Genomic DNA, 144,179 nt, shown 5'->3' on the forward strand with positions numbered 1-144,179 from the left:
AGATTACCTTGGCTGGGAGCTAGCATGCGCCTTTTTTTAAAAAAAAACTTGGTGGATGCTGCATAGCCTTCTGTTGAAAGATTTATTGCATATTCTCTCTGGCAAACGCACATAGAATTACTTATCACTGTTGTCAGTCCTTTCCTCTTACTCTTTTGGCATTTAATTATTCCATTATTTTATTCTGTGTTTCTTCTATCAAGATGTCAAACACATGCTTGTCTTTCATGGATACTCAGACTTGCTTAGCTTCAGAAAGTTTGCTTCATTGTGTGCCTTCAGCCCATGCACGGGGACCCGCATGATAGCTCTGTTCCTTTGGGAAATTTCTGGCATCCCAGACCTACACACAATCTGCCAAGCAGTAAGCCCCACTGTGTTAAATGGACTTAACTCCCAAGTAAGTGTGTGTAGGAGAATTATAGCCCAGGCTATTAATTTTGTATTTGAAAGACCTTTTGAGGCCGTATTATTTACAATTGATAATAGCAGGGTGGGAAAATTAGTTGAATAATGTGGACTAGTCACCTGTGCCAATTTTTTACAACCACCTTTGGGCAACATAATTTTTAAGAAACAAAAATGGAGGACAGAAAGGGTACATTTGAGTTAAATAGCAGGGGATGACTTGCTTTTGTGAAACCCATGCTTGGTCTTAGTGATCACAGCATCCTTTTCTAAGTGTGGGAACTTTGTCAAAAATGAGGGGGCTTGAAGGCTTTTAAGTCCAGTATACCTGAAGGAGCGTCTCCACCCCCATCATTCTGCCCGGACGCTGAGGTCCAGCGCCGAGGGCCTTCTGGCGGTTCCCTCATTGCGAGAAGCAAAGCTACAGGGAACCAGGCAGAGGGCCTTCTCGGTAGTGGCGCCCGCCCTGTGGAACGCCCTTCCAGCAGATGTCAAAGCGATAAACAATACCTGACATTCAGAAGACATCTTAAGGCAGCCCTGTTCAGGGAAGTTTTTAACGTGTGATATTTTACTGTATTTTTGGTTTTTATGGAAGCCGCCCAGAGTGGCTGGGGAGGCCCAGCCAGATGGGCGGGGTATAAATAATAAATTATTATTATTATTATTATTATTATTATTATTATTATTATTATAAGTGATTGGTCTGGATTGCTCTTATGCTAGACACTTCTCAGCTTGGCTATTCTTCCACCTTTCCTGTTTTCTTACTCATTGGCTACCCTCACTTGGTTTAGCCAGCCAATCAAAGCCATTTCCCAGGGTGTGGCCGCTGTCACATGCTGACAGCTTCTAGGAGCCACAGGTGAGAGAGTGAATACAGGATGAGAACCAAAGGAAGGAAAATATCCCAGAAGGAGCATGACTTGTCCCCTACCAGAGGTATTACCCCTTACCCCTCCCCAACACCCCATATACCCCACAGACCTGATAACATGGCATTGGCAAGAGGCACTGTGCAAAACACAGTGACTGGGTATATTATAACAACAACAACAAATAACAATAATAAATTTTATTTATACCCCGCCCTCCCCAGCCAGAGCCGGGCTCAGGGCGGCTAACACCAGTAAAATTACAGTAAAAACATAATAGGGGAAAAAAACCCAATTTAAAATACAAGTTACAATGTAATTTAAAATGCAGCCTCATTTTAATAGTAGCCCATAGATCAAAACCATAAGGGGAGAGAAACATAAGGGTCAGATGAGTCCAAACCAAAGGCCAGGTGGAACAGCTCTGTCTTGCAGGCCCTGCGGAAAGATTTAAAGTCCCGCAGGGCCCTAGTCTCTTGTGACAGAGCGTTCCACCAAGTTGGGGCCAGTACTGAGAAGGCTCTGGCCCTGGTTGAGACCAATATAACATGGCGACTTGGGAGACTACCATCACATGGATGACAGTGGTCAAGCTATCCTGGCTGAGAAATGGCCATAGCTGTCCTTCTAGCCAAAGCTGATAAAAGGCACTCCCAACCATTGAGGTCACCTGGGGCTCCTGATTTTTGTGAATTTGGGTTTGCCACCATCTGGGTCTGCCATTGTCGCGTGCAGGAAGCCATTCTTGTCAGAATGCAGCTGAATGGTCATAGAAATAGCCGGACATTCAATCCAGACATATGCTGTTCCTGTTGGATAACGTTGCCAGATTTAAAATAAAATGCAGGACGCCTTGGGTCTGTGTTGTTTAAAACAAGAGTCATCTATCCACCATGTTATGTGAAATGTGGAAATAAGCGGCAGCCATAATATACAGGCATTTGATGCCCTAAAACGACCCTTTCCTATAACTAGCATCCTTTAACATAAAGGATGTTGGACAATTTCTGGCGACAGAAAGACTCCTGTACCCAAACAGATGCACTAGTGGAAACAAATATGCTTTCCCTGCCTTAGGCTTTGTCTATGCCTCCCTCTCTAGGGAGACTATAGCACCATGACATAAGCTCATGGTTAAACAACTGCATGAGGTCTCTAGACAGTAACAGGACATGTTGATGCCAAGCTTAGATGCTGATTTTCTAATGATTTGATCCGGGACTGACAGGTGCTCGTAGGGTGCTTGGGGGCTCCAGTCAAAAGTATTTTTGTCTATACTTTTGTCCATATTGCAGTTTAGTCCTTTTCCATTACTGGGCATTTTGGACCCTTAACATAACACTAAAAAGGGGCAGAATATTTCCCTTTTGTTTTCCCAACCATATTTACCAGCTCAAATGTCACGTCTGCATTTTTACAATTGACTGTGGAGGTGTACTACTTGCTGTTGTGCTCAGATCCTGCTTGCAGGTTTCCCATAGGCATCTAGTCGGCCACTGTGAGAGCAGGAAGCTGGACTAGACAACAAATTGTCGCTGTTTTCTGTGTTGAATATATGCTATATGGTAATTTATGGACCTAATAGGTATCTAAAGCCATTTGCACATGTTGCCATGCACACAGTCCATGCAGAATGTAGGCACCCTGTATATAGAAATGAGCAAACCAGGCAGCCCTGTTCAGGGAAGTTTTTAATCTGTGATATTTTAGTGTATTTTTGGTTTCTATGGAAGCCGCCCAGAGTGGCTGGGGAGGCCCAGCCAGATGGGCGGGGTACAAATAATAAATTATTATTATTATTATTATTATTATTATTATTATTATTATTATTATTATGATATTTTAGGGAGCAGGCGGGGGCCATTACTTACATCATAGGAGCCTACACAACACAAAACACTGTTGCTGTATGTAGGTTTTATTTTATTTGTTTTTTATCTTATATTTTGGAAATGTACATCCAGTTTTTTTGGCGGGGGGGGGGGCAAGAGAGTGGAGCCCTAAGCTATAGCTTGTTTAGCTTATACATAAATCCAGCACTGGTTTTGTAGTAGCAAGGGCTTACATACCTTTTATTTAAGGCTTGGAACAAACTTAACAACATGCCCCCCTCCTGTAGGCATTATTTGAAAACTGGAGGATTAATTCTGCAGGCTTATTGATTTAAATTCGTTATATTTCCAGATACCTGACTTGTCTTGATAGCTAGATCCATGGTATCTCCAAGCAATGCTGGGAGAGACTCCCAGTTTGAAATCCCAGAGAGCTTCAGTCAGTCAGTCAACCTTGGTTCCACAGATGATGTTGGACTACAACTCTCATCATCCCTAGCTAGCAGGACCAGTGGTCAAGGATGCTGGGAGTTGTGGTCCAACAACATCTGGGGAACCAAGGTTGAGAAAGGGTGGTGTAGACCAGTGTTTTTCAACCTTTTTTGGGCAAAGCAAAGGCACACTTGTTTCATGAAAAAAATCATGAGGCACACCACCATTAGAAAATGTTTAACATTTTTTTCTTTAATGGCAAACAAAAACGTTGCGGACCATTCTCTGCTCAGCGGGGATCGATCCGCTGATCCCCGCTGAGCCGGCGGATGACAGCTCCGTCTCCGCACTGTGTGCGGAGAGGAAGATGTCAGAGCCCCGCTGCTGTCTATGGGGAATCGGATGAGAGCGGACCGCCTGTCCGCTCTCATCCGATCCCATCCGATCTGATCCCCACCCAGGACGGATGGAAAATAGGGTGGACACAGTCCGGCACCCGCCTGGTGGGCGAAAATTTGACTTTTTTTAAAAAAAATCTTTCGAATTTTTCAATTTTTCCCACGGCACACCAGGCAACATCATGGAACAGTGGTTGAAAAACACTGGTGTAGACAATACCGATCTAGATGGGCCTGATTCAGCGTAAGGCACCTTCTTATTTTTCCAAGCTTGACATGGGTTTAAATTATTAGTGCATATTTTCCACAATCTGATCTCAGGTACAAAATTGAGCGCACATGTTGTGGCGCCAGCCATCTTGTGGACAAGTGGGATAACAGCATGGGGCAAGCACTCCGTGAGGATTAAGCGCCAATAGCCCATCTAATCCCTTAAATTAGACTTGTCACCTGGATGTTTCCTGACAAGCCAGCCTTGCCTCTCCTCACGCCATTTGTTGCCTTCCCAGTTTCACTGTAATGAGGTGGTATTTTATTGCCACAGCCCATCCAGGAGGACGTGGACAGAGATGGTTCCCCGGCGTTAAACGTTCAGTTGTGGGTGTTTTTTATTTATTGAGGTAGTTTGTGGCTGAGTGGAGTCTAATTGGGGGGGAAAACACAACATACAATTTATCCCCATCACACTGAACTCTCATTGAGCTGACGGGGGAAGAGATGAATTTCAAACAGCCCCAGCTGCTCCTCACATTGCTGTCAGACTTGGCCCAATAAATCTCTCCCTTCATAGGGATGGAATAAGATTTAGTTCGAGTGTCACCTGCGAAATCCCTCACAGGATGGTACTTAAAAACACAAGCCCCAGCAAAGGAGGAAATGAAAACAGTAAAAAGAGATTAAAATGCAGGAGTTTGGGGAGGGGGGGGGGAAGAGAGGTGTAGAGCGAAGAGGGAAGAGTTTTGTTTTTTTAAAAACAATACAAACCACCCACACCCAGGAGCTTGCCTGCTTGCTTCTGATTTAGCAGCCCAGAAGCTTACCTAATTCACATTCATCCCCATTTGTCATGCTACTTAAAACAGGCAGGCTAGGTGTGGGAGAGAGAGAGATAAGAGCCTCCTAATCCAATTCATAGCCCCCCCCCCCGCATTCCCTCAGGATATAAAGGGGCCCTTCCCCACCCAAACACAAACAAATGCAGCACTTTTAGGGTGAGATGCATATGGAATTTGCTTTGTTTTCAGTACTGTACAGCCGACTGCCCTTCAGATGGTGTTGGCTCCAATGGTCAGGGATGATGGGAATTGCAGTCCAACATTAACTGGAGGGTGAGTTCTTCATCCCTGCTGTGCTAAAAACAAAACAAATCTGGACAGCCGCAGTCTCTCCATCCCTCCACTGCAACTAGGCCCTAGGAGTCATCCAGAAACCCTGATTGGCAGCAGATTAAGGACAGACAAAAGGAACTGCTTCTGTACCAAGGTGTCATTCTCTGCCTCTGGCCAGTTAAAAGACCTGCAATCCCCTGAGGCACAGCTGCTGCCCCTCTTTGGCCTGGGGAGGTGAAAAGAGCAGCAGCCCTGAGGGAAAAGGGAGTAAGGAGCACACAAACCACGAACCACCCAACTGCAAGCAGTCAGGAGAGTGAGATTGAATGGAAGGTGATGGGAACAAACAGCCCAAATGCCAAAGTGAGAACTGGATTTTGGGCAGTGTTTGAACTGCAGAGATGTGGGCGCAGAGGATACCTGGAACACATAACTTTTTGGTGATGGGCTCTTTAACTTCATCTTGCTGGCTCTGCTGTTCACTCTCAAGACACAGGACATTGGATTTCTGGAGGCAAGTTGGTGGCCATCGCTACACCTTAGGGGAGCGAATGCCACCCACAGTTTAACTATGCACTGAGTGAAGAAGTACTTCCTTTTGTCTGGAAGAGGTCACACATTAAATAAAGGAGGAAGAGAGAGGAATAGTGTGTTGAGATCCAAGGAAGGTTGTATGATAATGGGGTGAATGGGAAATGGTCCTTGAGAGAGTCTAAAACAGGCTGAAAGTGTCACATTATCCAAACTTCTTCCCATTAGGATTCTAGGTCACTGTTCTGTTATTTATGCAGGAGAGGTAAAAGCTCCAGGCTGTTTAGAAAGTTAATGGAGGGACGATGAATGCAGTCAGGAAGTCATTGTGTCTTTTAGAGAAGCTGCTATTCAGAGGGTTTTTGCATTAAGATTCTCTTGTTTTTCTCAGCTGCAGTTTTTCTTCTTTTTATTGTATTTGACGTGCAGCAAATAAACAAAAATGAATTATGCTTCCAGCATCTTCCTGGCCTGATTCCTTTTGGCAGGAGCGTCCCATGGAGTACAGGGCAATGGGCATCCTTTTTACACACTGATCCCCCATTACAGTCCACAGTATGTGACAGATGTCTGCTTAGATTAGTGTTTAGGGCTCACTCGGCTCTCTTCCTTGGCCCAGGATCTGGCAGGGACATCAGGGAAAAGACATGGGGAGATGGAGCTGAATATATTTTTTCCACAGCTGTTTTCCCAGGGGTCTCTTTGCCAGCTCAGGTGAGGCCCTGGAAGTGTAAACATGAAGAACAGCCACAGTCTAGATCTCACTCAGTTTAAAACCATGTGGAATCACAGGGCTGGAAGTGATCTCAGTGGACATGTTGTCCAACCTTCCCTCTTCCTTAGCTCCTGACTAAGTGCTACTGAAAGCAATGAAATAGAATTTAATAGCCCTTAATAAGTGTATTTACACAGAGGTCCTATGGATTTTAAAAGGAATTACCTTAAGAAAGTATGCATAGTATTCTTTTAAAGCTATCCAAGTTGGTGGCCAGTGAGTTCCATAGTTTAACAATGTGCTGCCATGTGTTTCAGCCATGTGCCTAAGTACGCCTCAGACTTGGGCCTAATTCTGCATCTTGGAAGTAACAGCACAACCATGTTTGTGACTCCTCAGAAGTCAGTCCCACTGAGTTTAATGGTGTGTATAGAATAGAAACCATAAGCATCACTTTTGTTGCATTGTAAAGGTAAAGGGACCCCTGACTGTTAAGTCCAGTTGCGGATGACTCTGGGTTTGTGGCGCTCATCTCGCTTTACTGGCCGAGGGAGCTGGCGTTTTTCCGCAGACAGCTTCCGGGTCATGTGGTCAGCATGACTAAGTTGCTTCTGGCGAACCAGAGCAGTGCACGGAAACGGCGTTTACCTTCCCACCGGAGTGGTACCTATTTATGTACTTGCACTTTGATGTGCTTTCAAACTGCTAGGTTGGCAGGAGCAGGGACCGAGCAACAGGAGCTCACCCTGTCATGGGGATTCGAACCGCCGACCCTCTGATCGGCAAGCTCAAGAGGCTCAGTGGTTTAGACCACAGCGCAACTGTCCCAATTAAGACTGCAGTGAAACTTCTGAACAACTATGTTTAGGCCCAAACAGCACGACTAACAAAAGAACTTTTAAAATACTGTAACATAAAATATAGTATTCGTAACACCCAGTAGGATCAGTCAGTAAATGAGAGGCTCCACCTCTCACCTCAGACAAGGACTAAAAATGCTCTTATAAGATACAAGCCTCAGTTATTCATATCACATGGAAGTTCCAGGAAAAAAACCTCTTGAATGTTGCAGGGGTGTGAGTGGGTGTTCTGGAATTAGTATTGTTTTGACATGCATGGTAAAGTCCAATACAGACTTCATGCCCTACCGCATGAAATACAACCAAATCAAGCCCCTGCCTCCATGTGATGTCCACCAATTTGGATGGCTTTAAAAGGATATTAGACAAATTAATAGAGGATAAGACAATCAATGGATTATAATCATGATAGCTGTGCATCACCTCCAAGATCAGAGGTAGTAGACCTCTGAAGGCCAGTTGTTGGGAAGCATGATTGGGAAAAGTGCTCAGAACCTGCATGTGGGCTACCCCATAGACATCTGTTTGGTCACTGTGAGAGCAGGAGGAGTCAGATATCTAAAGGGCTGTCAATGGAAGACAGCTTGTTTTCTTCTCTGGAGGGTAGGACTCGAACCAGTGACTTCAAGTTACAAGAAAGGAGACTCCGACTAAACATTCGGGGGGGGGACGACTTTCTGACAGTAAGAGCTGTTTGACGGTGGAACAGTCTCCCTCGGGAAGTGGTGGACTCTCCTTCCCTGGAGGTTTTTAAGCAGAGGTTGGATGGCCATCTGCCATGGATACATGAGATTCCTGCCTTGTAGGGGGTTGGACTAGATGACCCTTGGGATCCCTTCGAAATCTACAATTCTACGGTTCAATTCTTTGGTCTGACCCAGCAGGGCTCTTCTTATGAGGACACAGATGCTTAGATTCAAAGAAGAAGTTGGCCTCTCATTACGGCCAATATTAACTGCTGGCCACAGATCACATCTATGGCTGACATAACCCCTGAGATAACAACCTCTCCAGTGGAAATAGATTCATCTGTGCAATTAATTGGCTCTTGGTGAGCTTGTAAGAAGGAAGCTGAAATTACTGTCATCTCCTCGCCTTCCTTATGAAGTGCTTCACTCCCTAATCACACAGGTTTTTAGAAGAGATGGGGAGAGTATGAGAGGCCCTTGGCACTAAGTGCAGGCTTTTAGCTCTTGAACTTCATCTTCCTTAGTCTCCAGTGTAGAGTGTAGTGTGTAATCTGGGAGGTTGTTTGCTAGAACCTTGTGACTCATGATAAGAGGAGTCTATAATACGGAACTAATAAAGGCCAGAATGACATAAACATATAACTCAAGTTCTTTGAGCGGAAAATATAACACAAATGAGATGCACATTAATTTCCTTATGTGGTGTACTTCTTTTATGTTGGTTGCATAACTGGTTTTGTTTCCATCACAGACTGGCTAAACACTATGATTAAATACAGTGGATCCTTGGTTCTCGAATTTAATCCATTCCGGGAGTCTGTTCAACTCCTGAAACTGTTCAAAAACCAAGGTGCATCTTTTGATTGGTTGCAAGAGCTTCCTGCACTCAAGAGGAAGCCGCATCAGATGTTTGGCTTCCAAAAAAACGTTCAAAAACCGGAACACTTACTTCCAGGTTTTTGGTGTCCGGGAGCCGATTTGTTCATCAACTAAGCTGTTCGAGAACCAAGGTTCCACTGTAGTTGCATTTCTATATCTCACTTTTCTTCTAAGGAGCTTGATCTTTCCACATTACCCCCCCCCTTTATCTTCACAGCAACCCTGTGAGATAAGATTACATGGAGGGATAATGAGTGGTCCAAAGTTACCCAGGCTGGATGAATGGGTTTCACGAATATTTGTGGGGGTGGGTGGATAGGTATGTTGGGGCAGATGTTTAGGGAATATGAGCTATGGAGAGGAACTAGCTGTCGCACGAAGAGCCTACTGGATCCAGCCAATTGTTCATCTCATGCAGCCTTGTGTTCTCACAGTGCCCACCCAGAGGTCTGTGGGAATCTGCACCTTGTGCCTGAGCACAAGCACAGTCTCCCTTCCTGTGGTTTCCAGGAGCTGGTTTTCAGAAGTATCTACTACTGCTTTGAGTCATACTTGATGCACAGGCTGGATACACATTTAACAAACAGAAAAGTAATAATATGCAGAATGACCACATGCCCCCCTCTATTTTTTGGTAGCTATGGAGGCTGAACATCCACTCCTTTTCTTCTACAGAAGTACAGGGGTTTTGATTGGAATTCTATGGAAACTGAGGATTTTTCATTTGGAGTCCCATATAAGTGGCAGAGCTTCAATCTGCTTACAGCCAGCCAGTCACTGGCACTCGGCAGCTGCTCCTGCTCCTGGAAGTTTTTACACAGAAAGGTCATGGCCTCGGTCCTTTGGGAAAGAGGCAATAATGACTTTCCTGGTTTTACAGCAGTGGAGGCTTGAATGGCGGCTGGTAATTGGCTTCTCTGTGTGTAAATCCTCTGCCTCTTGTCTCCAGAGAGATGGCAGTGCCACAAGCTGAGCCTCTGCTGTTCCTCTTGACTGCAGGCTGTGGTGGAAAGAGAAGCAGCAAGGAGGCAGGGTGGGAAGTAGAAAGGAAGAGGGCAGGTGGCTGTGCTTCGAAAGACTCTGTTTTGCTACAGCAATGGAGAATCCATCCCTATGATAATGAGGCACTTCTACTCTGGGCGTCTGTGAAAGGAAAATATTGATTGAAAAAGCATTCCCCCCACCTCTTGCCCACACTTCTTTCTCTGTAGTTCTTCTCTCTCTAGCGGGTTTTGAAATTAAGATAGAATGTTGTTTGAGGTTCTGTGGTGATGGACAGAATGGAGGAGCGCAGTGCAAGACCCTCTCGGCATTGTTTGATGTCCAAACTCCATTATACCTGCAGAACAAGAATAGGAGGCATCCTCAAAGCCTTTGCTGGTTTGCCTCTGATTCATTTTGGCAGGGTTTATCTGGCCAGTATGTTTCACAGCTCACAAGAACCTCTGTTTTTACCTTCCACTTCCCTACCTCTTCACCTCTTAAAAATGCAAGAAAGCATTTGGACACACAAGACAAGCGAAGCAATAAACGGATTGCTCCCCCCCCCACCACAGGTTTCATTCATTAGTGGAATGAGTATGACAAGTCAAGGATATTTCCACACAACTGCAGTTAAGAAGAAAATCAGCTATTCTGCTGATTGATCATGCAGAGGAGCACAGTGAAATATGCTTGATTTAACTAGATTGGGAAATGTATTCATTCATCTTATCTGCTGACTGAAGCGTGAGCGCTGCAAATCAAATGATGCTGACAATTAATTATCTGGTGTAGTAAGCTGAAAATATTAATTGATTAATCAGCATGATTAGCTAATTAATGGTAATACTACAGATTAAAATAAAGCTCTAGTGATCAGAGCTGTCTGTGTTCTCCAGTTCTCTCAGTGGGTTCCTAAGTACTCAAAGAAAGACTGAATTGCGGGGTATATATATGAGGATCAACTGCTGGTTCACAGTTGTGATTGTTCCTCGTAGTTTCTCAGGCTAAGGAATGTATGTGCTTGTGGAATGATGATTCTCTATGCTTTCTAAATGCCATCTTGGTATTTCTACATTCCAACAGAGGTTTTCAGGTGACGAAAGAAAAGCAATCGGTAATATTTAAGTTCTAGTCAGAGTAGACTCATAAAAATCAATGCACTAAAGTCCATGGCTCTACTTTGAATATGACTAACATTGTTGTTGTTTAGTCGTTTAGTCGTGTCCGACTCTTCGTGACCCCATGGACCAGAGCACGCCAGGCACTTCTGTCTTCCACTGCCTCCCGCAGTTTAGTCAGACTCATGTTTGTAGCTTCGAAGACACTATCCAACCATCTCGTCCTCTGTCGTCCCCTTCTCCTTGTGCCCTCCATCTTTCCCAACATCAGGGTCTTTTCCAGGGAGTCTTCTCTTCTCATGAGGTGGCCAAAGTATTGGAGCCTCAGCTTCACGATCTGTCCTTCCAGTGAGCACTCAGGGCTGATTTCCTTAAGAATGGATAGGTTTGATCTTCTTGCAGTCCATGGGACTCTCAAGAGTCTCCTCCAGCACCATAATTCAAAAGCATCAATTCTTCGACGATCAGCCTTCTTTATGGTCCAGCTCTCACTTCCATACATCACTACTGGGAAAACCATAGCTTTTACTATACGGACCTTTGTTGGCAAGGTGATGTCTCTACTTTTTAAGATGCTGTCTAGGTTGGTCATTGCTTTCCTCCCAAGAAGCAGGCGTCTCTTAATTTCGTGGCTGCTGTCACCATCTGCAGTGATCATGGAACCCAAGAAAGTAAAATCTCTCACTGCCTCCATTTCTTCTCCTTCTATTTGCCAGGAGGTGATGGGACCAGTGGCCATGATCTTCGTTTTTTTGATGTTGAGCTTCAGACCATATTTTGCGCTCTCCTCTTTTACCCTCAATAAAAGGTTCTTTAATTCCTCCTCACTTTCTGCCATCAAGGTTGTGTCATCTGCATATCTGAGGTTGTTGATATTTCTTCCAGCAATCTTAATTCCAGCTAGGGATTCATCCAGCCCAGCCTTTCGCATGATGAATTCTGCATATAAGTTAAATAACCAGGGAGACAATATACAGCCTTGTCGTACTCCTTTCCCAATTTTGAACCAATCAGTTGTTCCATATCCAGTTCTAACTGTAGCTTCTTGTCCCACATAGAGATTTCTCAGGAGACAGATGAGGTGATCAGGCACTCCCATTTCTTTAAGAACTTGCCATAGTTTGCTGTGGTCAACACAGTCAAAGGCTTTTGCATAGTCAATGAAGCAGAAGTAGATGTCTTTCTGGAACTCTCTGACTAACATTGGATATCACCTAATATGCTTTGAGCATTATCAGTGCATTAGCCACAACTGCAGGCTTGTGGTGTGACAAGAATACCTGAAGGAGCGTCTCCACCCCCATCATTCAGCCCAGACACTGAGGTCCAGCTCCAAGGGCCTTCTGGCGGTTCCTTCACAGCGAGAAGTGAGGTTACAGGAACCAGGCAGAGGGCCTTCTCGGTAGTGGCGTCTGCCCTGTGGAACGCCCTCCCATCAGATGTCAAGGAAATAAACAACTACAGTGGACGCTCAGATTGTGAACGTGATCCGTGCGGGAGGCACGTTTGCAAACCCGCAGCATTCACAACCAGCAGTGCCGCATCTGCGCATGCACGGGTTGTGATTCGGTGCTTCTGCGCATGCGCAAAGTGCAATTCAGCACTTCTGTGCATGTGCGACTGCTGAAACCCGGAAGTAACCCGTTCCGGTACTTCCAGGTATCAGCGCGTCCATAGCCCCCCCTCCAAAAAAACGCAACCTGAAGCATCTGTAATCTGAGGTATGACTGTATCTGACTTTTAGAAGACATCTGAAAGCAACCCTGTTTAGAGAGGTTTTTAATGTTTGCTGTTTTATCGTGTTTTCAATATCCTGTTGGGAGCTGCCCCGAGTGACTGGGGAAACCCAGCCAGAAGGGCTGGGTATAAATAACAAATTGTTGTTGTTTTTGTTTGTTTGTTGTTATATTCCCCCCCCCCCAAGTACAGTCATACCTCGGGTTAAAGTTGCTTCAGGTTGAGCGTTTTTGGGTTGCGCTCTGCGGCGACCCGGAAGTAACAGAATGTGTTACTTCCGGGTTTTGCCACTCATGCATGCGCAGATGCTCAAAATGACGTCATGTGCATGCGCAGAAGCGGCGAATCGCGACCCACGCATGCGCAGATGTGGGTTGCGTTCCCTTCAGGATGCGAACGGAGCTCAGGAATGGATCCTGTTCACATCCAGAAGTACCACTGTAATGCTTGAGAGCAGAGAAACCATGCTACAAGGTGTCATAGGCTCGCAGGATGCTGAGGAATGGTGGTTGACATCCTGTTGCTCCCTTCTGTTTGTCGTGCTCCCTCTTCTCCCTCTGACCACTCGTCATCATCCCACCACCACTCCCCTGGCTCTGAGGCTTCTTCTCCCGGCAGAGGAGAAATAAAAGAAATAAAAATTCAGAGCTTTTGCTAGTGAGAGGCGAAGCGATATAGCTGGGGTTAAAAAATAAAACAAGATCTGTGTCTGAGTTGAAAAGCCTGCAGCTCCCTCGTATTTTAATCTGAGTGATATACACAAAGAACATGGAATGCCAGAAAGCTTACATACATGATTGATGTCCCTTTTCTGGGGAGAAAGTAGTTTAGATTCCAGAGCTGTCATTCAGCGGAGAAGAACTGGTGAAATGTTGCAATGGACAGCACGTGCCAACTGCCTTCACCTAATGTTCTTTGGTGAGTGAGGCTAAAACCAAAGCAGATCAAGGGGAGAAGAATGATTCAAGCAACTGGCCCCAGCGCCCTGGCTTCTAAAAAGACTGGGATCTGTAAGCAGCTTCCCTTCCTGTCTGTATGAAGTCATCTGGGGCAGCCTGCCAAGGTGAAGACTAGCATGAAGAAAGGGAGGCAAGAAGCCCTGGGTGTCAGCATGGCTCAGCTGTGTCAGTATCTTAGATCTGTGTCAGACAAAGCAGCATGTTTCCCTTTGATAACTTTCTGTTTTCATCGGCTCCTAATAGGCAGCAGCACACAAAGCAAACTCGGGACAGATAAAAGAGATATCTCATCGACAAGTCCCCATCTCAGGAGGGAGGCACTTTCTTAGATTAAAAAACCGGTAATTTAGAGTACAACTTGAAATTACAGAAACAAGATAAAGGGATAGATAGGAGGAGGGATGCCGGCTGAGCTTTTCAGTAGAAGAAGGGAGAGGAAAAGACAAACAAATGAAAAACAGAAGGAAGCTTTCTGCACAGCTACCTCAAAAGAGCTGGAATAATGAGTTGGTTGCAGGTCAGTGGGAGAAGGAGCTGATGGCACTACAGAATGCCTTGAAGACTTTCAGGCTTAAACACAGACAATATTTCATCTAGGAAATCTGCTTTATTTAATTTACAAAACTCTTAATATTTTGAAAATCTCTAAGTGATGCACTGGCTAAAAAGCAATGCATCATTAAAATGTTAAAAGAAAAACAGAACCTCAAACTAGTAAAACAGCAATATAAAAACAGATTAAAGTGAATAAAACAGAACTTCAGAAGATTCAAAGACAGAAAACAGGGTCCAGTCTTATGGATCAAGGAAAGCCTGGGGGGGGGGGGCTGGGCGGGATGGGAGGGGCTGGTTGCCACAGAAAATGCCTTTTAGGTCACTGCCATATGATATTCTGTAAAGCTATGGTTTTCCCAGTAGCGATGTATGGAAGTGAGAGCTAGACCATAAAGATGGCTGATCGCCGAAGAATTGATGCTTTTGAATTATGGTGCTGGAGGAGACTCTTGAGAGTCCCATGGACTGCAAGAAGATCAAACCTATCCATTCTGAAGGAAATCAGCACTGAGTGCTCACTGGAAGGACAGATCGTGAAGCTGAGGCTCCAATACTTTGGCCACCTCATGAGAAGAGAAGACTCCCTGGAAAAGACCCTGATGTTGGGAAAGATGGAGGGCACAAGGAGAAGGGGACGACAGAGGATGAGATGGTTGAACAGTGTTCTTGAAGCTACCAGCATGAGTTAGACCAAACTGCGGGAGGCAGTGGAAGACAGAAGTGCCTGGCATGCTCTGGTCCAGGGGGTCACAAAGAGTCGGACACTGCTAAACGACTAAACAACAACAACAACAACAACAACAGGGTGTAGAGTCACAAGCAGTATTTTCCCATATGATCTAAGTGATCTTACAGGTCTATGCAGGGGAAGGTCTTTCAGGTAACCTGTTCCTGAGCTGTTCAGTAGTTTATATATTAACAACAAGATGTCGAACGTGACCCAGCAGCTGATCGGCAGCTATTGCTCAACTCTTCCTATGAATTGTGGTTTCAAAAGCTGTTCCAGAAGAATAAAGGTCTTGACCTGTTTTTTGCCTTGACCTGTCGATGCCATTCTCATCTCTCATTTTGTGAGTGTAACAGCAGCAGTATTGTTGGAGAGGAAAACAAACAACTGTTATTTTTACCTCACTTATTATTTCAGTATCCTCAAGTGTCTCTGATATCCTAGCTGAGTTCAGAGGTCAGATATTTCAGCTTTATTGCTAGGACAAAACCCACCATAATGCTCAATATAAATCAGTATCTGCCACTGCCTGTTGATTCTCTTATTTCTTTCTACAAAGAAGGACTCTGAGACCACTAACCAGTTATTGTGGATATCTATGCTATGTTTACTGGGAACTTTTGCACAATTGGTGTAGTGCTATTTACACATGCATTGTTGCTGTTCTTATAACATGTTCTGAGGCCTTAGTTCAGCCCAAGCACTGCTGACATCCATATTGTTGGTAAGTGTGCACAATGCTGTGCTTGTGTTGAGTCAGTCATGTGATTATGTACAACATATGGTAACGTATGGCAATATTGTCTACTCCATACTCTGTGGGCTAGAGAGTTTATTTTGCCCTTGCCATTTTTGTGAGTATTGCAGTTTGTGAGCAGGGTAACACTGGTGTTCAAGGATCCTTTGAGAAACCATAACAAGAACAACATCAAATAATAATATTACTTATATCCCAAGTAATAATAATATTACTTATACTTCCAACATAATAAAAACCCAACAAAATATCAAACATTAAAAACTTCCTGATCCAGGGCTGCTTTCAGATGTCTTTGGAAAGTAGTGTAGTTGTTTATCTCCTCGACATCTGATGGGAGGGTGTTCCACAGGGCAGGCACCACTGCTGAGAAGGCCCTTTGCCTGGTTCCCTGTAACTTCACTTCTTGCAGTGAAGGAACCGCCAGAAGGCCCTTGGAGTTGGACCTCAGTGTCCGGGCTGAATGATGGAAGTGAAGATGCTCCTTCAGGTATACAGAGCCACTACCATTATGAGAGAGGCTATTAGTAACTATGGACGGTACACAACAATTCTTATTTCAACTTTCTGAATCTGAACACTGAAGAGGCTAATGAGGACATATCTCCTCTTCCTTTCCTTGAGATTCATATAAAATGTAATGTGCAGTTATGGAGAGGGGTTGACTGGCTGGGTCTTGGAGCATGGTTAATGCTTCACTATGTGAGGGAGTGGTCTTTCTTCTTCTTCTTCTTCTTCTTCTTCTTCTTCTTCTTCTTCTTCTTCTTCTTCTTCTTTATTAAATTTGTCCTTTATCTACAGATCTCAGGGTGCCATTCACAACATAAAAATACAATATAAAGCACAAAATACATGTGAAAAACAAGAACGAAAAAACAAACCAAAATGCCCCCTCCCCCCTAAAGACACCAGAACTGGACCCATTGTTTTGGACAGACTACCAACTAGTCCCAGATATCCGCTTTCTAGAGAAGGTGGTGGAGAGGCTTGAGGTGGGGGCAACTGCAAGCACTCTTGGGTGATACAGATTAACTAGACCCATTCTAATCTGGGTTTAGGTCTGGCCATGGGACTGAGTCAGCCTTGGTTACCTATACTTAGAACAAAACAAGGGAAGTGTGACCTTGCTCCTTCTCAGTTTCTCTGTGGCTTTCGATACCATGGAACATGGTATCTTCCTGGACTGACTGCACTATATAATATATTAATAAAGGAGGAAGCCAAGCATTTACCTTACATGATTACTGCAGTTTCGGGATATCTGCATAGTTACAGAAGGCAAACAATATCAAAACTGCCTTCTGGTAGGATGGCAATATCAGATTGCCTCAGCACTGAAGATGCGAAAAGCAAAAACCTGAGAGGACATTTACTCTCCACAGCTCCTGCCATCTGACAGCATTATAGGCCATTTCAGGTTTACCTTTAAGGAAAACCTTTATTAAGTGGCATGTCCTTTTCATCAGATAGAAGTGAATTTATAAAATAATGAACTCTGAAACACAGGTCTTTGATCTGCAGAAGATTTAGCACAGCGATAGGAAGAAAAATATTTAGATACATGTCATTAGCATAAAGAAAACTAATTGGCTTCTGCTTTGAAGTGGCAGCAATTAGGAGCTGATATAACCTTGAGTCCCTTTGTCAGGGAAGTAAATTCAGTTAATACAGGTAGGACTAAATATTAAGGTACTGGATTAACTACTACTGTATATTACTGTTCTTATATGACACCCATTTAATCATTTATATGACACTAACTATACGTCAGTGTCAGGATATATCACCCCATTTTAAAAAGCTGGAGTAGATTTTTAAAAAACCCTGGACAACATATATGAAAATATATTCTAATACAGGTATAATTCTGAAAGACACTTCTCAGCAAAAATACAAAATTGTAATTGAATTGGCTCAAATGGGGTTAAGATGGCTTCCTGTGAGAGATAGATAATGAAAACTTAAATCTACAACTTCGCCAGTTCTAAAGCAGCCAGGGACATTATTGTGTGGCCTGTATTTTTAGCCCAGCTTCTGATACCATGGGGAATTTTATATGTGCTAAAACAAGCAATGCTAGATACAACACTGGTAAAGTGGAAACTTACCCAAATCTGAGATGCTGAGATCTCATTTCTGCCTTTTCTTGTGATGAGCATTCCTCTTCCTGTGGAAGCTCCCCATATAATTTAGAGCCTTGAATTTGCAGGGTTCTAAAGCGGACGGGAAATCTTGATGCGAAAGTAGTAGAATGAACCTGTCCAGCTGGATGATGTCTTCAGGATGGGGCAACTTTACAGTGGTACCTTGGGTTAAGTACTTAATTTGTTCCGGAGGTCTGTTCTTAACCTGAAACTGTTCTTAACCTGAAGCACCACTTTAGCTAATGGGGCATTCTGCTGCCGCCGCGCCACCGGAGCACGATTTCTGTTCTCATCCTGAGGCAAAGTTCTTAACCCGAGGTACTATTTCTGGGTTAGTGGAGTCTGTAACCTGAAGCCTATGTAACCCGAGGTACCACTGTATTTGTAAGTTAATTGAAACAAAAGTAGTTGGAAAAGTGGTCCAAGGTAGTTCCTCAGAAAGAGTTGACAGAATTGTGATTCTTCCAGTTAGTTTTTCATGATTTTAATTGCTGTACTGTTCTAATTGTATTGTTTTACTGTGTATTTTGATTATGCATGTTTATATTTTAATGTGTGCATAAATCAGTTTTTATTTTTGTAAACCTCTTATAACCCTATTTTGGTAATAGGTGGTATGTGAAATTTAACATAATTGATAACAATAAAGGTAAGGTAAAGGTAAAGGACCACTGGATGGTTACGTCCCATCAAAGGCGACTAAGAGGTTGCGGCACTCATCTTGTTTTCAGGCTGAGGGAGCTGGCGTTTGTCCACAGACAGCTTTCCGGGTCATGTGGCCAGCATGACTAAACCGCTTCTGGTGCAATGGGACACTGTGATGGAAACCAAAGCGCATGGAAACACCATTTACCTTCCTGCTACCTATTTATCTACTAGCACTGGTATGCTTTCAAACTGCTAGGTTGGCAGGAGCTGGGACAGAGCAACGGGAGCTCACCCTGTTGCAGGGATTTGAACCGCTGACCTTCCGATCGGCAAGCCCAAGAGGCTCAGTGGTTTAGACCACAGTGCCACCCGCATCCCTGATAATCAATAACAGTAACTTGACAGGCACATGTGTAAGTCACAAAAATAGACACTTTTGAGTAGAAATATGAGGTTGGTGGGTTTTTTTGTTTTTTTGCAGGAAGAAGGCGCTGGATTTCTTAGGGAAGATGTCCCACGTTTTGAAGGTATTTGGGAAAAATTGTTTGTTTGGATTCCCCCCTCCCCCTCCCCTGTTTTTCAGTCATTTCACACGGACAAAAGTAAGTCTACTTAGTATCTACTTAGGAGCTTTATGCCTCCGTTCAAATCTAATCTCAGCATTGATCTCACGTACATGCCCTTGTGAGGAGCCACTCTCTTTCAGCCCACAGCCAGCCATTTGGGAACAATAATACTGACCTGCCTCACCGAGAGACGCTGCGAATGGCCAAGTGGTGTGCAAATATTTATGATTCTCTTGTGCGTCTTGTTACCCAGCCTCAAAGAGTACAGCTTGTGGGAGATGGCGGGTGTCTGGGCTGCAGGTTAAGAAACAAGAGTCCTTGGGGCTGGATTTCCATTTTCAAAGAGTTTTTCAAAGTCTGAGCAAACTCATGAAGCTGCCACTTACCCAGACACTTGTTTTTCTCTCCTTTGCTTCTTTTCTCTTTGCTCCAGGGGATGCAGCAGACGCTCAGAGTCTATAATAAGTTATTCTAAGGCAGCCACCATGCTGATTCTATGGATTTCAATTTCCACAGTTCTCCCCTCCAGACGGTTTCTAGCTGGTACACTCATTTTTGCAATGTTTCCCATGGGAATGCTCTCACATAGCTCTGCCCTTCTGGGATGAACAGAAATTCACATTATTAGTGGGAAACCGTTTTTTAAATTTTGTCAGCCTCTTTTAGAGCAAGCTTTTTGCCTTGCAGCAAAATTAAACTACGCAAGCAGGGGGAAATGTCACTTTATAGTTTTTACTAGACGTCTACAGTGCGTAACTTACTGTTACTTTGAGTCATTAAGGAACAAATGATGAATCCACAAGCTTCTTGGGTTTGTTTTCTTTTGGGGGTGGGGTGGGGTCTGTCCTTCTTATGACACACTTTTATTTTGAGTCTGCCTTCTCCCACAAGGACTCAGAAAAGGTTATTGTACGAAACTCTAGAATGTGTCCAGAGAAGGGCAATGGCGAGGGGCTTGGTGACCAAGTTCTATGAGGAAAGGTGGAATACGCTGGGTATGGTTGCACTTGAGAAGAGACAATTAAGAGGTGATATGATAGCCATCTCCAAATATTTGAACGGCTTCCACATAGATGATGGAGCATACTTGTTTGTGTTTGCTTGTGAGCAGTATTCTTCAACTTTGGGTCCCCGGATGTTGTCAGGACTCCAAGGCCCTTCATCCTCATCTAGCTTAGTCAGTGGTAAAGGATGATGGAAGCAAAGGGACAGGTAAAGAATTACAGATAAGATCAACCTTTGCCAACCAGGCACCCTCTGGTGGTTTTGGACTACAACTCCCATCATGCCCTGCCTGGTTAGTACAGTTGCACCATGCAGGTCTACACCATTGCTGAAGCATGCTGTACAAATACCCCATCGGTTTTAGCTTGATGATTGAGGGAGAATGTGTTCCCTGACATATTGGCAAAGAAGAATACTGATATGTGAAGTAGTCAAGGGAAATGTCCAAGGCCATTTAATGTGTGGCAATCCCTTAAACAGACATTGTACACACAGATCCCCATCTATAAGTAGCAGAAGTGGGTTCTGTATTGTTCCTGCTTCCCTTCCAATGGACTGAGGACTTTGTAAACATCACCACCTGTGTCAGCTCCAAGCTGTGGCTTGCATTAGCAAAGTAAACGCTAGACTACATGAAAAGCGTTGAGCTCTTGCAATCTGGCTCTGCTCAGGGGACAAATTAAGGAGAGGATTTAGGGTCACAGTGACAGGGTCCAACATCTCATATATCAACTGACAACTTGTACGCACATATAGACTCTGCATGTATAACCAGAATTCCTGCAGAAAGGTGGGTGTGCAATCACATACTAACCAACAGTCCTACTTGGAGTGGGACACCCCAGATTTACAGAAGCAGCCCAGCTTCTATTTGACATCCCGGATGTCCTGCGTCAGCCATCTTGCCTCTTTTGTGGCAGCCTGGTGTCCGCCGCCACAGCCTCTGCAGCCTCCATACAACCAGAAGTGGGTGCAGCACATTTCCAGAGAGGCAGCACCGCTTCTGGTGGCCACGGTGAGGCCGCAGGAGCCGCAAGAAGGCTGAGGCCTAGCTGCCACCGTGGCGGTGGAGGAGAGAAAGACAGAGAATATAAGGCGGTCCAGTTGTGGGCGACATGGTGCGGGGTGGGGTGCCCTGGATTTGAGTGAGAATATGTTGGGGGTATGCAATCATGCAGGGGGAGCCTTCGCTTTTACCAACTGTAGGGATGGAGGCTCTTCGGTGACTCTATGGAGGTCAGGGGCAAGATCTGCTTCTGCAATCTCCCTTCACACATTCTCCTTGGACTTCTGGTTTTGCTATGCCCAAGAGTCTTGCACCAGTTACCAAATGCATCCCATTCCCATGTTCTTTCCAGCATCAGAAACTATCAATAAACACGTCCTTCATTTCCTTTTTATTATATTATTCCGTTATATAAAACATAATGGGCCCCTTCAGAGGTTTCTTCTTCCGAACAGGTGTCTTTTCGTGTGTGCTTCTCTCTCCATTATGGCTCAAGTACAGCAGAAATCTCAGACATTAACATGCTACTTTAGAATAAAATGTACACCTGAACTATACACAACATGCTGAGCCTCTGACAGAATAGCTACAGCGTGCACAGATAAATCCAAGACAGATCCAAGTCTGTACCTCTAGACACAGATATGGGACGCTGGGGTGGGAAGAACTGAGCACTCCGGTAGAAAGCTTGCTTGAGGAGGAGGAGGTGAAGGCAGAGACTCTAGGGAATCAGCTAGACTGCTAAAGAAAAAGCGATTTATATGCGTTGTATGCGCGATATAACATTATGCCACCAGATGGCGGCAAGGAGTCCCGTTTTTCTCTACTGGTTTTACCGGTTTAAATTTACAACGCTTAAAACCGAAACGCTTCTTTGATGTGTCTAGATCCAGCCTAGCTTTTCAGGGAAAGGGTGGTTCAATTATTCGTATTAGAAAGCACCTGGAAAATTGTTAAATACATACCACCAGTCAATGTTTCTCTTGCTGCTTGATTCATGTAGTATTTTAATTCTGACACTAGGGAGTCAATGGACACTTGGCTCAGCAGGGATGAGGAATCTTGGGGCCATATGTGGTCCTCCGGGACCCTCTATCTGGCCTTTGGGAACAGGTTTGAGTCTTGTAAGACCTGCTCCCTTCCTTGCAGGTTTTCTTCACCTGGCCTGGGAGGGCAGGGCCCTGACTGACTCCAGCTACAAAAACTGAGGTTTCTGAACACAAACTTGGGCTGGGGTTTTTTGTTTTTTTGTTTGAGGGGTTTGTTGCTGTTGGTTTGGCGTATCTTTATTTCATATGCTGTTGTGATTTATGTTCAGTTTGGTTTTGTATTTTTAATGTTTTATTTATTGTTTACGACTACTTTTGTAGTTACGTATTTTTTTCATGTTGCAAGCCACCTTGAGCATGGTTTGAACTGTGGAAAAACTATGTAGGTGGCATGGGTGTAGCCAAGATTTATGTTGGGGGGCAGATTCTCAGTTTGTTATGCATATTGTATTGTTTTACTTGATTTAGGGAGGCAGCTGCCACCCCTCTTGCCAGCCCTACTAGAGTGGCTTTTTTTGCCTGGCTGAATTGTGTATTGGAACTCTGATAATGCCTCTTGTTTGCCTGGAGAATAGAGAGGGACGCCTGCAATGTGTGAAGAAACTAGCCTACTATACAAAAGGTAAAATTCACATCCATTGCTCTGCCCACTTTGCCTCTGGCCTCATCCATGACTGCCATGTAGCTCCCAGAGGTTTGCGCAGAAGAGATGTAGCCCACAGGCTGGAAAAGGTTCTCCGGCTCTGTCTGGACTAGAGCCTGGAGATGACCAAGGGGTCATCTCCAACTCCCCAAGAGTTGGCCTACACTATTTTTTCCTTCCTTCCACCTCTGCTAAGTCTTCTGCTTTTCTTCCTCACTTGTCAATAGCACAGCCCACTCTCAGTTCTTCCAGCTCAAAAATCTCCTTTGCCCACTCTCCCCCCTTCTTGGAATTGCTAAATCTTATGGCAGCACTTGCAGCCCTGCCAGCATAAGGCTTCTTCATTAACTTCTGCTCACTTCCTTGTGATGCCTTGGAGACACACTGGAAGCGCAGACTAACCTTCCTCACATTTCATTCACAAGATAATCCACAGTTTTGTTAATGGCCATCCTATTAGCGAACAAAAACAGAGAAACAAATACCACATTAATTGAGAGCGGTATACAGACGCTGTCAAGCACAGCCCTGGAAGCAGCTTCCTCTAGTGGGCATGAGGTTTTGTTGCTTGTCATTTTCTTTCAAAACTAAAAACCCTTCAGTACCTTTCCCCCCTACACTTTGATCATTAACAAACAGTGTTTTCTCCCTCCGGCTATGAACAGAGTTAAATTAAATCCTTGCCTCAGGAAAGGCAGACTTCTTGGTTTTGCGTCATACAACAGGCATGGAAGTGAAATCAAAACACTTGTGCTTTGTTGAAGTGGTCATAACTGGGAGTTTGCTACGTGCCAGTAAATTGTTCGTGTGCAACAACACAGACTGGGGAATGGCATTGCAGAGGTTTTCCCACCTTAATTTTTCCTTAGTTACTTTACCCAGAAGCATTAAGTGTCTGCATCTCTTGTTTCTCTCTGCAGCTTCTCTCTTATCAGTGTAAAATACAGTTTCGTTTCTTACTAAGTTTGGCTGAAGGATTTGGCTTTTTCGACCTAGGTATGTCTCATAGTTTTTATGGCACCCGTCTCAAAGGGATGCTCAGGGCAGCTTCCAAGCACATTAAAAATGTCAATAATTGAAACATCAATAATAAAAAGGAGAAAACCTACAGTTACCATATTTTTTGCTGTATAAGACCCACTTTTTCCCTCCTAAAAAGTAAGGGGAAACGTGTGTGCGTCTTATGGAGCGAATGCAGGCTGCACAGCTATCCCAGAAGCCAGAAGAGCAAGAGGGATTGCTGCTTTCACAGCACAGCGATCCCTCTTGCTGTTCTGGCTTCTGAGATTCAGAATATTTTTTTTCTTGTTTTCCTCCTCCAAAAACTAGGTGCGTCTTGTGGTCTGGTGCGTCTTACAGAGCGAAAAATACGGTACTTAAAAAGAAGAAGTCCCTATGGACATCCCTAGCTATCAAATGTTTGTGTGAATAGCAATGGCTTACACTATTTGCAAAAGGTGAAAGGTTCAGACATAGATGGGCTTTTACTAAGAGGAAATGTCACAACCAGAGAAGATGAACTCAGAGAGAGTCAGTCAGCCTGTTGCAGGTAAAAACGGCACATTCAGCCTAACATCCCCACGATATCATAAAGGCCTCGTAGGTTTAGATGGGAAGAGGCACCACCACAAATTGTGCCCAGAAATATATTGGCTGAAAGTGCAGATACTGGAGTACTGCTGGTCAGCTCTACTGCAGCTAAGCTTTGGAACATATTCATGACATTCCCCACATTCAGTTCACACTTAAGGCCCAAGCACAGATTCAGAATCGAGACCTAAGCCTGGCATAGAGACAAGAAGATAGAACACTCGATGTAATTTTCAAACCAATGACCCCACTTAACAAATACATGCATACATTGAACCAGAACAGAGTGCCAAAGCACCCCACAGGAAAGAGATTACAAACATTTAACTATAAGCACCTTCTGTGTTCTTCCTGCCAGGTACGAACAGAGCCCCTGCAAGGCAGTCCCATGGATTTGAGTTGTTTTAGTTCAAATGACTTGAGTGTCTACACTGCCCTTATTTTTACTATGTATTTTGTGTTTTTTATATTATAATTTTATGTTGTGAACAGTATACAAATTTAAAATAAATACATAAATAGATGGATAAGGGCCAGCTTAGCCTAGCGTTTACTTCGAATCTATCTTTGCAGAATCACTAATTGCTTAACGGCAGTTCAATACTCCGCGGGCGCTGTCTGGCTTTTAATAAATAAATAAATAGGTGGATAACTTTGGGCACAGCACAACTAAATTGGCTAAAATTCAAGCGTTCCCACTTATGAGCCTACCCTATATGTACCTACTCAGTAGCAAGTGTCACTGAGTTCAGTAAGGCTTATTCCCAACTAAGTGAATATAGGATTACAGCCTCAGATGTATAAGTGTTTGCACAGAAACAGGCACAAGAAAGCTCCCATTGCATGTAGAGAGAATAATTGTAGCTGTAGAACCATTTTTACACAGAACTACCTGATCACTACAACATCTTATCCATTCAATTCCATTTGCCTCCACAGGCTAAGGTCTGGGACATTCTGGATGTGATCAAAAGTGATCAAACTATACCACATTGGGATGACTTTTCAATGTCAAAATGGTTATGTTAAGCTATCCTGAGTGACAGTGTAATGCACATGTCAAAATATAATTAAAATCTGGAAGGCCCATGAGGACTTTCTCAAGCCCCTTTAATGAGCTTGGTTATAGTAACTGTAATAATTGTCTTATTTAAAGCAGGTGTGTATCTCAGGTTGAAAGTGATGGCTGGGAGTGATTTTCCAAGGCCATCTTATTCTATTGTGGTGGCAGGGAAAGCCTCATACAGGAGCTGTAGGCAGAGGGGCAAGTTATATGAACAAAGCCTCTGAAAGAGAACTTTTATGGCACGTAGCTGCTACCAGCTACCCAAGGGTGAATTATTAGCATTTGATGTTGCAAGTCTTGTCATTGGCATAATAATGCAAATATCTTGACAATGCTGTTTGCTGTCACCGTGTAGCCTTCAGTCCTATCTCCCAAAAGAAAGACTTTAAATGAACTGAATCTTCCCCAGCCTTCCTCTTCACTGTGCGCCCTGAGTAGGCAGGGGCTTAGATCCGACAGGTGACTGGACTTCACAAACACCAGGTCTACCACACATGGACATTGGTTTGAAAACACCCTGCAGACAACATTTGAAAAACTGTCCTATTCCCTTTTTTTGTTCCCGACAGTCTCAAAATCCAGGATTTTCAGTCTGATCTCTCCCCCTGCTTTTAGCTTGTCAGTCCATGATACAAAGTAGGTCACAGTATATGTTTTATCAGAAAAAGGAAGGAGACCACACAGACAGTCTGTATGAGCACAGATCTCTGTTTAGGGAGTGCTCCGCAGAAATCCTTGTAAGCATAGTGTCCTATGTTTCATAGGAAAGTGTGTAATCCGAGAGAATTATCCATCTGATGCAGAGATTCTTTACTATACGTGGCCACCTTTAGATAGGTAAGCAATCAGTGCTACAATCACTCCAACATACACTCCTGTGCCAATGGTGATAGAGAGCGCAGCAAGGAATAGTGCTCGCCGGGAAGCAGAACTTGCCAGGTGAAAGTCCCCCTTGGAGATAGCCTTACTCGTCTGGAAACAAACAATAAATACATTATTTGTATCAATGGACAGTAGCCTCAAAGGCTAATAATATCAGCTGTTTTCCAGTGAAAAGAGAATGCTTTTGTCTTCCTCAAAACTGCGTGTTAATGTATAATAATAATAATGATAATAATGATGATGATGATTAATAATAATAATAATAATAATAATAATAATAATAATAATAATAATTTATTATTTATGCCCTGCCCATCTGACTGGGTTTCCCCAACCACTTTGGACAGCTTCCAACAGAAGGTTAAAAATACATTAAAACATCAGTTGTTTCAACCTTTTCAACCTTTTCCCATCTTCGCCGGATCAAGCAGTTGGTCCCTTACCTTTCCCGCCCCGACCTGGCTACAGTGATCCATGCGACGGACATCTCCAGGCTTGACTACTGTAATTCGCTCTACGCGGGGCTGCCCTTGAAGCTGTCCCAGAAACTCCAGCGGGTACAGAATGCTGCAGCGAGGCTCCTCACGGGGTCTCTGCCATGGGAGCATATTCACCCGGTGCTTTTCAAGCTGCACTGGCTCCCGGTGGAGTACAGGGTCAGATTTAAGGTGCTGCTTTTGACCTTTAAAGCCCTTCACGGCCTAGGACCCTTGTACCTACGGGACCGCCTCTCCTGGTATGCCCCACGGAGAGCCTGAAGGTCCATAAATGCCAACACCCTAGTGGTCCTGGGCCCTAAGGAGGTTAGATTGGCTTCAACCAGAGCCAGGGCCTTTTCAACACTGGCTCCAGCCTGGTGGAACGCTCTGCCTCATGAGACCACGGCCCTACAGGATCTGATTTCTTTCCGCAGGGCCTGTAAGACAGAGTTGTTCCGCCTGGCCTTTGGCTTGGAGCCAATTTGATTCCCTCCCTCTCTTTCTTTTCCTTCTCTTCCTGCGAGGAGGCTACATTTTAATATTTTAATGTTTCAATATTTTAATGTTGTATTTTAATTTTGTTTTTTAGTTGAATTCATTCAACTTGTTTTTATTATTGCTTGTAAGCTGCTCTGAGCCCGGCCTTGGCTGGGGATGGCAGGGTATAAATTAAAAAATTATTATTATTATTATTATTATTATTATTATTATTATTAAAACTTCCCTAAACAGGGCTGCCTTCAGATGTCTTCTAAATGTCATATAGTTGTTTATTTCTTTGACATCTGATGGGAGGGCATTCCACAGGCCAGGCGCCACTACCAAAAAGACCCTCTGCCTGGCTCCCTGTAACTTTGCTTCTTACAGGGAGGGAATTGCCAGAAGGCCCTTGACGCTGGACCTCAGTGTCTGGGCTGAACAATGGGGGTGGAGACGCTCCTTCAGGTATACTGGGCAAAGGCCATTTAGGGCTTTAAAGGTCAGCACCAACACTTTGAATTGTGCTCAGAAACGTACTGGGAAACAATGCAGATCTCTCAGGACCGGTGTTATATAGTCTCGGCACCCACTCCCAGTCACCAGTCTAGCTGCTGCATTCTGGATTAATTGCAGTTTCCGGGTCACCTTCAAAGGTAGCCCCGCGTAGAGCGCATTGCAGTAGTCCAAGCGGGAGATAACTAGAGCATGCACCACTCTGGCGAGACAGTTTGCAGGCAGGTAGGGTCTCAGCCTGCGTACCAGATGGAGCTGGTAGACAGCTGCCCTGGACACAGAATTGACCTGTGCCTCCATGGACAGCTGTGAGTCCAAAATGACTCCCGGCTGCACACCTGGTTCTTCAGGGGTACAGTTGCCCCATTCAGGACCATGGAGTCCCCCACACCCACCTGCCCCCTGTCCCTCCAAAACAGTACTTCTGTCTTGTCAGGATTCAACCTCAACCCATTAGCTGCCATCCAGCCTCCAACCGTGTAATGTAATGTAATGTAAATATTATATTACAGCAATTTGTTCAATGAGAGTCATGGCTGGTGGTTTTAATTATTACATGTAAACCACCCAGGGAACATTCATTATTGGGTGGTCAATACATGCATGTGAACTTTCAGAGGCATCTGGTTAGCCACCGCTGAGGGGGAAAAAGATGCATAATGTTCTATTTTAGTCTGATCCAGTGTGTTTATGTTTGTCCATCCCTTCAGTGACTGCATTATGTTGCTTCTTCTGGATATTTCCTTGGAGATAAGCTGACCCAAATTCACTGAGCTAGTCAGTGAGAACAAAGAACACTTCGTTAGCTCATTGCTTGTTATAGGTTTTTCCTTTTCTTCACAATTTAGTATCTCTGAGGCCGTGTCCACACAGGATTCTCCAGAACCAAATTTGTGTTAACCAAATCTATACTGTGCCTACAGGGGACAATGTCAATAGGGGACTTCCCCATGCCAGCTCTACGGCTACCTTTACCAGGAATCTTCTCCTGAGCTAAAATGCTGAACCAAGAGTGGAAGAGGGTGTTGTTGTTTTTTAGTTTTGTAAATGTGCCCTTCAGTTTCTATTTTGCATAGCTCAGGTGTCAAGAGCCTTTGAGTCTAAGGACCTGCCTCTGTTTCCCACAGTTTTCATGGGGAGAGGGTTGCCTTCACTCTGTTCCTCCTCTTTGCTCTCCAGTCTCCTAGGCACCCCAAGCACCATTGAGGAATCTGCTTTAGCCTTCGCACGTTTGCCTTTAAAGATTCCAAGGTTTGAATACTTTCAGGCAATCCCCATATCTCTCTACATCCCCTTGTGCCTTCCAAGTTCGGAGGGGGCCACATGATACATCTCTGTCGCCATGGTGCTACTTGCCTTGCTGCTCCCACCTGTCAATCTTACTTTCTGTTGCTCCAGTTGCTATGGCAACAAGAGTAGGAGCTCTTTAGCACTTGGTGCAGAACACTGGGCAGGCTGCTGCATCATTTGCCATAGATTGCCTGCGTTGCTTTGGAGCTCCAGTCCACCATAGCCCTCAGCACCTTCCAGTATGCATGATGGTTTCCTCCTGGGGGAGGTTGTGCTCACGACCCCAACATCACAGTTCTATAGAATCATGCCCCTCCTTGACTCACAAGGGGCTAATTCACAAGCTCCTACAACCAGTTATCGTCGTCCCTTCAAAGTGTGGTCCTGTTTGCGTTTAATCCTACCTGTTATCTTACTGCTTAATTTCCGAGCTGCATAAAAGCTTTCAAAAGGACCACATAATTCCCTAAAGCTTAATGCTTTTGTGCTGCTGGCAAGCAAGGATTCATCCCTCTTCAAAACATTTCTCCCCAACAATTCTAATACTTCTGCTTGCTCGCTTACTACGAAATTCCTTATTGTCTTGAGTTGAGAGCAATTATTTGTTATTCTTCTTCTTTTCCTATAATTAACAGTGCTACTATTAAGAATTCTTCCTCTCTTTGCTAGTGTTGTCAGGCTTTCTTAATTGGCTTTTGTTTTTGGGGTGGTTCCACCAAATTTTGGAATTCCTTCTCTAAACACATGATGAAACTGGTATCTTCTTTGACCTCTCTGTTTTGGGTAACAGACAAAAATCCCTTTTCTCTTATGCCTTAAATGGCTTTTAAGATTTGTGGCACTTTTTTGCTTTTCATGATTTTGATGTTTTGATTCAGGGATAATAACCAATGCGGTGCCTATGAAGGATGGCCTGACCCAACCACGTAGGGTAGCTCACTAGCTCACAGGTGACCCATCCTACATCTTTCTCTCCCGGCTACTTATTTGCCACCTGGGGTAAGGGGTGCAAAATACCTACTACCTTTGGTGGCTGTTTTGGGAGTAAGGGGACTGCCAGCAGAAATCCATCTCCTACCTGGCAATTTTAGCCCATCATCCCTCCTGCACTCCCAGGAACTTTAGATCAGTAGCATAGTCCAGTCTCAGTAACATGGGGGGAAAGATAGGCATTGAGTGTTTCCGGAATACAGTGTAGCTCAGAAATCCAATTAAGCAGTTTATTATGGAAGAGTATTTAAAAAGGAGGGACAGTGGGGAAACAGAGAGTATGCACAGTACTGGCCTAGATGATCCTATCCTAAGCGAGCGAACATAGCAAACCTTACTCTTATGGTTATCATTCAAGTTGGTAGCTTCAGGAGCTGGTTGTGGGATAAGGGACAAAGGAATGTTAGCAATATGCTACTTTCAAGGGCTCTTGACCCAGGTGGGTTGTGATTGACAGATGGCTCCCAGCAGCTAATCAGAGACTACAGTAGCCAAGAAGGTTAAAAGTTGGGAGATGGGGTTGCGATAGTGTCAGTTCCTGCCACAGTGGTCTTTCTATCCTACCAGATCTGTCCTCAGCTTCTGCAGTGGACTGGGGATGTGAGGGAGGTCTAGAGAACTTGAGTATCATAAGGGAACAGGTATGGGCAAGGCATAACTTTGCCACAGTGACCTCCAGCAGTTGTTGAGCTACTGCTGTCATCTTTCGCCATACTGGCTGGGGCTGATGTAAGCTGGAGCCCAGTAAGATCTAGAAGGCACCCTATTTTAATTCATTTTACCCGCTAGCTTTTTAGCTGTGTTATTTTCTCCTGCTGTTTTTATTGTTTTTATTGATTTTTTAAAAAAATAATAAAAAAGTTTTAATTTTGTATTGTAAGCTGCCTTGAAGCTAGATGTGGTAAGATGGTGGTAGAAATCCTATAAGTAAAATAAAAGTGAGCTGTAAATGAGTCTTTATTGAAACACACAAATAATATTTTATTCACATCTTGCTCATTCTGAATCTGACTTCTGTTGGGTGAGTTTGATTACAATTTAGCGCAACAGAGGTCAGTAGAGAACCACTGGTATAATCATGTAATGGACAGTCTTCTAAAGTACTTCCTCTACAGTGGAGACAGGGATACCTGTAGCCAAACAGATACTTGTGGACTCCAACTTCTAAGAACCCCAGCTAGCATCGCCAATGTTCAGAGATAATGGGAGTCTAGCAACATCTTACGAGGGCCACAGGTTTCTTAGTGCTCTCTACAGAGACGACTTACAGTATTAGGAAAATGTAGTTGATGTAATCAATTTGGATCTCAGCCAAGCAAAGGAATTTTACTGCTTAAACTGGAAAGGATGGGTGAGAAAGGGGAATCAGACAAAGAGTTGTGCTGAATGTGAAGGGCAAGCGTTCAGTCTGGAGGGATAGGGAAGGCCCATGGCATTTGCTTTGCATGCAGAAAGTCAATCCCTGGCATCTCCAAGAAGGGCTGGGGGAAAGGAAATTCTGGTGAGCCACTGTTAGTAAAGGTAGGGACCCCTGGATGGTTAAGTCCAGTCAAAGGTGACTATGGGGTTGCACCGTTCATCTCGCTTTCAGGCTGAGGGAGCTGGTGTTTGTCCACAGACAGCTTTCCGGGTCATGTGGCCAGCATGACTAAACCACTTCTGGCACAATGGAACACCATGATGGAAACCAGAGTGCACGGAAATGCTGTTTACCTTCCCACCAGAGCAGTACCTATTTATCTACTTGCACTGGTGTGCTTTTGAACTGCTAGGTTGGCAGGAGCTGGGACAGAGCAACAGGAGCTCACCCCGTTGCAGGGATTTGAACCACCAACCTTCCGATTGGCAAGCCCAAGAGGCTCAGTGGTTTAGACCACAGTGCCACCCGCGTCCCTCAGTAAAGGTGATACTGAGCTAGATGCACCAATGGTCTGAATTGGTATAGGGCAGCTTCCTGACAAGTGAACTTCCTCTGCAGTCACTATTGGGAGACACATTCCCTATTCATTATGGATCCTGAGGAGAAGAACAGGAGGTTACTAGTGAAATTTGTGAATGAGGCCAAGCTCAGAAGCATTGTCAGAGCAGGGAAGAATTGGGTAATGATGTAGGATGAAAAAGAATAATAGAATTGCCATTCAATTCATGAATACAAAGTTTGGGGACAATATTTTTGTTTATTTAAGCAGTTGTATATCCTGCCCATCTATTGTAGTGAGTATAGCTAGGGTGGCTACATTGTCGGCTTTGAGACTTGAAAGGAGAGAGGAAGAAAGACTTTGAATGTTGGATAATCATAATGTGATTTACAAGCTATTTTTTTGGATGTGTTTGGCAGGTTTCTTTCCATTTCTTGACTAAATACAGGGAAAATTTGATATCATGGTGTAAATCACTGGTGAGGTTGTATTTGAAATATGGTGTAGCGGTAAATTTTGAAGAACAGCAGCTCATTATGACTGTCTTTACAGCAGGGATAGGAAGTTTGTGGCCCTCCATATGTTATTTAACTGCAGCTCCCATCATCCCTGTTCACTGGCCATGTTAGCTGGGGCTGATGGGAGTTGGAGTCCAGCAATTTCTGGAGGGCCACAGGTTCCCCACCACTGCCCCATACTAACAAGGCTGTGTGCTTCTGCAGGTTCCTAGCTAGATGTAAGACAAGATAACCCATCTTACTATTCTCTGTAGCATGACTGCAATTCCATGCATAGTTACTTAGAAATAAGCTCCAATGAACTCACTGATGCTTGTTTCTGACCATAGCGATTCAGCTTGTAAAACACAATGAGCTTTAATAACTTGTAAAACACACTGAGACAGCTGAAGTGCAGCATTTAGCTTTTAATTAGAAAATCTTGCAAGGAAATTATACCACTTAAACCATTGGTATGAAATAGGAACACCATCAAAGAAAATGAAATAATTTTAGAGCTTCTGCATGATTATTCTCTGACTTCCTTACTGCTAAGTTGTCAAAGACAAATGTAAAACTTGAAAGGCTCATCATCACCTCATTCTCCTCCTAGAGCAAGGAAAGTCGACCAATTACCCTGGCACTCCGGGAGATGATGTCATTGCTCCTGCTCTGAAATAAGGCCCAGAGCTGTGCCCTTGCCAGAACACCACTGCTGCTGACAAGTTTTCACTGACCATGTTGAAGACCCTTGGCCATCTGTTACATAGCTTTGTCATTCTGTGGCTGGAGTGATGTAGCAGAGGATTGATATATGGCCAAAAATAATGCTTAAGGAATAGCATTTTGTGTGTGTGCCGGGAACAGTGAAAATAAATTCTCCTGAGATGGTGGCTGTTAAATGTGCTTGGCTGTATGTGGAGTTCTCTGTCTGCCCTGCTCCCTTCCTGCTTGTAATGTTCTCCATCCCTCTCTCCATTCGGATATGTGATTGAAGTTTAGGTTTACCTTCTGAGTAGACTGTAGTTTGCTGGAATATACTTTATTTACGTTACTCTGACAATTTGTCAGACGGCAGGCCATAAAATGCAGAAACATGTGTTTCATTTACAAGGAGAGCAGTCAGAAGCAAAAGGAGAGTGGGCTCCTGTAACCTTTAACAGCTAGAAGAGGGATGATCAGCAGAGATCTGTTTGTGATGATGCCATAGTGCAGCAAGGCTGCTGAAGTGGGTGTTCTTTGTAACGCCTGTGCTGGAAGATCTGCACTATCTACCACTACAGTACTAGGGCAACTTTAAGGTTTTGCTATGGGTATATAAAGCCCTGAGCAATGGGCTATTTCTGGGAATACCATATCTTGCCTGGCCAATTTAATACTTGGGGGAGACACTCTTTACTAGTGCTGTATGCTGTATGCTCTTCAAGTTTGCTCCTCACTAAAAACAGGGCCTTTAGTGTGGTGGCACCTACCCTTTGGAATGTGCTTCCAGGGAGCATCAGGTAAGCACCTACAGTATTGACATTAAGGCACTTGTTTCAAACTCTTCTGTTCACCTTTCCTTTAGAGGTGATCCAGCTTCGTTGATGTATTAATGTTATCTAGAGATTTGTGATGTCTTTTAAGCACATAAGAGCCTGCTAGATTAGCCCAGTGCCTCATTTAGTCCAGTATCTTGTTCTCACAGTGGCCTTTATGAATGTAGTTTCATGATTGATTTTATGTTGCTTACTACCATGATTTTTTTTTTAAATGTTGACAGTATAGAAAATTTAGCCTATGAATAAAAGTGGAAAGGCTGTACTTGCCAAAAACTCTTTTTTGCACAGCTATTCAATGTACAGTCATACCTCGTGTTGCGTCTGCTTCATGTTGTGTCTTTTCCCGTTACATCCCGCGGCAACCTGGAAGTACCGCAATGGGTTACTTCCGGGTTTCGCCGCTCGCGCATGCGCAGAAAAGCTAAATCGCACTTCGCGCATGCGCACCAAATTACACCGCACACCTGTGCAGACACAGCGCTTCGAGTTGCGGGCATTTCATGTTATGGATGGGCCTCTGGAACGGATCCTGTCCGTAACACGAGGTACCACTGTACAACAGTCCGATCCATCTTTCCTTCTGGATAGTTCAGTTTCTTTTTCTTACAGGTTGGGAATAGCATTGCTTACAGTTACCTTGTGAGGTTTCAGTGTTGCTTTAAAGAACAGTTGATCCTATTAGGAGCTATCAGTTGAGTCCCACGTGACTTTCACACACAAAGCCACGCACTCCCATAATTCACACTTGAAATGTGTTGCAATGCAGAGAGCAAATCCTGTTGGCTTCATGACAACATGGACGCTGCTGCTTTGCCATGTGATGAGGATCCAAGCACTGTTTTGAGCCTGATACAAGAACAGCCCTATCATTTGATAGAATGAGGACAGATTTGGGGGTAGTATTAAAGGGGGAGGTGAGGGATGAATGGTGGCAAAAATTTCCCTGTGGTGGAAATTTTTAGTAAAATATGGAGTGACATTTGCATATTTTCCATCAAGCACCGACATGTTTTTGGTTGGCATTAGGTAGCTACACCGCCCCCCCCCCACATCCCAGCAACTTCCCAGATAATTTCATGTTAGCAGAGGTCCTAGTTGTGTGGGACTGCAATATACTTGGCACAGTAGTGAATCCAGCCCTGACAGGCCTTTTACAAAATAATTCCCTAAGACAAGAAGAACACAGTACATAGCAGGAAACATCAGCACACGCAAATTCTTACCCCTTGAGAAAAGTAGAAAGCAGCAATTCCCAGAGGCCAGAAACAACAGAGCATTGAAAAAATTGCCAAGCCCAGGTGGTCTCGTGGGGGAAGCATCAGAAAATGATCTTCACTCTCGCTGTCACTGGAGGAGTCACTCTGGAAAGCAAATCAAGGCAATGGCACACTGTAAGTCTGACCCACAGAGTATTCAGCAGCAGCAGAACATGTAACCAATTTACACTACACATGTTTGATGTTGCTGCTGTGACAACACTTTCTCTCCTGATATACAGCAGCAGGCAGATGAACTTCATGGGGCAGGAAGCGCTGTGATGGGAGTGTCGGCGGGACGAGTCCATCACACATTCAAGCGATACAGAGTCAGCCTCTATGATCTAGGATGTTTATCTGCCAAGGAACAGCGGCTAATATGAATGATCTTTTGGGAACTGGATGTCCAACAGAGATGATATACAGGGCACCACCTCAATCATCACCATACTTCCCCGTCTTCAGACTGAAAATACTTGATGTCTATTAGGCAGCAGATGTACTGCTTAGTATGCTGATTGAGAATAATCTTCTTGGCTTCAGTCCACAAACCATTTAATCTGGAGTGGTCTGGCAGGTATTTCATAGACCTCAGTAGGACTTCAGTGAGACTATTGGGAGTAAGAAACTTGTGGTTTTCAGCAGTCTATGCATTACTGGCATTCTTATATATGTCTATATGTATCTTGTCTTACAACATGCTTATCCTAAAACACAACTTCAAAAAAATCTGCAACTGACAAATGCACTTGGAAATCTAAACAAATAATCCATACAAACATAATTGAGCTGGATAAATAAGATGGATGGTTAAATAGGAACCCTAGAGGAAGCTGGTATCCTCATTATGCCAGCTCAACAAAGATGTCCTCAAATCACTTGTTTCAGAAGGGACCCTTAATTCTAATGGGCTTTTCCAGGGTAAGACTATTGAGAATTTGAATCTGTCACATTCCCTGAATGACTATGGGAATTACTAAGATTGACAATTAAGTCTGGCTGTGTCAATCCTGCAAATGGAAATTACTGGTGCTTCAACTACCCAGCTATGAATCAAAAGAATAATGGAATATGTAGGCACGGGGTCCTCAACCTTTTTGGGCCCGGAAGCAAAATTGGAGGTTTAAGAAACTATTGTGGATGCCACAAAATACCCCATTCCAAAACATTTATCCTCCCCAACTCACCCCGCCCCCACGGAACAGTATCTAACTGACTCATACCATCAGAGCAAGGATTTCCACAAGTGCAACTGAATTCCCCACTTCTCCTCTCCTGTGGACTCCCTAAATCTGTTCTGGGTTTCCTCCAAAACCTCTGGAGCAGATTTGGGAAGGGTACCATACAAGGCATGCGTGCGTGCGGGAGGGGGGGCAGTTCCATTGCACAAATGGAAATCCTTGCACTGATAAAAACAAGTTAGAAGAACATCATCCAAAGAAAGAAAGCTACACCCCCTAGAAAAAAAAAAACAGGCAACCCCCCGACCACCATCCCAACACCCCATTTAAAAGAAACAGTAAAAAATGGGAGTGGCAAGGTGCCTTGATGGGTGCTAAGGGGTGTGTGTCTGAGGGTGCTACTGTGTCCACCAGCACCATGTTGAGGGCCCCAGATTTAGACTGACAAGTTGACATAGAGAAGTTCTGAGATTAAAGGATGGTTGGATTCATGGCTATATTACCAAATTGCCATAGAAAGGATACAGTTACTATTGATACTACCAGGGAGATCCCCAGTATTATTATTATTATTATTATTATTATTATTATTATTATTAATAATAATAATTATTATTTATATCCCGCCCTCCCCAGCCGAAGCCGGGCTCAGGGCGGCTAGCAACACTAAAATAGTGCAACATTCTAAAAACATTAAGAATGGGAGACAAGTCTTGAATACCTTTTAGATTATTTCTGAAAAACTGAAACACCAAGACTTGTCAATTTAAATCAATGGCGATACTGGCATATACTTATAGCAAAATGGAATAAACATCTGATTTTTGTGTGTCCTATCCCTTCTGGAGCTACTTCCTGATAATGTCGGAGGCGATGCCTCAACAAGAGGCATCTCTCCCGATAAAGAAAGCCGTTCCCAAGTGCCACCTTGGGACCAGATGATAAAGAATTGCAACTGTTTGATTTGTACTATACTGCCAGTTGCCGTTGCTTTATAGCTCAATCCCAAGCTTATTCACTTGGAAGAAAGTTCCATTCATTTTAATGGAAGTTGCTTTCAAGTTAAGTGTGCTTAAGGACACTTTCGTTATTAAATAACTCAGTGTGAAATAGTAACCCAGAAAGCTGCAATATAATAATAACAGTGATGATGCTGGAAGTGATGATAATAATAACAGAAACCGTGTTAGAAGCCCCCACTCACTGCTGTCAGCTCCAACCCTTGATGCGAAGCAATAGGCGTCCTACTGATTTCTCTCTTCCCTGACCGAAAGCTGCTTCTGCCAACGTCGTCTTGATATAATATTTCTAGGACATCTATCGCCACCATGGCATTTAAGTAGCATTTTTCACCCTCCTACTCTTCCTCTCGTTAAGTATTTTACAGTCTTCCCTCACTCCCCACTCTCTCATTTGACCTTCTTCTTTTCAGCTCTACTTTCACATATTCTCTCCTTCTTAACAGTTTCACACAGGAGAAGAAGGGCGGGGGGAAGGCTTTGCAGAGTTTATATAATAAACCACATCTTCTCCAGCCACTCGGACATGGGGCAAAATCCTAACAGAAATCACTGCATGGAAATAGATTATCATTTTTCTTTCAAGCTAAATTCTCAGCTCACTAGCTGGGGATTTGGGATTTCCATGGAAAATTATTTTTCTTGAGTGCCAGTGAAACAGGGCCGTTTTTCATCTTTAGCAATGTCCCTCGCTTGCATTAGGACTAAAATTGATAAATTGTGAGCTAAAATGGATTAGAAATTCTGGATGTGAGCCTAAAACAAGCTTATTAAAATAATTCATTCTAACTGCACACCTCTCTATAATTATTTCTAGTCGTATTATTCTTAATGTATTATATTATGGTGGAAAACCCTTTTTCTTTTGAGAGGGGCATTCTCTTTGGGGTAATCTGTCAGGGGCTGCATGGCAACTCTGGGTGCAGCTGAAGTCAGTGATGTGTGGGCCCAGAACCAAAAGAAGGTGTGGTTCCCCCCTTTCTCATCTTGCCAGGAGGTCTGAACTGATCGCTTGCAGAGGGTTTTTGAAATCAGGCTGAGGGCCACCTAAACTTAGGCTGAGGCCTAAGACCACAGTTGCTCACCCCTGCATTAAACCCTCAGGCTTAATTCCTCAGAAATAAGGGAAGCTGTCTCTCAGGTGTGAGAAGTTCCCATGCAACATTTACCTCAGTTCTTCTTACTATAATGTACATACATCACAATTATTATATTTTCTATATTTACTTCTCTGTCCTAAGCATGGTTACTCAGAAATAAGTCCCAAGATAGGTTCACAGCCTCCAAAATTTACCTCATATTCTTGCAATTCCTCCTCTTCCACTTCATAGGACACTGTCTGGATTTTGATGTCATTTTCCATCAGGGACCTCCCTTGGGTTTCTTGCACATCAGAGGCCTCAGCAGGATACTCTCTGTTTCCCATGAAGGCTGTCTCACAACTCTCACCTTTGTTGTCCTTGACTTTGACACTGGTCTCATCCTTCACCAGGATGAAATTTGGGCCGTACAATGCTTCAACAGCCAGCTGAAGAGAACTGGCATCCAGCAGTTGGTGAGTCCTCGCATTACCAGAATTTTGGAAGATATAGGAGTACAGTTTACCCTGGCAACGGTGGCCAGGATAATCCTGGTGGTAACTGTAACTGCCATGAAGGTGTCCATTGTTCTTGGCCAACAGGGGATTCTGGAGTTCACTCACACTTTCCATTTTGCTGAAAGCTCAGTGCGAGGTGCTTCTAAGACAGATGGATGACAGAGAACAAACAACCCTGAAGAACAAACGAAAGAAAAAGGAGGCAGAATTAGGGGGCACATAAAATATAGAAACTCGTTAAGTCAGGTATGGGGAGACTGTGGTCCTCCAGCTGTTGTTGGAGTCCCATTAGTCCCAGCCAACATCTCTAGTGGTCAGGGATAATGGGCGCTGTATACCAACAACATCTGGAGGGCAACAGGCTTCCCATCCCTGGAGTAAGTGGTTCAAGAGCAATAACTGTGTAATGTTAACTAGCATTGGGGCATGTCTATGTTGATGGAAATACTGGGATTGAACTCATATAAGATAAATTCCAGCATGCACCTTGACTCAGAGAACCTAAACTATAGTACTTTGAGGGAAAGTTGATGGAGATCTTTTTCAGATGTGTGCTGAAATTTTGGGAGATTTTGCAGTCAAACCTTTCAGTGCACATCTAACCCATTCATTAGGAAATGAAGGGATTAAGGACCACAGAGATGTAAATTTCTAGAGAAGGCATGGCTAGGTCACAGCCCCTCACCCTCAGGGAGGGAGGGAGGGAGGTTTGTTTCTCCTTCCTTCCTTCCTTCCCTCCCCTCTCTCCTCTGTGAACCATGTAACTGAGAAGATGTCTGAGGCTGGGGTTTCAGTTTGAGACTATGTGTTTGAGGCCAACTTCTGTATTTTGTAACCAAGAATGCCTTACCTGTGTTGTTTCTGCTGTAGCACTGAATGATGCATGAGTGAGACTTCTGATTACTGTAAGTAAAGCATTTAAACTTACTTAAGGTTGTAGTCCATCCATTCTGGGAGGGGTAGAGGAGGGGAGAACACAGTTGTGAGTGCTTAATACTGGGAGACCTAAAGGTCTTAACAATCTATATCTATGTGAAAATCTGAAAAGTTGGCTGTTAAAATGCTGTAGCGGAAAATGAAATCTGCAATGTACTGTACTGAAACCATCAAAGTACTAAAGATCTGGACTGTGTGCTATATAGCACTTGGATAATTGGGCAATCAGAAAATCAGAAGAGCTCAGTGATGAGAAACAGGAGCTCACTATGGACATGCCCTGTTTTTGATGGTAAATGAAAGCATTTGGCTGTGCTACTGTCCACGAATTCATGTACATCTCTCCACAGCCTGCCAAAATATGGCTTGAAACGGCCTTTATTTGAGTCTTCTTGTCAAGAATCATTGTGGCAGGTAGTAAGATCAGACTATGAACCATGCGATAAGATGAGAAGGTCAAAGCCATCATGACGGTTAGCATGTGTTGAGCGCTGCCCTTTCTCCTTGGCAGCTTGAGAAAGGGAAGGAGAATCTGATGTAAATGCGCAGTGTATTCTTCATGCTGGGTCATAACTTCCTGGAGAACTACAGTGAATAACAGATGGCCCTGGCATAGACCTGAGGTTGGCATCCCCTGCAGAAACCCTCCTTGCATTATAAACAAGCAGGACATGCTGCGAATTACAACCCTTTCATTTGTGAGTGATGCCAGTAAATGTAATATATTTTGCATGCTAAAAACCACCACACAAAACTGCAGCAAGAGTTCTGAAGCTCGCAAGGTGAGAGTGGAAAATGAGAATGAAAAAAGAAAAACTGAAGGCTGCTTGCTATGGAAGTACTATCACTCTTATGGGATCTTGTCTATGCAGTTATATTTTTATATCTAGTGCCTAGGAAGCTGCCATACTGAGTAAGACCATTGGGTCCATCTAGCTCAGTATTGTCCACACTGATTGGCAGCACCTGTCCAGGACTGCAGACAGGGTTCTCTCCTGGCTCCATCCAGAGATGCCAGGGATTGATCACCACTTACTAACAGTGCAGATGTGTTACAGAAAACCAACAGCGCCCCTTATTTACTCCCACTTTGGGCCTGTGCTCACTCAAACCACTGTATCACATACCATCATGTAACATCATGCAATCCTCAGGGGGTGCAGTGGGTCAGTGCGAACAGCCAGGGCCGTCTTTAGCAGATGCGGCACCGGGGTGCAAATATCTGCCCAGTGCCCCCAAATTACCATGGATAGTGTTGGGGTGGCCGTAACTGCGCACTGCTAGCTATGGGGGGGGGGCACAACTCTCCCCCATGCCACTGCGGGAGAGCAATTCTCACAGAGGGTTGGGAGTGAAATTGCGCCCCTCTCAAGCCTCCGCGGGAGGAGAGCGATCCCCGCAGAGGCTTGGGAGGAAAGCTGCACGCCTGCCAGCCTTATGGTTGGCGTGGCACAGCTGGCGGGCATGCAGGGAAAGGGGAGGCCACCAGCAAAGCTGCGCAGCTCCCCCACTCGCTGGGGCACTCCTGAGAGGTTGGAGCCCTGGCACCAGTAAGCCCTATGGGAAAGACGGCTCTGCGAACATCCTATGGGCAGGATTCCTGCTTTGCCAGGGGGTTGGACTAGATGACTCTCAGGGTCCCTTCCAACACTACAATTCTATGTTTCTATGTCTGGGTTTGTGGTCAGGAGGCAAAACTGGCTATCAAGGAGACACATGGGCTGGGCCACTCCCAAAGCACCTCAGGCAGCCTGCAGCTGGTCCTGCAACACACCTTGGAGCCTTATTGCTATGGAATCCTACGAGTCTCTTATATCAGTTGATTCCAGCTGAACTGATGGTTAGGAGATATTGCAGCTATCCATACTGGCGATGCTACAGTTCCACAGAGAGCAGGTCAGCAGCGTTGCCCTCTAGCAAGTTGATATAGCAGCGCAAAGATTCTATAGAGACATTTCTGCACTGCCACTGACCTCACTTCAACACAAGCAATATGTTGATCATCCTTCTTCCATGTAACTATCTGTTGGAGGTTTCCTCCTGCTCTCAGCTGATTTTTTTATCCCCCCCCCCCCCGTATCTCACCAATGCTCCTGCCCTTGACTGATGTTTTACTTCATTTCCCCCCTGTATCTGATACAAGTCCCCCTGTGTCTTACTCATTAAGTTGGCGGTATGTGATAGTATTTCTTTATTGGCTGAAAGTTTGAAAGCAGAGCTTTTTTGGGGGGGAAATGACATGAAATATCTTTGATGCAATCAACAATTTTCCAGAATATTAAACTACCAATCCATCTAACAATTCTACCTGTTAGCTCCTGTCAATTTTTATACAGAAACGTTAGGGGAAACCCAATGAAAATATTGTACAACCCTAATATATACACAAGAGCTTTATATCCTACTTCATTAAAATCAATGAACGTGTTGCTGTTATCCTCAGCTAGAGCAGGATTGCATCTGATAATGCCTCTGCGTATTTATACACATATGAACTTGGAATAGTCTATTAACCGACTAATATTATACTGTGATATTTGCAGGGATATCACACTGCCATGCCATGGTATGAGAGAGAAGGGAAGGATAGAGATGAGGACAATTAATTTTATGTAAATGTAAATTATATTTTGGTGAAGCAATGTTCAGTGAAATCACTTATCTGGGGGATATGAATCCAGCAATGAATATAAGAGATTTGTGAGGAATGCCTCTTGTTCAAACAAATTTTTATATTTTCGCAAAGTCCTCGAGAGCTAGTTTTATGACAATTTTCTGCCAGCGTTATCTTAAATTGAGATGGATGGGGAAATTTGTGAGTGAACTGAAGCCTGCCTGAAGGACTGATAAAGAGCAGCACGCAGAGCTGGCAAAAGGGTTCTGCTAAGCGCAGCAGGTTTCAACATTCTGTCTGCTTTTTTTACTAGAGAACTTTGTTAATGGTCTTTTTTAAAAAAGAAGACGGATAAAACACAAATTAATGAACACGGTTCAGATGAAAGTATATTACACAGAGTCGCTCTGGAATTATCCCGGTGGCTGAAGAAAATTAAAATATTACCAGACGATTTTGATTAAACAAACTCAGGAATGGGGAGTGTAAAACATTGGGGGGAAGGAATCATCGGAGCCAAAAGCCTACATGAGATTGTACTGAGGCATTTCTGCACTGCCACAAACCTCACTTCAACACAAGCAATGATTATCCTTCCTCCAAGTAACTAACTGTTGGAGGTTTGCTCCTGCCCTCAGTTGACTTTTTTAAAAAAAATATTTTTTATTCATTTTTACCTTTAACAAATATCATCACAACTAAATCACATACACACAGGATTCTCTGAATCCTGGGACTTCTCTCCACCCTTCCATGGTTTCCATCATTATTCATTTCCAACTGCATCTTATAATGTTCTCCATATTTTCTTAAAACTTAATTCACATCATAGTTCTAGCTTCATTGCAAGTGCTTTTTAGAATCCTGCCAATGTTTTTAATTGTTTTCAGTGTTCTTTTAAGTGTTGTTGTTGTTTAGTTGTTTAGTCGTGTCCAACTCTTCGTGACCCCATGGACCAGAGCACGCCAGGCACTCCTGTCTTCCACTGCCTCCCACTGCTTCTTTTAAGTAATTTATTAATTTCCCCTATTCTTTATTAAATTTATTATCTTCTTGATCTCTAATCTTCCTGGTCATTTTCGCCATTTCGGCATAGTCCACCTATGCCCTCAGCTGATTTTTAATCTGGTACCTGTATCTGGTACTAAAGGACTCGCCAATGTTTACTTCTGAAAGTAATAAATATGGCAGTGCTGTGCAGAGTCCTTTTCTCTCACCACTAACAGACCACCCTGATTTATGTGAACAAGAGGAGAGGCTTCCTAACTGGAGAGTGATATTTCTAGACAGAGATTAATGCCAACGCCTTTTAAAGATTCCTACAATTGTCATGCATGTTAGGCCAGACTTTTAAATAAGCGTACAAAAGCTATCACCTCACAGATTATTCTGCTAGCCTGCTATGAGGCTAATCACCCGTGTTTCTATGGATCCCTCCAGAGTGCTGGCTTTGGATGAATGTATTCTGAAGAATCAGCTTTCCCCAGGAATGCATGTAGCTGCATTGCCACAGCCATGCGGCACTCAAAAGGGTGGTAGTTGTAAAATGCCATCAGGTCCAGGATAGTTTTTTTCAATAATGGCCACACTATTGCCTCCTTCAAGATGGCTGGCACCACCCCCTCATGCAGAGACCTGTTCACTGCACCCAGAACCCACCCAGTCATGCCCACCCAGCCAGATTTAAGCAGCTATGAAGGGCAAGGGTAGTACAGCAACCAGAAACGTAAGACCCCAGCGGTGGGGAGGGCTGGTGCCTTCAGTGGAGAGTAGCCTGGCCTGTGTTACACCCAATGACAGTCTTTTCAATGACAATGTTTGCACAGCTGTACTCTTGTGAAATCCTAGAACTGCCCAATCATGGAGTAAAATAAGGAATAAGTAACACAAAGCAAACCCACCCACCTGACATGAGCTGGAGAAGGGACGGACTGGCTGTGTGAACAGGCAGAGTAATCTGATTCCAAATTGCAGGGGAAGCAGAAGCTTGAGGGAGTTGTCAGTTTCCTCTCATTTTGCGGCAAAAATGGGGCTGGGGCATTTTGCTCACATTTTTATTTGCTTGGGTGGCGATGTGGTCTAAACCACTGAGCCTCTTGGGCTTGCCGATCAGAAGGTCGGCGGTTCGAATCCCTGCGATGGGGTGAGCTCCCGTTGCTCGGTCCCAGCTCCTGTCAACCTAGCAGTTCGAAAGCACGCCAAAAAGTGCAAGTAGATAAATAGGTACCGCTCCGGCGGGAAGGTAAATGGCATTTCCGTGCGCTGCTCTGGTTTTGGTGTTCCGTTGTGCCAGAAGCTGCTTAGTCATGTTGGCCACACGACCTGGAGAAACTGTCTGTGGACCAACGCCTGCTCTGTCGGCCTGTAAAGCGAGATGAGTGCTGCAACCCCAGAGTCGTCTGTGACTGGACTTAACTGTCAGGGGTCCTTTACATTTACCTTTAAGGTAAATGTAAATGTAAGCTAAAAGGGATGACAGAACAGCTTGCAGAGCCAGTGGTAGAGCACATGCTTTGCTGATCTTCAGTTAAAGCTCTCCAGAAAGAGGGTTTGGAAAGACCTTTGCTCGAGTCCTTTGGGAGCTAATGCTTAGATGGATCATTGGTCTGACCTTTCTATTTGACTGGAAAGGTGAAAACTTCTAGGATGAATGGGAGGTTCTTTGATATTGAGCTGTACAGGCTTGTGACACCATGGCAAAAACCTCTTCCATTTTCCACTGACAAAGTTAAGAGTGGACAAAGCACCAATCCATGAAAAGTACAATTTTACATTGGCAGGAGGTGGGGTGGAGGTCTTGGAGGTCATTTCCTTCACTGACTACTGGGAGTGTATAAAACACAGCCATTTTTGAGAGCCATTTGAGATTGTGTAAAATAGTGATGCCTCTTTTAGATAGTTCCTTTCTTGGGTTGCCCTTTGTGATAGAAATGGTTCCATGTTTCAATAAATGCTCACGTGCTTGCTACCACCCCAAAGGGCACTTCTCTTTAAAATGGTACCATGAAGAGAAAAGGTAAGAGAGGCTGAGTTATTAATGACTATTAAAAAAGAAAGAAAGATTCACATAAGGGCAATTTCCAAACATGTGGCATCTCAGTGATTGTTTTCACAGGCATTTTTCAGAGTTCAGAGGCATTGATCCATCATATCCAACCTGTTCAAGACTTAGAAGATGTCACTATCAAGTTTCCTCTTGTTTTCTGGGGGGAGATTTCCCCTAAATCTTCAGCTTTGTTCTAAAGCACATGGGAGATATTCCTGGGCCTCACCACCATAAGATCAAACCCCAAGGATAACAAGAACCCCAAAAGGGAAGAAATGACTCAGAACAGGCCTCATAACAATGCAGATAAACTACCGGTATGTAGTGGAGCTACAGCAACACAGCCTCATTTCTTGTTTGTAGCTGGAACTTCACCTGGAGGAGGAGCTAGTTGTGATGCCCCATCAGTTGCTGCATTTTAATTTTAATTTTTAATTTAATTAGCTGTATTTTAATTTAATCCTCAAGGGTGTTACGTGCAATAATGCCAGCGAGTTTTCCAAACTCACACATCAGTTCTCCATCGCAGCACACACACAGAGAGATGGGCATAGGAAATAAGAGGATAGGGACTGTGAAAGCTCAGTTTAGTCTGTTTCTTAAATTTGCAAAAGCTTATGGATCCTCTGACAAAGGATGCCACAGTGGTTTACCATGATTGCTTCCAATTCACCCCTCCCTGCTAGCAAATAGAAACAACAAACTATGATCCTTGGCTGGGCATTACATTCAAATTGAGGAACGTGGCTTGTGTTGTGCGGACAGGAAAGCATATCAGGACAAAGCAGGGCTCTTAAACACATCTGTCCTTTTTTTCTACAAAACAAGACCGGAAATTGAAACTGTACTCTGAAGTTCTGCAGTATTCAAACTACAGAGCTCAAGAGGTCCAAAAAGCACTATACTGAAACACAGCAAGTCCTGGCATATGGTTTACTCCAAACCAACCATAATTGGAAGCCAATATTTGTTCCTGGCTTACCAATCATAGTTTTAGGGCTGGTGCTGCCATTAGTCGATGTGATGGCCTGGGACTCTGGGTTGGAGTCTCAGTCCACACTGGATCCTTTGCCTCAGGCAGCAGCTGAACCTAGTCTGGGGCCTGATTCTGGAGAGCCCCAGTCTGCACAGGTTCCCCTGCAACAAGCACCAGCTGGGCCGAGTCAGGGGCCTGAGCCTGCCCTGGCTCCGGATGCGGGGATTACCTCGTTGCCTTCAGCTGGGCAATCACTTACAGCTGCTGCACTACCAGTTGGGTCAGGAGAGGCTGAGGCAGCCTCTGGCTCTAGTAACCCACTGACATCTCCCGAGCTGCAGAGACTGAGGTCTGAGAGAAGGAGAGACCTGAGTACTCGCAGGAGGAGTGCTCGCCTTTGGGCGAGACAGGGAGGTGAGTCACCGGGGGATCAAGACTGGAAGTTACCCCGACAGAGATAAAAGGCGGCTGGACCCCGTCCCAGGTTGCGGGAGCAACGTTGCTGTTTGCCAGAACCTGCCTGTGATCCTGTGCCTGACCTTGCCTGGTTTCCTGCCTTGTGTCCTGCCTTGAGCCTGTCGGACTGACTCCTCGTGGAACCCTTGGATTCGAGACTGGACCTGGACCGCGTTACTCGGGTTACCCCCGGGCCCAGCACAGAACTTGTGCACAAATCCTGCTTGCGGGTTTCTGACAGGCATCTGGTTGGCCACTGGGAGAACAGGAAGCTGGACGAGATAGGACATTGGCTTGATCCAGCAAGCTCTTCTCATGTTATTGTATTCTGTTGGTCTAACAGCGTAAGGCAGTTTTCTTCATTCCTATGATCTGCCTGTGATCCTTGCCTGGTTTCCTGCCTCGTGTCCTGCCATGGCCCTGTCGGACTGACTCCTCACAGAACCCTGGGATTCAGGACTGGACCTGGACCGTGTTACTTGGGTTACCCCTGGGCCCAGCACAGTCAGAATGAAGCTGCTGCCTCAGGCAGCAGGTGCTGGGGGAAAGGGAAGGGAGGCAAGGTGACAGAAGACAGAGCTATATGGGCTTGCTCTGTGCAGGACAGCACAGTGGAAGACGCTGTCCAATCCCCAGTGCTGAACTAAGATACAGCTGCCAACCCAGTGGGCTTGTGTCTGTGGAATGGTAGGGGGCACACTTGCCCTTCAGGCAGCCAAATGTCTTGGGCTGGCCCTGCATGGGTTATTTGCAGAGAGATAAGCCATGATCCTTGGGCAGAATGTAGAGCTAAGCCAAGGATCATAGTGTGTTGCTTCCCTTCCCAGCGGGGAAGAGCAAAGCCGGATCGATGTGCACAGTCACGGAAAACCATTAAGCCCGGCTTATTGTGACATGGGAACACAGTTGGTGCGTGAGTGCAAAGAACAAAGTTTCGGAGACAGGCACTATGACCTCCTGTTTGGGTAACAGCTGCAGTGCTTCTGGCACGACTGAGATGTAATTTATAATAAAGAAGAGGGATTCTCTAGGGAAGGCAACGCACACAGCTAAAGCCCAGCACATCACCCACAGATCTGCAAAGCGGATTGGACATTTCTCATGTTAAAGTGTATTTTGTTCAAACTGGGGGCTTATTGCCCAGCGTCAGGCTTTCAAGATATAAGAAATCAAACTCAATTCAATCTGAAGCAGTTGTGAAACAGATAAAATTTGCTAAAAACAACCATGATCTGTTCTCATTTAAAATCCATTGCCATATGCTGACGGACGGTATTGGTATTCTCATCCATACTCTGTTAGACTGTGCAATACTAGCAGCTAGTAATGGTTCATAGCACAGGAAAAGCTAAACGCGCGCGCACACACACACATGGGAGACAGTGACATTAAAGATGGATTGAACTGAACAATGATGGCACTTGAAGGGAAATAAATAAACTGGACTAGATGCTGGTGTCCATCATCTCTATGCAAGTCTGAAGTCACCCACTTCCAGCTGTCCCTGGAGTCACAACATGACTAACAATGTCCCTTCCATAGTGCCACTCTGTCCACCCAGACTCAGGATGGTATGCTGATCCTCATATCAAAGCAATGAAGTTACAAGTGGTTGAATCTGTAAATGCTTGTCTCAGCGAAGCCTCTTGGATTCCAGTTTGACACTTGGCTCCCTCACAGCTGGACATAATAGTCAAAGCTAATGGCAGACTAAGTAGTTTCCCTAAGAATCAATCACAGGATAATTGCCCTGTCAGGTAAACATTCCGTTTACCCTTCTATGCTCCAGTTATGCCCCGTATACGCCAGATGTTAGAACAGCATGTTGGCGTGGACTCCTTTTTCTGTATGACCTTCTGGGTAACACGCAAAATGAGCTAGCTACTTGCACATTCAACAAGTGAAACTCTACTCTGTGGACTTCTTGTGGGCTTTGTGGGAAATGCAGTAGCAAAAAGATCAGAGGGGTTCGTTTCAGCTACTAAACAAGTCATTGGTCCCAAAGTGGTAAACCATACTGGCTCTCAATTCAAGATCTTGAGGGTCATGAGTCTTCCTTGCAGCACTCTCTAACAGAGGATCTGCTGCATTCTACACCAGCTATGACTTTTGGAACATCTTCAGCATCTTTCCCACACAGAGCAAATTGCAATAATCTGGGAAGTCACCAGAGCATGGGCTACTGAGGCTATCTAAGCTGAGGTGCACCAGCCAGCACTGGGCAAACGTTCTCCTGATGACTTTATGTTACCAGCAGTGGGGCAGATTAGAGCAGGAATGTGAGGCAAGTGCACTCCAGTACTTTTTGACAGCAGGAACAATGACATCATTGGCTGCAGTGATACTTGCTAATGCTGCAAGTAAGGCTGGGCAATATAGCAATATATTGTCCAAAACCAGTTTGAAGTCCATATCATGATATTGGTTTCATAATTTTTGATCTGGCAATATATTGTGAATCATGATGTGTGTGTGCTATGCAAAAATCACAATTTGGGGGGAAAACTGTGAAGCCAGCCAATGCCTCTACATAGCTCCATCCTTATTACAGACATTGTGATATATCACAATGTTTAGCTGGTGATATATCACAATGTTGAAAACCAGATATCACCCAGTCCTAGCTGCAAATTTGAGGGTTAGAAGGCAGGTGTGGTCTGGCACACAATCCCTTTGATAGATACGCTAGTGTCAGCAGTAGGCTGGACCAAGTTCAACCAGTAAAATTGATAGCTGATGGAATGTGTACTCAAGTCTCTTCAGCCAAAGTCCAATAGGCTAACCAAATTACCACCCTTTGGCAGCTCACTATTTTATGACTGTCAACTGATCCTAAGAAATTGGATTCTCCTTGGGGCATGACTATGGGGGCTGTCACAATGAACTTCTGTACCTCAAAACTTTTCACTACAGTCGTACCTTGGAAGTCTAATGGAATCCGTTCCGGAAGTCCATTCAAGTTCCAAAACATTCAGAAACCAAAGTGCAGCTTCTGATTGGCTGCAGCAAGCTCCTGCAGCCAATCGGAAGCTGCAGAAGCCACATTGGACGTTCGGCTTCCGAAAATCATTTGAAAAGCGGGACACTCACTTCCAGGTTTCGATCGTTTGGGAGCCGATTTGTTCGGGAGCCAAGGCATTTGAGATCCAAGGTACGACTGTATTTTACTACTGCCTGGTGAGGAAAAGGCTCTGAAACTACAGAGGCACCACTTTAATGTGGGGATTTCAGACCTGGAAGAGACGATGGAATTATTACCAGCAGTTGCTGGGCTTTTGTTCCAGTGTGGGATCGGGCCAACATCTAGGAAGTATGCTGAAGAGGAGAGTTCAGACAGTCTATGATGGAGGGGAGCTAATTCACCTGTCTGAAGCGACTAGTTCAATAGAGCTAGGAAGGAGTGAATATGCCATTTGTTCTTTTCTCCTAATAGCAATAGAGTCAGCTGCCCCAGTGATGGGCTTCTGTATCTGACAGAGGCTAAATTGCTTTGAGAATTGGGATGCCATGTGCTGATGTTTAGAGGTTCGCTAGTCAAATTGGCCAATTTCCAGATGGAAATCAAATCTTTATTCTCGCTGATAAAAATGTTTCTTGGCAGAGGCAAAGTGCTGACTGCCAAGACATCTCCGCTAATGGTGAAAAACCAAAATTAGGTGTGGAACCCTTGGTGAGGGCGGATCATAAAGCTGCCGGCAAGCGTTGGCATATTGATGGAGAACAGCCAAAAGCTTTCCTTACACCGCCATAAATATTCCCAGATAATTTCTTTTTTAAAATCCTCTGCACTGTAACCTTGCTGGGTTCTTTCTCAGAGCTAGTTAGAAAGCAGCTAACTGAAGTTGTGTGGGTTTTTTTGGGGGGGGGGGTTGCTCCTACCTGAAAAATTCTCTGGCAGAAATGGGGAACCTGTGGACTTTCGGATGTTGTTGGACTCCAACTCCCATCAGCCCCAACCAGCATAGCCAATGGTTACAACTACCAAAGGGGCAGAATCATTTGCATCTGGCCACTCTAAGGGAAGTTTGGTTGTGGCTGGTTACTGAAATTCATGGAGGTTAATATGGCTACTAGCCATGATGGCTGTGCTCTGCCTCCAACTCACAGAGGTGGCATGGTTCAGAATATGAGTAGCTGAGAATTGCAGATGGGAAGAGTGCAGTTGTAGTTGCACTCAGGCTCTGCTTTTGGGTTTGCCATGGGCATCTGGCTGGCCATTTAGTCCAGGCTCCTGGACTAAATGAGCCTTTAGTCTGGTCTGAGTCAGGTAAATAGTAAATGTTGATCTGAAAACAATAGAAGAGCTCATGTACCATGTGGGGAAGTTGGAGGAGAACCTCTCCATCTTCATGCCTCATAACTTAAGAGTTGGTGTTAAAGAGCCAAAAGCTGAGAACAGGTCAGAATCATCTTCTTTTCACTCCCCTGTTCCTCAGTTCTTCAATCAACTCTTGCATTTGGCAGTTTAAAAAACTAAGGCATATTGATATTATTTTCATTTCCACCTGTTTCTTTGCACAATGAATGTCAAGGACCCAAGAACCCAAGAAGCTCAGAGTGAGGAGGACTTCATGATCCTCAAACTATAAAGAAAGTGGGTTATGGAGTATTCTCCATAAAAATAGAAAAATCACTTAATTCAGGGAAGTATTCGGCCGCAATGCAAACAATGCACTGCACCACAGAAGAGAAATAATCAACTCAGTTTCTGTTTGGTCACTAGATGTCTCTGTTGGTCTATATTTAGACTGATTCCCTAAGTAACACTGAATAGGGACAGTTTTGTGTGGGAGGTTTAGAATCCAAATCTCCTCCACTCAACCAAATATTGACTGTAGATTACGGAAAACTGTCTCCATAAGTGTTCTCTCAGTAAATGCCTTGCTTATTAACAATGCAGTTTCTCAATGAATAGTCCCATTGTTGTATGGCACAGTAAGTCTATAATTAGGTAGGGCATTTCATTAGAAGCAGTCCCAAAGCCTTTCAGAGCATGACAAAGAGATACAGATTCAGGTTGGACAATCCTAATAATCTGGAGGCTCTGGAATGTGCTGCGGCCTCGTACACATCTCCCACCTGCTTTCCAAACGTAGCTGATTGGAAAACGATTCAAAGGTAGAATTGCAGGAGTCAAATTATGTTTTATTTAGGAAGGCTCACTGTGTTACAGTCCAAAGATTGCTGTGTGCAACCCTCCATGCACACTGCTCTCAAAACTGTTCTGGGATGACTTTTAACAGTCACAAACAAGAGATCCACTCTCCAAAGTTAGCACCACTCCACCAGTCTCCTTTCTCCCAAAAGTGGAGGGATTCTTGGGCATCTACATACAGCCAACACTTAACTGATGTAGACCCACACATAGGGATCTTATAGAATTCTAATGGAACAAGGAGTGGAAATTGCCAATGGCCGCTTATTCGCCCCATGATCAGTTGTTGCTTTCAGCCTGCAAATGATACATAATTATGGCCCACCCACCCAATTTGCACTGTGTTTCCTTTGTAGTGAAATGAATGGGGTGGGATAATGTAATGAAAACTTAGTTTATGTAATTATGTAATTTGCTTAAGCTACGTAATTTCACAACAGCGGACGCTGAGAGGAATAGCATCAGTTTTTGAAGAAGACCAGCTGCAGTGGAACGGAAACAGTGCTGAGAGCAACATATATGAGGTGGCACAGAAAATGATGCCTTTTTACATCACACACACACACACACACACACACACACACACAATGGTTTTCCATCACCTGTTCTAATCTGTCATATGGTCTGACCATTTGCAAAATACTCAGTTGTCTATAATTCTGAATTACTACAATGCATAGGAGCCAACTCCCAGGGGCCATGGGGACTTCAGCCCCCACAACAAAATATTTGAGGGGGCAGGGCCCCCGCAAAGTTGATAAGCATTCCTATTCAAATAGTGTGTGTGCACTGTGTCATGTGATTGATTATGCGGGGTAGGGGCTTACCTGGCCCCCACAACATTTTATTCAAGATGGCACCCCTGCTACAAGGTAGACAGTGACATGTGAAAAAAGTAAGATGCAGGGATTTGTAGAACTTGAGGATTATGTGGGTATTTGGTAATTTTTATGATGCATTGTAATAATTGTCCTGATTTCAATATAGTCCCCGCAAAGTATGAATTCATCTGGAAGTAGCTTTAGCTAGTATTTTCCCTGTTTGTTTTCCTCAGCCATATATGTGTGTGTGTGTATATTCTATTTTTTCTTTTATATACTGGTACCTCCTGTGTCCATTGTGCATATTTTTCCTTTCTTTCTTTTTTTACAGATGTATACCCATTGATTGAAAAATGAACAATTAAAATAATAGTTACGGGTAGGTAGCCGTGTTGGTCTGCTGTAGTCGAAACAAAATAAAAAAAATCCTTCCAGTAGCACCTTAGAGACCAACTAAGTTTGTTATTGGTATGAGCTTTCGTGTGCATGCACACTTCTTCAGATACACTGAATCATGAATCACAAGACAGAGAAACCAGTAGGAGAACACTTCAATCTCCCAGGGCGTTCTATACAAGATCTCAAAGTAGCTGTCTTATTACAAAAGAATTTTAGAAACAGACTGGAAAGAGAAGTTGCTGAATTGCAACTTATTACCAGACTTAAGTAGGGACGTGGGTGGTGCTGTGGGTTAAACCACAGAGCCTAGGACTTGCCGATCAGAAGGTCGGCGGTTCAAATCCCCGCGACGGGGTGAGTTCCCATTGCTCAGTCCCTGCTCCTGCCAACCTAGCAGTTCGAAAGCACGTCAAAGTGCAAGTAAATAAATAGGTACCGCTCTGGCGGGAAGGTAAACAGCGTGTCCATGCAGTGCTCTGGTTCACCAGAAGCGGCTTAGTCATGCTGGCCACATGACCCGGAAGCTGTATGCCAGCTCCCTCGGCCAAAAAAGTGAGATGAGTGCCACAACCCCAGAGCTGGCCACCACTGGACCTAATGGTCAGGGGTCCCTTTACCTTTACCAAACTTAAAACCATGGAGAGACCTGGTCTGAATAGAGACTTTGGATTCTTATCTCATTATACATGATAAAGCTATTTTTAGCCATCTCACCACTTGCTTTTTCCTGTAAGACGAATTGCAGTCATTAACAGCCCAACAGGTTTACCACATATATCAGCCAACCACCCATTCCCACCACCCTTTTGAGTAATACCCCTCCCCACCCTCTCACTACATATAAAGGTCTGGTGACTTCTGTTCCAGTGTATCTGAAGAATTGTGCATGCAAACGAAAGCTCATACCAAGAACAAACTTGGTTGGTCTCTAAGGTGCTACTGGACAATTTGTTATTGTATTTTTATGTTGTGAATGGCACCCTGAGATCTTCGGGTATTTTTTAAATTAAAATAATGATTTATTCAGTAAATTATAACACAGTTTCAGGCACATGAAAAGAAACCTAAAATAGCACTCTTGTTAATTACTGTGCCAGCAACTTAAATGGTAAACTAATGATTGGGTTCCTATATTAAGAATGACCTAGATCATTCTTAAAGAACAATGCTGTCCCCCAAGCCTGGCAGAAGTTGACACAAACATGGTGTCTGCGTGAAGCAGGTCTTATCAAGAAAGTTTTTCTTTGAAGTATGGAATAACTGAGTTGGAGGCTGAGGTTAGCAATTTTAGCAAACTGGGAAGTATAATAATTAGCCCCATTCATTAACCCAGATGGGTCTGATAAAAAGCCTCGGGGGCAAATTAGAAAAGATGAAAACAATTTCAATATGGCTTTTGGAACAAAAGACTACAATAGCCTGATAGGCACAAACAATGCAGGCTTTGCATTAAAGACAGGCAAGCAAATTGATGCATGCCACGGGTTTGATTTGTGACCCCCTCAGTATGACAAGGATGTAAGAGTTACTGGGAGACATAAAGAGAGAGTTTGGATTTTATATCCCGCTTTATCACTACCCGAAGGAGTCTCAAAGTGGCTAACATTCTCCTTTCCCTTCCTCCCCCACAACAAACACTCTGTGAGGTGAGTGGGGCTGAGAGACTTCAGAGCAGTGTGACTAGCCCAAGGTCACCCAGCAGCTGCATGTGGAGGAGCGGAGACGCGAACCCGGTTCCCCAGATTACGAGACTACCGCTCTTAACCACTACATCACACTGGCTCTCTAAACCAAAACCAAAATGAAGCTGAGAGAAAATGTGTTTATTCTTGAAGATTGGGGTGGGGGGTGGGGTGGGGGAGAAACTGAGTTGACTTGACTGCCTTGCTAGTAGATGAGAAACAGTGTTATCAGTGGCTCGTATCGCATGAAATTTTCTTACAGAAGTTCAAGAACCTCAGATGACAGTAATAACTGCATTCATCAAGCAGTAACTAGAGACTCCTGGCCAAATAAACCAATCTGTGAAATCCAGCTCTCCTCCATGCCAGCTTGACCTTTCAGCTTCCTGGCTCGCAGTCCTATTATTTCCACATCTCTCTCAGAAACCATCCTGAGCCCTTGTGTTTAGGGTTGTCGGGTCACAGCACAGACAGAGACATGCTCTCCTGAAGGAAGAGAGAAAGCAGGCACTGCTTCCCTCTCCTCAGCTGCTGTATGGAACAGCTTCCAGCGCCTTCCTCTAAAGTTTCCTGAAAATGAAGCCAATAGGACCAAAATGGTATTAATCCAGAACGGCATTCCTGTTTCTTTACTGCATGTGTTGATCAGGTCTCTGATATGTGGACCCCCCTAAGGAAACACTCAGGCTTTTTCCTGAGAGGTACACAAGAACCTGTCAGCTCACTTTGACCTGAATTGCAACGAAGTCATACTCCTCTGCCAAGATCTCCATCCTCCTCATGGAGTTCTTGTTGCTAAGGATGGGACAAGATAGGCCAGCTGCTCCCAGTGAATGCTGAACAGCTTGTGCTTGGGAACTGTATGCTGATTGCATGCATTAATGGTGATTGTTTCCAAACCTCCACCAGCATCTCTGCAGCCGCTTATCTCTGCAGTCTATGACACACATTTGGCCTCTCGGAGAGCTCTAGGCATACACAGACTGCCAAGACCTTCCTCTTTGCCCATTGTCCTGATTGCAGCTAGTCCCGCTGAATGCTCCCACTACATTTAACTGCCTGTAATACATTTACAACAAGATAAAGTGTTTTTTTTAAAAGAGCCACATTAAAGTACATTTAAAAGATCAGGGATCTTCATAGCTCTGCCTCTTTCCTTTTTTTTCTATTACACCATTCAAACAAAAAACAAAAACAAAAACACAGGACACATTGAAATAGCTCCCATTTCAGGGATCAGGAATTCTGTTCCAGCACTTCAGATTCCCCTAAGCCCAGCCATATAGTGCCAGAGCTGGTTGTCCATTGTCTACATGAGAGAGCAGTGCTTGCTGTGAATGGCTGGGTTCCCTCACTAAGTACAATGGCGTTTTTGTCAGGATGCAAAGGTGCAGTTCCTGAATGTAGTGGCAGTTGAATGTCAGGCAGCGATTTAACCTGAACACACTGACTAGCTGCTGGTCAAAGGGGAAGAAGACTGGGAAAATATCCAAGCCTTCAAGAAGCTCCTTGAACATCTAAAGTCCAGACCAAGTAATGTAACAGGATCCCTCCTTCTTTCTCTCTCACACATTCACACTCTAAAGCAGGCTTTGCTAACCTAGTGTCCTCCTCGAGTGTCCTTTGCCAATGTGGCTGGCGGCTGATACTGATGGGTGTTATAATCCCAAACACCTGGATAGCACCAAGTGTGAGACATACAAGAGCCAGGGGTAATTAAGGGTTAATTATGTTCTTGGTCTGGATGACAGCAAACTCTGATTGGCTGGAAATTCTAGTCATTTGGGAGTTGGTGGTCAGTAAAGAATATGGTTGAAATTTGGCAGATGAAAGGGGGGGGAAGTAGTTCTAATGGAGCTTTCCTCCTCAGCATGCCTGACCTAAAAAAGAGAAACACCTTTCATTTCTCCTCATATCATATGCTGTTTTTGTTCAGTTTTGTTCAGTGAAGTATTACGAGTTTCTTTTCCTCCCTGGACTCCTCATCTGTTTTATTCCAGCCACTCTGCTGACATCAAGCTGGTGAAGGCTGCTCTAAAAGCTTCCAGGCTAGGCTGCCGGTGACCTCTGAAGACCTTTCACAAATTCAAATTTCACAATGAAATATATTATGCTCGTGGAGCCAGTGCTGTTCAATATCCTTACAGCATAATGCCGTTGTCATCAGAATTCCGTCCCACTGTGATAATGGAGTCGGCTCCCTAGTGTGTTTAAGACTGCAGCCTTGATTAGCAGTGGCTTGGATGCAAATATTGTTAATTGTGGGTACATTTGAAAACTTGAGGTAGGGTGGTGGGAGACAGTTTAGGGTGAAACCTTGTGACTGCACAAGGTATTTGTGTGTTCAGACCCAGAAACCTCCCCCCTAAATAAATTCACACTTGACTAAAATTTTGGTTTGGTTTTTGGCAGAATCTAGGCCACAACTTTATTGATTACAGAAAGTGACTGGTTGCATAGGCTCTGGTTCGACTAGCTCCCTGCCATGCAGGTAGCACTGACCCAGGACACCAGCATAGGTCAGTCAAGGGTGAACACCTGGATAAGCGGAAAGCCGGGAACAGGCTATCTCCGCCACCCAAGTGTCCCCCTGAACTCAGGCATGGGCACACCCCCCTCTCAGGGGTTGACCAAACCATCGAGTCCCTGGATTCCTTTAACGGAATATCCTTCACATAGGGATGGTGAGAGCGTTCTCCCATTCCTATCACCTGAACCAGAGCCTATATGCAACCTTACAAGTTGTGACGATTTGCTATGCAGCAGGCGAAACCCAAATGGCAACAGCCAATCAGCCAAGTGGGGAAAATTCCTGTTGTGCCCCTGTCCCAACGAGACAGACGACACACGACGGCATAGCAAGGTCAAGCGTAAAGCCCTAAAAGTAGGGAGAGGTGGGCGGGTGTTCCGAATGCATGCGCAGAAAGAGGAAGCTCTGGGTCATGTGCATGGGCATAAATAGGTCCCTCGAACCATGTGGACTGTGTCCCATTGGCCAGATTGTACCTAGCTTCGAGGGACCTACCAATCGGGTGTTGTGGCTGACCAATCATACCTACCCACAACACAGGGTGTCGGTTTTCCAGGTCTCACCTCAATATGTGCCCTCTTTAAGGGAGGACCTGATTTGGGCAAGATGCAGAAAAAGTGAGGTACGCTTAGATTCCATTGTAATTAACCTGACCGTTATGTAAAGGTAAAGGTAAATGTACCCCTGCCCGTACGGGCCAGTCTTGACAGACTCTAGGGTTGTGCGCTCATCTCACTCTATAGGCCAGGAGCCAGCGCTGTCCGCAGACACTTCGGGGTCACATGACAAGCTGCATCTGGCGAGCCAGCACAGCACACGGAACGCCGTTTACCTTCCCGCTGTTACCCGGGGGTGCTTTCGAACTGCTAGGTTGGCAGGCGCTGGGACCGAACGGCGGGAGCGCACCCCGCTGCGGGGATTCGAACCGCCGACCATGCGATCGGCAAGTCCTAGGCGCTGAGGTTTTACCCACAGCGCCACCCGCGTCCCGTTATGTACTCAGGTCCTATTGCTTACATTTTTAGGAAACTATGACAAACCTAGACAGCATCTTAAAAAGCAGAGACATCACCTTGCCAATAAAGGTCTGTATAGTTAAAGCTATGGTTTTCCCAGTACAGTGGTACCTCGGGTTAAGTACTTAATTTGTTCTGGAGGTCCGTACTTAACCTGAAACTGTTCTTAACCTGAAGCACCACTTTAGCTAATGGGGCCTCCTGCTGCCGCCACGCCGCCGGAGCACAATTTCTGTTCTCGTCCTCAAGCAAAGTTCTTAACCAGAGGTAATATTTCTGGGTTAGCGGAGTCTGTAACCTGAAACGTATGTAACCTGAAGTGTATGTAACCAGAGGTACCACTGTAGTGATGCATGGAAGTGAGAGCTGGACCATAAAGAAGGCTGATCGCCAAAGAATCAATGCTTTTAATTATGGTGCTGGAGGAGTGCAAGAAGATCAAACCTCTCCATTCTTAAGGAAATCAGCCCTGAGTGCTCACTGGAAGGACAGATTGTGAAGCTGAGGCTCCAATACTTTGGCCACCTCATGAGAAGAGAAGACTCCCTGGAAAAGACCCTAATGCTGGGAAAGATGAATCATAGAATCATAGAATCATAGAATCATAGAGTTGGAAGAGACCACAAGGGCCATCGAGTCTAACCCCCTGCCAAGCAGGAAACACCATCAGAGCACTCCTGACATACGGTTGTCAAGCCTCTGCTTAAAGACCTCCAAAGAAGGAGACTCCACCACACTCCTTGGCAGCAAATTCCACTGTTGAACAGCTCTTGCTGTCAGGAAGTTCTTCCAAATGTTTAGGTGGAATCTTCTTTCTTGTAGTTTGGACCCATTGCTCCGTGTCCGCTTCTCTGGAGCAGCAGAAAACAGCCTTTCTCCCTCCTCTATGTGACATCCTTTTATATATTTGAACATGGCTATCATATCACCCCTTAACCTCCTCTTCTCCAGGCTAAACATGCCCAGCTCCCTTAGCCGTTCCTCATAAGGCATTGTTTCCAGGCCTTTGACCATTTTGGTTGCCCTCCTCTGGACACGTTCCAGTTTGTCAGTGTCCTTCCAGAACTGGACACAGATGGAGGGCACAAGGAGAGGGGACGACAGAGGACGAGATGGTTGGACATGCGGGAGGCAGTGGAAGACAGGAGTGCCTGGCGTGCTCTGGTCCATGGGGTCACAAAGAGTCGGACACAACTAAATGACTAAACAACAACAACAACATGAACATAAGAGAAGCCTGCTGGATCAGGCCAATGGTCCATCTATAGTCCAGCATCCTGTTCTCACAGTGGCCAACCAGATGCCTGTGGGAAACCTGCAAACAGGGCCCAAGCACAAGAGCAATCTCCTTTCCTGCAGTTTCCAGCAACTTTAGATTACCATAGCCATCCTGGAGGGTTTTCTAAAATGTAATGCTGTGCCCCATATGGGCCATTCCCTGCTAGTTGAAACAGAAGTGACAACACATGGAGATAACATGGGTATTGGGAAATACCCCCCCCCCCATAAAAACAAATCCCAACAGAATTGGCAAATTCTATCAACTGCTACACTCACAAATGCTGGTCCTACCCCCCAATCATAAAATACACTCCTTAAATAGATATGTTGCTTGCTGTTGCTATCACTACTGTTTCACTCATAAGGCTTTTATTGTTAGCAATTATTGTTATTAATCGATTTTCCTTGTTAGTTAATGTTGTTAAACTGAGGGGCAAAAGAACCTTATGTTTGACAAAAGCAAGTAAATATGCAGTAACTTATCCTTGCTGTCTTCTTATGCCTCCTTAACTTCTTCATATGTTAACAAAAATGGACAGAACAATATAAATTGCTGATATATATGTGTTTCTAAAATGCATAAATTGCATCCATTCAGAGAGCTTTCCCCTAATATATAATATGGCAATTTTTTCTCCTGCCACCTCTTAATTCCATTCTCTATTTTTGCTCTACCCATTGTTCTGTCTTCCTTTCCCAATATGACAAGGACTATTGCTGTAATTGTCTTACAGTACCCATAATACTTTGCTCCCAAGTAATGATAATAATACTGTACATTAAAAGAACATACCAACTACAGTCTATATTTAGTATTACTTTGCTGTCACTTTTACAAGCATACTTTGTATTTTAAAAGCTGCACATTTTCATTTTATCTTTTTGAATCTCTGAAATATGTCGCAAAGATACAAAAGGCTGGAGGATAAAAAGAATTCTTCTATTCAAAGTCGGGGGTGGGGCCTTTCATTTGCTGACAGTTTTGTAGAATACTCAACTTAGATTAATGCATGGCGTCCTACGAAATTCTTACTTTTGGGGTGTATAGCAAAAATGAAAATGTGTTTTCTGGTGGCTCAAATAGCGGGTTCCATAGGAGCCAACTCTTAGGGGCCAAGGTCCCAAACAAAATATTTGAGCCCCCCCTCCAAACAAGTTGATGGGCTTTGCCATTCAACTGGTGTGTGCGCTTTCTGTCATGTGATTGATTATGTGGGGTGGGGCTTACCTCCCCCAATATTTTATTCAAGTTGGCCCCCCTGGATTGGTTCCTTTCCTTTTCACAATTTTGTATCACAGGAATGATCCTCACACAACACTCTAAAATTCTGAAGTGAGGAGACGTTATCCGAAACTCAACCTGTGAAAAACAGAAATGTGTGCCATAATTCAGATCACGGTAGCTACATCATTTTTCCAATAAGGCAAATATGTGGTACTTTCCCATGTTACGATTTTAGATGGTGACCTGAATAGCAGGAACATTTCTGTGACTAAAATAAATAAATAAAATCAATTATTTGATTAATTAAAACTCTTGCGAAATTTGGCATGAATTCACAATCTGGTAAATTTCTCCTGGTATGAATATTGCCCTCCCTAGCATATCAGAATGACAATATCACTCAGAAAAGCCTCAGTCTCATAGGCAGGGCTGGGGATTGTATTGAGTGAGGAAGCTGTTGGGAAGGGGCTCATGGAAAAGATCCTAGGTTCAATCCCTGATTTCTCCAGGTAGAGCTGGGAAAAGGTCCTAGAGTCTAAAATCCCTAGAGAACTGGAGACAGTGCAGAGTGAGATGGACCGAAAGAGCAGCCAAAGTGGTCAAGGGGATGGACTGTGACTCCCCTATGAAGAACGGTTGCAGCGTTTGGGACTTTCTAGTTCTGAGAAAAGGCTTGTTAGAGATGACATGATATAAGTTTATAAAATTATGCATGTGACTTTCTTTAACTTACAAAAGCAAAAAGTCTGTCTAGAAATGCATGCTGCCTCTCTTGCTGAATATGTAAATCCGGCCCACAGACGGTCTAGGAATCAGTGTGCTTTTACATGAGTAGAATGTGTCCTTTTATTTAAAATGCATCTCTGGGTTATTTGTGGGGCATAGGAATTCATTCATATGTTTTTTTTCAAAATATAGTCCAGCCCCAAAAAGGCCTGAGGGAAAAAAATTGCTGACAACTGATTTGATTCCCAGAGGACTACATGTCCCAAAGGCACCTACTTTATTTAAGAATGATAAGACTTTTGTTGAGAAATGGGTATCTATCCTTAATAAAATTATGCATGGCCAAAAGACAGTGGATAGTGAAAAGTGCCCCCCTGAAACCCTCCCATAACAGTCATGCGGCTGAATGTTGGAAGATTCAGAGCAGAGAAAACACCTCATAAGGCACAGCCTTAAACTATGGAACTCACTCCCACAAGAGGCAACAATGGCCACCAACTTGGGCGGCTTCAGAAGAGGATTGGACAAATTCATGGAGGATAAATCTACCAAGGGCCACTAACCATGATGGATGTACAGTGGTACCTCAGGTTACATATGCCTCAGGTTACAGACTCCGCTAACCCAGAAATAGTGCTTCAGGTTAAGAACTTTGCTTCAGGATGAGAACAGAAATTGTGCTCCGGCGACACGGCAGCAGCGGGAGGCACCATTAGCTAGTGCTTCAAGTTCAGAACAGTTTCAGGTTAAGTACGGACCTCCGGAACAAATTAAGTACTTAACCTGAGGTACCACTGTACTCTGCCTCCATAGTTGCTGCTTCTGAATATCAGTTGCTGGAAATCACAGGAGCAGAGAGTGATCTTGTGATGGCCTGGGACTCTGGGTTGGAGTCTCAGTCCACATTGGATCCTTTGCCTCAGGCGGCAGCTGAACCTAGTCTGGCGCCTAATTCTGGAGAGCCCCAGTCTGCACAGGTTCCCCTGCAACAAGCACCAGCTGGGCCGAGTCAGGGGCCTGAGCCTGCCCTGGCTCCAGATGTGGGGATTACCTTGTTGCCTTCAGCTGGGCAATCACTTACAGCTGCTCCACTACCAGTTTGGTCAGGGTAGACTGAGGCAGCCCCTGGGTCTAGTAACCCACCAACATCTCCCGAGCTGCAGAGACTGAGGTCTGAGAGAAGGAGAGACCTGAGTACTCGCAGGAGGAGTGCTCGCCTTTGGGCGAGACAGGGAGGTGAGTCACTGGGGGACCGGCCGTTACCCCGACAGAGATAAAAGGCGGCTGGACCCCGTCCCAGGTTGCGGGAGCAACGTTGCTGTTTCTCAGAACCTGCCTGTGATCCTGTGCCTGACCTTGCCTGGTTTCCTGCCTTGACCCTGTCGGACTGACTCCTCATGGAACCCTTGGATTCGGGACCGGACCTGGACCGCGTTACTCGGGTTACCCCCGGGTCCAGCACAGATCTTGTGCACAAATCCTGCTTGCGGGTTTCTCACAGGCATCTGGTTGGCCACTGGGAGAACAGGAAGCTGGACAAGATGGGCCATTGGCCTGGTCCAGCACACTCATCTCATGTTCTTGTATTCTGTTGGTCTAACAGCGTAAGGCAGTTTTCTTCATTCCTATGATCTTGGAAGCTACAACTTCTCCCTGACTCAGTTTTCTAAGCCTTTCAGCAAAAATATGTTCAATCCCCTCTCCTCATATATACCTGACTGTCCCCATTTACTAGGAACCTGCCCTGTTTTCTGTTCTCTTTCTGGTAAATCCCTGTCCCTATATTTGACTTTTACGGGATGTTTTGTAACATGTCCCTACTTGTCATTCTTCATGGTTCACCTCTCCCCTCCGGCTCTCTTGAATTTAAATCTCTGAGTGGGGTAGTGGCAGAGGATGCAACTTGTCTCTAATGCATATGCATGTGGATACACATGTAAAGACGATAACACTATGCAGTTCACATTCTGTTGAGGATCATTTCATAATACTGATAATAGCTTATGGGGCAGAGTTATTTTTCTAACACACCTTTACAAGAGGAAGAAACACTTTCTTATTTTTTAAAACAGAGCTATCACAGAGTGCAAGGGAACAACAGAGAGAAATTTGAAATGGGGAGGTGTGGGCTTCAGATAGTAACTCTTGGTATGACTCACAGGGGTGCTAGAAATCTGCCCCTTTTATCTATAACAGTGCTGCACAATGGTTAGAATGTCAGGCTAGCACCTTGGAGTCCAGAATTCAAATCCCTCACTCAGTCATGAAGTTCACTGCATGACCTTGGGCCAGTCACCATCTTTCAGCCTAACCTGAATGGTCCATAGAGGAAAGTTGGGATATAAATTTAACATTAAATAATACTGGAAGAGTGTGCAACTTATGCATTTTAGAAAGACAGGATAGATTGGAATTGGGAGAAGCCGTGTTCAATTCTGTTCTGCTGTGGCCGGGATGGTTCTCAAGTATCCTAAGATTGTAGGTAGTTCTGAAGACTTGAGCAGACATTGGAAAGCCACCTTGGCCAAGAAAAGGCTTTCTGCCCTTGTGTGACATCACCTGTAACCAGGGAAATGCCGTATGGACATGTAGTGGAATTTGGTAAAGGTAAAGGTAAAGGACCCCTGACAGTTAAGTCCAGTCGCGAATGACTCTGGGGTTGCCAAGGCAGCCAACGTTTGTCCACAGATAGTTTTTCCGAGTCATGTGGCCAGCATGACCAAGCCACTTCTGGCGAAACCAGAGCAGCACACGGAAACGCCATTTACCTTCCCGCTGGAGTGGTACCTATTTATCTACTTGCGCTTTGACGTGCTTTCGAACTGCTAGAAGCTGGGACTGAGCAACAGGAGCTCACACCATTGCGGGGATTCGAACCACCAACTTTCTGATCGGCAAGCCCTAGGCTCAGTGGTTTAGACCACAGCGCCACCAGTGTCCCGTGTGGAATTTGGTAGATTTCAGTAAATAAGGCTTCATTCTGGTCCCAGTTCAGTTCTGTTGCAGCTGGAACCACTTTCGCACCACCAAATCCTCAGTAGAATTCAGCAGCACCCCTATAAATAAATGTTGTGCCTTGAGTTAGGGACAGCAGTAGCTGGAGAGGAGACGCAAATCCCACACTCCCCTCTCTCTTTCCATTCACCACTAATTCCAGGAAAAGGCAGCTGCTAGCAAATGGCTCCAGCACAAGAGAGGTCTCAAATGTCCTTTCTAATTCTGAGATGTGCCAACCCCTATTCACAAGTGCGTGAGGTGTGCTGTGGAAGGCCTAGTGACAAGGAGGTGAAGGCAGTTTTGCCATACAGAGGCAGGCACAAGGAGGGGATGCAGGAGATGGCAGATATGGATTTTTTTAAGGGAACCATCGCGCTGTGAGCAGGCCTCACCGAAGAACAGTGTGATCTTATTACCAGTGTCTCTGTCCTTCCTTTCGCTCACCTCCCCACCCCATTACTTTCCTGCTTGTTTTCTTCTTTGCTTTGTTGCTCCTGTGATGGAAGATGGAAGCTCTTGCAGTGAGAGTTTTCTGCTGATTTCTATTAAGTGCCCAGCAAGTCTTTAGGTGTTAGAAAAACATTAAGTGATAAAAAATAAAATAAAAAGATTCGGAGATTTGAAACTGTGCTGCCTCATGCAATCTTACTTGAGAAACACATTTATTTAGGCACAGTTATGGTCCTGGCACAGAGACAAACACTGGAAAGCTGACAGAGACTGTAAATAAGCAAAGGGTATTCAGATAAACAGCAAGGAATGGAGGTGTGGGAGGTATGGAGGGTGGTCTGATGTAGCTTCTTCATTAGAAGTCTGGAGATTGGACCAGGAGACTATAATGAGATTCAGAGATGATACTAAATCAGAAGAAGCTGCAAACCTCAGTGAGGATAGAGAAATTTACATGCATCCATCTTTTCCTGAACCTACTAAGGCCAAGGTAGATGACATTTAAAATGATATAGAGTTCCATTCCAACTGGAATACCGATTAATGGAGGTGGGGGAATAAGCATGCTTGAGAACGTCAGTGATGTACAAGAGAAGGGAACCTCATGGAACAGAAAGAGTTCTAGCCCCAGGTCATTCATTTCCCTAGTCATTTTGCAACAAGGCTATGTTGAGTGTTGTAAAGGCAACAAAGGAGCATGGGAAGCTGCCTTGTACACAAAGACAGACCGTTGGTCCATTCAGTTCAGTACTTTCAAAATGATGCTCAGTGGCTCTCCAGTTTCAGACAGGGGTCTCTCTTGAACCTGGGACCTTCTGCACTCAGAGCAGCTGTTCCGTGACTGAGCTTTGGCCCTTCCCGCTCTCTGTAAAATGGGATATACATGGTTACACTTAGCAACCACCTTTTTGGTATAGGAACTAGTTATGAAAGGGATTATTCCAGTTATGTGGAAATCCAGCAATATGTTGACTAATCTAGAATAAATCATTGGGGTGGTGTGATTAATCAGTTCAAGAAAGAGTTGTTTTTAAGAAAAAATAATTCAGGAAACATGAGAAAATATATTTATTTTTGGCTTATTCTCATAACTGATATGAGTTCCTGGAGGAACGTGTAGCTACGCTCCAAAGAATTAGAGAGCTGGAGCTCTTCTTGGAAGCAACAGAGCACACCGTCTCCACCAAGGAGGAGACAGGGGACTTCCCTGAGAAGGAGGCTAGTTCACCAACACAGGAGCCAGATATATGGAGAAACGTGACTCAAAGAAGTAGGAGGCCCAGGGTTTGCTCTGATTGTTTAGAAATACACAGTCGCTTTGAGGTCCTCTCCCCTAGCATGGAAGACGAAGAGCAGACTCCATTTGAGGATCTCTCCCTCATTACAGTCGATCAGGTATATGAAGACGAGCAGCAAAGTCAGTCCTCAGGGAATGTGCAGGCGACGTTGGAACAGACAGCTCACGGAAGAACCCCGACCAAACCTAAGAGGAGGCGTGTAGTGGTGATAGGGGATTCCCTATTGAGGGGAACAGAAGCAGTGATCTGTGGGCCTGACAAGATGTCTCGGGAAGTGTGCTGTCTCCCCGGGGCTAAGATCCAATATGTAACTGAACGACTGCAAGGAATCATAAAACCCACTGACAAATACCCCTTCCTCTTGGTTCATGTGGGAACCAATGACACTGCAAGCAATAGCCTCCAGAAGATCAAAAGAGATTACGAGGCTCTGGGCAGGAAATTGAAGCAATTAAATGCACAAATTGTCATCTCATCTGTCCTCCCAGTTGAACGACGTGGCCCAGGGAGAGAGGGAAAAATAGTGGAAGTGAACAACTGGCTTCGCAAATGGTGTAAACAGGAACGGTTTGGATTCTTAGATCACGGAATGCAGTTTCTTGAAGATGGACTTCTGGCAAGCGATGGGCTGCACCTCACAACGGTTGGGAGGAATGTTTTTGCAAAAAATCTCAGAAACCTCATCAGGAGGGCTTTAAACTGACTAATGTGGGGGAGGGAGACAGTGCTCCTGAAGGTAGGAGTCTATCAATTGATGAAGATGATCATCCAAATGTCATAGACCGAATGGAGCAAACAGCACGCAGACCTAGTGGTGGGAGGAAAAAATCCTTAAATAAGAGACACGGGGGAATGATTAATGGACTTCAATGTCTGTACACTAATGCGCAAAGCATGGGAAATAAACAAGATGAGCTTGAGCTCTTGGTACAGCAAACTAAATATGACATAATAGGCATCACTGAAACCTGGTGGGATAATGTAATAATGGAGGGATACAATCTATTTCAGAGAAACAGACCAGACAAGAAAGGAGGAGGAGTGGCGTTATATGTCAGGGATGTGTATACCTGTGAAGAGATCCAAGATTTAGAACCTCAAAGCCAAAGTGAGAGCATTTGGGTCAAAATTAAGGGAGAGAAGAATAACAGTGACCTCATTGTGGGAGTTTACTATAGATCCCCAAGCCAAACGGAGGACATAGATGATGCCTTCCTGGAACAGATGGCCAAGCATGCAAAAGGAAGGGAGATAGTAGTAATGGGGGACTTCAATTACCCGGATATTTGTTGGATGTCAAACTCAGCCAAGAGCATAAGGTCAAACAGATTCCTCACTGGCCTTGCAGACAACTTCATTGTCCAGAAAGTGGGAGAAGCAACAAGAGGAACAGCCATTTTAGATCTGGTCCTAACCAATGTTGATGACCTGGTTAGTGGGGTAGAAGTGGAAGGATCATTAGGCGCGAGTGATCATGCTCTTCTGAAGTTTACTATACAGCGGAAAGGAGCAGCCAAGCATACTAGGACTCAATTTCTTGACTTTAGGAAAGCCGACTTCATAAAACTTAGGGAAGTGCTGGGTGAGATCCCATGGACAGTAATACTAAAAGGAAAGGGAGTTCATGATGGCTGGGAGTTTGTTAAGAGGGAGATAGTAAAAGCACAATACCAATACCAATGAGACGGAAACATGGAAGGTGCCTAAAGAAGCCAGGGTGGCTATCTAAAGAACTTTTAACTGAGTTAAGATTAAAAAAGGATGTGTACAAAAAATGGAAAAGGGGGAAGCCACCAAAGAGGAATTCAAACAAATAGCCAGCACGTGTAGACACAAAGTCAGAAAAGCTAAAGCACAGAATGAACTCAGGCTTGCTAGAGAGGTTAAAAGCAACAAAAAAGGCTTTTATGGGTATGTTCGTAGCAAAAGGAAGAACAAAGAAACAGTGAGGTCACTCAGAGGAGAAGATGGTGAAATGCAAACAGGGGACACAGAAAGGGCTGAACTCCTCAATGCCTTCTTTGCCTCAGTCTTCTCCGATAAAGAAAACAATGCCCGACCTGAAGAATTTGGAGCAAATGATTCAACAGAGGAAACACAGCCCAAAATAACTAAGGAGATAGTACAAGAATACTTGGCTAGTCTAGATGTATTCAAGTCTCCAGGGCCAGATGAACTGCATCCAAGAGTATTAAAAGAACTGGCAGATGTGATTTCAGAACCACTGGCAGTGATCTTTGAGAAATCCTGGAGAACAGGCGAAGTCCCAGCAGACTGGAGGAGGGCAAATGTTGTCCCTATTTTCAAAAAGGGGGAAAGAGAGGACTCAAATAATTACCGCCCAGTCAGTCTGACATCAATACCAGGGAAGATTCTGGAGCAGATCATTAAGCAAACAGTCTGTGAGCACCTAGAAAGGAATGCTGTGATCACCAATAGTCAGCATGGATTTCTGAAAAATAAGTCATGTCAGACTAACCTGATCTCGTTTTTTGACAGAATTACAAGCCTGGTAGATGAAGGGAATGCAGTGGATGTAGCCTACCTTGATTTCAGCAAGGCATTTGACAAGGTGCCCCATGATATTCTTGTAAAGAAGCTGGTAAAATGCAGTCTTGACTATGCTATCACTCAGTGGATTTGTAACTGGCTGACTGACCGAACCCAAAGGGTGCTCATCAATGGTTCCTCTTCATCCTGGAGAAGAGTGACTAGTGGGGTGCCACAGGGTTCTGTCTTGGGCCTGGTCTTATTCAACATCTTTATCAACGACTTGGATGATGGACTCAAGGGCATCCTGATCAAATTTGCAGATGACACCAAACTGGGAGGGGTGGCTAACACCCCAGAGGACAGGATCACACTTCAAAACGACCTTGACAGATTAGAGAACTGGGCCAAAACAAACAAGATGAATTTTAACAGGGAGAAATGTAAAGCATTGCACTTGGGCAAAAAAAATGAGAGGCACAAAAACAAGATGGGTGACACCTGGCTTGAGAGCAGTACATGTGAAAAGGATCTAGGAGTCTTGGTCGACCACAAACTTGACATGAGCCAACAGTGTGACGCGGCAGCTAAAAAAGCCAATGCAGTTCTGGGCTGCATCAATAGGAGTATAGCATCTAGATCAAGGGAAGTAATAGTGCCACTGTATTCTGCTCTGGTCAGACCTCACCTGGAGTACTGTGTCCAGTTCTGGGCACCACAGTTCAAGAAGGACACTGACAAACTGGAACGTGTCCAGAGGAGGGCAACCAAAATGGTCAAAGGCCTGGAAACGATGCCTTATGAGGAACGGCTAAGGGAGCTGGGCATGTTTAGCCTGGAGAAGAGGAGGTTAAGGAGTGATATGATAGCCATGTTCAAATATATAAAAGGATGTCACATAGAGGAGGGAGAAAGGCTGTTTTCTGCTGCTCCAGAGAAGCGGACACGGAGCAATGGATCCAAACTACAAGAAAGAAGATTCCACCTAAACATTAGGAAGAACTTCCTGACAGTAAGAGCTGTTCGACAGTGGAATTTGCTGCCAAGGAGTGTGGTGGAGTCTCCTTCTTTGGAGGTCTTTAAGCAGAGGCTTGACAACCATATGTCAGGAGTGCTCTGATGGTGTTTCCTGCTTGGCAGGGGGTTGGACTCGATGGCCCTTGTGGTCTCTTCCAACTCTATGATTCTATGATTCTTGTGGGACACTAGATATCCAGTATGGTCTAGTGGTTAGAGTCTTGGACTAGGACCTTGAGCCAGTCTCAGCCTGACCTGCCCCACAGGGCCATTGAGAAGATAAGATGAAGGAGGGCAGGACTATGAATGCCTTTTCAAACACTTTAGAGGAAAGGCAGAATATAAATGAAGTAAGTAAGTAAACAGGTAAATATGATAATGTAGGGATACTTTATTATTATAAAAAAAGCCTGTTTCGAGGGCAATGCACAAATTGATGGATTGTATGCTGCATGTCATTACAGCATCCTGCTTTTCAAAATGAAGTAAAATATAATTAAAATAATAGCACATTAATAAAACTCCACACATTATGCATGTCCAGAGGGGCTGATTGATTAAACTTTTCATTGTGCCTCAGATCAAAAGCAAAACAAAGAGAGACAGAAAACCAGGCTCAGATGTTGCATTTGTGGTAAGACAGAACCTGAGGAATGTTGAGGAGAACAGAGGGCGAAGATAAAGCAAAGTTGCTTTTCACAGACGGGCTGTGCTGAGCTGCATCCATGAATGCAGTAGGCGCTGCCAGTGCTTCCTGGACAAGGTGTCCTCTGTATGGGACTTCACTAGAAGTGGCAGCAAAAAACATGTAAAGGTAAAGGGTAAAGGGACCCCTGACCATTAGATCCAGTCGTGGCCGACTCTGGGGTTGTGGCGCTCATCTTGCTTTATTGGCCGAGGGAGCCGGTGTACAGCTTCTGGGTCATGTGGCCAGCATGACTAAGCTGCTTCTGGCGAACCAGAGCAGCACATGGAAACACTGTTTACCTTCCCGCCGGAGCGGTACCTATTTATCTACTTGCACTTTGACGTGCTTTCAAACTGCTAGGTTGGCAGGAGCTGGGACCGAGCAACGGGAGCTCACCCCGTCACGGGGATTCAAACTGCCAACCTTCTGATCGGCAAGTCCTAGGCTCTGTGGTTTAGACCACAGCGCCACCCACGTTCCGGCGCCACCTGCGTTGACCTCTCCCTAAATAGCACATGACCTCTGCCCAAATAGCAGATTTCCCAAGCCCCTGTAACATAGAGATAAGAAAAAGCTGTTACACAGAGTCCGGGGTAGTTCGCACTTATATGTACACCTCTTAATTTGCTGTAATGATTCACAGCTGAATGTGTGAACTGATTCAATTAACAGCATTGAACCTAAAGTATATATGAGCAATGCTATGATGCTGGCCCTGTGATGACTAATTCAGTCTCACCCATGCAAGCCGCAGCTTCATGCTTGTGTCATCAAGTTACAAAAATGCAAATGTGTCTTTGTAGAGGAGCATAACCTCTGGGAACACAAGAAGCTGATTTCACTGACTGAGCCCAGCATTTGTCCCTTCTGATTGACAGAGGTCTTTCCGCTCACCTGTTACCTGGTTCTTTTAATTGGGGGCATCAGGGATTGAATCGAGGATCTCCTGCATGCAACACAGGTGCTATATGGAATCCCACAGGAATAGAAACCTCACAAAATATTCGCTTTTGTGACTCATTCACATTCCTCAGCTGCAGTGCAAACAAGGAAGGGAATAGCTTACACTCTTCTGGAACTACAGAAAGGCTTGGGCGTATATTCGCCACCTCTGCATTTCGGATGTCCACGTGGGAAATACAGTCAGTTCCTTAGGATTTGGTGTCCTCAGCTTTCATATTTTTAAATAAGTCATTATGATTACTAACCGAAGAGGTTGGAAGCATAATGCCAAAGGTTATTGGATCAAAGGATGGCTGAATGTGGCTTGCAATGGCCAGAGTTTTTGTGCTCTGTACAGCTCCTTCCACTTCCCCCACATTTATTCTGGATATTCTCAAAGTGTTTCTTTCCCTTTATCTTCTTGTGCTTTGCACCTGAGTGGTTGGAATTGTGGGTCTTAAGAGGAGAATATACTTAATAAATATATATAAAAGTGCAGACCTTTTTTTACAGCACATAATGTAGGCTTCTTTGACATGTGAGGGTCGGCTTGACTGGAGTTGTCCAGTACTCATGGAGAGCTCTGACCCAACAGAACTTTTATGTCTCTCACATCTAAAACCTTCAGAGGCAGCTGCCTTGATCTAAAAAAAAAGAAGAAAAGGCTGGGGAATAAAGCAAAACTGACACTCAGAGATTTGTCTTGTAAAAGTGCTTGTAATACATCTCTCTGGGGAAATAATTTCCCAAATGCTCAAAAGACACTGCAGAAGGAAGGAGCAAGGAAGGCTGAGACAGACGGGAGGAGAAAATTAGATGACGATTTTCAGAGTGATGTAATTTTGGGAAGAGGTTAGTGCAGGAAGGAAGGAAGATACAGCTGTGGGAACTAATGATTGCATGCAAATGCAGGCAACAACCCCCATGATCCTTCTCAAAAAAAACCCTTTCTCTATCCCCTCACCTCTTTATCTGCACCCCACAACAGGGGACCAATCATGTCTTTGTCCTCTGCAAATGTCATTTGGAACTTTGCGGGGGTGTGTGGGGTGTGGGTGTGTGCCTTGGGGGGGTGTGATTTGAATTCAAAAGGGGGGTGGGAGACAGAGAGTTAAGGATGAGCAAAGTGTTAATTTCTCCATCAACCAGCAGCAAAGTTGTTTTTTCTGGTTCTTGGAAATTTGTGATGTGCTTACATCACCACCTGCCTGCTTCTATGCCATTGGTGCAACCTCCCCAAACACACCTCATGCCATTATCCTGAGTTACGTGGGTCTGCAGAAGATGGGTGCTTGTGTCCACACTCCCCTCGTTCAGCATTCCCAGCAGGATTATGGAATTCCCGAGCTGTGATTGTTTATGTGTGCTACAAAATTGAGAGGCGATGGCATTTTTGACTCTTCAGCAAAGCCAGAACAGCCAATTCATTCCAGGTTTTAAAAGTCAATTAATTTCCATGCTTCTAACCAACCCATTAAAGTATCACTGAATCGAGAAGCTATTTTTAAGAACATTTCATGCCAAAAGAAAAGGGAGGGAGAAAAGGAGTGTGGAAAGGTTCCCATGAACGAAAACCACACATTGTTTGAAAAGCCATTTTAGACATATTGCCTAGAATAAAAGAGATTTGTGTGGCTGACTTTAAACAACCACCTTTCACAGGAAGGCAGTTCTAACAAAAAATGATTTAAACTCCATGCTTTAGTCCTGCAATTAATTAATGAATCGGTGTGTGACAATAAGGTAGCCAGCATGAGAAGTCAAGACTGGGTTGAGGGATGAAAGGAGCCACAGTTGGGAAACACTTTGACTGCAACGAAAGATCCCACCCTCATCTGACAAGGCAATGTTGTTGTTGGGGAATATATTGCAAGATGCAGAGGTATTTAAGCAGAAGCTGGACAGGCTTCTGTCAGCGATGCTGTAAATTCTGGCACTGAGCAGAGGCTGGGTGAGATTACCTCAAAAGTCTTTGCTAGTTCTACAATTCCTATGCTTCTATGTGTCCTTCATGAGCTTATGTCAGCATGACACCAAAATGTTGTCAGGCAGACCTTAGTTTCCTACACTCAAAAAGGCAAGGTGCTAATTTACCTCAGAGTAGCTACCTGTCCAGCCCTAAACAGTTGAGAGGTTGTTAAGCAGAGATAAGTAGGAGTCTACCCTCAGGGCAACTGCAGCTTATGTTTAGGGCAGGGGTCCCTGATCTTTTTGGACCAGTGGGGGCACATTTGGAAATCTAAGAAACTGTCATGGCCCTCCATAAAATATCCTTTTCACAGAAGAAAAACTGGTGATGCTCAGACCTCCCTACAGCGATAGACAGGAGGTCTACATTCTCACACATGAACCAACAGAGATAAAAAGCAGGCAACACCCCTCAAAAAGCAGGCAGCACCCCCTAACTAAGCAACAACAACCCCCAAAACCCTCATTTAAACACACAGACACACACACACGGGAGTGGCAGAGGCCATTGGCAGGGATGCTATATTGTGGACCCCAGGTTTAGGACAAGACAGAAAGAGGCAGCAACTGCCCTGGAGTAACTCTAACTAATTTGCCTAGAGGAGGAGTAACCAACATAATCTGCGCTAGATGTTGCTGGACTTTCAACTCCTATGAGCCCCAGAGGGCATGTCAAATGGTCAGGGATGATGGGAGTTGTAAAATCATAGATTTATAGAATTGGAAGCGACCGCAAGGGTCATCTAATCCAACCCCCTTTAGCCCGATGTGGGGGTCAAACCTATGACCCTGAGATTAAGAGTCTCCTTCTCTACCAACTGAGCTAGTTATAAAAACACCTGAAAATCAGCACATTGACTACCACTGGCACAAAAAGATGATGTCTCCACCAGCCGCCAAGTGACACTGAGTCTCAGAACAGGTAAGCCACAGCTTCAGATTCATGGCTTCATGGGGCAGGGAACATATTAGAGGTCTGGCCGTGGGCCGAACGGCAGTGAAAGTGCAGGAGAGAGACATCCGTAACACAGGACTGGAGTTTTCACATCTCAAAGTGCCTTTGAGCCTCCCTCGCACTGCATGTGCGCATGAGTGGATGTAGCTCATGCCAGCCAGAAAGCGGAAAAGAGCCATTTTAAAAAAACGAATATACTTCCCAGCCAATATTAGTTAATATTACATTCCACATTACAGGCCAATTTGAGCAAAAAGCCATTTAAAACCTTGGGTATAGGAGTGCCATAGACTGGAACGACAGATGGCACACACTCTTTAAGCATCGCTGCCACACAGAGTCTGTCCCAAATTCTGATGGAGCCTAAAAAGGATGAAAGCAGGTGAGAATGAGAGTGGCTCTATCCGAGCATCCCTTGTGGGACCTGCCGTGCCCAAGCAGACCCAGGCAGCCCAGGCTGGATGGAATTGCAGCAAACTGGGCTTCGCTCCAAACTTGTGACAGTAAAGCTTTCTCAGTTCTCCGCCAGCTTTTTCTCCCATCCTCCTTTACCTCTTGGCTGCTGTCTAAAGAAGAGGTACCAGTCCAAGAAAACACTTCTAGGTAGCTTGTAAACACTGATTAGAGGAAAATCACGCTTGGGTGATGACTGCATTCTGCATCCAACTTAACTTCTGTGTCAGGCATCATCTCCTGCCAAGCACAAGCAAATGTCTTCAGAGACGAAAGGCACCAAGAGTTTGCCTTGGACCACATAGGTTCAGATCCTCGAGTGGCAGCAAAATACAGTGGATCATCTTGGGCTAGTCGTCCCGCTGCCTGACTTACCTCGGTGGGGGCTTGTGCAGATAAAATGGGATAACCTCCCTGCTCCCCCCTCGCAAAATCTTTTGTATTCCCTAAGCCTCAAAGGACCCCTTCCCAGCCCTCCTGAGTGAGGAGGGAGGCATTGTTGTTCTTCCCTCCTGCCTTCTCCTTGGGGTGGGGGGTGGGGTTAGGCGCTTTCCCTCAAGAAATTCAAAGTGCCCAAGATGAGCCGCCACATCTTCCCCCGGCTCGGCTCACCGGGGACCGTTGGCTGGCTCTTAGAGGGATGCTCAGTCCTAAACCCGCTTACGTAGAAAGAAGTATTGTGAAGGCAAAGGGGTTTCATTGTGTAACCCGGGGCGCATCGACTCCCATTAGACGCTGCGGAACTTCCACACGTGGAAACATGCTTAAGACCGGGGGGGGGGGTGTTCATGTTTGCCACTGCCTGGCTCTCCTTCGAGTCTCTCCCTCCGCGCTCCTGTGGCTCCCGGGCAGCGCGAAGTTCAGTCAGCCGCCGGAGCCGGAGGAGGAAGCGACCACAGCAGGTGGCTCTCTCTCCGGAAAGTGCAGCCCAACCGTCCGGGGAAAGGCATTTCGGAGGCAGGGAGACGTCCACTCAACTGGTCTAGCAAACCCAACACGCAGAGATTGTCCCTGCGCCCCTCCCCAGGGCATCGGGGCGCTTGAGAAGCCTGCCTTCCCAGTGGGTTCCTCCGACAGCCGCTTACTTGGGATCAAGTTCAAAGGGGACTCGCTTCTGAGCAGATGCGCACACGAGGGCGCTGTCCACGGGGCGTGCCTGGAGGAGCCACATATTCCCCAAACTTCATTCAAAGAGTCGCCCATTCGCCCTCAGATCCCCCCCATCCTACCCACATATGATAGCTGCTCCCTACTCCGGCACCCGCGCTATTGCTCTCTTTTTTCGTTTGGCCCAATACTTTGGAGAGGAAGGCGGCGGCACTCGGGAGGTCCTCGCCGTGCGCCTCGACGGCACGCGCCCCCGGTGGGGGAAAGGTGCTCTCGGGAGCCTTACCTGAGCCGAGGAAGCTGCTTCAGCCGCCGAGTTGGAGGGAGCCGAGCGCAGGCATCCTTGTCCCTCCCCCGGGCTCGGCCGATCCTCGCCTCGGGGCCCCTGCCTTCGGTGGGGAGAGCTTCAAGTAGGCGGAGGGTCAGCGTCCGGGAAGCAGCGCCGCGGCGCAGGCGGAGCCAGAGCTGGAGATGCGCCCTTGCGCGGCCGAGAGCGGCGCTGCTCCGCACAAGCCTTCAGCTGCAGCAAAGCTTCCCTTCGCTTGCGAGCCGGAGACCCCCGCTGAGCGGAGTGTCCTCTCCTCCCGCCTCCCCCCCAGGGGGGAACTGCGCCGCCAAACGGGGGCTCCGGCTGCCTCTCTCCGACTCTCCCTCTGCCCCAAGCCAGACACTTGGCATCTCCCCCCTAACCATCTTCTCCCCTCCCATTTCTCCAAGCGCCCCCCCCCCCACTCCGCAGCCCGCCCACCCTCACTGCCGTGGCTTTTTCCTGGTCAACAATATGTCATAAGCTCAGACAGAGCTGCACGGAATGTGATTCTTGACACCAGCTTGATTCCAGCAATAAGATTGTTTTGTTTTGTTCCAGATTTGAGCCCTTCATTTCTAAACCCAATCTGATGACTGGGAGATATTTGAACAGCCCAGTCCCTAGGCTTGTTTACTCTCAGGCATAAGACTCGCTGTCTTCCATGGGATAGTTTCTCCGAGGTAACTGTGCAGAGGATCGCAGCCCCAATGCCTCATCTGTATATTTTTGGAACCATTTAATTTATACCTATGCGTATTGGGGGGGGGGCGTTAAATAGGACAGCATCTCTAAACGATCTATAGTAATAGACGGATTTAAAAAATAATAATTAAAACTGTATTTATTATAACCTGTTTTTACTTGGGGCTGCCAGGTAAGGGGCTGAGGAACTAGCTTAACTGCCCAGGTTCAGCCCCAGATGTTCTTGCCTGGTCTGAGACCGGTTGGAGCTTTGGGAGCGGGGAGGGCTAGGCAAATTTGAATTTGTGAGGCTAAGACTGAAGGATGGTTTTCATTTTCATTTTCATTTCATTTTTAAAATTGTGTTATCTTCAATAGTCTTCCAAAGGTTCCCAAATTACGCAAACAGTAAATTAAAACTGTTAATTTGAGGGTACAACCCTAAATGCAACCGACAGGGAATAAATCTTACTGAACTCAGTGGAACTTATTTCTGAATGGACATGCATGCGATTGCCCTGTAAGCAGCAAGCCTATGAACAGTTACTGGGGAGTAGGGCCCACTGAGCAGAGTGGATCTTACTTCTGAGTAAACATACATAAATTTGGGTTCTGTCATAATCTCCAATCAATTTGCAGTGCTAATGATCAAGCAAGGATATGAAGAATGCGCTTGTCACTCAGTCTGTGTGCCCAATGGACTGATACACAAACTACAGACCCCTTTTAAGACCTTTCTTCACCTGTTCTGCACCCCAAGGTGGGTGAGAGACTTGGGATTTTGTGAAAAGGGCCAACTGGATTCCTCTGTAATTGCTGAAAACCTGCTGAGCATTCACCAGATTACCCCTTACTGTGATGCTGTATTAGTCTGGTAGATAAGGGAGTGGTTGATGGCTAATTTATCCACTCCGTGGAATCTCTCTGCCAGTAAAAATTAAGAGATGCTTCCGCTTCCACTCCCCCCACCAGTCTGATTTTTGTCTAGTCTGAGTAGAAATGTTTAAATCCCTGTGGTATTGAGCAAGTGACATGCTCTCCCACCCCACACTGAGGAAAAAGAAAAGACACCACAGGGCAGCCTTTGCCAACCGGCTGCCCTCCAGATGTCGTTGGACTACAGGTCCCATCAGCCCCAGCCAGCGGGGGCTGATGGGAGTTGTAGTCAAAGAACATCTGGAGGGCACCAGGTCCATAGGGGGACTTCCATACAGAGGAGCGCTTGATTTTGTGCACTTGAAACAGAGCAACATGATGACAGTCTTGCTGGATCAAGCAAAGATGATTCTCGTATTCTGCCTCTGATAGCCAGATATCCCTGGGAAGTTTGCAGAAGTTGTGATGATATATGGACAGCAAAATGGGCATCAATAACTTTCAGAATGGGTTAAGTCATATGCACAGAGGATGGAACCATCAGTAACAATTAGCTATGTCAGCTAAGTGGAACCTCGGTGTTCAGAGGCAGTGCAACTCTCTGCTTGCCAGATGCTAGGGGCAAAAGCAGGGCACGGTGGCCATAGAGACCCTAATTGATTCGCTTTCAGCAGCTGCTCACCAGGTGTTGCCACAGAATGTGGAAATTCCCCTTTTGGATAGAGATTAGTTTAGTGATATGCAGCATATGGTCTCCATGATTAAGATATCATGGTCAGACCCTGACATCTCTCATTTAAAGGGTCAGGTGGTAGGTGATGAATAGGGACTGAGCTAGACTGATAAAGAAAAAGTGATTTACGGTATATGCATTGTATGTGTGACATAATATTGTGCCACAAGATGGCGACGTGGAGTCCAGTTTTCCTCTACCGGTTTTCCCTGTTTAAATTTACAATGCTTTACCAGAGGTCAGCAACCTTTTTCAGCCGTGGGTCCCTCAGACCTTGTGGGGGACTGGACTATATATATTATTATTTTTTGGGGGGGGGAATAAAAAATTCCTATGCCCCACAAATAACCCAGAGATGCCTTTTAAATAAAAGCACACATTCTACTCATGTAAAAACACCAGACAGGCCCCACAAATAACCCAGAGATGCATTTTAAATAAAAGGACACATTCTACTCTTGTAAAAACACGCTGATTCCTGGACCGTCCGTGGGCTGGATTGAATAGGTGATTGGGCCGGATCCGGACCCCGGGCCTTAGTTTGCCTACCCATGCTTTAAACTGAAACACTTCTTTGACGTCTCTAGACCACTGGACCTGAGATGCTGGGGTGTCACTGCCAGGAAAGAATGATCAGTATGGACCAATGAATATCAGGGGCCTACCAATGTGGTGCCAACAGGTACACAGGCAGTTGCAAAGGCTGCCCCTGGGGCCCACAGTGTCTTCCCAAACAGCTGAAATTAGGCTTGAAAGAAGCATTTTGGTGCAGTCAATATAATAGGCTGTGGTGTATGCTTGGCTGTGTGGTGTATGTATACGTGTGTGTGTGTGGTGCCCATAACAGTTCCTCCAGTGTGCAAGCATGCCCACAGACCCCCAAAAGGTTGGCATCGCCTTGCACCATAACTATAAAGCAACTTTGTATGTTCCTATCGCAATCCTAGCTCTCATAGCCACTATAGGACTCTATCCTCCATAAATTTAATGCAATCCTTTCCTAAAGTTGCTTTCAGCATCAACACAACTTTTGAGAATCCGTCTCATAAGTTAAATTATGCTTATTGTGCGAAGAAGCGCTTCATCCTGTCTGCCTCTAACCTATCCCCAATCAACTGTGTTGGGTGACTCTTCTTCCTACAATTGCAAGAGAGGGAGAAAAATGCCTGCCTGCCCACCTTGCCGGTCCTCTTCATCCATCATTCCATTCATAATACCTGGAAGCCATCCAGGGAGACTGTGCCTGATCCTCCTGCTGATTGTTGTCTGTCCAAAGAGCAGACTGGCAATGAGCATAATCAGCTGGGTTGGATGGCAGAGTCCCAAACAGCAAATGCTGCAGAAAAAATCTGGAGCTAGAAGCTGGTACCTCTTTCTTGTAATACTTATGGTCTAGCGCTACATCAGCCCTGGGCTCTGCTACCATCTGGAGAGGCCCTAACTTGACAGTGTATGATATTTCTCAAGGCAAGCAACACTTGCCCCTTCTGGTACATCAGCTTTGCCATCAAGCAGCCCCTGGGTACATCTGCAGCTCTTTCTGCTTCCTCTCGCTGGAGAGATTAGCCTGGAACCTGGACCAGACCATCAACTGCCAAGGGGGAGAAAGACTGTGCAGATCAGCGAGAGGGGCTGCTTGTGTGGGGGTTAGCCTCTTTATCATCAGCCAGCCCCTGGGTCCATCTGCAGCTCCTTCTGCCCCTTCCATCTGGATGAAAAGACTGGCATCTGTACTGTGCCAGCAGCCGCCAGGAGCTAGAAGAGACTGCTCCCCTCTAAAACAAACCCATCCCTAAATTGCACCTTCGCATGGATTTTAAGTCTAAGCCACTTTGCAGGCCAGTCTTGGCTGAAAGGCCGGGTGTATCCAACATATAATAGAATAACATGTCACTGTGTAGCAATGCTCTGGTATCATGTCTAACAAAGCCTCTTTGAGGTTTTTTGCCACCCACTCCTCTTCTTGGTTCTGTGCAAACTTTTTCAAGGAGTGTAAATTTACTCCCACCTAAGCTTCAACAAGATTCATTTCAATTTTATTTTTATTTTTATATTTTATTTTATATTTTATATTTATATTATATATTTATTTTTCTATAATTTTGTAGTCATTTTAAGTTCCATATAAGGTGAAGAAATGCTTTTTGCCAATCCAAAGTAGTAAGTGCCCTTCTATTACAATCCTAATGCAGCCAGGCTGACCAGAGCTTGCCAGGGAACTGCTCTGGCAGGAAAAATGCTCACACACCCCTTACTTTCCTGTGTGTGGATCAGGTATAGTCTGTAAAATGACTCAACCTTAGTTATTTAAATACATTTAAAGTTCATGAAGGGATCAGAGAATCATAGAATTGTAGAGTTGGAAGAGACCCCAAGTGGCAGAAATGACTGGCAGAATCCGAGACCTGGGAGAAGAGTTGGTGGAAGAAGACTGGAAGAAATTTAAAGACTATCTTCAGAAATACTATAAAATTAATGAATGCTAAAACTGTGCTTGGATTGGTCATAAGTGGTAATTAGTGATAAAAGTTAATAAGATCATGCAAAAAAAGGCATTGATGATTGGCTGAAAATATTGATATAGAATGTGTTATGGTATAAAGTTTAAATATTTGAAAAAGGGTAAGAATTTGCTGAACTAAATATCTAAACGGGAACACAAAAGGGGGGAGGCGTGAGGAGGTCAAGAACATAAGCATATGAATTTGAGGTCATTGGGAATAATGGATTTGTTTTTATCTTTTGTTCTTTGTTAAAATTTAATTTTTCTTAATTAGTTGTGATTTTTTTCTTGTATCTCTGTGTGTTTCTTTTTTCTGTAACTTATGGTTTTTTTTTTATTTTGAGAATCTCTACTTTTCTTTTCTGTAAAACTTTAATAAAAATTTATTTAAAAATAAAAAAAAGGAAGAGACCCCAAGGATCATTTAGTCCAACTGATTCTATTCCTCAGCTTCCCTCCCTCCAGAATTTCTTTCTCACACAGTAGCAAACACACAGGGGATCCTATCTTCTGCTTCACTGGGGAGAGCCAAGCAGCCTCTCCAGATTTTCCAACTCTCCCTCTCCCTGCATCAAATTGTAAATGAGCCTTCTTCAGCTTCATGGGGAAAGGGAAAGGATGGAGCTTGTGGCTGCCAGTTCACTTTTTCATCTTTCTCGTTGGCTGAAGCCCAGATTTGATGGAAGGTTGCGAGCCTCAATGGCTGCCCAGACACTGAGGTCCAGCTCCGAGGGCCTTCTGGCAGTTCCCTCCCTGCAAGAAGTGAGGCTACAGGGAACCAGGCAGAGGGCCTTCTCAGTAGTGGCGCCTGCCCTGTGGAACACCCTCCCATCAGATGTCAAGGAAATAAACAACTATCTGACTTTTAGAAGACATCTGAAGGCAGCCTGTTTAGAGAAGTTTTTAATGTTTGATGTTTTATTGCTTTTTAAAAATTATTATTCATATTCTGTTGGGAGCCACCCAGAGTGGCTGGGGAAACCCAGCCAGATGGGTGGAGTATAAATATTAAATTATTATTATTATTATGGAGGCTTCACCCAGGGCAGAAACCCTGGCTAGACCCTCCCCTAGCTATGGCTCTGCTTTTCCACAGTCCTACTTATGCCCCCCACCTATCTTTTTTCTCCCCAGCACTCTCAAATCATTCTAGGGCACAACACCTCCCACACTAGAGGGCTGCTTTACACACTACAGGTTTTAGATTTATGCCTAACAGGATAACTAACACATCACATGCAAATGCTAGTGTAAGTTGCAGGAGGTGCTGATTTCTAATAGAGAAGCAGGGTGAGGACAGTGGGGGAAAGAGAAGTATTAAGCCATGACTCTGGCAACTGCTTCTCCATTCCAAATGGCCCTTTTGACATTTTGTGCCAGAAAAAGGGACCTTCCTATGTTCCTATTTAAGGGGTTGTGGGTGGCTTCAATTGCCTCCAAACCCAAGACCTCTGCTCCACCTATTGTCTTTTGCATTCAGAAAGGTTTCTTTCTGGGCAAGGGCTGAGCAGTCAGAGAAATAGGGAGAGGGAGAAAGTGGCAGTGTGGGGAGATATGCTTGTCCACAGGTGACAAACTGTTCTTATCCATAATCATTTTTCTGCATTAAGGTTTTGGATGAATGAGGAACTGTTTTATTTCATCCACGTAGATACCACTGGGAGATCAGCTGCATTGTGCTAGGTACAATGGAGAAAGAGAAAGAGACAAAGGGGCAGAATCTTTTCAACTCCGGCTCTCGGAGGCAGCTGTCTTTTTCTAACACTGGAAATGAGATAATTTCATAGGAAGGAGATATCGGAGCGACTGGCTTGCGCTGCGGGTAAGACAAAGAAAATTTCCTGCAATCGCAAGATTTCACACAGGTCTTGTTCTTGCATGTTGAGGGCAGGAAATTCTACTTTGTTGGCCAGGCAAAATGTAGGCGGCCAGGATCTTGCAATTTATTTATACCTGGCTGAGCCAATCCAGAGGCCTCATATTCCCTGCCAATCGCAGGCACTAATACTGCATGTCTCTATTTAGTTTATAGGGCTGGCACCAGGCTTCTGGGAACCCTGGCACTGGTGTCCTCCTGCCCATGAGTTTACTCGACAGTAGTGGCTGAATTTAGAGGCTTGCTTGTTAGTCTACTGTTCCCAAAGTGCATGGTAAGAAGTTTCCCAAACCCAGCTGTTGCTACCAAGTAAACTTAAGGCCGGGAAAATAGGTGAGAGGGAGATCTGACAAGGTTTTGAGGTCAGCACTGCACCAGTGGGCCCTGGCAGCTGTCCAAGAGTGCTGGGTGCTGATGCCATCCCTGAAGGGGGTGAAACAGTGGAACCTGTGAAAGCATACTGTTAAGTTGTGGGTGAAGATATCAGACGACACAGCGATTCTTCAAACAGCTCTTGTTTATTCACAGGCAGAACAGAACTGAACTGAAGGGTTCAGCCAGCCTGCTTATATGGAGCTCCAGTACAACGTAACTGTAACAACTTTCTGTAACTATCCAATCACTGAACGTCACTTTCGATCCCTTATTTGCACATGTGGACCTGAACTATCTACAGTATCCCTCTGCTGGCCCAGGGTGAGAACTTCAGTACATAACACCCCTCCCCACCGAGATAAGGCGTTAGTTACAATCATAATGGTTTTCTTATATACAGCACTACACGTAATGGTTCAATTAGGCATAACACATACAGTCATTAAGTGGCTGGCAGCCTTTGCTTGACACCAGCAGCTTGCATCCACGTGTGGTGCTAACTGAGCCGCTCCTGCTGCCTCCACCGCTATCTCCTGACAGTTACCAATAAAGGAACGCTTTCTCTCTCTCTCTTGTCCCACAGGACAAGAGATAAACGCCCACATCTGAGATACCAGCCCACCACTAGGATTACACCCACACCATAGATTTAACACCCTCTTATACTGCTTCAAGAGTCAAGATTTCCTGCCAAAGAATCCTGAGCTGTCACTTCTTAAGGGTGCAGAGTGTTGTTAGGAGACCCCTCAAAGAGCTACAAATCACAGCACCCTTAACAAACCCTTAACAAAATACAATTCCCACAGTGCGGAGCCAACAACATATTTATGCCCTGTCCCTCTGCCTGGGTTTCCCCAGCCACTCTGGGAGGCTCCCAACAGCATATTAAAAACACTGTAAAACATCAAACATTAAAAGCTTCTCTAAACTGGGTTGCCTTCAGATGTCTTCTAAAAGTCAGATAGTTGTTTATTTCCTTGACATCTGATGCGAGGGCGTTCCACAGGGCGGGCGCCACTACCGAGAAGGCCCTCTGCTCGGTTTCCTGTAACCTCACTTTTCACAGTGAGGGAACCGCCAGAAGGCCCTCGGAGCTGGACCTCAGTGTCCAGACTGTGATCCAGGTTATATAGTACAAGGTTTGAGTTCCGGTCTCAGTTGATAAAGTTCTTCCTGGTCCCAAGTCCTAGAGCCTGCAACCCTTCACCTCCTTGCTTGGGTGCTTATAGAACCAGAAAGCACTGGCCAAAGCAGGCTACTGTGGAAAGAATTGGCAGACCCATGCCCAAGAATGTCACATAAACACTAGGAGCAGTTTCTGACCTTGAGGCTAATGGCAGCTACCAAATGCAAGGTAACAGCATGGCAATCTTATCAGCTGGGTGAACTCACAAGATAAGGATCCTCCTAAGCACCACTGGTGGAAGGACAGATTGTGAAGCTGAGGCTCCAGTACTTTGGCCACCTCATGAGAAGAGAAGACTCCCTGGAAAAGACCCTGATGTTGGGAAAGATGGAGGGCACAAGGAGAAGGGGGCGACAGAGGATGAGATGGTTGGATAGTGTTTTCGAGGTTACCAGCATGAGTTTGACTAAACTGCGGGAGGTAGTGGAGGACAGAGGTGCCTGGCGTGCTCTGGTCCATGGGGTCACGAAGAGTCGGACACGACTAAACGACTAAACAACAACAAGCACCACTGGAAAGAGCTAATTCTCTAAGCTCTGCTGGCATCCAGCCTCAGACCTGGTGATGTGTTTGCTCTCAAGTCTTTGGTTTGTTCTGGCTATCAAACAGCTTGCAGCAAGGTTTAGGCCACCTGGGCTAATTAAATGTAAACATGCAGGACCAACAATGGACAAAGCCTTATTATAAAACCCAAGAGGTCATTCCTCAATGGCAAAGCCTTGGGTGGGTTAGCAGAAGTCACCACCACCCCTTACTAGAGAAGCTGAAAGGACACTTTGCTTTGAAAGTGAGTTCCCATAAAACAAAACTGGCACTGACTGAGCTCATCAAAACCTCGCTCCCGAAAGACGCAGGCCACTACAAAATAGATTATTTCCCACCCTGAAAAGCTACGCCTCACACACAGCTTGTTAATTCGCTTAAAAGCATCCTTGCAGTACATTAGCGATAAGCTACTGGAAATGCATTCCAAGGGACTAGGGGGGTGGAGGGAAAGGATGGATGCCCAAGGTGAGCCACTGCCAGAACGGAATCATCTGGGCCATGCGGCATCCCAGTCCTAAACAGCTAGAGCTGCTCTCCTCAATTAAAGGTGGCTGCAGTCTCCTTCATGCGGACCACACACATCTGGCGGATTAAAATGCAAGCACTACAATTACCCAGAGAGAAGGGCTCAGGGCACAACAAGGGGGAGATTAGCTTTCCCAAAGAGATATCTGAGCAGCGGAGCTGCCAGCCTTTGTTCCAGGATTTACTAGCAGTCACAGTGAAATTTGAATGGATACATCTGCACAGGATGGGCCTCTGTGCTCCTGGCTCAGGTCTCCTAGCACACAACCAGAAAAGCAAGGAAACAGTCCTAGGGAAAAACCAGGTGGGATGTGGCGTTTCTTGAGTGAGCGCTGCGTATCTCCTTCTGTGAAGAGTGAGAAACCCCTTTTCGACCCAAGGGTCCTGTTCCCTTGTTGGCAACGTTTCTGGCAGATGCAGAGCCCAAGCAGGTGGAGCAAAAGGTGTGGCTCTTACTGCTGAACAGTAGGCCAGTGTTTCCCAACTGGGGGCCCCAGGATATTCCAAATCCATGAAAATTGTGTAAATGGAGGGCCACAGTGTGAGGCTAAGAGGCCACAGAGGAAAGTGAGAAGTGAAGAAAAATAATTTTTTTAAAAAACAACCCTGATTGGCTGGCTATCCGCTTGGCCAATCACAAGCGGGTAAGGGGGCAGGTAAGGGGGTGACCCACCAGGGCCTAACACTGCTTTTTGCCATATGTGTTTTCTTCTAGTAGTCCTGGTTTGTTTCCGGAGGGGAGGGCAATTGCTGAGGCTCCTGTTTTGACCAATAGAGCCCGTGATCCAGAACCCCCAGGTCAGGTAAGTACGGTGGTGGGGTGGCAGTGGGTAGGGCTGGGCGAGCTGGAGCTGCTTGTGCTGCTGCCAGTGCCGGGCCCGGTGGCAACCTGGGCCTGACTCTGCAAGGTGCAGGGTGCAATCCGCCTCAGCACCTAGTGGATCAGGGCCTTTGGATGTTGCTGAGGGGTGCAGGGCCCATTGGCAGCGTCAGCCCGGCTCTGCAAGGTGCGGGGTGAAATCCACCCCAGTGCCTAGCCGAGCAGGGTCATCTGGTGCTGCTGACTTGCATCTAGTAAATAACTAAGTGTCTCCTCAGAAGAAAGCCACATTGAGTTCAGTGGGCCTTACTGCTCTACAGCGGTACCTTGGTTCTCAAACTTAATCCGTTCCGGAAGTCTGTTCCAAAACCAAAGCATTCCAAAACCAAGGCGCGCTTTCCCATAGAAAGTAATGCAAAATGGATTAATCTGTTCCAGTTTTAAAAACAATCCCTAAAACAGCAATTTAACATGAATTTTACTATCCAACGAGACCACTGATCCATAAAATGAAAGCAATAATCAATGTACTGTACTATAAAATGAAACAGAATTGTAGATGATAAAAATTAAAATTCGGGTTCCAAGTTGTTCGTGAAATAAGCTGTTCGAAAACTGAGGTACCACTGTAGTGTTTTATCTAAGCAGCCAGGGCTACTCTGGCTGACAAGATCTTTTTGCACCAAGTCAGTGAGGACCACTTGCTTTTTAAAATTCTCCCATATATTCAGAACTCCCTGTGTGCCTTTTGGACTGTATCTGTAGATTTCCCGCCCTGTGTCAAATAACTGGGGTCAAATAAGTGTTGTTAACTTTTTATAATACATGGAAGATGGATCTCTTTCTGAAGGTTCCAGACTCTCCTTCCTTGGAGGTTTCTAAGCAGAGGCTGGATGGCCATCTGTCATGGATGCTTTAGCTGAGTTCCCTACATTGCAGGGGGTTGCACTAGAAAGATGACCCCTGGGGTTCCTTCCAGCTCTATGATTCTGTGTTTTTCTGCTTCAGCAATATTTTATTATGTAATTGCATTTTGTATAAATTATAAAAATATAAATAAAACATGTTCTATTTCCAAATGAAACATTTAAATAGATACCTTTCCACCGGTAGGATGGGTTGGGTGTAGTTAGGATATTTGTTGGGGTCTAGAAACTCAGATTTGTATTGATTTGTATTGATTTTTTTCTTATAGGGGGCAGCTGCCCCCCTTGGCTGTGTCCATGGGAAGGAAACAAGGTCAGAAGGGGGTCAGGAAAAGGTTGGGAAACAATGCAGTAGCCTATGTTCCAGCCACGAAGCCAAAGGTTTCTGCCCTCCCACCCACCTTTCCATCCAGACCAGCAAGAAGCATTGTCACAAATCAAAGACACAATCTAGCCAGACAAAAGCGGTCAAAGAGGTTGCAGAACAAGGTCAGCGAGGGACGTGGCCAGGGCTACATTAACCATTAAGCAAAATAAGTACGTGCTTCGGGCGTCAAGGGAAGGAGGGCACCACGGAAATTGTCCATCATCAGATTTTTAACATTAATGGTCACTAATTGCTCCGCTGGGCATTCATTTTCTCATATTAAAAATCCCAGCAGAACAACTGTGCAACAAGGCAGGCAGGATGCCTCATCTCTGCTAAGTATAGAAGCAGATGTGCTATGTAAGATTAGTTCTGAGGATCTGATTGCCCACTTTGAAATTAGAAAAAGGAGGAGAAAATTTTTCAAATGTAAATAAAGTGGAAGCATACAAAAATGAACATTATTTTCCATCTTACCATAGGTTTCGTTTCATTTCGAAAAATAAAATGTTACTTAACAGTTTATTATTGTTTATGTTTTGAATTAGTTATATACGGGGGCATGAAAATCTTTTTAAGTGCTTAGGGCCTCTAAAGGTCTTAATCTAGCCCTGGATGTGGAATCTAGCCCAGGGAAATTCCCTGAAGGTCATGTAGACTGGAGGCAGGAAGGGCAGTATATGGGCCACAGGTAGATGTTCCTCATCCCTGCCCAGTGTGGACTGTGATTTCTGTTCACATCCTGGGATGCTGCTCAGGCAAGAGATCAGGGCAGGTGCCCTGAATCAGAGTACAGTGGTACAGGTTACAGACGCTTCAGGTTACAGACTCCACTAACCCAGAAATAGTACCTCGGGTTAAGAACTTTGCTTCAGGATGAGAACAGAAATCGGATGGCGGCGGCAGCGGGAGGCCCCATTAGCTAAAGTGGTGCTTCAGGTTAAGAACGGACCTCCAGAACAAATTAAGTTCTTAACCAGAGGTACCACTGTACCGAGTACTAGAGCAGAAGCAACTTTTCAACATGCGATGATGGGCTAACATCGAAGTTTAGAGCTTTCAAAGAACAGCAGCACCATGCAAGCTTCTCCTCCCTTGGATCCTTCTAGAAAGACGAGCCAACTCGAAGGACTGCGAACAAAAATTGAACCACGTGTGCAGGAGGAAGGAACAAAACGCGCAAAACCCAGAGTGGAAGGGGTTGTCCACACACTAAGCACCACTACACAGAATCCTTTGCTTTCTTGGAGCTCATTTTCAAAAGTATGAGAATGACTGAAAGTGACTCATAAAATGGGACGGCGTAAGTGCTCCCCTGATTGTACTTTGACGCAGAAAGATCTCTGAGAAGAGCACAGAAAGCTGGGGGAAAGCTCTGTCTCATTATCTTAAATACCGTAGAATGCACCGCGTTATGATTTGATAGGCTTTATGGATGTCACCGCCACTCCCGTGTTGGTTCCATTTGGGAAAAAGATAGGAGAGACGTGAGGAAAAAGCAGCGCTAATGTTCTGCAGTTTCCCTGCAGTGGTGGGAGGCGGCAAGTATTCTATTTAACAGGGAGAGTACCATTGCCAACGTGTCCTCAGCTTTGCATTCTTCATCTAACAACAGACATAGCAACAGATAAATACACTCTGACAAATTTGTTAACACTGCATTATTGGCAGCCAGAAGAAGAAGAAGAAGAAAAAGATGACTCTGAACTAGGCGCTTGACTTCCTGCCAAGAAGTAACAAGTGGATTGGCAGCTGAGCTCAGGGATTTAAATGTTTAAAAGCCACAAATAATCAGAATTAATAACTCTGCTCCATTGTGTTCTTGAAACCAGGCTAACTAGTCCCTTCAAAGAAAATAAAGCACAATCACCGTGTGCTGAGCTTCTGGCTGTAAAGCACACAACCCCCCCCCTATTAGAATTATTGAGGGTTTTCATGGGCATGAGCCAGCTGAAATTATTTATGGGACAGATTTGAGCAGGTGCTTTGCAGCTTAAGGCATACTTTGCTAAACCGGAGTTACTAAAACAGTTTTGATCTTACAGGCTTTTCACTCATTTTCTCCAGCAAACCTTTCAGGAAAGATATACATTAAGAATAGAATAATATACAGCCTTAAACAAGTAGACACATGAAGACTTTAATTAATTTGACTTTCATCATTAAATAACCAACAAGCTCCCCATCAATACAAATTAATTAAAGTTGTTCACTTTCATTGTAGGATAAAAGTACAGTCATACCTTGGATCTCAAACTCCTTGGCTCCCAAACAAATTGGCTCCCGAACGGTCAAAACCTGGAAGTGAATGTTCTGGTTTCCAAACAATTTTTGGAAGCCGAACGTCCGGTGTGGCTTCTGCAGCTTCTGATTGGCTGAAGGAGCTTCCTGCAGCTAATCAGAAGCTGTGCTTTGGTTTCTGAATGTTTTGGAAGTCAAACAGGCTTCCAGAATGGATTACGTTCGAGAACCAAGGTACGACTGTAGTGGGAACAAGTGAATGGAGACCTGAAGGCAAGCGTATATCAGAGGCGAAATGTCACACTCTTAGATCTTCAAAATTGGCGAGAATTGATCAGATAATGGGCCATTAGTGATCCACCAGTGCATAGTCTGACTCTTTACCCCATTATCACTTACACTATTTTGTAATTTCTGCCTTACTCAACCATTTATTTCTGAGTGTCTAGCTTCTGCATGACAGCTAAAGATTCTGAATGCTTCTTGGCCTATGAGTGCCAGTTCTGGGTTTGATAGTTGGAAACCACAGCTCAAGCTCCTGTTCAGTCATTATGTTTGTCACGCAGCCTTGAGGAAGCCATCGTTTCTCAGCCTAACCTTCCTCACAGGTTTGATGTGACAATAAAATGAGAAAGCTCCTAGCCTACCTCTTTGAGCACCGTAGAAAAAGATTAGGATAATAAAACGTGTGACAAAATAAACATGCCATTTTACAAGAAAGTGTATCCACACAATGGATTGCAGCCGTCCAGTTTGTGGGAGATTTTTAAGAACACCGAAGACCAGGGCAAGACAGTCACTTCTTTGAGAAAAGACACCCCCCCAACCCTGGTGGTTTAAGAACGGCATGGTGCCTCTTTAGCATCTGAGAGAGACAGAGCTTTGGGAGTATGTAACAGCTCTTGGCAGGAGAGAAGTCTCTGGAAATGAAACTTTACAACATCACTAAAGCCTGAGCTGAAATGAAAGGAACAGGATTAGGAATAAGACATGAGGTGGCAGCTGTGCTGTCACCACAGGGAATTTACCCACTTCAGCTCACTCACTTATTTGAAGAGAGCTGGAGCAGCATGGAGGAAATGTCTCAAGGCAAAGACAGGATGTGTGGCCTTTGGCCTTAGGAAACCCCATCTTGCCAGCTTTGGAGGCTTGGTTGAAGATGCAAGGCAGGATCTATTCACAAGAACCTAGGTGGCTTAGGTCCACTCTACCCACCATAAGACTCTGTAGCTTTAGCTAGCAAGCTACCCAGAACTTAGAGAGACGACCATCTCTTTGCTTGAAAGAACACAATAGCACATCTATCTATCTTCTATCTATCTATCAATCATCTATCTATCTATCTATCATCTATCTATCTATCATCTATATCTATCTATCTATCATCATCATCTATCATCTATTCTCTGGGCCAGCAGACCCTCCAAGTGTCCCTATTTTCCAGGGACAGTTCCAGATTTACAGAAGCCATCCCAGTTTCTGATTTCATCCTGGAATGTCCCGCTTTTCCTTAGGACGTCCCTATTTCCATTGGAAAAATGTTGGGAGGGTATGGAGTTATGTGACCCCCCCAAGCCCAGGAAATAAGTAACTATACAACTTTTAGAAGACATCTGAAGGCCAGCCCTGTATAGGGAAGTTAAAAAAAAAAGTTTCATGTTTTATTATGTTTTCATATAGGTTGGAAGCTGCCCAGAGAGGCTGGGGGCAACCCAAGCAGATGGGCGGGGTAGAAATAAAAAATTATTATGATTATGGAATAGGACATCCTATTCCATTGCTCTATTTTCATTGGAGCAATGTTGGAGGGTATTCTCTATCTATCTATCTATCTATCTATCATCTATCTATCTATCTATCTCTATATCTATCTATCTATCTATCTATCATCTATCTATCATCTATCATCTATCTATCTATGCAGGGGTCACCAATATGGTGCCAAGTAGGCCTCCTGCCCACTCCTCCATCCCAGCTGTGATTCCTGCATTGCAGAGGTTTAGGCTAGATGACCCATTGGGTCCAGTCCAACTGTAGAGTTCTATGGTTCTATGATTCATGCCACTAAAATTAGGCTTGAAATAAACATTCCACTGTAGCCAACAGAACAGGTTGCAGCATATGTTTGACTACAGTCTGGTGTGATGCCCACAGCAGTTTCCCCACTTAGCAAATGTTCCCATTAGCCTCAAATGTTTGGTGACCCCTGCGTTACAGCACTTAGCTTTTCTCAAATTGGGGTGGGGGTGGGGATACACACCACAAAGATAATGGTCCCATCAAATATCAGGGTGACTTTTACATTGCCACTTGAACATTAGGTTCATTCATTACACTGTACCAGTGGCAGAACATCCTGATCAAATATTAAAGCAATGGAACTCATCAGGATGATAGAATGTCTAGGAGACAACTCACCATAATTGTCTAAGGAACAAAGAGATGCAAGTTGAATTGTCAGATCTGGCTGCATCCAAACTCTGAATGTAATATCTGACCCACAGCGTTTCATGGAAGCAACACTTTGCAACAGGAGTGGGGAATCTCTGGCCCTCAAGATGTTGCTAAACAGCAACTCCCATCAGCCCTAGGAAGCTTGGACGATGGCCAGGGATGGTGGAAGCTGCAATTCAGCAACATCTGGGGTGGGGAAGGTATCCCACACCTGCTTCATAAATTCAAACTGTCCCAATTTGAAATATGATTAATGTAGATAGAGATAAAAAAATATTATGAAGCAGAGGTACTGTTCAAAGAGAGCCTTCCTTCGGATGCTGACTTGTTCTCTCTTTGACTGGCTTCTCATGGGAGGCTTCCCTAACCCGGGGCCATCTCTGGATGCTTTGGATTGCAATTCCCACAATAACCCCTGGCCTTGCTGGCTCGGCTGATGGGAGTTGAAGTCCACTTTTTCAATTTATTTCAAAGCATCTGCTGGAGAGGGAGCTCTTGATAGGACTGCCATACATCAGGGATTTCCCAGACATATCTGGGATTCATCCATTGGAAATAGCATTGGGGTGGAATTTCCAAAAATAGGTAAAAATGTGCTGGGAAACCCGGGCGTATGACAACCCATGACTGAAGTGTTAATTTTTTGGTGAACCCTAGCTCTTGATGCCCAGTGATGTTGGAGGAGTGGTAGTAATATTTAGTCCTTCTACGTATTTCAAGCATAAATTATTTCCTGAGCTTCTGTTAGCCCCACTGGGGACTGGGGGGATGCAGACATGATATAGGTTCTCTAGTGGGGTTAATTTTTGAATTATGGTGCTGGAGGAGACTCTTGAGAGTCCCATGGACTGCAAGAAGATCAAACCTATCCATTCTTAAGGAAATCAGCCCTGAGTGCTCACTGGAAGGACAGATCCTGAAGCTGAGGCTCCAATACTTTGGCCACCTCATGAGAAGAGAAGACTCCCTGGAAAAGACCCTGATGCTGGGAAAGATTGAGGGCACAAGGAGAAGGGGACGACAGAGGACGAGATGGTTGGACAGTGTTCTCGAAGCTACCAGCATGAGTTTGACCAAACTGCGGGAGGCAGTGGAAGACAGGAGTGCCTGGCGTGCTCTGGTCCATGGGGTCACGAAGAGTCGGTCACAACTAAACGACTAAACAACAACAAGCATCATCCACCATTGCAGTGGCCAATCCCCCCTTAAAAAGCCTTCAAGCTGCCACATCTTGTGGGTCAGTTGTCCATTGTCAAGGAGTCCAGAGGGTTCAAAAGACCCAGCTCTCTGGTTTGCTGTTTCAGCATGGAAGAAACAGACCCCAAAGGGGTATATTTGGTTTTCGAACTTTTTTTGGAAGCTGAACATCCGGCACAGCTTTCGCTATTGTTTCTGGTGTGCCTGCACAATCGGAAACCAATCGGAAGCCGTGCCTTGGTTTCTGAACATTTCAGAAGTCAAACGGACTTCTGGAACGGATTCCGTTTGACTTCCGAGGTACGACTGTACTGGGCCGAGGTGACATCAATCCACAGATGTCACTTGTCTGCTTTGGCTTCCAAGGCTGTCGGGCGAGGAACCTGGCATTCCTGACCCTAGAACTCTAGGCACTTCAGCTGAACCAACATATCGCCAAGAGGTACTCCAGTATGGTATGAATAAAGATCAAAGTGCGTTGCCTGGATGGCCAGGTTGATACGCCTTATCACCTCTTCTCAGAATGGGGCTATTATTCTGCAGTTCCACAGCATATGTGTCAGATTTGCCTGTGGGGATCTTCAGTGCCAGCACAGCAGACAGGCCATTATCCCAGCTTGTGTTAAGCATGCTGGGGTTCAGAAGGCTCCAGCAGACAAGAGAGAGAGATGTTATCTTTTGCTGCCCATGAGAAAATGGTCTACGGAAAATAAAGAATGCACAGAACACCCTGAGATTATAGAGAGCCCCTATTATAGAATGTTTTGCAGTCTAAGGATTTGGGCAGGGCACTTCACCAGGCTGCCTCTTTCATTTCCTTCCTTCTTTATTTTTCCTCTGATGTTGCAGCAAAGAACGGAGATAAAGGATGAGCAGTGGGATGGGATGGATTTCTTAAGCAAAAGGGAAACAAGACATACATTGTGAAATTTTATTGATGTAGCTATTTAATTTGGATTAAATAAACAACTTCTTCAAAAAAAAATCTGATTTTTTTTTAAAAAAACACACACACATAACACAACTCCGCCACCCCTGTTCCAACATTTGGGGCTTTTTAGTTTAGAAAAAAAAATGCAAGTAAAAGGAGACTTGACAGAGATGTATAAATTTATGCATGGTGTGAAATAAGTGGAGAGAGAAAAGTTTTCCCCACTTTCTCAAAACACTGGAATTTGTGGACATCCAATGAAGCGGAATCAATATTCAGGACAGACAAAATAAAGTAAAAAAGTGAATTATGGCCACCAACTAGGATGGCTTTATAAAAACTTGCCATGTTCTTACCTCCACTGTTGGAGGCAAAATGCTTCTAATACCCATTGCTGAGAATTGCAGGTGGGGAAGGTGCTGTTCTGGATGAGATTCACCTTGGGCCCAATCCAGCAGGCTCTTCATGTTCTGTCCAAATCTGCTTCCTTGCAACTTCCACTCATTAATTCTAGCTCTGCCCTCTGGAGCAACATCTTCTACACGACAGCCTTTCAGATATTTGAAGACCAGTATCATCTCTCTCCTTAATCTTTTCTTCTCCAGGCTGAAAACACTTTCAACTAGTCCTCATGGGATTTAGCTGTGATTCCTACATCCTAGAGAACCCTTGGGGGTCCCTTCCAACCTGTCAGGAGCCAGAGTCAAGCATAGGTTGGCAAAAAAAACATGGTGTCTGTGAAGTTAACCCTTTATTCAAGGCAACCAAAACAGTGCAGGCCTAGTGCTCTTCCCAGCTGCCCTTTCCAGTAGGTCTTGCTTCAGTGAAGCAGTTGCAAGGACTGAAGGTCCCTGCCTTCCCATAGGTGCCTAAGTCTCCTCCTCTCCAGTGTTTTCCCCAAGCATGACCAATCTTCAGCAACCTGTCTTGTGGCTCCTCTCCTCTCCTGCCTCCTCTTCTTCCCCAGAGCCTGAATGGCTCTCTGCTGCAGCCTCTTCCTGCTCACCAAACCATGTTGCCCCTTCAGCTTCCACCTCCTTTCCTCCCAGTCTTCTCCCTCTGACCACTCACCATCCTACCACCAATCCCTGATTCTGAGCCTTCTTCCCCCAGGGGTTCCCTTTGGAGTTCCCCAGCTGGTGCTTCCCACCACTGCTTGGCATCCAGCTGGTCCATCACACCACCCTACCATTCTCTGATTTGGTTCCAGAACCCTCACTCTCCTAGTCACCCTCCTCTGGAAGGCTCTAGTTGGTCAGCATCCTTCTTAAAATGTGGTACCCAGTGGAAAGGCGGGGCAGCCCCTGCTCCAGTGCCAACCCTGTAGGGTAGCCAAAGTCAAAGTAGTACAATATGATATATATATTTTTTAATTTTACGGCTATTAGCCCATAAAATATGTACAAACATATTTTATGTGCCAACCCTGTAGGGTAGCCTAGTAGCACCAGGGATCCTATTCTCTCTCTGCTGTCACTACCCAGTTATGTGTGAGTTAAGGTAAGAAGCACGGGGTTCCCACTGCCGTACAGTGGTCTCTTTGGAAGCAGGGAAAAGGCCAGATAAATTCCAATTCTCGGCCCATCTCCCCTCCTGCTCTCCCAGACCCCTAAGCAACTAGTAAAGGTAAAGGGACCCCTGACCATTAGGTCCAGTTGTGACCGACTCTGGGGTTGCGGCGCTCATCTCGCATTATTGGCCAAGGGAGCCGGCATACAGCTTCCGGGTCATGTGCCCAGCATGACTAAGCCGCCGCTTCTGGTGAACCAGAGCAGCGCACAGAAACGCCGTTTACCTTCCCGCCGGAGCGGAACCTATTTATCTACTTGCACTTTGAAGTGCTTTCGAACTGCTAGGTTGGCAGGAGCAGGGACTCACCCCGTCGCGGGGATTCGAACCGCCGACCTTCTGATCGGCAAGTCCTAGGCTCTGTGGTTTAACCCACGTCCCAACTAGTAGCGTAGCCCAAACAGTTGAAACTGTGTGGCAGGACAAGCAGCCCCTGAGAAACCTGTTCAGAAACCAGTACAGCTCAGAAATCCAATTCAGCAGTTTATCCAAAAGAATAAAAGTTAGCATGTATGCAGATCAAAAGTGAAACAAAACATTATCTTGGTCTAGCTGTTTCTACACTGGTCCAGACTAACACTGCAAAACTTACACTTCTTGTCACCACCAGCTTCAAGCATCCAGTGCAAGTTAGGGGGGTCAACAGGAACAAAGGACCATTTTGCAGCAGTCCACTTTTAAGGGTGTTTGGGCACCTAGGTGGGACTTGACTGACAGCTGACAATATTCTGCTAATCAGAAGCCTGGTCATGCTAGCCAGGTAGAAGGTTGATACCTTTTGGAAGTTGGGAGATAACTATATTGGTGTAACTCATGGGTAGGCAAACTAAGGCTTGGGGGCCGGATCCGGCCCAATCGCCTTCTAAATCCAGCCCGCGGATGGTACAGGAATCAGCGTGTTTTTACATGAGTAGAATGTGTCCTTTTATTTAAAATGCATCTCTGGGTTATTTGTGGGGCATAGGAATTCGTTCATCCCCCGCCCCCCAAAAAATATAGTCCAGCCCCCCACAAGGTCTGAGGGACAGTGCTTCCAGACAGAACCTCTATTGTCAGTTGTGGATTCACAGGATGACTTGACTTGTCCACCAAGGCATGTTGGAGAACCAGAGATCAGGCCCACCCTTCACGAGACCCATAAGTGGACACAGTACTCCAGGTGTGGGGGACCAGCATAGTTGCTATAAGCCAAACTTCTAACAAGACAGAAACATTTTTCCTTAGGGTTGATAATATATTTGCCAAGCATGATGCATGTCATTGGGAACAATGAATTAGGGAAAAAAACCCCAACAACAATCTGCCCTACATCTGGGATGGTGAAGTAATTTCAGCCATTTTAATCACTCTAACAGCAGGCCCATAAAACTTTATCAAATGGTACCAGAAAGGCAGGAAGGAATGTTACCCAGGTGCAGGAGAAACGACAAAGCAAACACTTAAGCAAATATTTCCCTCCTAAAAGTGATATGTCACTGAGAACCAGAGCCAGCAGCAAGTGGCAACTACAGAATAAACATACATATGCAGACAAAATTTTATTTGTATGCTCAACATTAAAAAATACACAACTACAACGTAACAAAAGTACCTATAAACAATAAATAAAACATTTAAAAAATACAGAACCAAACGGAACAATTTCCACATAAATCTCAACTAAATCGAAAATAAAGATGCAAAAAACCAACAGCAGCAACAGCCGCCCTCCAGCAACTCCCTCTCCAAACTAGCCCCCCAGCTAAACATAGCTAAAGGAGCCAGGCTGTCACCAATGTACTGTGAGAAATCTAAAGCCAGCTGTCTCCTTGCACACTTCATTCACAGACACACCTTGAGTGGTTTGGATTAAGAGAAGAAATGTACAGTACTTGAAAGCCTCAGGAGGCAAGATGTCCCAGGGACATATTGGTAACAATAAACTAGCTTTGGGACACACGGAGAAAGGAAAGAATCACATTGATATATAACAAATTGGTCATTCGGGTTTCTCAGTGACACTCTGAACTGCTTCGAAGCTGGAGAGGTGCCAATTACACAGCATCTGGAACCACTTGGGTAACAGCTTCTTTCAGAGAGGTAAGCTGAGGTTGTTGTGAAGAGGTTATGCTAAGGAGAGCCGGCCAGGGGATTGGTTTCCCTGCAGATATTCGGCAGGCACAGCAAGCCAACCATGAAGTCTATTAAACTGTTTGAATTTTCCATCTATTCTTGTGGCTGTAATTTTAGCTTTATTGTTAGCTGGCTCAACTTCAAAATATATTTTTAAACAAAAAACAAAACAAAAAACCAGTTAGATATATACTTTTAATTTTTAACATGCAATGTTAGGGCCAAATAAGAGGACACATAAGTTGGTACTAAAGGGTTAAGAGGTAACAAGTCACTCTAATCACTGAGCAGCTGGAAGTCATTAAGCATCCAGGAATGTGAGTTAGTTTGTATAAATAGTCAGTTCACCTGTGTGTTTTTCCCCCTTGACCTGACTCGCAGACTCAGTTTGTGGCCATGGGCGTGTTTGCTGATATGAGTTAAGTTTAGAGTAAAGTTTTCTTTATGCCGGAGATAAAAGCATGTGTGCTTTATCGCCAGGGTTTTTCTTTTGTAAATAAAGTTTTTTCCTGAGTTCCAAAGTGCTTGCTCCAGGATTCTTCATTGAAAGGTACTGACTCTCCTGCCTTCTTCAACCGCTGCACGAAATTCTCTGCTGAGATAAGATTTATGGCATTGGAAGCGCACTGGACGTTTACTTAACATTAAACTAATTAAAGTTTAATGGACACATACAGTTGCAGACCAAGTGTCCCTAGTTTCCAAGACAGTCCCGGATTTTCAGAACCCTGGGTGAGGTATAATAATAATAATAATAATAATAAAGGTGTTATGTACTGAGTTGAATAGGATCCAAAATGCAGCAGTCTGATTGGTCCTAGAACAATAGGATCCAAAATGCAGCAGTCTGATTGGTCCTAGAACAATAGGATTCAGAATGCAGCAGTCTGACTGGTCCTAGAACAATGCAGCAGTATGATTGGTTGGCAGGAACCACCCAATCATGCTCCAGATAGAAGTGAATCCACAACCTGATTGGCTTACAGTAGAATTCCGGAATTAGCCAATCATGTGCAGCCCATTGTGTAAATAATGTATATAAAGCAGATACCGTGAGGGGACTTTGATTCATTCCTCCTCACCACTATGAGCTGAATAAAGAGCATGAAATCACTTTGTGACTCTGAGTATATTTCAAAAGGTCACCCTGGAGAGGAACCAGTTAAAAGTTACCAATTTCTGCAGCTGCAGCAGGCGCTGATTCTCCAGCGGTTTGACTTCACCCCCAGAGGTGTACTCCACTGCATCCATCTTGAGACAGACAGATGCCAACAAATCGCTACACCACCGCTAATGCCAAAATCACATATAGTCAAAATACATTGGGTTCAATGACGAGTGAGATTGCTAATGTCATTTTCCCTAGAACTCCATCTCCTTTCCATTTTTTATTTATTTTTTAACCATGCACGTAAAGCTGAATGCACACAATTTAAATGAACGTAAATTGATGTATGGAAGTGAGAGCTGGACCATAAAGAAGGCTGATCGCTGAAGAATTGGTGCTTTTGAATTATGGTGCTGGGGGAGACTCTTGAGAGTCCCATGGACTGCAAGATGATCAAACCTATCCATTCTTAAGGAAATCAGCCCTGAGTGCTCACTGGAAGGACAGATCCTGAAGCTTAGGCTCCAATACTTTGGCCACCTCATGAGAAGAGAAGACTCCCTGGAAAAGACCCTGATGTTGGGAAAGATGGAGGGCACAAGGAGAAGGGGACGACAGAGGACGAGATGGGTGGACAGTGTTCTCGAAGCTACCAGCATGAGTTTGACCAAACTATGGGAAACTGTGGAAGACAGGAGTGCCTGGCATGCTCTGGTCCATGGGGTCACGAAGATTCGGAGACGACTGAACGACTAAACAACAACAAATTGGGGGCTTACTGTACTAAGGGCTGCTTCAGACATGTCTGGTTTCCTGTACGTCTGGGGTGGCCAAGGAGATGCCCCCCAGTTTTTGTGGACTACAGCTCCTATTCTCCCTGACCAGTAGCCATGCTAGGAGGGTCTGAGAGTCCACAACATGTGTAGGGCACCACCTTTGCTAACCCTGCTGCACATATATCATTTAAACTTTGGAAACTGTATTTCATGCACCACATGTGATGGATACACACTGCAAAACAGACACACGTGAGCTGACCACCAATGGGTTCTCTCAGCAGGGAATGTGTCCTGTGCAAAAAGGGCTCTTGGGTGCATCGCTTCTGCTCAACCTCGCACTGACTGAGCTTTCACAGTCATGTACCATACCTGCTGGATTTCCAATACAAGTTATTGCAGCATGCTGAATGCCAAAATTGTTGAGAGAGCAGAAAATATATTGGACTGTGCATCCAATTCAGTAATGGGAGGATCGAAAGCATCTCGGGTTCCACATAATTCAGTAATAATATTATCGAGTCTGGAGGGACAGCAGAACAAAAAGTTCCAGCGGCAGAATTTAGCATGGGCTTGATGCAAAGATCCTTGTTCATAACAATGCATGAAAGGTTGTTTCATCAGTTTTAAGCATTGTCTTGCAAATGTACTGAATGTTCCCTTGTTCTGTATTACTGGGGAGTCTAATTTACCTTCTCTTTACCACACCATTTATCACTTTGTATATCCTTTCTCATGTGCAATTTACTCATCCTCTCCATAAACAATTTCATTCACTCCTACTCAGTTTCTCTGCAGGCACGAGACGTGTGCTCCCATCTCCCAGGCCTGCCCCCCCCCCCGTTTTCAAATGAATCCTTTTAGACCGAATGCCTGATTAGCTTCGAACACAGCATTCAGATAACTATCTGCATTTTATTAATCTACTTTTGTCTTCTTTCTGACATAATTGCTCTCCGCAAAGTGCTAATTAATAACACTAAACAAGCCTCTTATTGCAAATGCAGCCTGACCATAGAACAATGTCATATGGAATCCAGGGAAGAGTTATTCCGCTTAATGTCTCTTCCACTCTGCATATTGTTACAAAAGTGGCGTGGCAACCCCCAGTCTCTGCTGAGCAATGACAAGATTCTGAGTGGGGTGTGTGTTTTCCGGGTGCTCACCCAAGGTTTGTGTTCCTTTGAGAATCAAGATGCAGAAGGGACTGCCGTAGCTTTAAGAAATATGATCTATTCACATGTACACACCTGAGTTTAGATGGTGGGAGTCCAGATCTCAAGAGAGGCTTGATCCCCACAGCGGTGCCGCACTGGAGTCCAAGGCTCTCTTCAGCCAGCCTCCCTTCAGCCAGCCTGCCAAGATGGTTCTGTCCTTGTTGTCTGCTCCAAACAACTCCTCCCCATCCCTCTCTTGCTTGGTGAGGCCCCGGACCCAACAGTTCCCCTCAGAAATAAACACACAGGCACGAGTATGTTGGGTTAATGGGATAAATTAGGCTACAACTTTATTGGTTACAGATGTGAGCGGTTTGGCTTAGGCATTTGGGTGAAGCCAGACTATATCCTGACTCTCCTGCCCATCTGCAGGAAATCTCAAAGGGTCACTGATGGGGTCATGGCATGATCCTGGCCCACGGCCAGGCTTTGGACAGGAACCACACCCCCGGATCTCTTTAACGGGATACCCTTAGCGTGGAGGGGCAGGCGGAGGCAACAACCTCCCCTCCCATAACATGGCTTACCCAATGCCTAACCTTAAGTTGTGACATTGCTGCAAGGTAGGCGAACACCAAATGGGTGGTGCCGATTTGCCAAGTGGAAAAATTCCTACCTGGCCCCAACAATAAAGTGACCAACATTAGTCCATAGCAAAGCCAAAGCCAAGCAACACATAAAAGGGGGGGTGATGCGGCTGGGAGCCCTAATGACGTGGGCAGCATCCATCCGCCCACCCCTGGGTCACTGGGAGGTCCCGGAGGTCCACCAGCAATGCCCCCTGGGGAAGGGGAGCGGTCTTATCCAAAGTTTAGTTTTTGGGTTTTTTAAGGCACATTTTTCCTGCGAGCACAGCCTGCCCATTCCCCATCACTTTGGCAATCTCTGTCTGCCCAGGCCCAAGGCTTCCTCTCTGATGTGGGTCATCAACACCTTTTGTTGTGTTGTGTGCCTCTGTCCCAGGTGAGGAAAGGAAGCTTAGCCTGTGCTTTCCACTGGCCTGGAATCTTCCCTTCTATATTCCAGATATTAGCTAGATCCTGACATTCATCAATTTCTACTATTCACTAGTAGACTCTCGTACCAAAATTGTACCAATATGGATGAGAACCGATAAACCGTAAGAAACTTTGTAATATCCCAAAATGTGACAACACCATCAAGGAAGCCGTGCTGTTGCCTTCTCCATCTCCTCAGTTCCTCAGAAACATGTGGGTTGCAGAGGGAATGGACTTATTTTATTATCTAGGTCAGCAAGCCCTTCTTACTAGCTACAGAGTGCAAAATAGTAATGCAGTTTCATTATCTATAAACCGGAATTAGGAAATGCAAGCTTAACTATTCAGATTAATCCACAAACTGGCAAAAAAGTTTGAAAAGAGCCCGCTATCAGACACACTCTGCTAGGAAGCTAAAGCTGGAGGGTGTAGGATGAAAGATGACCACAGAACACAATAAATCATTTCAGCTGGTCCCTAGTGACTGGTATAAATTGGAATAACCCCAGGTGTTTGGCTAGTTGATATAATGTGCCAGCAATTATATTTATGTCACCACTGCCCCCTGCTGGACAGGAAGTTAGATAGACGAAGGTGTGCATGAAATTGAGCCTAATAAGTGCGACCTAAGGAAATGCCACACCAAAACCAGATGCAAAAGAGGATGAGGCACCTGTAGCTTCAGTAGCTACATGGAAAACAGCATTTCAGCAGCTGTAACTTGGGTGAATTGCAATTGTGTAATAAAACCACCTTTTACTCAGTTGATAGGTGGAATGGCATATCCAGAGATACATTTTGGCAGCCACAAAGCACTATGTAGGGTGTCCACTTAAGGTGCTCAACCAAGTGTCTCCTAAGGGAAGCTCACCATTCAGACACGGGCAATTTATTCACAAGAGCTCCAGACCAGGAAGGCAAATCATCCAATCAAACAGAAATTCTGTAGCTCTTGGTTAGCACTCACTCAACACATGCTATGGGACACGGGTGGCGCTGTGGTCTAAACCACTGTGCCTAGGGTTTGCCAATCGGAAGGTCAGGGGTTCGAATCCCTGCGACGGAGTGAGCTCCCGTTGCTCGGTCCCTGCTCCTGCCAACCTAGCAGTTTGAAAGCATGTCAAAGTGCAAGCAGATAAATAGGTACCACTCCGATGGGAAGGTAAACGGCGTTTCCATGTGCTGCTCTGGTTCGCCAGAAGTGGCTTAGTCATGCTAGCCACATGACCCGGAAGCTGTACACCGGCTCCCTCGGCCAATAAAGCGAGATGAGCGCCGCAACCCCAGTTCGTCCGCAACTGGCTCTAACGGTCAGGGATCCCTTTACCTTTACAACACATGCTATAGTGCAGTTTCAATATATGTGAATAGTTTATTCATTGGTGAAGGGACGGGTGGTTCCAGACAGGTGGAATGCCCCAGATGCTCTGGCCTGCTTCACATACCGCCTCACTCAGTATGTTTGTGAAGTGGTATGTCCTTCTGTGAACATCCTAGGGGCCTACAGAGGAGAAGGCAGGAAACGAGTGGCTATCGAATGATGGAGATTCCCTTGCCTAATCACAAACTGCTGGAAAAAACAGCTTTTGTCATCAGCGAGAACCCACATGGCGACCCCCTCAGAAGGAGCTATGCCTTCCTCAACCTACTGAGGAGAGACGGCAGCCCACAGGCGGAGGAACTGTGTTGGCTGAGGGGGAAGCAGGGACAGCTCAATTCCTGTTTGGCCAACAGAAGGAGTGGAGTAATTTCTTCCTTTTCCTCTGCCTTGATTGCTTCAGATGTGAAAGGAGGCTGAACATCCCATTCCTATACTGTGTGGTCTTTTGAGACCATCACCCCCACTCACCCACCCAGAGTTATTTTTGAGGGAAGGAGGAGAGGAGCTAAGCACTTTCCCACATTCTCCCAGGGCCCGTATCCTCTAAGGAAATAGGAGCAGAGGGAGGATTGACTCCAGAGGAAGCTTCCTCAGAATACAATTCCACGCCCACCCCCCAAGCAATCAATTCATTGCAAGGGAAATAATTTTTGTTTAAATGGCATTTTATCTTTTTTTATGAATCTTGTACACTGCCCTGAGATTTTGTATGAGGGGATTTTAAATATTTATTTTTTAAAAATGCAACAAAAGTGAGGCAAATGGCAAGAAAATGTTCCTTGGCTTCTCCCGCCAAAAAAATCCTTGCAGGATTGTGTACCTCATACTCAACACTGGAGTGTGAAAAAACAGGAAATTTGTCTATAAACACGTGGGCTATATGCACTGGGGAGAGGATACTGGCCACAGTTTCATGATGCCTGCCATATTTTTTAATAGAAATGCATCTCCCCTTCACACTTCATAATGCATTTAAGTGTCCATCACAGTAAACACCAGGGCTTTTTTCTTCTTCAGCCGGAGCTCACCGGAACTCAGTTCTGGCACCCCTCAGGTGGGCGCCATTGCCATTCTAAGAAAATGTGGGAGGAGTTTGTGACCACTTTTACTAGAAAAACAGCACTGACAAAGACCCATTTACAAGTGGCAGACACCCATGGTGTTTGAAGTGTGAACTCTTTTAGATTCCTAGGAGGAGGAGTTGAGGGATGCTCCCTTCATCACTTTGGATACTTTTTCATTCTTCCTTCCTCTGTGTCTCGGGCATTCAGAGGACAAGATAGGAGACTGTTTGGCTTTCCCCCGTTGCGCAGTTTGCATAGGCTTTGCCCTTATTTACAGCATCTTGCAGTGACCTTGTAAGAGCAACAGAGACCCACGTGGCCGCAAGTCTTGGCTTGATTATTGTAATTTCACTCAGCAGGTTTTTCTAGCACTCTCAGCTCTCTCAGAAACAAGCAGCGTGCTTGGCTCTCTGTTTTGAGCCACACTGATCATATTAGCTCCACTCTGGCTGCCTATGAAAATGTTGAATTGACTAAGCTGGCCCTGTCATTCTTAAAAGCCCTTCACTGGGCAAACTCTGGCTGCATTCGAGACTTGGAAGCACAGCTGCCTGATCTTCCCTTTCCAAACCTATTTGTCAAGCCGCGTCTCACTCTTCTCTCAGATCACTCTTCCAAATTCACTCCTACAGCACAACAATATATAAAGGGACTGTGTAGGCGGGTGCCTTAAAAAGAAAGCAAGGTGGAACCACCAGCACATGTGAAACGTGATAATCTTAACATGCTTTGTGGTACTTCCCAAGTGCTGCATGCCAGACTGCCAATAAACATTTGACACTCTGGAGAGATTGTTGCTTAAGCCCCCCAATGATCTTGCTGTTGAAAACCAGCCAAGGCTGACTTTTAGACACAGCATAATAGGTACCTGCCATTTTAATCTACACTCCAGCACAGGGGAATCGGCGCCAGTATAGGACAGGGCCAGGTGGAAGGAGCTGAGGAGCAATGCCAAGCCACAGCATGGGGACACCTATCTCACTGCCTCCCTTTCAACCCTTCTGAGCACCACTGTAATCTGCCATTCACATCTCGTTGTGAAAGGTGAATGCATGTGAGGTACCATCTGCACAAAAAACAATGCCCAGCACTCTGCACACACTATCCTTTTAAAGCACATTCAATGCACATTCTTTCCCTCAAAGAACTCTTTGTTTACCCCTCATAGTTACAGTTTCCAGCACCATTTAACATATGAACATTGGTATCTAGTAGTACAGGGAACTCCCCAATTACATGAATTCCAGGCACGTGCGACCACAACCGTGTGCATCACCACAAACCCAGAAGTGGCATGAAAAGGGGCGGGGAAGCAGCCCTAAAAAGCCCCCAAATGGCACGGAAACAGAATCTAGCAATCCCATGAGCCCTTGCAATCCCAAGAGCTTTTGCACCAACCTTTGAGGCCTGTGGAGAGTTGGAGACTGACAAAGGAGGATTGGAGAGAGTGGTTGCGGTGGAGTTTGGTGGAGTTATGGTTTTTAAAAGGGGTTTTCAAAGGCTTCAAAAGAGGTTTAGAGGGCGTATGCAGGCTTTTTCAATGGTTTTCCTAATATATGTGTGTTCACTTAAACGTGTGGTGCCGTGGAACGTAACTCCCACATTAAATGGGGAGTTGCCTGCATTATCTCTGGAAGTGTGTTTTTGTAGGGTTGTTTTTTAAATGAAAATAGTTTCAGTGGGGATGACTGAGGCTGATCTTTAATGGGAGCAGAGCAGGCATGGAGAGAACATGTGACTCTTTCCTCTCCTGCCCTGGTCCTCGGGGGGGGGGGGGGAAATCCCTTTTTTGAAGCTAGCATCTGCACTGGGAAGAAACTCTTGCAGACGGCCTTCTCAGTAGTGGCACCCGCCCTATAGAACGCCCTCCCACCAGATGTCAAAGAGAACAACAACTACCAGACTTTTAGAAGACATCTGAATCAGTCCTGTTTAGGGAAGCTTTTAATGTTTGATGCATTACTGTATTTTAATATTTTGTTGAAAGCCGCCCAGAGTGGCAGGGGAAGCCCAGCCAGATGTGCGGGGTTTAAATAATAAATTATTATTATTATTATATTACTTTAGCAAACAAACAAAAGAGCAAGTACTTTGACATGGTCAGAAGGCAGCCGGGATGTCAATCTTTCGGAAGCTAAGCAAGGTTTGGTGGGTGCAAAGCCATCTTTGAAGCTTGCCTATGTGGCCATGGGCTCCATGGAGCAAAGGCAGGATAAGAACTAGATAAAACGTTCTGTTCACAACCTGAGCTGACATTTTTTTTACAATTTTCATTTCAGGTCACACTGACAGCTGGGGTTGGGGGGGTGGGAACAAACCCATTTTGGTCGGTTAATCTCTGTTCCTCCTGAATGTTTTGTTTCTCATGGTGCTGGATAAAAGGTTTTGCTGGAAATCCTCCAAATGCTCCCGGTGAAGCCAAATAATTTATATCATCTGGAGAGAGAAAAAAGAACACCTACGAATGCCAAGGAAACAGCAAAACAGAATGTTGTCTGCTGGAGAGCAAATAAAACAGGAAATGCAGCTACCCAACCCGGCAGAATTAATGGCTTCTCTCTCTCTTTGTCTGGCCCAAATGATATAAATGGTTGTGATCTGCAGTGAAGAAACAAGGATGTTCAGAAAATGTCTGTTATTAAACAGGCCTAAAAAGTACAGGGTGACCTTGCATTTGGGCAACCTAAAAAGAGGGTCATTGGAAACCCATCAGAAAGCATACACCATATGGGGGGGGGAACAAGTGACCCCCAGCTGTTGCTTCTGACTTCAGCTTCTACCATTCCTGATCACTGGCCATGCTGGCTGCAGTTGATGGGACCTGGATTTCAACAAAATCTGAACAGCCACAGCTGCCCTGACCCAGAGGCTACTGTAAGCTGCAAATACTATGCAATAAAGACAACATAAGTCAAAGCATTGCTGATCAAGGGTCTAGAAGCCAAGCCTTATGAGGAACGGTTGAAGGAGCTGGGTATGTTTAGCCTGGGAAAGAGGGGACCAAGAGGAGATATGAAAGCCATCTTTGAATATCTCAAGGGCTGTCACATAGAAGATGGAGCAAGCTTGTTTTCTCCTGGTCTGGAGGATAGGACTCGAACCAATGGCTTCAAGTTACAAGAAAGGATATTCCAAATAAACACCAGGAAAAACTTTCTGGCAGTAAGAGCTGTTCGACAGTGGAACGGTCTCCCTCAAGAAACTTATGGATTCTCCTACCTTGGAGGGTTTTAAGCAGAGGTTGGATGGCCATCTGTCACGGATGCTTTAGTTAAGATTCCTGCATTACAGGGGTTTGGACTAGTTGACCCTTGGGGTCCCTTCCAACTTTACAATTCTATGATACTGTAAGGTGAGCTGTGTGTATGATATAATACGATATGATAGGACACTATTTTTTTTAATTGTTGAAACAGGGTTGGCTTCATAATGGTGGTGGCCATCATTGTCTTGCAATTTCCTTCCTCCCATGGCACAAGATTAAGAGGATATTATTGGAAGCCCATGTAAATGCATGGATGGTGGGGAGGGGTTTGTATGAAACATTTTGTTTATTTAATGATCAGAATGCTATTTCATTAGATATATCACGGTGGTGTACAACATGCAAAATTTAATAAGGTCAATAGAAGTAGCCATAAAAAACATAATGAAAAAGAGCAATAAAGCATTAGTAGATAATTAGGTGGTGGAAAAGAAAACAAGACAGCTTTCAGAAGACATCTAAAAGAAGGCCGGGGTGGTTCTTGGTGGACCTCTAGTGGCAGGGAGTTCCACAGGGCAGGGCTTGGTCCCTAATGATTCCTTCAGAGTGATCATTCCCCCTTCATTGTCTCTCACATTCCCACATTCATACCAGGCACAGTCTATCAGCTGATCCAAACTTTAACAATAATGCCTATTCTCTTCTCTGTTGAACCCTTTCCCATTAGCAGCACATATTACCATCTGTCCCTACACTGTGCATGCTGACAATTTTAAAGCACAATAATCATAACAATAAAAGCAACAATAACACTAATATAATGCTCGTACATATTTCATAGCATTTTAGCAGCTAAGGGAGGGATTAAATGAAAGATGAAGCTATGAAATGTAGAGATTGCAGACTGTGCTGCCTTCCTTTCCTCCCTTTCGTTGAGTTATTCTCTTTTTGTGAATAAATTGGCCAAACTGCTATTTTTCTCTCTAAACCTATGTGTTGAAACCTTAAATTTGATATCTTATTAGTCACTCTGAAATCATAGTAATTGCTGAAAAAACTTTCAATTGATATGTAGATTCCGTGAATGGGAGCACTAGGTTATTCTAGGGCAAAAAGGCACCAATTTGTTCTCTTACCCTCATAGCTTCTCTTGCACAAACATGGGTTTTATGAATAGCCATTAAACCTGCAATCAAATAAGCGTTTTCATATTTTTATTGTTATGTGTCATAATACTGTTGCTGCTCGTCTAACAAATTTGCATAGCAGCTACGAGGGATCAAATATAATTGGCACCCACAAAACAGGAGGGGTGGACAAAAAAGGGGGTGCATTTATGATAGCTTTCACCCACAGGTAATACTTACAATGCGTGATTAGCACGGTTTCTTTTCACACATACTTTTGCAGCATAAAATGTAAGCAAATAAACAGCACTGTAAATAGAAGCACTTAAGTGGAAGCTGCGTAGTAATTTGCAATTTTTCAAACTGGTATAATTTTCAGAGAAATATCAATGCACTACATTGATTCTGAAAATCTTTGCAGATGGTACAGGTCACTCTTCAGAAGTGACTCATATCATGCTGCAAATTACTGACGCTGGCAAGTAAAACCTTCTACCTCAGTGTTTCAAAGGATAATCAGAGTTACTTAGAAAGGGCTTTCTCTGTCAAAACCAGAAGGAGAGGGAGAGAGTCACACTTCTTACTGAGCCAGCCTCTGTTTATAAGTGAGTGTGCAAGTCTTTGAGCAAATTAAGAATTCCTTGCAAAATCAAAAGCTTGAATATGCTTTCACCAACTGAGAATGGGATAGTAGAAAATACACTTTGCTACATAGCATCTGTCAGTCTCTAAAACCAATTCTCTACCAAACTCATTCATAGATAAATACTCATAGACTTATTCACGGTTCTGCTGCCATAACCTCATGTATTAACTGAGTAAGCAAACAAGGATATGACAATCTGTTCTTCAGCATGCCATGGTGGTCATGAGAGAAGGAACACAGCTGCTGATCTGAATAGCTAAGGAACAAAACCTTTCAGTCACAGATATTCACAGCCCCCTGAACAACCCCCTCCCACCAACTCAAATAACAATTCCTGCAACGTGGAAGAGGACCCATTAATGATGATAATGATTATACAGGAATCTCAACTAAAGTATCCATGACAGATGGCCATCCACCCTCTGCTTAAAAACCTCCAAGGAAGGAGAGTCCACAACTACCGGAGGGAGACCATTCCACTGTCGAAGAGCTCTTACTGTCAGAAAGTTCTTCCTGAAGTTTAGTTGGAATTTCCTTTATTGTAACTTGAAGCCACTGGTTTGTGTCCTACCCTCTGGAGCAGGAGAAAACAAGCTTGTTCCCTCTTCCATGTGACAGCCCTTGAGATATTTAGCGATGGCTATCATATCTCCTCTCTGTCTCCTCTTTTCCAGGCTAAACATACCCAGCTCTTTCAAGCGCTCCTTGTAAGGCTTAGTTTCCAGACCCATGATCATTTTGGTTGACCTATTCTGCACACATCCCAGCTTGTCAACATCCTTCTTAAGTTGTGGTACCCAGAACTGGACACAGTATTCCAGGTTTGGTCTGACCAAGGCAGACGCGGGTGGTACTATTACTTCCCTTGATCTGGACACTCTACTTCTGTTGATGCAGCCTAGAATAGCGTTAGCTTTCATCACACTGTTGACTCAATGACCATATGTATCACTGCTATCTTTAAGCTTAAAAAGAATGGCTGAATAAAAAAATTACTTTAAAATGGACAGTGGATACATTTTTATTATTTTAAGGTGGCCAATAAATACATTGGCAGTTTAGTATGCCACATTGTTTGTGTGGCAGCCCCTCACCCCCCCCCATTGTTAGAGGGCCCTCAGACAAGAGAGGAAGGAATGAGGCCAGCGCTTCAGCAAGAAAATGTTCATCTCCTATAAATTGCCTCAACAAGGCATCTCTAGCGGATGGTGCTAGAACTATTAGCGTGTATTGATTGTGTTTTTAACTAACAGCCCAAGGCAACGCTCACTTCAGAAGGGAACATTTCAATTCTTTATATCATTGAAGTGAACGAACGAATGAATAAAACAAAACCCTGGGCTTCAGTACGTGCCAGTGATGGACAGAGCTAAGAGTTCCCTGGGCAGGAGTATCCTGCTCCCTTGCACTGCCGACCTGGGGACTATAACATCCCCATTCCCCTTTGTTGCCACGTCCCCATGGCAACTGGCCAGCGGACAGAGCTGGCTTGCAGTTCTGCACAAAAGCGAAGCTTCAAATCAGACACTAGCTTGGGCTCTTCAGTTTTATGGCCTCTCATCTCACGCTTCGCCTCTTTGAAAATGAAATTTATGAGCAGAACCGTGAACTTTACCACATCACTAATTTTACGGCTGCCCTTGTCAAACTGCTTCCTGCTGTTCACTGGCAACACTCTGAGAGGAGGAGAGACCTGTGGCCCCGGGGCCTAGCCGCCTGTCGGCAGGTGCAAAGGAAGTGTGAAAGATTTGTGGGAAGAAGAAGTGCCCCCGCTCGCCTAGAAACAAAATGGTCCAAATGACTCTAATCCATAACACAGAAAGTAGCTCAAAAGCCCCGTGAAAAGAAAATGACCCAAACGTTCATTTCTCTCTGGGGGTATCTAATTGTAGAATATGCCAGAAAAGCACATCAATGATTGTTGGAAAGAATGACATTGATTAAAACGGTGCTTTCTACAAATTATGCTTTTGGGATTCTAGAGAGTCACAGGAGACCAACATGGTCCCAAGCATGTCTCTTGGATAACAAAGCTCCTTTTTTATTTTCTGGTCCCTGTGGTATTCTCTAAAAGCTGTACTTGTCACACATGTCAGAGTTTGACTGTTTTCCCCACCCAAAACTTATGTGGGCCAGATTAGCTATTATCCATGATGGCTAAGTGGAGTCTCCGTGTTCAGGGGGCCTCTAACAATATGCTGGTAAACAGCATATTGTTGCCTTCATACTCTACTTGAGGGCTGCAGGGCCTTTGGGAAAGATACTCTCAGAGTCTTCCCCTCACTGCCGCTGCTCCTCTGCCTCATCACTGCTACCACCAGAGACACTGCCAATGAGCAAGCAAGCAGTGGCAATTCCTCCTTCTCACTGCCACCCTTGTTTGCTTGCTGACCCCCCACACCTGAGCCGGATCACAAGGCAGGTGAACAAACAAGGTGCAATGATAATGAAGAGGAGCAGGTCCAGGGGACTTTTGTCAGTGAGTATCTAGTTGGGCCGAGAGCAACTGGTAACTGGACCTGTGTGCTCATTTCCCTGCAACATCTGGCTGGTCACTCTTTAATATTGTATCTTCAAATTATTGTAGCCTGCTCTGTGACCTCATGGTGAAGGGTAGGTAAGAAATAATAGTACAGTGGTACCTCAGGTTACATACGCTTCAGGTTACATACGCTTCAGGTTACAGACTCTGCTAATCCAGAAATATTGCTTCAGCTTAAGAACTTTGCTTCCGGAGGAGAACAGAAATCGTGCTCTGGTGGCGCGGTGGCAGCAGGAAGCCCCGTTAGCTAAAGTGGTGCTTCAGGTTAAGAACAGTTTCAGGTTAAGTACAGACCTCCGGAACAAATTAAGTACTTAACCCGAGATACCACTGTAATAGTAATCATAATATTTTTGCTCTACTAGTTTGACCTTTGGTGTGATCCAGCAGGGCTTTTCTTTTGTTCTTATGGTGTCGGTACATACTGTACATATATACTTACTAGAACAAGTCAGGATCAGCTAATCTGGATCTGTAAGTTGAGTAACATCCTATGTAATACATTCAGTATATTTAATTGGTCAGTTCTCACTAGCTTCGTAGTTAAGGAAGCTGAGGGATAATTGACCCAGATTCTTGTTGTGCCACCCCAAGCCGCTTCTGTTTAAGGTGGAGCCTATTCAGCTGCTACCATAGAATTTCTGATTATTCCTCCTCATTGTTATTTTTAATATATAAATATTCGTTTTACCTCTCCCTTCAAAGACCAGCAACACTTTTAAAAACAGCAGTGTCATCTGTTATATGTCCCCAGACAACGTAGCTACAAATTCCCTGTTGTGCTGTGGAAGGTGATATCAAATTTTGCTATTCAAATAGGAATTTTACAGCAGGAGGAAGAAAGCAGACAGTTATCAAAGCACTGTCCAACTGTGAAAGATGGAAAATTGATCTGAGAAAATACCGTGCACTTCCAAGCACAGGGTAATGTGGCCAAAGTGAAATTGAATTGGCTCTACATAGTGAATTCCATAAATTAGTCTATAGTTTAAAATAATGTAATGACATTTGTTGTTGTCTTGCCTTTATCCTCTCCCCCGCAGCCAGCACTTTGAAAGTTGAAAGGAACCAGATAAGAATATTATTACTTTTCTTTTCTTCTTAAGATCCATGTTGAATGTAAACCCTTGATTTGGAAATGTTTCAACGCTTTTAACAACTAGCTTGCCGCCATAATTTCAAATGTTGTTTTTGGCCATATAACTCTTGCCCTGAATTGTTTGGTCTTGCTTCATATCAGCGGCATGTTTCCAGCCCTCTCTTTACACAGCAAACCTAAACGCACGATTGAAAAAGTCCCATGGAAGGCAGACAGACTTATGTCTGAGCAAACATGCACAGGGTTGCCTTGCAGGGCTCTCTATCTGCTTGCCTTTGATATTATCTCTACCCTCATCCTCCCTTTAAAATCCTTTCTTGTCTCCTGCATTAGAAATGCTCTAAAACACATGACCGTGTGAAGGATGCAGCAAGCACCAGTCCCTCATGCTGCCTGTTCTTTGGCATCAATTATAAATTTGCTTTTCACTTTGCACCCAGTGGGGGGATTCACAAAGCCCAACACTCCCTGAGCATTACATAATGTCTGAAATGGTTCTCTGAAGAAGAACAAAAGCTTACACACAAGGCAGCAATCGTTTCTGAAATTTCCAGCATCATCTCTACCTGGCAATCCAAATATACCCCTTTTGGGTCTGTTTCTTCCATGCTGAAACAGCAAACCAGAGAGCTGGGTCTTTTGAACCCTCCGGACTCCTTGGCAATGGATAACTGACCCACAAGATGTGGCAGCTTGAAGACTTTTTAAAGGGGGATTGGTCACTGCAATGGTGGATGAGGCTTGTTGTTGTTTAGTCGTTTAGTCGTGTCCGACTCTTCATGACCCCATGGACCAGAGCACGCCAGGCACTCCTGTCTTCCACTGCCTCCCGCAGTTTGGTCAAACTCATGCTGGTAGCTTCGAGAACACTGTCCAACCATCTCGTCGTCTGTCGTCCCCTTCTCCTTGTGCCCTCCATCTTTCCCAACATCAGGGTCTTTTCCAGGGAGTCTTCTCTTCTCATGAGGTGGCCAAAGTATTGGAGCCTCAGCTTCAGGATCTGTCCTTCCAGTGAGCACTCAGGGCTGATAGGTTTGATCTTCTTGCAGTCCATGGGACTCTCAAGAGTCTCCTCCAGCACCATAATTCAAAAGCATCAATTCTTCGGCGATCAGCCTTCTTTATGGTCCAGCTCTCACTTCCATACATCACTGGGAAAACCATAGCTTTAACTATACGGACCTTTGTTGGCAAGATGATGTCTCTGCTTTTTAAGATGCTGTCTAGGTTTGTCATTGCTTTTCTCCCAAGAAGCAGGCGTCTTTTAATTTCGTGACTGCTGTCACCATCTGCAGTGATCAAGGAGCCCAAGAAAGTAAAATCTCTCACTGCCTCCATTTCTTCCCCTTCTATTTGCCAGGAGGTGGTGGGACCAGTGGCCACCACTGAGCTTCAGACCATATTTTGCGCTCTCCTCTTTCACCCTCATTAAAAGGTTCCTTAATGGCAACTGCAATGGTGGATGAGGCTATCAATAGCCATTAGTAAAGATGACTATTGTTACACCTCTCAATGTTAGGGGTGTGTTTGTGATCTATGTAGTCATGTACGTTCTTTCTTTCTTTCCTGTTTGTTCTTCCCTTATAAGATGCCTTTAATCTCCCCAGTTAAACTTCTAAGTATAAACTCTGTATCTTTTCCTTATAAACTGCCTTTATCCTTAGTTTTATTACACTCCACCAGTGTTTAATGCCACTGGTTTAATATGAATAAACAGCGAGTGAGGAATGGTGTAAGGAATGAATGTTTAGCTTAGAAAGAACATTCTGCTACCCAGAAAGCAGCAACAGGCAATGTTAGCCTCATCACAAAGTGCGGCATTACAGTACATATCCAATCACTGGTGTTGCTGGACAAATGTCTCTCTAACCATGCACTGACAGCCTGTGAGAAAGATAATAAAGTGTGTAAAAGAAAGATGCTTGAGCAACTGATACCTGGAGAAAAAAGTATAACTGATTGGCCACAGTGATAGCAGAATGCTGAACTAGATGAGCTTTTGGTCTGATCCTGCAAGGTCTTCTTTTGTTATTACTTGCTGAATACAAGATGCATTTATTTGTGTTCAGGATTGAGCTTTCCCTAGAAGGATAGAATAGTTTTGAGGTGCTTGAAAGGTGGCTGTGATGGCTTCCTGGTGCTCTGGCCCCTGATCCGTGCCTCTGCGCCTCAAAACCGGCATGAACATTCCCAACTAGCATTCACCCGGCAATAGAAACTTCACTGCAATCCCTCTAAGTCACCCATTTGCTTGACGTTTCTCAAGTAGCAGCAAGCATACGCCAAACCCCTGATTCTCCAGGATCTTTCAGAAATCCTGATGTTCACTGTGATGGATGCCGCATGTAGCGTTTGACAGCTCTGAAGTTTCTTTGCTAGACTTTTTATGTTTATATGCCACTGTTTTGTAACACGCAGCTCCCCTGAGTGTGGTACTTCATCTCCTTGAATAGGCACCACTGACCCGTAGCAATGGAGATTCGTGAAAGTGCAACATACTCATTACCACATTGAACTTCCTCCTGCACAGGTCGGCAGTGGGTCAGATGTGTACACTGAAGTGAGTCTGCTATTAAGGTGTTCAGGGGAACCAACAGCTGCCATGCTTTTTTGCGTTAGCTTGGGAGTGTGGTTTAATTTGAGTTGCACTGCAGGAAGATGTATAAAATCACCCTTTGCAGCCCTCTGATGCTTGTGTTCCCTTCAGGCTACTCTACACTGTCATTGTAACATGGTGTTTACTGTATAGCATAGCAAGATTGCCTTGTAGGTGTAAAATCAGCTCAAGTTACAAAACACCCATCCTGACCTCATGCTAATGCCAGGACATGATGCTACAAGGATGGCAAAAGGCCATTGTAAGGGATGAGCTACTAGTCTACTGCTTCTGGATCCTACTTTGATTGCTCTGAATCAGTTTAATCTAAAATAGTACTGAGCCACATCTTCCTCTTCCTTATTGGCAATTCAGGGACACGAAACACTTCTTACAAGGGCTGAGTTGCAAAGCCATTTCAAAGTCCAAGAATCCTCTTTGTTTATTAAGAGTAATAGGCTTCACAGCATAATAGAGTTGGAAGGGACCCCAAGGGTCATCTAGTCCAACCCCCTGCAATGCAGGAGTCTCAGCTAAAGCATCCATGACAGTTGGCCACCCAAACTCTGCTTAAAAACCTCTAGAGAAGGAGAGTCCACCACCTTCCAAGGGAGTCTATTCAATTGTCAAACAGCTCTTACTGTCAGAAAGTTATTCCTGATGTTTAACTGGAATTTCCTTTCTTGTAACTTGAAACCCCTGGTTTGGGTCCTACCTTCTGGAGCAGGGGAAAACACGCTTGCTCTTGACAGCCCTTGAGATATTTAAAGATGGCTATCATATCTCTTCTCAAGCTAAACATACCCATTTATAAAGATGTTGAACAACAATGGGCTCAGGCTAGAACCCTGTGGCACCCCAGTTGTCACTTTTTTCCAGGAAGATGAGGAACCATTAGTCTATTTGGGTTTGGTCAGTGGTCCCTGTCTCTTGCTCCTATGTACACTATGAGAGAGCAACCTGGGCCTCTCCTTCAAACTCCCCTGCTAAATGCCCTTGCAAACACCCCTGTTTACAAGACTTAGTCAAGAGCTCCTGGTCAATAGCTCCCACAAGCTGCTGCTGGCTATTAACTCCTCCCCCAACTCCATCAAAGTTGTTGCATGCATGGAACAAAGTCTGCTTATGCAATGGGACCATCCCCCCTCTTTCCTCCTGCACCCCCTAAATTTGCTTTGGAGGGCTGCGGGAGACCCCAGAACAAGTTTAGGGGGTACACGAGGGTGGAAAAGTCTAGTTCTACAAGCAGACCTTGTTCCCTGCACTCTTAGTGATACATTGAATTCTACCCAGTATGTCTAACATTCCTTGCCCGAGTACTCTTTATATATTGGACAGAATAACATCCATTATCATATTAGACAACCCTAGATCACAACATGACAGCCATTGTGCCACAATCAGAAAGTGGAAAATGGCCTGCAGGCAGTGCAAATAGAAAGGAAATGAGCCAAGCCACACACTACAAGTCAAGTCTACAACATATGGTCAATGAATGAAGCATGTAGAAAATATTTGCTCATTTTACAGATATAAGGCTGAGACTAGTGAATGTAACAGTGAATGCATGGCAGAAGCAAGCAGTGTTACTGAGCTCCTTTTACAGCAGATAGCAGTAGATTCCTTATGCATTCAGACATCCTCTTGTACACTCTCATAAACACAGATAGGACACAAAACACAACTCTCACCCTCATCTTCACTATGCTTGCAGCTGGGGAAGACAAAGAACAGCTCAACTGAGCCTGAGACTCCTAACCCTGGTTCTGATTTGCCCAGCCTGCCCATTCTCTGCCACATACCAACAGCAGTCTAGCCCTGTGGCAACAAACATTAGCTCCTTGTCAACATCTGCTGTGGAGATGGCCAGGCAAGGAACCTGCTCATCTCAAGGTAAGATGGGAACAAAAAGAGTGAAGTCAGGGCGGGTCTTGACTGTCTCTGGCATCCTGTTTCATCTCTTAAGTCTGGGATAAACAGTAAGGATGCTGGCCTATCAGTCCTGTCTCAGTTCTGGAGCATAAGACCTCCCACATCCCTCCCATTTCTGGCCCCCTTAACTATCTTTGTCCACCACTGTCATTTACCTCTCAAGCCCCACAGATGCCTGAACAATGGAGCTGCATTGTTTGGTGGTGTTTCTGTTTGTCGCCCTCCATCAGCCCTGTGAGCAAAGAACTAACATCAACTCAATCAGTACCATGGAGAGCTCCCCTTGAATGGTAGTGCCCTAGGTGGCTACATGCTACCTCAATTGAAGAGCAGACCCTGACTATAGGCTGACATCTGTTGTCCAGCATCTCCTGTCCCAGTAAGATACCACAACTCTGAAATACCCCCCAAAGATTTGCTGTTACCTGCTTCCAGGCTCAGCTTGATCTCTCAGCAACCACCAGCCAGCTGCCTATGAAACCGATTGTGTGCATCACTGACGCTGACAATTGGGATAAAAATGCAACAGATTTGCTGGAAACAGAAAATGACTCAGAGGATAAAAAAGTGAAAAGGAAATGGAAAGATCTTCAGGTGAATCTTGCAAAGTGTCATTTTTAGAAACAATGGGAGGTTCAAAGGCTCCCAGTGAGGCTGCCTGAGCAACAAGGAAATGTAACCATGCTAGGATAAGGTGGTAAAATTAAAAGGACCAGAATAAAACACTATACAACCCCACATGATAAAGCCCATACAGCACTGCACCATCCTATAAATGTGAATCAAAAAGATTCCTGCACTGCAATTTTTACTGCACTTTAATTCAAGGACTGTCATTTTGGTCTTCTCCCCTGCATGGAATGCTGCCTAAACACCTATGCCCTTTAATATAGAGATCTAGTAAATGATAAACAATTTTGCACTGAATATATACTATTTAGGCTTCAGCCGTTTCTGTTTCAGTTTGCTGATTAAAGTCTTTGTTCTAGCATTTTATCAAAAGATCAATACTATTTCTTCTACTAAGATTTTCATTCCTATTTATCCATGGAGCATCACCATATATGTTAAAACTGAATGCCAGGCTAATGTTGGACGTGAGCTATGCGCACAATGTCATCCTTTGACCTGCAATTATTCATAATTCCATGGTATTCAGAGATGTGCTCAGCTCTTCTCTACTCTCTGATCATACCATTGAACTGAAATGGCAGCTATTCTTGAGAAAAGTAATGTTTCAGTAGGTTCAGTTTTGCTACATGCCCTGGATCAATAATCCATCAATAATCCTGAGCCGTCTCAGTGAGCATCTGCCTGTTCACCTCATTTAGAATGCCTCTCTCCTCCCCATTATCTCCTTTCCTTCTCAGCATGCCACACATCTCCATCTTCCACCCTGTTTTTCCCCCCTTTAATTTTTTTTTCTAAGTAGGTCACTATTCCCTCTTGCCCTCTCATTTATTCTCTCTCCACTAATCTACATCTATATTTTTTATTTACTCCTATCTCTCTTGTTCAGTTTGCTCTGTCTTTTTTCTTTTCTTTATGAACTGTTCATTTCATTGACAATTACCATAAAAAGATATTCATGAAGAAATAGCAAAAAGCCTCTCTTTCTCCTCCACAAACCAAATTTATTTCACATTTTGTCCATTCTCTATTTTAAAAGCAACCAACTTCAAATGAGCCATGTATGCACTGAGAGGATTTGCATTACTACAGAAATGAAAATGCTGATGGAGAAGATTGGGTTATTTTGCTCAATGACCATCAGGCTCTGATCTCCTTTTATAATTGATCATGAAGATTAGTAAGGATGATAATAATGGTTCTCATGTTGTGTTTTTCACCCACTGCCTTTGGCCTGAAATGCATATTTTGTTTGGGCAGCATTTATTCTGACATAGGCACATTTTGTGCTATGGTACTCTGACTTATCCCTTGAGTTACTTGCTCTGTGGGCAAGCTCACCCAAGCCAGGATGCAGAGCAGAGACGAGGAACCTGTGGCTCTCCAGAGGTTGTTGTACTCCAACTCCCATCATTCCCGGCCAATGGCCATGCTGGCTGAGGCTGATGGGAGTTGGAGTCTAACAAATTCTCCACTGCCGCAGTACAGGAATGAAAAGAAGCAGCAATCTTTGCTTGCCTCACCCTCTCATCTCTCCAATGTCCCCAAGTTACACTAGAAAAAGATCGCAGCTATGCCCTTCATAGGGTAGTTTGTTTGCTGGCTGGCTGGCAACTACATTTATCTTTGATATGCTAAATCTCTCCTTGCAGGAGCTTTTTATGCATTCTGAGTGATATTCCACACATGAAGTCCCATCTCACACTGTTATATGTGTAACCTGCATCTCTTACATCTTACAGAGTGTGCAAAGCTCCTGTCCAAACAAGCTGAGAGGTAACAGATCATTCATTTAATGAGGGGCCTGTATACTTGATGAAGGTTCATCAACATATCTCCAGTATGCAATGCTTTTTGATGTTTCCAGAGGGAGAAGCAAAATTATGCATTTTTGGGGCAGGAGCCCACTTTGCCTCCGTAGTCCAATTGCAAGCAATACTGCCTGCAGCTATTGGAATTTGCTATTTTTCATTTGTTCCCCTGTTGATATACCTGGACAAATGTAGCTCACACTCAGTGATCTCTGCAAATCAAAGCAGGTCCCCAACTGTCAGTGGGAGCATTAGCCATGCTGGGGACCCCTCTTGCAATGGTGTGAGCTGTTTCAATAAGATAATGAGAAATTAGCCAAGTGTTTATGAACAGATGCTCTTTCCTCTGAGAAAAGCAGGGCTTGTTTTGTTGTTTGAACAAATCTTTCACCTAAGCTGTTGCTAGCTGTGATGGTGCTGATTTGATGTGACGCACACCATTCATCTTCATAAAAGTTTTAAGCCCAAGAGAGACAAACTGAGGCTTGTTGTCACTTACTAGCGGCTCTGGTGAAACATGACAGATGAACATCATGTACCACCTCTTCCAGCCGGCGTATTCGTGGGAGTAGCAAAAAACTCATTTACTTGGTTCATAAGGTGACTGTCTTTTCCTTCTTCGCATCCCTCCTGAAAATCTCTCATACTACAAAATATACGGGAGATGGCCCAGCAATTAGATTTATTTTCAAAGTGTCTTCTCACACGGATGAGGCTTCTCAGAGATTGCTCATTTTGGACAATGCCCAATGGAAAGTATTAACTTTGAGATGCACATTTCCCATAAAACAATTCCTGGTTTGGGGACTTTTGATATGATGCTACTATTAATTACCAACATACAACACTCGAATAAATCAAGGACTGCTATCCTTTTCTATGACGTTTCCCCAGATAGACCCCCCACTATATTTATTTCTTAATTGTGTAAAAAAATGGACTTAGCTTCTCCTAATCTAATCTCTAAATTCAATGTAACTATAAAAACAATTTTAAATCAATAATCAAATGTAATACAATTAATAGCCGGGGGGAAGGGGGCAAGGCTGCAGGGTCTACTCAGTAGCCATGCGACATGTAAAAGAGGCAAAGTTTGCATCCTGTCTGAAAAAGAGAAATTGGCGTGGACATCTTTACCTTATGTGGGTCACAAAATAGAGACCAAAGAACGTTGGGTGGGCTCATTTTTCCAGAGTGAAAAAAAACCCTTGTTGAGAGTCCTATGTCTGCATACCAATCTGATACAATGGTCAGGGAGAAGGCTGCCCCACCAGGATACAGGACACAGACTGATGCCTGCTGGTGCCACAATGCCACCTCAGTAATAGAGCCACTAGCTGAGAGGGGGAGCAAGGTGTCAGAAAGCACAGCTCCATTGTCATGAGGATGGAGACACTTTCAGGAACCCATAATGCGTAGCTCCAAAGGGGGGGGTGTAGTTTCTGTCAAGCCTGTAACGGGCAGCTTGTAAGCCAGCCAGGCACCAGCCGGTGAATATCAGTGCAGAACTCTCTGGATGCACAAATTGTTGAAAGCTTGAGGAAAGATGAGGGCAACAGGTTCTTCCAGTCCCTGCCCTTTCAAGTCTAAGCCCTAGCTAAGGAAGGCAGGTATAGTGAGCCCTCCTCACCACCTCCCACACTAAGGAATGGCTTTATCAGATTCCCACGCAGCCATGTGCAAGAATTTCAGTGTGCCTTGAATGTCCAAGTGGATGCATGTAGTGGTCATGGTAGGAATTAAAGTACCAGAGGTCCTCCTCTGAGTAGGCTTTTTGAGCGGATTGTTTTTAAGGATTCCTTCTCAGTTGTTTGGAGGAGAGCCCTACGCACCTCCATGCTAGACTTTCAACTGAAGATGCATCCATTTCTACCCATTCACATTCACTGTACAGTCTGAATGCCCAAATGACTACGGCAGGAAGAACAATGACTCTGGGCAGCAGCAGACACAAGATGCATCTGCTCAGGTGTACGGAAACTACAACCTGGGAGACAGGAGGCATCTTTCCCTGCTGGCCTGCTCTGCTGCTTTTAGCTGCCTTTATTTGTTCTGAATGATGTATTTTATTGCCTTACCGTTGTGTATCTTATGATTTATTTTCTACTTGTCCAGGTATCCATACAGATGAAGGATGAGCCATAAATATTTGAAATAATAAATAAATAAAGTGAAACAACAGCTGCCGTACATCAGCCAGCATCTGCTTTATGCCAGCCTTGTGACCATCCACACACCTGTATCGGTGATGGGTGGGCTCGCATTTTTAAAAATTATAATTAATAAATAAAGTGGGGAGTGGGGGAAGGAACTGCTGCCATACATCAGCTTGCATCTGCAATAAACATTGCGGTATTTCCCTGTTCTGTCTCTCAAGCTGCAGGAAGTTCATGGCAGATATTTGGAGAAATTGCTTTGGTTAATTCAGGTAAGGAGGACGAGGAAGCACAAGCAAGAGGCCATAGTGGTGTCTTCCTCTGCCTTGGTCAGACCATACCTGGAGTCCTGTGTCCAATTCTGGGCACCACAATTTAAGATGTTGACAAGTTGGAATGGGTGCAGAGGAGGGTAACAGAGATGAGCAAGGGGCTGAAAACCAAGCCTTATGAGAAACGCTTGAGGGTGTTGGGTATGTTTAGCCTGGAAAAGAGGACACTAAAAGGAGATAAGATAGCCATCTTCAAATATCTCAAGGGCTGTCACATGGAAGAGGGAACAAGGTTGTTTTCTCCCTCTCTGGAGAGTAGGACTCAAAGCAATGGCTTCAAATGACAAGAAAGGAGATTATTTCTGAACTTTCTGACAGCAAGATCTGTTCAACAGTGGAACAGTCTCCCTCAGAAAGTTGTGGACTCTCCTTCATTGGAGGTTTCTAAGCAGAGGTTATTGGGATACGGGTGGTGCTGTGGTCCAAACCACTGAGCCTCGGGCTTGCCGATCAGAAGGTTGCGGTTCGAATCCCCGTGACGGGGTGAGCTCCCGTTGCTCGGTTCCAGCTCCTGCCAACCTAGTAGTTTGAAAGCACTCCAAAAATGCAAGTAGATAAATAGCGGGAAGGTAAACGGCGGTTCCGTGCACTGCTCTGGTTTCGCCAGAAGTGGCTTGGTCATGCTGGCCATATGACCCGGAAAAACTGTCTGTGGACAAACACCGGCTCCCTCGGCCTGTAAAGCGAGATGAGCGCTGCAACCCCAGAGTTGTCTGCGACTGGACTTAACTGTCAGGGGTCCTTTACCTTTAAGCAGAGGTTGGATGGCCATCTGTCATGGATGCTTTAGCTGAGCTTCCTGCATTGTAGGGAGTTGGACTAGAAGACCCTTGGTGTCCCTTCCAACTCGACAACTCTATGATTCTATGATTCTATGGTCCCAGACCTTCCCCCCAAACCCCCTCAGTCCAGGAGATCTGGGTTCAGCAGTCCCAGAAAAAGAGAGAATTCACAGTCCCTCCGGAGCAAAACAGAACACTATCCCTTTAACCTTCCTCCAGGAAGTTGGAGCCTAGGGCACACACATCAGTGCAGGGTAGTTTAAACCCTCATTGCTAGTGGAAACTATTTGTCAAGTTGCTCATCAGCCTGGTCTTGGGTGCTTCCAAATGTGGACAGTGTAGCAGCAGCCAGAGCCCAAACATTGCTGTCCTGCTTTAAGCTGCAAATGTAAAAATTATTGCAGACATTCATATTGCACAGCTTGAAGCAACTGGATGCATAAAAACTGACTCCTTTTGGAATAAAACATTGTCCAGACCCTGAATTATTGTTCGAAGCTTTACTAACCTCAACCTCTTCAAAAACAGTTCCATAATGTTCAAAATGATACATCCAAATAATTCCGTAAGACATGTGCCTGTCCAAGAGATAGGTTCATCTTAGAAATAAAATGACTTATAATCACAGCTGACAAACATAGCTCTCTCTCACACACAGGCTCCATGAGCCTGCATTTCAGCCCAAGGCTATTTGCTCCTGGAGTGAATCATTTACACATCCTTCTCCCATGGAGCCTGGGGAAAACAAAGAAAACAGCCACCCCCCTTCCAAGATGCCAAATCTGCAACTGAATACCTTCATCACATGGTATAAGGCTAAACACTCAGTTTAAGAGCAGAGAACATCCCAGTTAATTATCAACAGAGCAGAGGCCCCAGGACCCCACCATTCACCTTAGATAATAAACTCAGGGACACAAATATTTTGAGCTAATGGTTACTTAGGCCACAACTTTATTGATTACAGATGTGAGCGGTTTGGCTTAGGCATTTGGGTGAAGCCACACTCTCCTGCCCGCCTGCAGGAAATCTCAAGGGGTCAACTACCAATAGGGGGAGCCCTATGATATACATTGATTAAGAGCTCCCCAAGGGTCACCAATGGGGTCATGGCATGACCCTATCCCACGCCCAGGCTTCGGACAGGAACCACACCTCCAGATCTCTTTAACAGGATACCCTTAGCATGGCAGGGCAGGTGGAGGCAACAACCTCCCCTCCCATAACAAGGCTTAAAACGGTAAAGGTAAAGGGACCCCTGACCATTAGGTCCAGTCGTGGACGACCCTGGGGTTGCGGCGTTCATCTCGCTTTATTGGCTGAGGGAGCCGGCATACAGCTTCCGGGTCATGTGGGCAGCATGACTAAGCCACTTCTGGCGAACCAGAGCAGCGCACGGAAACGCCGTTTACCTTCCCGCCACAGAGGTACCTATTTATCTACTTGCACTTTGATGTGCTTTCGAACTGCTAGGTTGGCAGGAGCAGGGACTGAGCAACGGGAGCCCACCCTGTTGCGGGGATTCGAACCGCCGTCCTAGGCTCTGTGGTTTAACCCACAGCGCCACCCGCGTCCCTTATAACAAGGCTTACCCAATGCCTAACCTTACAAAGACGATTGCTACAAGGTAGGCGAAAACCAAATGGGTGGTGCCAATTTGCCAAGTGGATAAAATTCCTACCTGGCCCCGACAATAAGGCGACCGATATTAGTCCATAGCAAGGCCAAAGTCAAGCAACACATAAAAAGAGGGCGGGTTGGCTGGATGATCTGACAAAGGAAGCAAAAAGGAGGCCGCCGCCCCAGCCGCGCCGCTATTTAAACGGCAGCAGCCACACCCCTGGCTAACCTGATTGGTCAGCCAGGGGGCGTGATGTGGCTGGGAGTTCCGATGATGCGGGCGGCATCACGCCGCCCCCTGCCAGGTCACAGGGTGGTCCTGGATGCCCTCCCGCAACTCCATCCCCCGGGGAAGAAAAGTAGTCCTCTCAGTAAGCTGCCATGGAAAATGCCCAATGTTAGCAATACACATTCAGGCACTATCCATTTCAGTGTCAATTAAACAATTGTACTCAACAAAAACAACTGCTTTCAGACTTCTGAAATCCGAATAATATCCTGAAGTCAGGTGGGCGGTCTCCCTTTTTCCAACATGTGGTGGAAAGGGGTGGTTTTTATTTAGAGAATAGTCGCGGGGGTGGGGAGAGAGGTTAAATACTCTCCTGCCCTCCCCACCCTGCTGCACTCCTGATCATGATCTCCACCCTCCCTCACCTCACTTCAGGAAGGATGGCAAGAAACAAATGCAAAGGGAAGGGTTAGCATGGGTAGGCAAACTAAGGCCCGGGGGCCGGATCTGGCCCAATCACCTTCTAAATCCGGCCCGCGGACAGTCCGGGAATCAGCATATTTTTACATGAATAGAATGTGTCCTTTTATTTAAAATGCATCTCTGGGTTATTTGTGGGGCCCAGGACTTCGTTCATTCCCCCCCTCAAGTATAGTCCAGCCCCCCACAAGGTCTGAGGGACAGTGGACCGGCCCCCTGCTGAAAAAGTTTGCTCCCCCCCTGGGTTAAAGACTTGAAGTGATAGAGCTGATTGCTAGAGAAGAGAGGTGGAACTTACTGAAGGAAAAGGCTAGACTAGAGCAATCTAGTGAACAGCTATGCCTGCTACCCTCAACCTGGTGCCCTCCAGCTGTTTGGACTAGAGGCTCCATCAGCCTCAGCCAACAAGCTGAAATGGATGGAAGTTATAGTCCAGAATGTTTTGGGGAGGCTGAGCTGTAGGATGGGTCATCTGCACTGCTGCCCATTGATTTTTTAAAAAAACACATATTTCATTACCAAAAAACAAACAAACAAACAAAAACAACAGTCCAAAAGCCAAGCAAGAAAACACAGGAGTGGGAAGTTTTGTTCACAATGTCATGGAGATGCCTTGCAAAAAGCAAGTCAACAAATGCCCCGTACAGAAGCAGCCTTTGTCTCAGGCTTCTGCAGTGCCCTGTCTGAGATGGTAGCATTGGACCTCTATTCTGCTCCACTCCTGACTGCTCTACCTGCCTGCAGAGACCTAAGCTTGCAGCCAATCCCTGATTAGAACTGCAGGTGCTTTCCAGCCTGCTCCTGGGTAGGTGCTTCATCTGCAGGCTCCAGTTGTGGACTGAATACCTGCATGCCCTCACTAAACACACACACACACACACACGGCCATGTAATGATTTCTTCCTATCTTAGAATTGCCACATTGACAATTTAAAACCAACATGATTGATTTGAGGTGCGTGTGTGTGTTTTGTTTGCCTTCCGGCCACTTTTTTCATAACCCCAGCATTAGGCATTGAACAATTTAAAATTTGCATACAAATTAAATTAAATCTTTTAAATTAATTAATATATGTAAATGGGCAATAACTGGAGGCTTTCCCTGAGAGGACTGGCAACACTAATCATAGTTGCAGTGTTCCTCTGCAAATTATTCTAATGGCTAGCAGGGGAGAATGTTCCTGCTTGCCAAGTTCCAGTTTTAATTCAAATAAGATCGTGCACTGTATGTATGCCCATTTATTTCTATTTAGAGTCATTGTTCTTCCCACGGCAGACACTCAGAATCCCTGAAAAGTCCCCAACACAGTGAAAATAGATAAGGCTCTTTCTTTTCCAACTTGGCTGCTAAAGAAGGCAGGTTTGTTTCTTCCCACGAAGTTTTCTACCTTTATAAGTTATCAGTCTTTCCTGGGACCATGATGACTAGAATGACAGGTCACCTGCAGACTGTCAGTGTTTTGCAGGAGGGATTCAAGCACATACCAGCTAGTCAGGTTGGTACAATTAAAGTGGATACAGAGAAGTATATTTTCAGAATCTATCCTACTTTTTGACCTTGTATTTTTTTTAATTGTAAGTTTTAAAAATGTTCTTAAAGGTATGTAAAATTGTTGTAACATGCCCTTGGACCTTGGGCTGAAGGGCAGGTAAAACAACAACAACAACCACAACCACAACCACAACAACAAATAAACATAATATTATTATTAAAGTGGTCTGTTGCCCTAGCACAACAGAGCTGTTGTGGACTTTTTGCTGTTAGGAAAGTGATTGGGAAATGCAGTGAAATGTGTCCGACAGGGCAAGCCTTATCATGAGGCAAAGTGAGGCAGCTGCCTCAGGTGACAAATTTTGAGGGGTGGAAAGTGGCTAGAAAGGTGTGCCATGTGGTCTGCCCTGCAGCCCCTAAGCTAGGTTTCTGCCCTAGCAGAGCTGGCACATCAGTGAGGCAACCTGAGGCAACCCACCTTGGGTGGCATGCTTTATGGGGGGCAGGAGAGTCCCATATAAAGTGGCTTCTGACAAGCCACCAACTTTCTCCAGGCTGCCTGTCGTGGTTCACCTGTAAAACCACCGCAGCAAGGGTCTGATTTCATCTCCCTTCACCAGTCAACCTTAGACGACAGCTTGGGATTTGTTATGCTGGGGCTTGTGCTCCAAAGCGTGAGGAAGCTACCGTTATCTGGAGCTGACAGGCCATCACAAAAACACTACTGTCAAACTGACAAAGCCGCCGTAAACATGCCTCCCAACTCTTGCTTGCCTGGAAACTGGAGCAGCAGCAAGACGAGAAGCGTTGCACTTTGGGGAGTCAAGCATAGCAAAGATCTGAAGAACACAAACTCTTTGTTTGTCAAGGAATGCTGTGGAGAAAACAGGAACCTGCCATTTTCCATTGTCATTTTAACCTGTTTGTTTTTCAACTGAGTCTTGTCCCTTTGCCAATGGTCTGTAAGATATATTTTTTTAGGAAAGTCCATGCATAGAGGAATGGCAGAGCTTCCCTAGCCTGGTACCTTCCAGATGTTTTGGACAAAAAGTTCCATCAGCCCCAGCCATCAGGACCAGTTGCCAGAGATGTTTAAGGTTTCACAAGAGGGTTAACGTGATATGGATTTTCTCACTGCTTTCCCTCTTGATACTTATTAAGAACGCGCAGTGTGTACCTTTGCCAGGTCTTCATTTTGTAGCCAGCACAGCGACTGATTTAAATAGACTTCTTTGGATTGTCTTTTCTTATTTTAAAGCCGGGGTGGACAATGTGTGGTTCTGCAGATATTGTTGGACTCCCATCAGCCCTAGCTAGGCTTTACAATGGTCAAGGGTGATAGGAATTGAAGTCCCACAAAATCTACAAGGCCACAGTTTCCCCCTTTCTGCTTTTCATTTCTCTGGCTCTTGTTGGTAAAGAAGAAATGGATAGATTTCTATGAACCACACATTTTTCTTGGGTACAGAACACATTGCTGCAGTTTAATGTTAGGAAAATGCAATAACCCTGCAACAGATGGGCGACCATATAAAGAAATATCATGAGGGATATACACAACAAAGGAGATGGAGGGTAAGTTTATCAGTGGCTACTAGTCATGATGGTTATGTTCTGCCTCCATAGCTTGAGGCAGTAATGTCTCTGAATACTAGTTGCTGGAAAACCAGAGAAAGGGAGAGTGCTGTTGTGCACTGGTCCTCCTTGTAGGTTTCCCACAAGCATTTTGGTGACCACTGTGCGAACAGGAAGCCAACACGGTTGCTCGTCCCTATATCAAAAATACATCTGCACAGTCTTTTCACAGTTCATTCCTTTGCCATTTTTTAAAAGTCACATGCTGTCATGTTATCCATGTCCGTCTGCATAGTCAGAACCTTCTAAATATGTTTTGTGAACAGTTACAAATAGGTTTATTCCCCCCCTCCAATTCTGAATTATTACACAGCCACCTGTGCAGGCATGAGATAAACAAAGCCATTTTTAAAATTATTTTTAAAAAAGGTATTTAAAAGGGAGGCTAATTAACTCTACAAATGCTGGTAAATAGACCAAAGAGACATTTCACTAACATTTTTAGTCCTTAGCTCTCATATTTAGTAGAAGTTGCCCCTCCCTGCCAAAATATGAAAGGGGCAGGAAATGACATATGACCCTTTCTACAAGATAGTCAAAGTCTCATCACAGGAACTGGGCTTCAGCAACCCAAAATTAGATTTTTGCTCAATCGAACGTTCCCTCTGAGCAATTGTCAGCAGTGCTTGTCAGAAAGGAAAAATGCTCCGACTCCATGAGACTGCAGTCCTCGAAGCAAATCCTCTGAAACGGAGCCAGTGGTTTCATTGGAACTACTTTGGATTAAGTGATTTGATGGTTGAAGCCCATATCATTCTGTCAGTAGTCTTGGAGGATAACCTTCTGTGACTGAAACAAACACCAGCTCCCTTAGGAGAAAAATAAAACAATCTTTCTAACGAAGTTACCTAAAGTCAAATCCAAACTCCATTAGCAGCTGTGAGTAATACACTGGTTGGGCAATTGCTGCAGAATGACTGCACAGCTCTGAATTCATGTTTAAATGATACCCTGGAAGTTTGTGGAGAGGCATCAATAACCAGCCCATTCTCTCTTTGTTTAACATTGACCAAAACTAGTGATTTTAGGGTAAATGGCAGCCGACACAGACCTATGGCATCCCCTGTGCATGGCATCAAGTATCATGAGTGTGGGGCAGTGTGTGTGTGTGTGTGTGTGTGTGTGTGTGTGTGTGTGTAAGGTTTTGCACACACTGTCAGGGTGCTGTGGTTTTCCTGTTTTTCCCCATGGGAGTGAATGGGAGCCATGTATTTACAGAGGAGAGTCAAAGGTGGTGTATTCAGTAATAATATTAGTCCAGAGGAAAATTGGTAATTTTAATTATGTGCTAGATGACAACATAAGCATGGGGGGGTTTGGAATATTATTTATTTATTTATTGAATTTATATACTGTGGTTTGAAGAAAAAGAAGAAGAGGAGGAGGAGGAGGAGGTGGAGGAAGAGGAGGAGGAAAGTTTGCTGCTCATCTGACTGGGTTGCCCCAGCCACTCTGGTCCACTTCCAACAGAATATAAAAACACAGTAAAACATCAAACATTAAAAACTTCCCTATACAGGGCTGCTTTCAGATATCTTTGGAATGTCATACAGCTGTTCATCTCCTTGACATCTGGTGGGAGGGCGTTCCACAGAGCGGGCGCCACTGCCGAGAAGGCCTCTGCCTGGTTCCCTGTAATTTCTCTTCTCACAGCGAGGGAACCACCAGAAGGCCCTCAAAGCTGGACCTCAGTGTGTAGGCTGAACGATGGGTGGGGAGCCGCTCCTTCAGATATATAGAATTAAGGTACCACAACTAAATGTGAAAACTTTCATTTGTCTGGGGTGCCAATTGATTGCATAGCTTTAAATCAACAAACTAGGACCACATTCACACCATACATTTAATGCACTATGGCACCATTTTAAACAGTCACAACTTCACCCAAATAATTCTGGGAATTGTGGTTTGAGGGTGCCAACAGCTGTCAGGAGGCTCCTATTCCCCTCACAGAGCTACAATTCTTGGAGTGGTTTAACCATCAATCAACCTTCCCAGGGATCTTTCATTGTCAACACACAACCCCCCACTCTGTGAATGCAACCAGAAAAAGTTTTCCCATTCATGTTTTGGGGGATGCAACCCTGAGTTCTTATGTAACACAGAGGGAGCAAGTCCTACAAAGACACTTGTTTTTTAGCCTAAAAAAACCAAAGAAAATATTTCTTAAGGGAACTTTATTATTCTCCTATTCTTATGACCCTGGGAATATGGGCGGGGGGTGGGGTGAGGGAGAAGGGAAGGCCCTGTTACAAGTCTACTTTACCGAAAATCAGCCTGGGTGATAATGCTCCACAGTAAAATGTTTCTGTTTTGTGGAAGGGCCTCAACTCTCCATCCATGGAGGGTTTTTTTAACCTTCATCTTGAGGGCTGCTTCCAGAAAGGGGTGTATTGTAAGATGGGGTGTTCCTCATGCATGCAGATTTTTCACATTGGCATCAAAACGCCAGCCCATATCCCTACCCCACCCCATTTAATCTGGATTTACTTTTGCGGGGGGGGGGGGTGAATCTGTTAAGTTTGTCCATTACTTGTTTGCAACATCTGAATGAGCACCTGAGGTCAGAGAGGGACCCACTGCTCGTTGGCTTATAGTCAAATGAGATTTCTTAGCCTCTCATTTCCTCCACTATCCAGTAGAGAGTGCTAGTGGATTGTGGACTCTGGTTATTGCAACTAGAGGGACAAATTCACTTGGAGATACTGGCTAAGCCCTTATTATTAATTTGGCAACCCACCACAATTTGAGCAACTGCACGAGGCTGTCTCCTTTGCATGCTGTCTCATGACCTTTTCCTTTCCATCCTTTTGATGGCCACACTGTTCTCCAGGATCTAAGTATCTCAAGCCATTGGCAGACGGAAACCTATGTCCCCGGTTCTGTGTGACATTAAGATAACTCAGCCAGTCACTGCCATTTGGCTCACCAGCAACACCCTGAAATCCCTCATGTAGCATATTAGATTAATGAAATTTGTAGGGATCACTTGATTGAGCAAATCACTAGGTATATGGGTTCGAGCACAAATGGAAAGGGACAACTTGTCCTCTTCTGATGATGATATGTTGGGGCAGCAACATCAGCATCAGCAACCTTTCCATGAGCCACCACACAGCTCCAGCACAGCAAGGTGGGATAAAGCCAACTCTCCATCTTACATCATATGCTATGGGCTGTTCATTGCCCAGAAGCAGGATATAGTAGCAGCATCCATGCACTGCTGTTCCCTAGTAGTGTGAAGAATATACTCCACATAATGCATTTGCTCTGTGTGCCTTGGCTGTGTTTACACAGCAGCAGCCACTGCCAAAGCAGATCTAGGACTGGACTGAAAGATTTGTCATTGCTTCACAAATTTAATTGCATTATTAGAAAGCAAGAAATTATTTCCGGAAATGGTATGGTTGGAGATTCATAAGACACAGAAATAGGAGAGGAGGAGATCCTTGGCTTGAGGGCTTGGCGAAAAGCGCTGGAGGATAGAGCAAAAGGTATATGATGCCTTGTTCTGACATTCTCCACCAAAGATTTGATGAATCTTCAGAGATCTGCCCAAGCCCTGCCTCTAATCCTTTGGCGTCAGATAGCTAAAAACAGGTCAGGTTCACTTTGCAATAAAAATAAAACCATCATTGTGAAGTGCTGGCAATATAACTTGTCTCTTTCAGTTGTTCCTAGTCCTTACTGAAAGATGGGGAGGGGGTGATTTATTAAGTGGAAGTATTTTGGGGGAGTCAGGCACAAGGCCTGTGGGTGTAGCACAGAAGAATCCTACAGCGTGCAAAGCAATTTCAGCAGCACAGAGAAGCTTATGATGACATCCTTTCCCATATCACTCACTGGGTTGCCAGAGTGACACAAATAGCCAAGCACATGAAAGGGCAGGGAAGGTGAGGAGGACTCTTGCTATCTTCTCAGCCAGGAGGGTTACATCTCACTAGAGGTTAGCATCCTTCTGACACAGAGCAAGGGTGCTGCGTTAAGAGGATTAGAAATGTAATATAAGGCAAAAAGGAAGTGAGGCTGATTTGCCTGCTTGAAACACTAATGAGTTCTTAAGTCTCCAGTGGCTAATAGCACTGTCCCCAATTCTATCTTTAGCCTTGCTTGAAGTGGGGCTGAAAAGAGGAGAGATGGTCGATGCCACTGAAAGTCAAAGCTGGAGAAACCCCAAATAAGATGACTGAAAGACATGCAACTCCTGTTTTGGATTCATCATTGGGTATCATTTCTTGGAATGCTTATGGTAAGCCAGTGAATTGCAGGGAGATTCATTCCAGAGATCTCCTCCCCAAAACACTGGCTTTCAAAAAGCTGATTGCAAAAGCCAGGCATACTTTACTCAAAATCTTAAGTGAATGAGGGAAGCAAAAGAGAAAGACTTGTTCATCATGAAAGAGAACCAATATTCTATACTATTTTCTGTAATCCGCTTAGAGATACAGTACTTTGTTTAAGCGGTATATACATCCTGCTAAATAAATAAATACAGTGGTACCTCAGGTTAAGTACTTAATTCGTTCCAGAGGTCCGTTCTTAACCTGAAACTGTACTTAACCTGAGGTACCACTTTAGCTAATGGGGCCTCCTGCTGCCGCTACATGATTTCTGTTCTCATCCTGAAGCAAAGTTCTTAACCTGAAACACTATTTCTGGGTTAGCGGAGTCTGTAACCTGAAGCAAATGTAACCTGAAGCGTATGTAACCTGAGGTACCACTGTACATGGGAACCAATTTACAAGCAACGAGAATTAAGTATTGAAAATGTTGTGGATTTGGAGATATATAAAAGGGGAACTCTAGTGGATTTCATAGTAGTTCTCGAAAAAGGCGTTAAAATAATAGAACTGTAGAATTGGGGCATTCCTCTGGCCTCCATTTAACCCATTTGTTTTAACCACATGCCTTCCTTTCTCTTTGCTCTTGCCCTCCTCTTGCAGCAGAGGTCCACAGCACAGGAATCCATAAACATCTAGAAATATAGGCCTGGAAATCAGAACTTACAAGTGATTTCCATTCTCTGGTTTTGCCCTGTTAGCAGACAGGCTGATGAGAACCAAGGTTGAAAACTTGGGAATATATCCTCAGCAAATCTTAAGACATCTCCATAATATGTGATGTCCTTAAAAATCTTCCTGGCAGCACCTTTGTTTATCATCTCTGTGTTATTTTGATGAGGTCATCTGGTTCGGGCAAGGCTCAAGCCATCCTGAAGAGGTCTCTCGTGACCTTACCAGCCCTTTTATCTCATCCGCGTTTATTCAAGTCCCTGGTGGTGCTAAAGCCTAGCCTCTGATGTGACTAGTTAGCCAGGCGAGCTTTGATTTGAAATGGGCTCTCTGACTCGTTCCAAAGAATTAAGTGCTCAAGGCGAGTTATCTAGCTAATAGGTTACGCGTTTGGCGCGAAGGCAGGTGCCGCACCTCCTTCCATTGCCAGCTTGTTCCCGACTCTAATAAGTTTGCCCGGCCCTGCTCTGTCAGCTACCCCTCCCAGACCGCACTTTCACTTACCCTTATTGGAAAAAATAATTGGCTGGATTGAAGCGCGGCACCATTTTACTTAACAGATAAGAAATTTCATATCTTCCGTGATTAGAGGCTGTGAGATACCATGCTCTCCATAGCCAGCAGCTGAGGCAATTTCATTTCACTTCTGCTGATATGTGGAGAAAGTTGGTGGACTGCGCACAGCAACCCTGTTGCTTTAATATCCTTCCCTATAAGTTGACACCGTCCAAAACAACAGACGCCCATACGGCAGGCATCTCTCTTTGCCTCAGCAGAAACCTCTCTGGGGGAGATTTAACTTTGATACAACCACACAGCCTTCCCTTGTTACTCTGACACTCCTAGCTCTGTTGTTGTTATTAGGAATGTGCAGACATTACTCGTGTGTAGGCCAAATGGGCACACAGTAGGAAAGTGGCTTTATGCTCACAGTCTACTTTCGACAAAAGTCGCTGGTAAATTCCAGAGTCCATGGGGTGGATGTGTGATACTTCGGTAATAATAATAAACAATAATAGTATGCCATCCATCTGACTGGGTTGCCCCAGCCACTCTGGGCAGCTCCCAACAGAATATTAAAAACAATAAAACATCAAACATTAAAAACTTCCCTGAAGAAGTGTAGCACCCTGCTTGTGGTTAACGTTTAGCTGGAATGAAATATTCAACGCAGCAATAGAGAAATTAAAATAATAATTTATTTGTCAGACAAATAAATGAGAGACACAGTGGTATATGGTTACCAAAGCTCTGCCCACTCCAGCCCTGATGGTCAGCACTTATCTTTCCTCAGCCCAGCCCCCTTGCTCCTCCTTTGGCTGCCTCTGTCCAATCAGCCTGGTTGAAATTCCTATTGGCTGTTTGCTAGAACCAATCATAAAAGATACACCCATTTCCTATTACCTTTTATGGGAGACAAAGAGCTATATTTCCTTCTATCTATAAATGGCAAACAAGTAGCCATATATCTTACATTTGCCTCAACAAGGTACCTTAATTACCAGATCACCTCTTGCCCTTCTTGCCCTTTTGCCCTCCAAAACAGATGGCTAATGGTTTTAAATTTTTATCTTAAACAGAGGTCAGAGATCTTGGGTTCACATTCTCACACACCATCAGTGAAAGATCTCCTTCTTTGGAGGTCTTTAAGCAGAGGCTTGACAACCATATGTCAGGAGTGCTCTGATAGTGTTTCCTGCTTGGCAGGGGGTTGGACTCGATGGCCCTTGTGGTCTCTTCCAACTCTATGATTCTATGATTCTATGAAATAAGAATCTAACATAAGAATCTAACATTTCTTACTTTCTAAATCCTTTGCATAATTACATTTAAGCCAATATATTTCATACATAACATATATAGATTTTTAGAAGCAAAGGCCTTTTCAAAGTAAAAACTTCTTCAGTTTACAACCCCCTTTCCTGGCCAGCTGCTTTTCCCATTAGCTCTTGCCCTTTAACCTTATGAAAATGTGGCTAAAGTCTCTAATGGGAGACACATGGTATTATATTTTGTTAAACAATGAATCCTACTATTTACCAACTCTTAATTAGTGCTTTTGCAGCTTGATTGTATTCTGTAGGGTCAGTAACCTTTGCTCTCAGCCTGTAATTCCCTTTTTACAACTTTGAGAATTTTGGCTCCTACTATAAATAAATCAGGGGGGCCTTTGTCCAGGAGGATAAACATCTGCCAAACCCAGCTGCCTGGCATAAAAACACACAAGCATCTGCAAATATATATATATATATATTAAGCTCATTTTAAAATACAGGCCTTGATCAGATGCCTCAGAAGAACTGTGACGTATTTATTTATTTAAACCATTTCTGAGCAGCTTTTTGTCGGCGCAGGTTCTCCTTACAATAAAGATTTATTGTTCTCTTCCAATGAATGGTATAATAAATGTGAAGACCAATGTTCATAAGGGATCACAAATTATTGCTACACTGGAGCATGCTGATCCAGAGAAGTAAATTTAGAGCACGATCATATACATGTCTACTCAAAAATTCATTTGAACAGGGCTTACTCTCAGGTAAGTGGGCTCTCACTTTGGAAATGCAAAAAACAGCAGTCCAGTCTCCAGCATCAATCATTTTAACTAACCCAAGGAAAGGTTCTGAGTATAACACAAATAATGCCTGCATATTTTTAAGTATTACTGATAAGTTTTGAGGCAGTACATTTCAAGTTGTGAAATGCAGTTCTTTTAACCCCTGCTTAAAAACCCCCAAATCAGCAGTTTCTATAATTAGCCATAGGGTTAGCACAGTAAAAAAAACACTCAAATTATTATAGATTGCAAAATAGTCAACATTTGAGCTGGAGAATGTGCTTGAAAATAGTTTTGCCTCCATTTGGAACCAGTAGCACACAAAATTAAGACTGGTAGGCTTGCAGAAAAAACCACAAGATTTGTGTTGATGTGTAAAAACATGGAGAAGGGCACAAATTGTGCCCTCCCTAAAAGAGGGCACGTGTTACGGTGAGACCTGGAGACCAGTCCCCTGTGTTGTGGGTGGGTAAGACTGGTCAGCCACAACACCTGATTGGTAGGTCCCTCGATATTGGGTTCAATCTGGCCAATAGGGCGCAGTCGAAACAGATCAAGGGACCTATATAGACCCATGCACATGACCCAGAGCTTCCTCTTTCGGCGCGTGCATTCGGAACACCTGCCCATCTCTCCTCTCCCTATATTTAGGGCATTTTGCGACTGACCTTGCTATGCTGTCGTGTGTCATCTGTCGTTGGGACTGGGGCACGGCAGGAATTTTCCCCACTTGGCTGATTGGCTGTTGCCATTTGGGTTTTCGCAAATCGTCACAACTTGTAAGGTTGCGGATAGCCACTGGTTCATGCGATAGGGGTGGGAGAAGGGTCTTGCCATCTCTATGTGAAGGGTATTCCGTTAAAGGAATCCAGGGACTCAACTGGTTTGGTCAACCCCCGAGAGGGCACAAACTGGACATCCAAGCCAGAGTTTTTGAAACTGCAGCATTACATAAAGTGTTTCACATATTACACAAGACAAACCTAGATGCTGAAGTCGTCATGAGTATATTTGCATGTCACGTTTTGCAAACAAATTTGTTCCATTTCAGGAGCACACTTAAAATGTCTTTGGCATTGAAAAAATAATATGTGAAAAGATGTAAAGATATGGAGAAGCATTCCAAAATTTATGGAATAGCTTATGAGTGCATATAATATGCTTTCCTTGTTCTTGCATTACAGAGAAACAAGCCCACATGCCAGGCTTCCTGTGGTGTTATTGTCACTTTGCTAGCGTTACTAGAACTTGTTATGGAAAATAATTGAAGCACCAAATAACATTCCCCTACAAGGAGATGCCAAGAGATGACTTAAAGGGCTACCAGGTTTGTGGTAGTCACTTGAAAGTTCTGTTCATGCCAGTTCTCTGCCACATACATGCCATACCAGCTATATGTAAGTTTAATCTTTTTGCTTGCCCCTGCAAATTTCATTTTCAAGCATTTAGAGTGACATGCAAAACATTTTGTTCTGTGCATGGTGCCAATTGTATTTTCAAGGCCTTCTTCATGAGCTGCTTGGTGTCTGGTGCTGGAGCGACCCAGACCTGAGTTTCGGTGCTCATGACAGAATTTCATCCTGCTCATATACAAAACTGATGTCGGGTTTTTCCAAATCAATAACTTCACCTTCTAAAATTTTCCAGAAGAGCCTGTAACGGTTTTTAATCTATTCTAAATGTCAGAACAAACAACAACTCTTCACAAAGCCTTCACTAGCTGGAGGCAAAGAGATGAGCAAGCATCACTTCCAGGCCTCATCCAAAGGTCTGTCTGTCATTTGCCCTGCATCAGGTTTCACATTTGCAAACTTTGCTCAAGTACACAATGGGGGGTGGGGTGGGCAGGGCCGGATTTAGGTTTGATGAGGCCCTAAGCTACTGAAGGTAATGGGGCCCTTTATATGTCCACCTGTCCTTTGTCATCAACAAATTGTTGCTGTTTTTTGTGTTGAATATATGCTATATGGTAATTTCTGGACCTAATAAGTATCTAAAGCCATTTGCACATAACAAAATATGTATTGTATCAAAGTAATTGTTGAACTGAAACCAGTGATATTTTAGGGAGCAGGCTAGCAGGTCCATTACTTACATCATAGGAGCCTAGACAATACAAAACACTGTTGCTGTATGTAGGTTTCATTTTATTTGTTTTTTATCTTATATTTTGGAAATGTACATCCAGGTGTTTTCTTTCCTTTAAATTTTTTAGGGGCCCCCAAGAGAGTGGGGCCCTAAGCTATAGCTTGTCTAGCTTATACTTAAATCCAGCACTGGGTTGGGGAGAAAGGCTTACTTAACATGCATAACTTAACATGCGTAACATGCCACCGTTGCCCAGTCAAATTTTTCTCTGCAGCCTAACCTACATACAGCCACTTAACTGCAAGGAATCATTTATATCTTATTTCCACACTGTGTGTGAGGAGAGCAAAGAATTGAAACAGGGGGTCAGGTATGGCAGGGGAGGATATTAGCCACTGTAGATGTTTCAAGTGGTGTTCATTATCATTAAGGATCAAGGAGGAGTATTCTAAAACACGGAACTTTATTTAAGCAAGCTTCCTTTCAACTGATCACTGTCTCTGACCCGCCCCCCCAATACTGTTGCACACCAACCCAATCTCCGAGCGGTGCAAGATTCCAGTGGTTCTGGGAACTTATTCAGGATTTGTGTTTCCTTTTGGAATGAGAAACAGCAGAGACTCTGGTGTCTTTATGATCTATGGTTTATATTCACATACATAATAATAGATTCATAGAATTGTAGAGTTGGAAGGGACCACAAGGGTCATCTAGTCCAACCCCCTGCAATGCAGGAATCTCAGCTAAAGTATCCATGACAGATGGCCATCCAACCTCTGCTTTAAAACCTCCAAGGAAGGAGAGCCCACAACCTCCTGAGGGCGATGGTTCCAGTGTTGAACAGCTTTTACTGCCAGAAAGTTCTTCCTGGTGTTTAGCCTGAATCTCCCTTCTTGTCACTTGAAAGCATTGGTTTGAGTCCTACCATCCAGAGCAGGAGAAAACAAGCTTGCTCCATCTTCCGTGTGACAGGCCTTGAGATATTTGAAGATGGCTATCATAGCTCCTCAGTCTCCTCTTTTCCACCTCTGAAGTCTGAACATCATTCAGGCCCCATGGCATCGTCTTCTGTTGGTTTTATTAGAAGGCATCGAACTCTAAACATATACTCTCCAACCCTTCTCCGACGAAAATAGGGATGACTTACCATACACTCCAGGGATGCGGGTGGCGCTGTGGGTTAAACCACAGAGCCCAGGACTTGCCGATCAGAAGGTCGGCAGTTCAAATCCCCTGATGGGGTGAGCTCCCGTTGCTCGGTCCTTGCTCCTGCCAACCTAGCAGTTTGAAAGCACGTCAAAGTGCAAGTAGATAAATAGGTACCGCTCCGGTGGGAAGGTAAACGGTGTTTCCGTGCGCTGCTCTGGTTCGCCAGAAGCGGCTTCGTCATGCTGGCCACATGACCTGGAAGCTGTACGCCAGCTCCCTGGCCAATAAAGCGAGATGAGCGCCGCAACCCCAGAGTCGGTCACGACTGGACCTAATGGTCAGGGGTCCCTTTACCTTTACCATACACTCCAACATTTCTCCAATGAAAACAGGGGCATCCTAAAGGAAAGCAGGACATTCCTGGATCAGAAACCGGGACGGCTTCTGTAAATCTGAGACTGTCCCTGGAAAAGAGGGACACTTGGAGAGTCTGCAAACATAATTTTTAGAGCGGGTCTCAGATTTGCAGGAATGTCACATGTTTGATTCACGGGTGGGAACTATATTCTCAAAAGCAGGTAGCTTCATAGGAGTTAAGATTCATCCTGCACATTTTCTTGTCGTGAGAGGGGAAGATGTGCAGACATTGTTAGATTCACATCTCAGGGGGCCTTTTTTATCTTCTGCTATTTCTAATACATTTTGCTTGCAGAGCCTTCGCCTGGCATTTCCTCCAGCCCATTGAACCACAGGAAGTAGAAGTGGTGGGGATTTGGAAATAATGACTTTGCTGAAGCAGATCATCTTGGAGATGCCCCCGTCCCTTACACACAGAGAGAATTCAGACCTCTGAGGACACCATCAGGCATAATCGTCAAGTGCAAAGCCATTTAGAAGATTGAAGGAAGGCAGAAGGTGAAAACCGTTCCCATCCATCAGGCTAAGCAACCCCAAAGTGACTGGCAGTAGCTTTAACCTGGGTGGGTGACTTTGATGGACATGTGGCCAGGCACAATGTAAGGCCCTGAAGAAATTCAAAGGGATCTGGAAAGGCATGGACAAGCATGGACTTGTTGCAACTGGGAACTGTAACTATGGAGAGGCCTCAAACAGAGAAACAACAGTCGGGCAGGAAGTTAGCTGCAGGTTTTTCTGCAGGTGTTCCAAGTGGCGATCAGATAGCAGCACGAAAAAGACCAATTTCCTTTTTCCCATTTGATCTCAATCTTACTGCTCAAGTGTAAAGTGGACTTGTCAAAAAACCAGGCAAGGATATAGTGTGCTGTCTGCCCCCAATCATTTCTCTCCCGTAAGGATGTAAACAGCTCGGCTTGCTTTTTTGACGGCTCAAGAACAGCACATCTATGAAATCTCACGGTCTCCGTTGGGGGGAAGCGCTCATGAGATCCCTTAACTTGGATAACATCCTATAGCACAATTTCACCCCTTCCTTGTTCACTAAAGATAAACACAAAGGGATTCATTCTCTTCACTTAAAAAAAAAAAGTTTTAAAGAGCATTGTGGATTATTTTAAGCAATATGTTTTTAAATGCATGAGCCTTATATTTTGATGTCAGTGTATTGCAATATTTTATGCTGCCATTCTGCTAGCTGTTCCGGCCATATGGACAATGCAGGCTGTAAAGATCGGCTATATAAATAATAATAGTATATAGTGATGTGCCATCACTATAGGGCAGATGCAGGGTGGACAATGTATCAGATGCCTGAAGGCTAAACATGTAATGCAGAGACCTTCTCTTGGTTGTACATTCCTTGGAAGTGTCCCACTACATCCTGGCTCAAACCTGTTTGTCTTGTGCAGTATTATAATGAGAGCAAACCACCAGGCAATCTGGCAGTCCGTCACCTAGCCAGATGGGGTGCAGGGCAATGGCTCATATACTTGCACTTAAAGCTTCAAGCAGATTGGAACGGAATCCAGCTCATTCCAGGCTGCCTTCCTACACGAAGGCTCAAATTATCTGGCAAAATGCTAGCTACAGAAGCCAGGCCTCTCCAAGTCCTTTCACTGTTTTCATAAATCATGTCTCACTTTGCCAGTAGCTGCCTCCCTCGTCCCGTGGCTGGGATTTTAGAGAGAGCCAAACAACATCTTTTAGCGGCTTCAAGAAAATGTTGTTTCCTTTCCTTGGTAGGTCCCCTAACCCCCCCCCCCGTTCTTCCCATTTCACTGCCTTACTTAACCAGGAATTCTCTTGCTTCAGAGGTGCGTTCACCAACAGTACTCCCCAAGCCCAGACCCTTCAAGTGTCCCTTTTTTCCAGGGACGGTTCCAGATTTACAGGCGCCATCCCGGTTTCTGATTTGATGACAGAACATCCCGCTTTCCCTTAGGAAGTTCCTATTTTCATTGGAGAAATGTTGGAGGGTATGGAATTATGTGACCCCCAAGCCGAGGAGATAAGTAACTATACAACTTTTAGAAGACATCTGAAGGCAGCCCTGTATAGGGAAGTTTTGTAATGTTTAATGTTTTTAATATATGTTGGAAGCCACCCAGAGTGGCTGGGGCAACCTAATCAGATGTATGGGGTAATAATAATAATATAATAGTAATAATAATAATAATAATAATAATAATAATAATAATAATGGAATAGGACATCCCTATTTTCATCAGAGAAATGTTGGAGGGTATGCAAGCCCTTAATAGAAGAAATTCTCTCGTGACTTTCTCTTGTTCCACTACCCGGCAAAGGCGGGCTTGAGAGACACAGTTCACAAACAGGCTTTAATGGAGGCTAGGGTAGACATTGTGCTGACTGAAAGCCCCAAGGAGCAAAAACTGGAGTTGAACACACACACACACACACACACACACAGAAAACAACTGACCAAGGAGCTCCGAAGCTCATCCCCTTCAGAATGTTTGACTTCGGCAAAACAGCAGCTTCTGATGGCCGCACAAGGCAGCACAGGCCATGAAGCAGCAGCGATTAAGGCAAAGAACATTTTCATTTCCCTCTTGTGGCCCTGCTGAAACTCAATCCCTATAATCACAACCAAAGCCTCCGAAGGGAACAGCCTTGGTAGATGTATGAGGAGCATGACAGAAGAGAGTCAGAACAGCAGCAAAAGGCCTGGCCTAGGAAAATCCCCAAGATTTGCTGTTCTTTGCTTTTCATCACACTCACTTCTCTCCCCACACCCCAAAAAAGAGAGGTTACAGTCACAGGAAAGGCTGTACCAACCGGCAGCTCAGTTGCTCAGTGAGCACAAAGCTTGGTCGTAATCTATCTCCTGACCACCGCAATGCACAGAGCAATCTAAGTCAAAGTAGAGTTACACACTTTTCAGTCTTCCGTAATCAAGAACAACAACTACTCAGTCTGAGTTTTAGGCTCTGGGGGATACCTGGGATGTTGGCTTTGTTGGCACTAGGCTGGCAGCTGAGAAGTGCTTGTGTTGTCAATGGACATCAAAGGAATGGGCAAGTCGCAAAGGCTGTCATGTGCATGTATGCTGCATGGTCTCTTTTCACAAAGGCAGCATTGAAGAGGCGGCTGCAAATAAGGGACTAAAATCATTGTCACAGTCTTTATTGCATAACTACATTGAAGTCAACTGGGAGGAGTTAAAATTGGGGTGTGAAGGGGAGATCCAATCACTCTGCTCTTGGCACACAAGGAACTGGTCCATACAGTGGTACCTCAGGTTAAGAACTTAATGCGTTCCAGAGGTCCGTTCTTAACCTGAAACTGTTCTTAACCTGAGGTACCACTTTAGTTAATGCGGCCTCCCGCTGCTGCCGCCGCGCCGCTGTTGTGCGATTTCTGTTCTCATCCTGAAGCAAAGTTCTTAACCTGAGGTACTATTTCTGGGTTAGCAGAGTCTGTAACCTGAAGTGTCTGTAACCTGAAGCGTCTGTAACCCGAGGTACCACTGTACT

At 44.8% G+C, this 144,179-nt stretch overlaps 1 protein-coding gene across 2 annotated transcripts; it reads right to left on the bottom strand.

Annotated features, from left to right (window-relative positions):
* Positions 1-24,314: 24,314 nt before the first annotated feature.
* On the bottom strand, positions 24,315-118,781 carry SYNDIG1L (synapse differentiation inducing 1 like). Of its 2 annotated transcripts, none has more exons than XM_083620482.1 (4): positions 118,718-118,781; positions 38,843-39,320; positions 35,316-35,453; positions 24,315-26,473 (listed from the first exon to the last, which is right to left on the bottom strand). In XM_083620482.1, the coding sequence occupies exons 2-4, from the start codon at positions 39,257-39,259 to the stop codon at positions 26,315-26,317; spliced, it is 714 nt and encodes a 237-aa protein (XP_083476608.1). In that variant the 5' UTR covers positions 39,260-39,320; positions 118,718-118,781; the 3' UTR covers positions 24,315-26,314. The 2 variants fall into 2 exon arrangements, with proteins under 2 accessions (XP_083476608.1, XP_083476607.1); XM_083620481.1 differs by lacking the exon at positions 118,718-118,781 and adding an exon at positions 76,660-77,063.
* Positions 118,782-144,179: the final 25,398 nt, after the last annotated feature.

Source organism: Podarcis filfolensis, assembly GCF_964270895.1.
Source record: "Podarcis filfolensis genome assembly, chromosome: 1".
In the NCBI taxonomy this organism is placed as follows: Eukaryota; Metazoa; Chordata; class Lepidosauria; order Squamata; family Lacertidae; genus Podarcis; species Podarcis filfolensis.

Bases quoted from the DNA above. Each gene is read 5' to 3' on its own strand.
- SYNDIG1L (XM_083620482.1), bottom strand. From the start codon at position 39,259: ATGGAAAGTGTGAGTGAACTCCAGAATCCCCTGTTGGCCAAGAACAAT. The intron at 35,454-38,842 runs GTAAATTTTGGA...TTTGCTTTCCAG, and splicing joins AGGAATTGCAAGAATATGAG to AGTGACTCCTCCAGTGACAG. The intron at 26,474-35,315 runs GTAAGAATTTGC...GTTTGTTTCCAG, and splicing joins CTTTCTACTTTTCTCAAGGG to ACGAGTAAGGCTATCTCCAA.